The 117,412-nt window shown below is 41.9% G+C and overlaps 1 protein-coding gene across 5 annotated transcripts; it reads left to right on the top strand.

Annotated features, from left to right (window-relative positions):
- Window positions 1-25,345: 25,345 nt before the first annotated feature.
- On the top strand, window positions 25,346-113,699 carry nfatc2.S (nuclear factor of activated T cells 2 S homeolog). Of its 5 annotated transcripts, XM_018238178.2 has the most exons (11): window positions 41,321-41,800; window positions 53,752-54,694; window positions 55,724-55,892; window positions 68,233-68,435; window positions 71,494-71,666; window positions 73,020-73,160; window positions 82,013-82,068; window positions 82,468-82,594; window positions 83,800-84,495; window positions 107,465-107,552; window positions 113,027-113,698. In XM_018238178.2, the coding sequence occupies exons 1-10, from the start codon at window positions 41,662-41,664 to the stop codon at window positions 107,506-107,508; spliced, it is 2,691 nt and encodes an 896-aa protein (XP_018093667.1). In that variant the 5' UTR covers window positions 41,321-41,661; the 3' UTR covers window positions 107,509-107,552; window positions 113,027-113,698. The 5 variants fall into 5 exon arrangements, with proteins under 5 accessions (XP_041434308.1, XP_041434309.1, XP_018093666.1 ...); XM_041578374.1 differs by lacking the exons at window positions 41,321-41,800; window positions 107,465-107,552 and adding an exon at window positions 25,346-25,694 and having other exon boundaries at window positions 113,027-113,699; XM_041578375.1 differs by lacking the exons at window positions 41,321-41,800; window positions 107,465-107,552 and adding an exon at window positions 25,348-25,694 and having other exon boundaries at window positions 54,251-54,694.
- The last annotated feature ends 3,713 nt before the right edge of the window (window positions 113,700-117,412 follow it).

The following is a 117,412-nucleotide window of genomic DNA, read 5'->3' as shown; positions in this document are numbered from 1 at the left end:
TACTAGACCCTCAGTAAACCTCGCACTCATTACCACCCATGTGCTTAATTCTTTCTGTTTCTTCAGGCTAAAGGCAAACTTTGTTCTTCTTATTCACTTTTAATGTTTATTGAAGCTTCACCGGGTATTAAATTGGCCGTAAAAATGGTTCCACGTCGGGATCCGAATCTGGAAATTCATGTAAAAGCTTAACCTTTGTATAAATGGACATCGATGCTGAATCATTAATAACATCATTCCCATAACTTGCCTTTGTTTTTAAGATATGAATGTTCATTACCAATATCCCTGGTGCAACCGGATGACTCATGCTGTGTCCAGTCGTTGGCAGGGGATGGACGGCATGAGTCACTTGCTTGTGTCTGTGGGTTGCAGCAGAGAAGTAACAGAACTATACCACTCTCTGTATATAAATGAGATTTTATGTGTTACCCTTCCCTCTTCGGGCACTAAGGGAACCGGGCTCTGCACTTTTATGCTCATGTGCCATATATTTATGTGAAAGTGTCTCTTTATTTGTCTTTACTTCATTCATAATAAATTATTTGGAGCTGCATTGTAAGCTGCCTAAATCAGGGTCCCATCATGGGTCCGTTATTCTTTTAAGTATATTTTAAAATTTGCTCAATATTCGTGCCAATTTCCTGCTGTCCTTTAATCAATTTAAACAAAAGCCTGACTTTGGCTTATTACAGTAAACGCCGCCTTTATTGATTCGTCTGTTACGTCTCGATCAGCCCAGCGGTCTTTAATAGGGAGACGTGACTGTTTCCATCTTTCGCTGTGTGTGTGTTTTATCTCTATTTAATGTCTGATGAGAAAAAGGAAATTATTGGGGATGGGGGAGGGGGGGTGTGACATTCTCCAAATTCACATAGGAAAACGATATTCTTTATTGTGGACTTATATGTTCTGAAAGGGAAGAGGAAGGTTATTTCTGTAATACAGAAGCCCTTGGCATTCACCCTCGATTAGTTCCAATAGAAAACCGGAAGCATGAGACACTTTCTCTATTATAATTAGTGGGTCTGTTCTGTTATTGCCACTTGGATACAAATTCTGCTTTCTGCTGTGTATTGTGTAGGTGACAATGATGTGTGTGTGTGTGTGTGTGTTTGTATATATATATATATATATATATATTGAATCTGATACGAATTTTGCTTATTTATTGTCCTGTGCCGTCACATATCCAGCCTGTCGGACGAACAGAAAAGGGATTCGCAGCAGGAAATTAAAATAACTTTATGCAGTTTGGTGTCTGGTTCTTATTATTTGACATTATCCAAAAAGTTACATGAAGCAAAACCAGCCTATTGGGTTTATTTAATGTTTAAATGATTTCCTAGCAGACTTAATGTATGAAGATCCAAATTAGAGGAAGGGAAAACTACGGGTTCAGCACATTCTCGATGACAGTTCCCGTACCTGTATAGTATTTTATAGGGATGCATCGAATCCAGGATTCGGCCAGAATTTGACCTTTTTCAGCAGGATTTGGATTCGTCCGAATCCTTCTGCCTGGCCGAACCCAATCCGAACCCTATTTATCATGTTCATTTTACAAAATTTGGCAGGTTATAGAAGTATTTCTGTGTTTTTTTTTTCCAGTTATTACAGTTTTGCTAATGAAGGTGAATTGCCCTATAAGCTGTGAGTCTAACTTCTCCCAAGGGACCTGTTATCTTATATTGTTACAATTACTTATTTGCTTATCTCAAAATTGTTATGAAAGTATCTTATAAGCAGCTGTGGCTGTTCTGAGCTCTCTGCCAAAAGCCAATTAAGTTAGAAACTTTTTCTGGCTGTTCACTGCAGAGAAAAACGGGACTTTCCAGTACAAATGAGGGACTGCAGATTGATTGGTTAAAAGAGGGACTGTCCCTTTAAAACGGGACAGTTGGGAGGCATTTGGTTCAGTATTCAGCTGAATCTTTTGCAAAGGATTCAGGGGTTCGGTCAAATCCTAAATAGTGGATTCAGTGCATCCCTAGTATTTTAATATTTTATACACTGATTTTACAGTACCAGTCCAGATGTTTAACAGTAATGATCCAGGCAAATCCAGGCCTTGAAAACTGCCCACAGCAGCTCCCCATCTTGAATCTTGTGAGACCCCTATTTGCACTGCACATGCTCAGTGAGCTCTACTTAGGGGCTGTTGGAAATCATCAAGCAGAAAATAAGGTTTATTGATCATCAAAACTGCTGCTACAGGTCTGACTTATGCTGTAGCCCTCTATTGTCAATGTTAAAATATATAAATAAATAAATAAATATATATATATATATATATATATATATATATATATATATATATATATATATATATATATATATATATATATATATATATATATATATATATATATATATATACCAGTTTAAACCATGTTTGAGGGATTCTGTACCCAGACTTATTTCAAATCTATATCCAGTATGGCTAACTAGCAGTTAATCCACAGGTATGGGACCTGTTATCCAGAATACTCGGGACCTGGGGTTTTCCGGATAATGGAACTTTCCGTAATTTTGATCTCCATGCCTTATGTCTACTAGAAAATCATGTAAATATTAAATAAACCCAATAGGCTGATTTTGCTTCCAATAAGGATTAATATCTTAGTTGGGATCAAGTACAAGGAACTGTTTTATTATTACAGAGAAAAGGGAAATCATTTTTTTTTTTAAATTCGGATTATTTGATTCTGATGGAGTCTATGGAAGAGGGCCTTTGTGTAATTCATAGCTATCTGTAGAATGGGTTTCAAGATAACAGATCCCATACCTGTACTGGTTTCTGTGTGCATTTAAATGCTCTTAAAAGTGTGACACATGCAAGCGGCACTAAATAAATAAAGATACACAGACATGCAGATTTCATGCGTCCAATTTTATAGCGAGAGGCTCTTCGAGTCCCTTTTTTAAAACTCAGAAACGCATTAAGGGCTCTGACACACGGGCGGTTTTACCTGCGCTCCCCTGTGTTGCGCTTTCTTCCGTTCAGCCGCAGGGGAGCGCAGGAGTAGATGCAGTCAATTATTGTGAAGGGGGCTGTACTCATACAGACGCATGTAAGCGCCAAATGCAGGTTAGGACGCAGCATGTTGCATTTTACCCACGTTCGGCGCCTGCATGCGTCTGCGTGAGTACAGCCCCTACACAATAATTGACTGCGTCTAATCCTGCGCTCCTCTGCGGCTGAACGGAAGAAATCGCAACACAGGGGAGCGCAGGTAAAACCGCCAGTGTGCAAGAGCCATTAAGCCGCTTGCTGAATGCAATTGCTGTTTAGCAAGCTGCAGACTGTACTGGTTTCTGTTTAACCGAGCACCTAGAAAACAAGGAGACCCACTGCTACAAGTTGTTGACGAGTCACAGACAGTAAAAATGGTTTTTAAAGCTATTTGCAAAAGCGACTGAAAATTTTCCTGAACTTTTCCATTTCTCTTCATTGCTTGCCTGACTACAGAAGCAGCAGCTAGGACTCCAAATCCCACAATGCTTTGCACACTTCTGCGTCTCGCCTCCCAACTCTCTTATTTGTAAAACAAGCAAGGCATTGTGGGAACTGGAGTCTTACAACCTACAGGTACAAGGTGTCAGTGGCAGGAGTAGGAACAGACAAGACATTATTTGGGTGGCTGGAATGCCATTTAAATTAAATTAAATTAATAAGCATACCTCCCAACATTTTGGAAGTAAAAAGAGGGACAAAAAAAAATTTTCCGCACGCAGCGCAGCAATTTTTTTGACCACACCCCTTTCTGTGGCCACACCCCCTAATTACCATGTTTGTTTTACAAAATTTGGCAGGTTATGAAAGTTTGAAAATATTTCTCCTTATCTAAACTGTGTTTTTGTGTCTCAAAATTGTTACAAAGTATCTTATTTGCACCTGTTAGCTGTTCTGGGCTCTCTGCTAAAAGCCAATTAAGTGAGAAACTTTGTTTCTTTTTCTGGCTGTTCAGTGCAGAGAAAAGAGGGACTTTCCAGTACAAATGAGGGACTGCGGGTTGAGCTGTCAAAAGAGAGACTGTCCCTCTGAAAAAGGGACAGTTGGGAGGTATGAATAAGAGCCGGATACACTTGCACAGCCCTGTGAAACAGTTAACTGACATTTGTCTTCTTTCAAGGGTAAGTAAGATTTGTGTTGTCTCTATTTGTCACTCTGACTTCATCACCTTTATTCCTGTAGTTAAAAACTGAATACATATTCTTTCCTGTGTGCTAAATGGCTAATTAGACTGCAGAGAAATCAGTCCAGCCATGCAGTATCTATATTAATGTTAATTGGCCACTATATTAGCCATTCAGTGTATGGAAAGTATATGTTCTGCTGAATCACTGTAAAGGTGGCCATAGACATAGAGATCCGCTCGTTTGGCGATGTCGCCAAACGAGCGGATCTCTACCCGATATTCCCACATTGAAGTGGCCGATATTGGGCTGATCTGATCGTGGGCCCTAGGGCCTTTCGATCGGATCATAATGCATTCATCATAATTCAATACGGGCGGTCAGATCGCAAGACAGCATAAACGCACAGATGCGGCCGCTATCTGACGGGATTTCTTTAACCTGCCCGACAGAGATCTGCCCAACTTTCGGACAGATATCGTTCGGGGAAGCCCATCGGATGGCCCCACACACGGCCAATAAGCTGCCGACTCGGTCTGTTGGCAGCTTTTATCGGCCGTTAAGTAACGGCATGAGTTTGAGTTATGCCGTAAACCTTCAGAAGGGGAGTAGGGGAGACACATGGGCCCCAATTTAAAATGTGCTGCAATTTCTCTCTTCTTACCTTCCCCTATGTTCCCAGTGTCCACCACCCTCCTCCTTTGATTGGATCCCTACATGCTACAGAATCGTTTCAGAACCCTTGCCTAATTCAACCCCTACAACTTACTCTGCTGGCCCTTACAGGGCATGTAAAGGCAAAAAAAAAATCCAATTTTTACTTTCTATAATGATAAAGAAACCAATCGCAATGTTTGATTAGGCTTGTGGTGCAGTAAGTTCATGTTTATGTTTAGTATACAAAATACAGGAAAAGCTGTAATTTGTATACTAAACATAAACATGAACTTACTGCACCACAAGCCTAATCAAACAAATGATTTCTGCTTTCAAAGTTGGCCACAGGGGGTCAACATATTGTAACTTTGTTATACATCTTTGCAAGACCAAGACTGTGCACGTGCTCAGTGTGGTCTGGGCTGCTTAGGGATCGTCATAAATTATCAAAACAGCACAAGTCAAATAATATCTGCCAGAAGCCGATACAGCAAGACTGATTAATATTCAGAATATACAGACTGCACTGGGTCCTGTGTTGTCATGTGATCTAATGTGGATTTTATAGTTTTTCTATTGTTTAATACAAACTTTCTCCAACTCTGCAGAACCAGTGGCTGCAGCAAAATAATCCTCCAAAGAGAATCCCAGTTTATCTGTTTAAATCTGGCTCCATGATCTTTGTCCCTGCAGCTGGAGTTGGAAACAGTAAAGGGGATGTAAAGACAAAAATAAAATCCAATACAAATCTTTACACAGTCGCCGACTGCTCGACAGGGAAACAAACAAAGCTGCTTGAGTTCTGCATGGCTGGGAAGTAAGGCGGGGGCTCCCCCTGCTGTTCAGACGTATGATTGTTTCCCTGCAGAGCAGTTAGGGACAGTCTGGCAATACCACAGCAGTAAATGAAGGCAGAATTTCACTGCATACAGACAGGTTTCTTATAGAAACGGTACATATTTTTTAATTAAAGTACATTGAGATTGGTTTCTTTATCATTATAGAAAGTAAAAATTTGATTTTTTTTTTTGCCTTTACATGCCCTTTAAGGGCCAGCAGAGTAAGTTGTAGGGGTTGCATTAGGCAAGGGTTCTGAAACGATTCTGTAGCATGTAGGGATCCAATCAAAGGAGGAGGGTGGTGGACACTGGGAACATAGGGGAAGGTAAGAAGAGAGAAATTGCAGCACATTTTAAATTGGGGCTCATGTGTCTCCCCTACTCCCCTTCTGAAGGTTTACGGCATAACTCAAACTCATGCCATTACTTAACGGCCGATAAAAGCTGCCAACAGACCGAGTCGGCAGCTTATTGGCCGTGTGTGGGGCCATCCGATGGGCTTCCCCGAACGATATCTGTCCGAAAGTTGGGCAGATCTCTGTCGGGCAGGTTAAAGAAATCCCGTCAGATAGCGGCCGCATCTGTGCGTTTATTCTGTCTTGTGATCCGACCGCCCGTATTGAATTATGATGAAAGGCCCTAGGGCCCACGATCAGATCAGCCCAATATCGGCCACTTCAATGTGGGAATATCGGGTAGAGATCCGCTCGTTTGGCGACATCACCAAACGAGCGGATCTCTATGTCTATGGCCACCTTTACAGTGATTCAGCAGAACATATACTTTCCATACACTGAATGGCTAATATAGTGGCCAATTAACATTAATATAGATACTGCATGGCTGGACTGATTTCTCTGCAGTCTAATTAGCCATTTAGCACACAGGAAAGAATATGTATTCAGTTTTTAACTACAGGAATAAAGGTGATGAAGTCAGAGTGACAAATAGAGACAACACAAATCTTACTGTAGGTTGTAAGACTCCTACACTTTTTTTTTTTTACACTTTACTTCCCCTTTAAACTGCAGGCTGCATTGGAATGCTCTGAGTTTCAGCCACTAGATGGCGCATGGGAATCAGTACAAAGGAGTTTACAGCTTTACTCTTCTAACCAGAACACCCCAGAGTTCCCAAGTCACCCAGACCTGCTTCCAGTGATTGCATTTCATCCCACCAGCCCTGCACTTTCTGTTTCATGAATTAAAGCAGAAGCGCTGCAGACCGGGCTGTAAGTGAAGTCGTGTCACTGGCACGTTGTTTGTATGTGAGTGTAAGCGACGCAGCATACCGTGAAATTAGGAGTGTCGTTTAAAGGGAAAGTATAACTTAAAAAACATTTGCAATTTGTGTTTTATAATATATATATATTCTTGTGCATGATGCCCCTCCTGCCTGGCAGTCATCACTGTGCAACTGGCACCCTAGATTGTAAACTCCACTGCTGCAGGGAATGATGGGAATAATAAATAATCTCTTAAAATGCCTGAGCTCTATAAATAAATGATGATCGTCGTTATGTAGAAAGTTGAACCCCCCCCCCCCCCTTTGATTGTTGCAATTATCAAGTTTTGCCAGAAAGTGTAAAACCCGAGGACAATGCTAGGGATTAGCTCCATTCACTTGGCAGAAGAGCTCAGGATAGAGCTGGGCCCTAAAATCCAAAATATGAGACAATCCAATGTTTTATTGTGCAACAAGCAAGAGCACTGACTTTCACCTTTGCGTGGTTTCAGCAGACTTTCCTTACCGATATTATTATTAATATTTCTTTACCGATATGATTATTAATATTTCCTTACCAATATTATTAGTATTAATATTTCCTTACCAATATTATTAGTATTAAGACATAATTATAAAGCACCATATTCTGCAGCGCTGTACAATACATGGGTTTATACTTTCAGCACACAAATCACATACAAAAGAGAACCAATAACCTATACAACAGCGAGAGGGAACCCTTACTAAAAAAGCTTGCAATCTAAAAATGGTGATAAATGGTTATAAAACACATAGAACTCATAGTCTTGTTCCAAATCTAGATGTGAAGAGATACATATTCGCCCTAAACGCCTTGCAGAAGCACCAAAACAACAGACCTGAGATTGAATGGGTGCTGCTTTGGAAGTAAAGTCTAAAATAGAATAAGGCTAGAAATGCTGTATTTTGTATACTAAACATAAAAATTAACTTATTGCACCACAAGCCTAATCAGACAAATGATTTATGCTTTCAAAGTTGGCCACAGGGGGTCACCATCTTGTAACTTTGTTAAACATCTTTGCAAGACTAAGACTGTGCACATGCTCAGTGTGATCTGGGCTGCTTAGGGATCGTCATAAATGATCAAAACAGCACAAGTCAAATAATATCTGCCAGAAGCCGATACAGCAAGACTGATTAATAATCAGAATATACAGACAGCACTGGCTACTGTGTTGTCATGTAATCTAATGTGGATTTTATAGTTTTTGTATTGTTTAATAGAAACTTTCGCCAACTCTGCAGAACCAGTGGCTGCAGCAAAATAATCCTCCAAATAGAATCCCAGTTTATCTGTTTAAATCTGGCTCCATGATCTTTGTCCCTGCAGCTGGAGTTGGAAACAGTAAAGGGGATGTAAAGGCAGAAATAAAATCCAATACAAATATCTACACAGTCGCCGACTGCTCTACAGGGAAACAAACAAAGCTGCTTGAGTTCTGCATGGCTGGGAAGTAAGGCGGGGGCTCCCCCTGCTGTACATAAGTATGATTGTTTCCCTGCAGAGCAGTTAGGGACCATCTGACAATTCCTATCCACAGCAGTAAATGAAGGGAGAATTTCACTGCGTAGTCAGGTTTCTTATAAAAAAACTGTACACATTTTTTAATTAAAGTATATTGAAGATAGGTTTTTTTTTCATTAAAGAAAGTAAAAATGGGATTTTATTTTTTGCCTTTACATGCCCTTGAAGGAGTGGAAAGACAAATGGAGAGGAGAAATATGGAAGGGGAGAGATAGGTTCAGACTGGACCCTGGCTCTTTGAGACCCCGCTGGTCCAGACCCGCTCCCCGCCCTTGCTTTCTCACTCTCCAGGCCCCAGTAACGGAAGCAGAAAATGGTATGAGCATGTGGGTGGGGGGCCCCAAGACGGCAGCCACAATGGTCCCTCGGCCCCATAGTCCGACCCTGGTGAGAGAAGAGGGAGTATGGGAGAGAGGAAGGCCTAACAGTTGGGGAAGAATAGGAAAGGAGAGGGGATGAGAGACAGAAGGATAGAGGAGAAGGAAATTAGAGAGACAAATGGAGATGATAAATATAGAAGGGGAGAGAAGAGGGGGGATGAGTGAGAACAAGGCCAAGCAGTTGGGGAGAATAGAGAAAGGAGAAAAAAAGTGGACTGGAGAAGCATAGAAAGGTACAAGAGAGAATGGAGCAGACAGAGAAAGAGAAAGTTATAATAGAAGGGAAGAGAAACAAAGAGCAGTCTGTGAGTCTCTGATTTCGTATTGGGATCCCCCCTTCCCATAGGGAATCAAAAAGCCAAAGATATTGCCCTTGGCTCCCAAATGTGAATGCCCTTGTGCTCCATCTTGCAGACTCTTATTTACAGACGGTTTGTAAGAGATGGAACAGGCAGCAGACACGGGAGTCATCTCTGTAGGATGATGATTAATAAGGAGAAAATGAGTTTTATTTTGGGATTCATCTTCTTGTCTGAAACCCTGGTGTCTCCTGGCACTGCCGGAACTTGTGGGGATCTGGCGCTTCCTCCATTCCTGATGGGCAGGTATAAGCTCACGTGTGCTTTTGGCTGCTCCCCGCAGGCACACTAAGCATTCTGGGAAGAATAAAGGCAACACTGACTGTATTTTTCTATAGTGACATAGTGGCTGAGGCTGCAAACACACATATCAATCAAGTTCAACTCTTCACTCCAATATATTTTGCTTTAGCTGATCAGGCAGAAGACACAACTCCCAGCACCCCCAATTCCAAGTAGTGCTGAGAAACTGGTTAAAAAAACAAACAAACAAAGGGATTGATATTTTCGGCTGACCTCTCCAGCGGGTGTTCCCCACAGATAAGCCAAGGGGCCAGGCGGTTATAAAATGCACCTTTTTCTCTGTCTGAGACGTTTTGCAGGAATCACTCTCTCCCTTTCTTTTCTTTCCACATAAAAATACAGCGTCGCCGCTCTCTCTCTCCATTCCAGGGAAATAAGACAATATCCATAAACAGAGAATCTGGGATTTTCCTTCTTTCTGAGGTCATAAAAGTCTTAATCCGTCTCGATGACAAAATAGTTGGATTTCCAAAACAGCATTAAAAGGGTTTAGTTTCCCTTCAAATGAGCTGTTAGTATGGGGGAAGCAGTAGAATTTGCTGTTGGTTTTCTTAGTTTATGGGATTCATGGGGCAGGTTTATTGGGTTGCTAGGGACCTGCTTATCCTAGCAACCAGGTAGGGGTATGAATGGAAACACATCAATGGGCATGGGATCAAAATAGTATTAATCAAGACCAACTGGAAAGTGTTTATTCATTAAATGATGTAATTTTGCACCCCTTAGTTAGCCCTTGCACTTTGGGCATTGGTAAACAACCCCTTTTTTAGATATTGGACCTGTTATCCAAAATGCCTTGAACCTGGGGTTTCCATGCAAGGGGTCTTTCTATAATTTGCATCATTTCTATAGATCATATAAACATTAAATAAACCCAATAGGCTGGTTTTGCCTCCAATAAGGATTAATTATATCTTAGTTGGGATCAAGTACAAGCTACTGTTTTATTATTACACAGAAAAAGGAAATCACTTTTAAAAGCTTATTATTTGAGTCTATGGGAGAGGGCCTTCCCGTAATTCAGAGCTTTCTTGGGTTTCTGCATAACAGATCCAATACCTGTGTAGGTATTGGAGTCACAGACTGCTTGTCGATTCAAGCCCTGTCCCATGAATCTTTCTTTCTGTCCATTAAACAACTACCGTGTTGCTAAGGTCGACGAGTCTAGTAACCGAGTTGCAGCTTTAAATTCCAAACTTGGGGAGGGGCTAGAGTGCAGTATAAGAAAAACAAAGTTAAAGAAAAGAAATCACAAAGTTAAATTGGTTTAAATTACATTAAAAGTTAACTGCGATCACAACTTTCCCTTTAAATAATAATGAAAATCATTATTTCCATTGTCTGACCCTGACCTGGGCTACACCATGTTCCTGGCTGGTTCTGCCCCATAGAATTCATTGATTTGTCTCTGTTAAAATATATATTTATGTGAGGAGAGGCGCTCGCTCGGGTCAGAGGCCGCTCACTGGGGAGAATATATCAGGAATATTGTTACTGGCCAACATTACTGAGACCCAGTCAGCTTCATCTTTTATACAATCCTTATTAATTTTGCAGCACGGAATGAATTTGTTCTGTCACAATGACTGATCCCTTCCTGACAATCACTTCCAATCTTCAGTTCCGACTCGCTGCCTTATAGGTGGGGGCGAGGCTCTGTCTAAATCTGCATTTGTGGCCATAGATGCTTAAAGGGATCACTTTCCTCTTGTCTCTATCCTTATATATTAGGTACCTATCTAGTGCTACCAATCCCTATTTCTGTAGGGAAATGAGAGCAGAGCAGGTAGTAACCCTTCCAACACTTTCCTCTTGTCTCTGTCCTTATATATTAGGCACCTACCTAGTGCTACCAATCCCTATTTCTGTAGGGAAATGAGAGCAGAGCAGACAGTAGCCCTTCCAACACTTTCCTCTTGTCTCTGTCCTTATATATTAGGCACCTATCTAGTGTTACCAATCCCTATTTCTGTAGGGAAATGAGAACAGAGCAGACAGTAACCCTTCCAACACTTTCCTCTTGTCTCTATCCTTATATATTAGGTACCTATCTAGTGCTACCAATCCCTATTTCTGTAGGGAAATAAGAGCAGAGCAGACAGTAACCCTTCCAACACTTTCCTCTTGTCTCTATCCTTATATATTAGGTACCTATCTAGTGCTACCAATCCCTATTTCTGTAGGGAAATAAGAGCAGAGCAGACAGTAACCCTTCCAACACTTTCCTCTTGTCTCTGTCCTTATATATTAGGCACCTATCTAGTGTTACCAATCCCTATTTCTGTAGGGAAATGAGAACAGAGCAGACAGTAACCCTTCCAACACTTTCCTCTTGTCTCTATCCTTATATATTAGGTACCTATCTAGTGCTACCAATCCCTATTTCTGTAGGGAAATGAGAACAGAGCAGACAGTAACCCTTCCAACACTTTCCTCTTGTCTCTATCCTTATATATTAGGTACCTATCTAGTGCTACCAATCCCTATTTCTGTAGGGAAATGAGAACAGAGCAGACAGTAACCCTTCCAACACTTTCCTCTTGTCTCTATCCTTATATATTAGGTACCTATCTAGTGCTACCAATCCCTATTTCTGTAGGGAAATAAGAGCAGAGCAGACAGTAACCCTTCCAACACTTTCCTCTTGTCTCTGTCCTTATATATTAGGTATCTCTGAAGATTCTGAAGAGGTGGGATGTCAGGGTGGGTGAGCTGGCCACATCTTCCCGAAGGCAGTTGTACCACAGGGTGATCAGGGACTATTTTGCTGTTCCTCTCGCTCTGAGAGACTGTGTGGGTGACATCCTTCAGGAAAGCCTTCGCCATCTTAATGGCAAGAGACTCCCCCCTAAGTTCTTTGACAACTGTTGGCTTTCACTCCAAGGGAAACTTTATGTCCGGGGCAACTTAAATTATCTTAGTATTGGCAGCAAAAATTGCCCCTGGGAATGTGAAGCGGAAGAGACCCAGGATCACTTTCTGGTCAGTTGCCCTGTGACTAGAGACGTGTATGGTCAGTTAGCCACAGCTCTTAAAGTTCCCGCCCTGAAAAACTTGACCTATACAGAGTCAGCCTATGGGGTTTCTGCCAGGCAACATCTACTGGACCGTGAGACCCTTTACATTATCATTGCCTGTACACGATACCAGATCTGGCAGCATAGGTGCAGGAGATCCTTTGGCTTTGCTGGTGCTACTCCTGGTAACATTGTTATGGCAACTCTGGCTCAGTTGAGTTTCCTGAAGGAAAATGAGATTAGAAGGTCAAAGGCTAATGAAAAGCGATGGCGATGGGTGCACATTCCTCCGTAAACTTGCATCTAGTTATACGATGTATGGAAACTGTTGTATTGGTATTGTCTCCCACACTCTGATACTGCTCTCCTTTTTTTCCTCAGGGTGATGGCAGAGATATTGCACAGCACAATGTACGAGCAGAGAAATGTCCTGAGATTGTTCTTCATGCATTTCTGGAAGGGTGGGGGAGTTTAGTTATTGTTTTTGTGTTGGGGTGGTACAATGGCCATATGGACAAAAACAAGACTTTGCAAGTTTGGCCTTGTAAATTGGTGATTTGGACTATTGCCTATGGACAGAGGGATGGACTCTGCAGGCAGGAGGGTGTATGGGTGGGTTTGTTGCTTTTTTGATCTTCTGATATGTAAACGTTTTGAATTAATGTAAGTGTATTTTTTATAATATAAATCTTATATATTAGGCACCTATCTAGTGCTACCAATCCCTATTTCTGTAGCGAAATGAGAGCATAGCAGGCAGTAACCCTTATCCTTATATTAGGTATCTCTCTCTCTCTCTCTCTCTCTCTCTCTCTCTCTCTCTCTCTCTCTCTCTCTCTCTCTCTCTCTCTCTCTCTATATATATAGTTCAGTGAAGAGCCAGCACTCACGAATAAATCATTGATATGCCTGGGTGCAGAGTCAAAATTGCGTATATGTCCATAGAAAATGATCCACACTCACAGGTCTTAAAAATTCAACATTATCTACTTTTTAAAAGGTAAGGACTGACGTTTCGGCCTATTCTGTACCAAGCTGTCTGTAAATCAAGCTTAAATCTATGCAGTGGCTGGAAAAACAGCGGATGTGATGTCATTTGTTAATCATTGGAAATAGGTAAGTATCAATTAGCATATCACTGTGACCAATGAACATCATGCAATCCCTATACTTAAAAATATCCACCTAAATTACAATACAAAAGGCTTACATTGTTCAGCTACAACACCACGCATGATAACAATCGTTTCTGACAAAATTGTAATAAATTTAAAAAAATAATTGTTAATAAATTAATAATTATGGGAACTGGTCCCTAAATCCAGGTGTCTTTTGGCCTAGAATAGGGTCATTTATTATATATATATATATATATATATATATATATATATATATATATAAATATAAATATATATATATATATATATATATATATATATATATATAAATATATATATATATATATATATATATATATATATATATATATATATATATATTTTTGTGGGTTTGCACATGTGGGGAATTTGATTGAAAGTGAAAATTAGATAATACTTTACACAATTAAGGTATAGTACTCAGCACATTTTTTATAGTTCTGGATTACATATGCTCTAGGATGCTAGAAGGGCATTAGGTTCCTATATTTTAGTGGATAAGTGAGTATTTATGGCGTTTACTTAGGAGATATAATCAGTACTACAAATGTATAAGCAGCCATGAGTGTGAGGTTGATGTTTAATGGCTGCATGAGCCTGCTAATAAAACACTGTTCTCATCCTCTACTAAAACATAACAGATTGACCACATTGCCTAACTCAGAGATTGACACATGGGTAACACTAAGAACAAATTTTAGTCGTTGAACAGTTGTGTGATAGTTACTTTGTGTCTTGTTTTTAATTTATTACAATTTTGTCAGAAACGATAGCAACAGGCTGACCTTGGAAGCCTATCAGTGGTGCCCTGCAATGCATTACTGCTATAGAGGAGCTGCTAGGGGTGTGATATTTATAGTAGTAGCAGAGTTGCTACAAGAAGGCAAGTTAAATATATAGAAGTATAAATAAAATGAAGTGCTGGAAAATTAGTGGGTATCCCAGACCTCCACTACGTTTTCCTCCAGTTATTTTCCGTTGCTTATATATCCCTCCCTTAGAACGTCTGTTCCAGTGTCGAGGGCTGAAACCTGACTCTTGAGTTGATTCGGAGCGACTCAGTAGCGCTGCTCAGGGATGAGGTCAATACTCAACTGCAAAACGATTCCATCTCGCTATTTAAGTGGCGTTTCAAGAGGGAGCTGCCCACCAGTCCCATCAAATTCCTGTCTAAATATTTATATTCAGAGAAAACAGTTTTGTGTTCCCCAACATAATGGGATCCATGGATAAACATTGTGGCTGCCATGTTTATAATATAAGCCCCTTTATTGCTCTTTTTTGCACCTCCCTTGACAATTTATTTTCCTGGTGGATGAAGAATTATTATTCACCTTAAAACCTAATTAGGGTGCCATGAATAAATAAATGCAATGATATGGGGTTTATTTTATTGGTAGAACAGGAAATTAATAAATTAGAACAGGAAGTTGCCTGCAGTACTTACCTGTTTCCTGTCTCTTACTTCCTAGTTCTGAGAGGTAAGAAATGCAATTCAGATGACCTCCTGCAGAGGCAGCAAAGAGCCAACCGTAGTTGTTCGTAGCACTGCTAAGAAGCTCACTAATAGACTGACTTCATCGGCTGCCCATCCATCACCTGCACATTAAGGGCAGATTCCAGCGATGCAGCCATCAGCAGAGCAAAACAAAACTTATTATTTCAATCTACATTCTTTTCTGACAGAGGGAAGGGTGGGTGAAGCAGTCGGGAGTTCTTTGGAGGAGCAAGAAAGGGACAGCTAGACCCTACAGTCACACAAGAGGAGACCATGGATGGGTGGTTGTCTCCTTGGATTATTGTAGAAGGGATGGGGGCAAAACTGTCTTTAGGGGATTGTGATGCTGACTACCCTAGGTGCTGCCCATGGGGACCCAACAGAGCAGCAGTTGTAGGTATAGGGGCAAGAAAGAGACAGTAGGGCTTTAATGGAGACAGTATGTCAAGATGGTACCCATTGGGCAAGTATAACACATTGTATCACAGTTTCCCTCTCTGTTGAGCAACAAGGAGAGTAGGGCATGACTGAGGGTGTAGGTCAGGCTGGTAGTAATTTGTAGGGCATGTTATATGAACTGTTGGCCACCCTGTGAAGCATGATGGAGACAGTAGGGCAAGTAGCCTGTGGGTCAGCATAACACTTTATACCCCTGATGGCCACCCTTTGGGGCGGGAGGGAGTCAGACAGTGGGGAGGGAGGGGGTCAGACGGCTTCATGGGAGGGAGTCAGGTGGTGGGGAGGGAGGGGTAAGATGTGGGGAGGGATGTGGTCAGACGGTGGGGCTGGAAGTAGTGAGACGGTGGGGAGGGGGTCAGACGGTGGGCTGGAACGAGTGAGACGGTGGGGAGGAGGTCAGACTGTGGGAGGGAAGGGGTCAGAAGGTTGGCGGAAGGGGGTCAGACGGTGGGGCGGGAGGGAGTCATACAGGCAAGAAAGTAGCCATTGGGTCAGCATGATCCATTATATCACAGTTGCCCTCCCTACTGAGCAATATGGGGAGCAAAACATCCTACAAAACATCCTATTTGTTACACTTCCCCGTTAACTAGTTTGTCCGGGTCACATGGTATAACCAAATCCATAAAGCCAACACTTTAGAGGATTAGGTCAGATAACCCTCTCTGTTGAGCAACAAGGAGAGAGTAGGGCATGACTGAGGGCGTAGGTCAGGCTGGTAGTAATTTGTAGGGCACGTTACATGAACTGTTGGTCACCCTGTGAAGCACAATGGAGACAGTAGGGCAAGTAACCTGTGGGTCAGCATAACACTTTATGCCCTTGAGGCCCACTGTTTGTGGTGGGAAAGGGTCAGACTGTGGGGCGGGAGGGGGTCAGACGGTGGTGCTGGAACAAGTGAGATGGTGGGGATGGAGGATTGGAGGGGATCAGACGGTGGGAATGAAGGGGTCAGATGGTGGGGAGGGAGGGGTCTGAAGGCGGGGCTGGTACGAGTGAGATGGTGGGGAGGGGGTCAGACTGTGGGGCTGCAGAGAGGGGTCAGACGGTGGGGCGGGAGGGAGTCAGACAGGCAATAAAGTAGCCATTGGGTCAGCATAATCCATTATATAACAGTTGCCCTCCCTACTGAGCAAAACATCCTACAAATTACTTGTTACACTTCCCCGTTGTCCAGTTTGTCCAGGTCACAGGGTATAACCAAATCCATAAAGCCAACACGGTAAAGGATTAGGACAGATTCCGCCGATTGTCTTTTTAATAAAGTGTCTTTTTCACATACTATATGTCCCAGGCCTGGACAGGCCATTTTGGAATTGATCCCGGACACAATATTTCACGGTGTGTAAGAGTTCTGAGCTGAAAGGCAGAGCCAACAAAGGTGATTTATGGCGCTGTGAAAACCCCTACTATTTCAGGGAAACATTCGCAGTTTGCGTTTGTGCCGGGTATTTTTTTAATAGAGTCATTAAATGAGTTTAAGCATATAAATGATCCCACTCGCTTTATATCAAACGCCATATATCTTTCAGCACCTCGGGGTTACCTTGCAGAGCCGCGCAGCCCCAGCACATCTGGATACACTGGAACACCGGCACATAATGGTGCATTCTTCATACAAAACCATGCGGGGTTAAAGGAACTTTTTATACTTCGTGGGCTCCATGCACTTAATCCCCAAGTGCTTGGGTGGCTGCTGGGCTTTTATTGCCCTGAAATGAAAGTATTAATGTCAAGCACTTTTACTTTCTTATCCAAACTCCATAAAGCAGAGGCCTAAAGGAGAAGTCTGCCTGTGACTTTGTTCAGCTCAGTGACCAGTGAGGGGGGGGAGATTTACATACGGTATATGACTTGGATTAAACAGTAAAAGGCCTGAAATTTCCCCTATTCTGTCCCAGTTGCACAGATCCCCATTGTAAGCAGCAGTTCTGCCCTGCTTTATGGCTGAGATTCTAGCTATCTGTATAACAGAGCATTCTGTCCTAGTGGCTGCACAGATCCTATCTGATCCCCATTGTAAGCAGCAGTCCTGCCATGCTTTATGGCTGAGATTCTAGCTATCTGTATAACAGAGCATTCTGTCCTAGTGGCTGCACAGATCCTATTTGATCCCCATTGTAAGCAGCAGTCCTGTCCTGCTTTATGGCTGAGATTCTAGCTATCTGTATAACAGAGCATTCTGTCCCAGTGGCTGCACAGATCCTATCTGATCCCCATTGTAAGCAGCAGTCCTGCCCTGCTTTATGGCAGCTGAGATTCTAGCTATCTGTATAACAGAGCATTCTGTCCCACTGGATGCACAGATCCTATCTGATCCCCATTGTAAGCAGCAGTCCTGTCCTGCTTTATGGCAGCTGAGATTCTAGCTATCTGTATAACAGAGCATTCTGTCCCAGTGGCTGCACAGATCCTATCTGATCCCCATTGTAAGCAGCAGTCCTGTCCTGCTTTATGGCAGCTGAGATTCTAGCTATCTGTATAACAGAGCATTCTGTCCCAGTGGCTGCACAGATCTTATCTGATCCCCATTGTAAGCAGCAGTCCTGTCCTGCTTTATGGCAGCTGAGATTCTAGCTATCTGTATAACAGAACATTCTGTCCCAGTGGCTGCACAGATCCTATCTGATCCCCATTGTAAGCAGCAGTCCTGTCCTGCTTTATGGCAGCTGAGATTCTAGCTATCTGTATAACAGAGCATTCTGTCCCAGTGGCTGAACAGAACTCCCACTGAATCCCTCAAAGTGAATAAACAAAACTTCCCATGTAAACAGACTGAAAATCATTTTTATTGATCTTTTTGACCTGCTCGTGTATCAATGTAAATCAAGTTGTTAAATGAAAGTATTGTATTTACATTTAAATAAATATGCGATTCCTTCCAGAGTTATTTTAGTGAGGTCTGGCTTTCCTCTTGATCGTGATCACAAGGTCCGTCTGCATGCAATGCTCTGTCCGGCCTCTTTGCCTGAAATTACTTTATCGTCCTGCATTGAGGATATATTGACATTCAATGTATTTTGGCCTACACAAGAAATATGTAAAAGTAAGGAAATCGAATCAGAATACGCCTAACCATCTAAACTTACATTTATAGTAAAAAAAAACGAACAAATAGAGGCAGAGACAAGAGTGTTGGAAGGGTTACTGCCTGCTCTGCTCTCATTTCCCTACAGAAATAGGGATTGGTAACACTAGATAGGTGCCTAATATATAAGGACAGAGACAAGAGGAAAGTGTTGGAAGGGTTACTGTCTGCTCTGCTCTCATTTCCCTACAGAAATAGGGATTGGTAGCACTAGATAGGTGCCTAATATATAAGGACAGAAACAAGAGGAAAGTGTTGGAAGGGTTACTGTCTGCAACATCATAAATAATCCTGCCTGTAGCAAAACATACAGAGTCCAGGAGTCACAGTCACTCTGTACAGCCGGACATTTTAGCAGGGGTTATCACTTTAACATTTGCTTTTAGCCTGCAGCACAGAACATTATTTTATTATTATTAATTTGCAGCGTTTTCTTTTTGCTTTGCAGTTTTTCTGCCCTTTCCTGATACTGATATTATTATCTGGTTGCTGACTGACTGAACTGCATTTTTGATGGTTTTACCCAGATACTGTGGAACTTCGACATCTGCAGGGCATGCTGGGACTGAAGCGAAGACTGGAAGCCCCCATCTGGTTTTTGGTATCCGCTGAGAAATGCCGTCCAACAGGTTTTACTAAATAAGCAAAATTTGGATTTCGTGACAGTAATTTAAGAATCGAAGAATCCTGAGATGGAATGCTGCAGAGATGAGGTGTAGAGATGAAAATACTATGGTAGCATAATTCAGCAGGAACAGCCTCTAAGTTTGATCATAGTCTGTACAGAGAGATCCCATAAAACTATGGCAGCATAGGTATTCCCCTGTACTAAGCACAATTCAGCAGGAACAGTCCCTAAGCTTGCTCATAGTCTGTACAGAGAGATCCCATAAAACTATGACAGCATAGGTATTCCCCTGTACTAAGCACAATTCAGCAGGAACAGCCACTAAGTTTGCTCATAGTCTGTACAGAGAGATCCCATAAAACTATGGCAGCATAGGTATTCCCCTGTACTAAGCACAATTCAGCAGGAACAGCCCCTAAGTTTGCTCATAGTCTGTACAGAGAGATCCCATAAAACTATGGCAGCATAGGTATTCCTCTGTACTAAGCACAATTCAGCAGGAACAGTCCCTAAGTTTGATCATACTCTGTACAGAGAGATACCATAAAACTATGGCAGCATAGGTATTCCCCTGTACTAAGCACAATTCAGCAGGAACAGCCCCTAAGTTTGATCATACTCTGTACAGAGAGATACCATAAAACTATGGCAGCATAGGTATTCCCCTGTACTAAGCACAATTCAGCAGGAACAGTCCCCTAAATTTGCTCATAGCCTGTACAGAGAGATCCCATAAAACTATGGCAGCGTAGGTATTCCCTGTACTAAGCACAATTCAGCAGGAACAGTCCCCTAAGTTTGCTCCTAACCTGTATAGAGCGATACCATTGAATTTGCTAGGGCTTCATAGTAGCAGGTTTCTTGGTTTGGGGTCTACTTACTCATTAAAGGCTGAACTCTGTGTTCACAAGCAGAATATTAGTAGTTGGCTGGGTTCTGCGGAAATGGCCTATGTGACATTCCATTGGCCAGGGTGAGTTTACTTTAAGGTAATGGGATCCAGGTCCGAGTGCGCTGGAAGATGTAGGAACAGAACGGCTCTCTGGAAGATAAAAGGGGACTCCCTGGCTGTTTGGGCGGCCGAACCCTCTCCACATGGGACTGCGCCGGGGTTTTTTCCATACACAGGGATTCTGGCTGTAGAACTGGAAGGCTTGGCAGCGACATGTTATTTTTTTTAGTTGCTAAGCTAACGGGGAAAATCCCTGTCTTTCTGATCATACGAATCCCTGCAGACCCACAGGGGAAACCTACCCAATTTTACTGGTGTGTTATGTTTATTTGTAAATAAATGTAACTGTAGGTAATGTGTAAAGTAGTAAGTCAATGTGATGTCCTGCTGTGCCTTCATTAGACTTAATGCTTTGTTACACCGGGGTCTCCGGTTTGATTCCAGCCAGTACCAAGTGTCAGTGGGGGGTTCCTCTGGATACTCTGATTCCCTCCCATATCCTTAATACAGACAGGCAAGTACATTGGCTCCTGATAAACCTGCCCCTAGTGTGTGTAAATGTAATAGGGACCTTAGATTGTAAGCTCCACTGGGGCAGGTAATGACGGGAAGGAAGTGTAATATTTATACATCTCTTTGAAATATGTCCGTGCTATATAAATAAGAAATAAGAGGATTTGGGGAAATCGTCCCCCATAGTACTACAGGTTTGGCATCCGATATCCGGAAACCCATTATCCAGAAAGCTCTGAATTACAGAAAGGCCGTAAAACTCCAAATAATCCAAATCTTCAAAAAGTATTTCCTTTTTCTGTGTAATAATAAAACAGTAGCTTGTACTTGATTCCAACTAAGATATAATTAATCCTTATTGGAGGCAAAACCAGCCTATTGGGTTTATTTAATGTTTATATGATTTTATGCTAGGCTTAAGGTATGAAGATCCAAATTACAGAAAGATTTGTTATCTGGAAAACCCCAGGTCCCGAGCATTCTGGATTACAGGTCCTATACCTGTACAGGATATCTGGAAACTCTTTATCCAGAAAGCTCCGAATTACGAGAAGGCCGTCTCCCATAGGGTCTATTTTAATGAAATAATTCAACATTTTTAAAACTATTTCCTTTTTCTCTGTAATAGTAAAACAGTAGCTTGCTCTTGATCCCAACTGAGATATAAATAATCCTTATTGGAAGCAATAGCAGCCTATTGGGTTTATTTAATATTTACATGATTTTGTAGTAGACAAAGTATGAAGATCCAAGTTATGGGAAAATCTGTTATCCAGAAAACCCCAGAGCTTACTGGATAACAATTTCCTGTACCCTCAATATCTCTTATGGTTTTTCTAGATCCATTTAAAGTCTCCATAATCTGGTAGGCCACACAGTCAAATGCTGATTAATAAGCAAGAAGGTATTTAAATGGCTGAACTGGACTCTTTAAGGACAGAGACAGACAAGAAGTTTCGAGAGATTTGTTGCCCGGTGACAAATCGCCTCTGCTTCGGGCGACTAATCTCCCCCTGAACCAGTGTCGGACTGGCCCACAGGGATACCAGGAAAACTCCCGGTGGGCCAAGGTGTCAGTGGTCCCTCATGCTGCTAAATATTTGGCCTATTTCATGGCCATTCCCTATTTCTATGAGAACAAAGGCTAAATAGATGGAATAATAGATTATAGTATGTATAACTAAAGAGACTAGGAGAATAGAGGTTGAGTGAGGAGAGGAAGAACAATAGTCCTGAGAGTGGGCCCCTGGCCTAAATTTTCTTGGTGGGCCCCTGGTCTAAGGTTTTCTGGTGGGCCCCTGGTGTCCCAGTCCAACACTGCCCTGAACTGCCTCCACGTCAGCTAGAATCTAAATCGCCGGCGGGATGGCACTCAGAACGTTTCATTTTCTGAAGTCGTCCGAAGTTTCCTCGTGAGACAACTTTGGGCGACTTCAGAAAACGAATCACTCTGAGTGCCATCCCGCCAGGTAATTCACATTCTAGCTAGCGGGGAGGCAGTTGGGTGAGATTAGTCGCCCGAAGAAGACGCAATTTGTCGCTGGTTGACTAATCTCCCCGAATGTCCACGTGTGTCTCTGCCCTAAACTGCAGGATAACTCCGGAGAGCACAGAGAGTGACAGTCACGGATGTAAAGCCGGATTGTTGTTGTACAGCGATGGAAAGGCAGGCTGTTTGCCAGGCAGCACTCAATGGCGCTTAAGTTCAAACCCATCTGTAAGAAAGTGACAGTGAGTCACCCTCTGTTCCTGTTCAGGATCCTTGTGACCCCTGAAACAGTCACTTATTTAACTGCTAGTCTGACAAGTGCCCTCACTCGGAAATAAACCCTCTCTTTTCTATTTATGTCTCTTATGGGGGGGGGGCATGTTGTTTGTAAGTAGGGGGGAACCATCTGTTTCCTTTTGAAAGTAGGGGAGTATAAGGTTTTGAGTGGGCAGTACATTGTCAGTGAATTTGCTTTGCATATGGGTAGGAGCTGCCATATCGGTAATGTTGCAGAGTATGAGGGTATAGATGGGGGGGGGGGTTGTAAGTCCATCGTAACATCAGTGCATCTTCACATAGAGAGAGAATGTGAATGTTACAGGGATGGTGCATGTGGCTGCCAGATCATCATTACAAAACCCTATTAAAGTCTCATGCTGCGTCTGATTGCTCATCTCTTCTGTCGCTGGGAAACCAAAGAAGTTTGCAACTTCCATCCGAGCCAATTGCTAAACTCATGTGCAACATGTTCTCATGGGGATGAGCTGTTGTGCTAGTCGCATTCAGAAATAGATCAGCTCCAATGAAACCACCACCTCTGGGAGTCTAATGCCAAGTGCAGCGGGTCGGACCCTCTCCTGTAGGAGGTGATTGATAATTTTATGCTCCATTGCAGCCCCTTTCCCTTGTTCTACCCTCTTGTCTCACTATAGAGAAGTGCGTCACAGCTGGGTTACATTCACTACGGAGGCACAGATGTGTTATTAATGGGACAGAAGTGGCTGCATAAGGGAACAGCTGGGAAGGAAAGCTGGGTATACAGAGATCTCTGTTCACTCAGTCTGTGTATATGCTGGGAGCCTCCTATCCCTGTGGCTGCTTTGGAACCCTCCTTCTATTCTCTCCTCCTGTCACTCATTCCCAAACTATTCATAAAGTGGAAGCTATGCCTTTCCTTTCCCCACAAATGTAAATTAAAGTACTACTGACACCCAACAGACTGACATACACATGCCCCATAGATTTCCAGCTGAATTGTATGAAATCCAGATCCTGGAACATGTGTGCAAAATGCACCCATTATATTAGTCATTATGCCGAAAGAGCATGGGTATATATATATATATATATATATATATATATATATATATATATATATATATATATATATATATATATATATATATATATATATATATATATATATATATATATATATATATTGAGTTGAGATTTGGGGTGAGTGCTTATTTGTACCCTGGGTACCCCTGGAGCTATAGCAGGGTGACTTTTACCCCAATGTTTCTATATATCTGTAACCTTGTTATGAGCTAAGGGGGCCCAGTCTGAAGGTCAGTTAGGGGGAGATTTGGGGTGTTTATTTGTGCCCTGGGTACCCCTGGAACTATATCAGGGTGACTGTTACCCCAATGTTTCTATATATCTGTAACCTTGTTATGAGCTAAGGGGGCCCAGCCTGAAGGCCAGTTAGGGGGAGATTTGGGGTGAGTGCTTATTTGTGCCCTGGGTACCCCTGGAACTATAGCAGGGTGACTGCTACCCCAATGTTTCTATATATCTATAACCTTGTTATGAGCTAAGGGGGCCCAGCCTGAAGGCCAGTTAAGGGGAGATTTGGGGTGAGTGTTTATTTGTGCCCTGGGTACCCCTGGAACTATAGCAGGGTGACAGTTACCCCAATGTTTCTATATATCTGTAACCTTGTTATGAGCTAAGGGGGCCCAGTCTGAAGGTCAGTTAGGGGGAGATTTGGGGTGAGAACTTATTTGTGCCCTGGGTACCCCTGAAACTATATCAGGGTGACTGTTACCCCAATGTTTCTATATCTGTGCCTCTCTCATAGCCATGTACATATGGTGTCCAGAATGGACATTCCTGTGCTGCTTTTGTAATTTAATCACATCTGACTATACTGGTGGAATCTTAACGCCCGCATTGGTATTATATTTGCAAGGCATCTAATTCACAACGATTTAAATGTCATGTACAATAAAGCTCCTTCAAGAGCAGCCTGGAGCCCTGTGCTATTATACAGGATGCAGAATTGTGTAATAGCGATCGTCATCTTTCCTGATGCTTCAGAACGACATTGGATTTAACGACCCTTTCCCCTGTAAGCTGCCATTGTAGCTTCGTAGTCCCGCCCACTGCTTGTTAGAAAATCTTTGCTCCGCCTCCAGTAGTTAACAAAGTGTTTTAGCCTTGCTAACTTCTTCAGTTTAGGATTACTACCCCTTTGCCCCTATGGCACTACCCATATGCACCTGTCTATTAGCAGTGAGCTTCATGGAGCTGACTTGGGGAGTATTAAAGGAGCAGGCCACATTTTTTTCCTTCTTCAGCCCTAATAAAAGCCTAGGCCTATCTATTTATGCCAGTGAGAAGCTTTTAGCTCCCTTCCAGTCAGTGCACAGCTTACAGCGATTCATTCACTACTTAACCCTGTACATAACGGCCGCCTACAAGTGATGTCATTGCTCTTTCGCTTGCGCTAATGGAGCTAAACAGAAGCTGCGCTTGTGCCTGGCAGTTTTTTTATTAGCACCATTTCTTTCTCTCTCTCTCTATTTTCATTATAAATATCATTCCATCGTTTTTTCCCCTCGTCGCCCGAGCGCTCAACAATTAAGTGCTTGTACTGCGAGGCTGAAAAAAGCCACAGAGCAATGTTGGCCGAGGCTTCGGAGACGTCAGAGATTCCTGAGTGAGAAGTTTGCAGGAAAGCCCTCAGTTTAGGAGATGGATCAGATCCAAGGGTTCCCATAGTGATGGGATAAACAGGACGAAACAGTGAGGGAATCCCGTTATTTTACTGCATTCAAACACTATAAACACTCAGAGCGGGGAAGGAAGTTGACTTTCCCACTCCACTAACCCAGATCAGAGACAGAGCAGAGTCTCACTGCACCTCCAGCCTGGAGTCCTGCTGCTGCTCCTTGTTGCTCCTCTTTGCTTCCTAAATTGTTAGAGCCCCCACCCTGCACCCCACTCCCTCCCATAACTTTTCTTTTTTCACCACCTCCTGACAAGCAGCATTGGCTGAACATGATCCACACAATTTGGGGCTTTTTTTAATTTTTTTTTTTGGTAATTATAATTTGTCTCCAAATGCACAGAGAGGCATCCTGCAGACTGACCCAGTACCACCAGCACCAGCGCATCATGAGGTCTGTGGATCAAGGTATGGAGAACTTTCTGCTGGGAGCAGATTGGGGTGTTGCTGTCATTGTGGGGCTAACTGAAGCTTAGGGGTAACTGAAGCTTAAGGGTAACTGAAGCTTAGGGGTAACTGAAGCTTAGGGGTAACTGAAGCTTAGGGGTAACTGAAGCTTAGGGCTAACTGAAGCTTAGGGCTAACTGAAGCTTAGGGGTAACTGAAGCTGGGCTATTGCTGCCATTGTGGGGGTAACTGAAGCTTTGGGGTAGCTGAAGCTGGGCAATTGCTGTCATTGTGGGGGTAACTGAAGCTGGGGTATTGCTATGGCTAACCATAGGGCGCAGCGTGGGAGCTGAGGATATTTATAGGGATTTTTATTACATTATCATAAGTAAGCGCTAACACTCTAGTATATAGAGTATTTATATATATATATATATATATATATATATACACATAGTAGTCCCCCAATACCTTTAAGTTAATGCCTTTAAGAATGGCTTGGATGATTTCTTGGACAGACATAATATCAAAGGCTATTGTGATACTAAACTCTATAGTTAGTATAAATATGGGTATATAGAATTTAATTAAAAGTAGGGAGGGGTGTGTGTATGGGGCTGGGTTTTCATTTGGAGGGGTTGAACTTGATGGACTTTTTTCAACCCAATTTAACTATGTAACTAAAGATTGACGCACTCCAGGACTTCATAATGCAGTTAGGAAAGAAAATATATTGTCAACGTTTTGGTCCCGTTCTGGACCTTTCTCAAGACATTACAAAGCAAGGTCCAGAACGGGACCGAAATGTGGACCATCAATTTTGCTTCCTAACTGCATTATGAAATCCTGGAGTGCGTCAATCTTGGAGGACTACTATCTATAATATATTTGACAGCACCCAGGCATGAAGAGAACGCTTGATTGGAGTGCACCACAGCTGGAACTATATATATATATATATATATATATATATATATATATATATATATATATATATATATATATACATATATACATATCACACTGCGATACAAGTGCTCAAAAACACACTCAAAGAGAGACGCACAGTGATCCACATAAGCACTTATATACTTACACTAGGACCCATAACCTATTACAATATTACCATCATCATCATTTATTTATTTAGCACAGACAAGATACGCAGTGCTTTACCTTCGTTATATCAAACAGGGAGTAAATGGTGGATAACAAACAAGGGTTGCAGAGTACAATAGAATTAGAGGGCCCTAAAGCTTAGAGTTTACAAATTAAAGGTTAGGGTACAATTGAGACATTTTAGAAACAATTTTGTGATTTTTGGTATTAATGAATATACGTAGAAGGAGGATCAGCACACTCTGTTAGTAGTGAACATGTGTCCTTTTATTTTACATAATATAGCATTCTATCCGAAATTTTGGTTCCACATGAAAAAGGTCCCCATGTGCGACCGAAACGTCGGATAGAATGCTGTACTATGTAAAATAAAAGGACACATGTTCACTACTAACAGAGTGTGCTACGTATGTATATATATATGTATATATATATATATATATATATAAAATGGTTGCTGGTGTCCGCACTCTTTTCTTGTTAGAGCAGGGGTATATATATATATATATATATATATATATATATATATATATATATATATATATATATATATACACAAAAAAACATAGTTGTGTGAACCATTGAAGGAAACAAATGCCTACCTGCTCAGTATATAGCACATAAAGGGCATGTAAACCACCAAATTTTGTCTAATTTTAGAAAATTCAATTCTAAACTGCTTCCCCATTTGCATTCATTACACTTTTTTTTATAGTCATGTTTTTATAGTTATGTGTAAATGTCATTGCTACTGAAAGCATTGACTGTCTGTCCCTTTCTGCACTGCTGGTTCTGTCTCTTGAATCGATATAGCAGAATTCAGCCTGGCACGTCTCTGTCGATCAGTTGGAAGTCCCCTACATTGTTGTTGAAGTCAGAGCCAGCAGGGCACTGGACAGACACTGTTTTCAGTGTTATGCAAGGAAGTCCCATCTCCACTCCCCCCCCCCCCCGCACTATAGATCAAACTGTCGTTACGTAAGGGAGTCACTGTCAGACTGGGAACTGACTTATTTTGGGTGGGTCTCAGTCTGGCAGAGCAAGGGCAGTACAAGGGTAGCACAGGGCTTTGCATTCGTGATTCATCGCCTTGGTTTCCATTATAAACAGGGCACTCTCCGCATGGCATCGGCGTGGGTTTCCTCCGGGTCCTCCAGTTTCCTCCCACAGCCCAAAAAACATAACAGGCAGGTTCATTGGTTCTTTATTAAACTGACCCTTGTGTGTGAGTGTGTCTGCGGCAGAGAAAAACGACTGTAAGCTCTACGGTTTACATCAGCACTATATAAACAATAATAAACGCCTAGCTATTAATTGTTATTATATCTAACCCTTGCAGAGGCAGTAAAACTGCAACGCTGAGAATTATAGTTTATCAACGTCTGATGATACGATAGTTATAAAGAGCAACAGTGGGATATATCTTATTTGCAAAACATATGGGCTATATGGTTGGTCTGTACAGCTATGGGATTGGTCATCGGGAATTTTAACCCTGGAGGAGATCCCTGTGCTGATCCAAGAGTTGCCTGTTCCGCTGAGCCGGTTCCTCCTTTTGATGTAAGGGTTTATTATTAATTCTGTGTTTGGACCCCTTATCCAGAAAATTCCAATCATTCTGAATAATAGATCCCATACATGAGTCCCAGAGGTTAACTCTTTGCTGTCTGAGAGAAGACAAGCTTCCCGCTTGTGCCCTATGGAGCAGCCGCACAAACAGCATTTAAACTTCGCTGTTGGATTGGCATTAAAATGCTGGAACCTTACTGGGCAGTAAAGAGATAGAAAAGAAGAGTTTAAAGGAGAGATTAACTCTCCGATTTTAATATGCTATAGACGGTGGTATTCAGGGGGCAATTTGTTATTGATACTGCAGCTTTTTATGTTCTACGTCTTTCTAATATGAAAATGAAAAATTGTTTGGTTACTAAGGTTCTAGTGGGCTGGGGAAAAGGCAGGAGAATTAATAGAAGAAAAAGCCCTAAGGATAATCATATTAGAAAAGGGAAATTCAACAATAATCAGGTTGCTGGGAATGACTAAACCTAGTAACTGACTGCACTACATAGTTTAGCTCAGGGAGAAACAAGACAATTTGAAAAGAAATAAAAATACACGAATGTGTCTCGCTGTTTCTTTGTCAAATCCAGATGGCTGGTTGCTAAGGCCAGTACACATAGCAAACATATGACATATTTAATGTGTACATTCTGTTAAGTTTAGAAAAGAGAATTCCAAAACCAGCATATCTGGAGAGTATGTGTGCATGCCTGGAACTCTCATCAGGTTAATTCTCTGTGGGAGAACCTTATAATGAGCCAAAATCTCTGGGGCAAACACTGTGATTCATAGTTCTCCTGTGTTGGAATTATAATGTCACCTTCCTGCACCAAATATCAGTTCTAAAACTGATTTTATTTTTATGGTAAAATAGACTCTGTTGATAGGGAGGTATTTTATTCTATTGATTTTATGTATATTTGTATTTATACATATGAGAATAAGCTGCCATATTGTTTCCCTTAGACAGTACAGTATGAGGGTATAGCTTATTGTGTGCCCAGAACATTTCTCTGTATATTTGAATTTATACACATGGGAAGGAGGTGCCATATTGTTTCCCTTAGACAGTACAGTATGAGGGTATAGCTTATTGTGTGCCCAGAACATTCCTTCTCTGTGTATTTGTATTTATACATATGGGAAGGAGGTGCCATATTGTTTCCCTTAGACAGTACAGTATGAGGGTATAGCTTATTGTGTGCCCAGAACATTCCTTCTCTGTATATTTGTATTTATACATATGGGAAGGAGGTGCCATATTGTTTCCCTTCAACAGTACAGTATGAGGGTATAGCTTATTGTGTGCCCAGAACATTTCTCTGTATATTTGAATTTATACACATGGGAAGGAGGTGCCATATTGTTTCCCTTAGACAGTACAGTATGAGGGTATAGCTTATTGTGGCCCAGAACATTCCTTCTCTGTATATTTGTATTTATACATATGGGAAGGAGGTGCCATATTGTTTCCCTTAGAGAGTACAGTATGAGGGTATAGTTTATTGTGTGCCCAGAACATTCCTTCTCTGTATATTTGTATTTATACATATGGGAAGGAGGTGCCATATTGTTTCCCTTAGACAGTACAGTATGAGGGTATAGCTTATTGTGTGCCCAGAACATTCCTTCTCTGTATATTTGTATTTATACATATGGGAAAGAGCTGCCATACAGTTCAGTATGTGCTTATAGCTTATTGTGTGTATGGAGCATAGACAGAATAGTAAATAACAAATCGACAGACAGACAGAGCTATGCCTTATTTCTCTGTGGGTTCTTTTAGAAATAGTAAAGCATCAGTCAGTAATAAAGTGTGACATGGAGCCAACACAGTTATAATACAGCTTGGTGGAGCCTGTAGTAGTTCATTTGCTGGGCCCTCAATGCTCGTTTGGGTCTCTGATTAATTTCATGTCTGGGCCTTGGCAAGCCAGAGCTAGTCTTACTTTTGTCTGGGACTGTGATACATCCATATAAAATAAATCATTCTGCAAGATCCAAAACACTTCGAGCCAAAACAAGTCACCCATCTGCAGTGTGCTGCCAGTTAAAATACCCCTGTGCATTTATTATGGTCCCTTTTGTATGTGTCTGATGGACGTTTTAAGATGTACAGGTATATGTTTTCCAGAATGCTTTCAGGATAAGGTATCTTTCCGTAATTTGGGTTTCCATACCTTAAGATTACTAAAACAAATCTTTTCAACATTAATTAAACCGTATGTCTCCAACAATAATTCATTATATCTTAGTCGGGATCAAGTACAAGGTATTTTTTTTAAATTTTTACATTTTTTAAAATCATTTTTTTTTAAAAACAAGTTTGACCAAAATGCAGTCCGTGGGACGTAATTCAGAACTTTCTGAATAATGGTTTTCTGAATAACGGACCCCATACCTGTAGTCCTTGTAGTTTTCTGACTTTGTCTTGCTTAAGATGCCATTGTTCCAAGCTGTCTGGCCATATTGATAACATCTACACTACTTTCAGATTTTGGTAACTTTGTCCAACTTTTGGACAGGGAACCCCCTTACCATATAGGAGGGGTTCTGATCTATAAAACCATGGTGATATCACACATTAATCAACATTTCCAAAAACATCTCAGTTAGAGTAATTTAAAGAGTGTTGACCTCAGATCTCACCAAGGTTGGCCTTCAAGCTTAGTTTCATGGCTAATCCAGGAAGGCAAATAAATCTGATAGTGGCCAGCCTTCAGGTTCAGGCCATGTTGGGAGAGGGCCATTCCTGAAGAATGGAACATTGGCTGCTCTAGCATTACATATACACAGTATCCCTTGTTTCATGAAACTTCCATTCAGTTTGGAATGGAAAAACTGCCTTTATCTGTTTGAAGGGCCTTTCATGCCTGATGTTGATCTTCAGGAGATGTTAAAGGTTGATAAAAAGTTGGTGTTGGAGTGTCCACCATTGGACAATAGAAGGGTTAAGACAATCATGTAAAATCTCCAGGATGAATAATATTTGGGGCACAAGGGAGATGAGGGAGCAGCACTTGTCACTGACAAATCTGAGCCAAACTTCATTATTCTTTTTCTCCTGAAACTGTTGTCCAGATAAGGTTCTTCTTTTTCCTCCTTATCTCCTTGACCTCCCTTCTACTGTTATTCTTTTATTTCAGCGATAGGGAAAGCAGCTGTAATAACAGCCACAGTCTTGTGGAGCCCAGTCTGACAGGTAGAACAGCAGAAAACAACATTTTGGGGTGGAGATTAAGAACTTTAGACTAAGACACAATGAATATATTTGGCATTTTTAGTGTTGGAATTCCATTGGAAAGCTCTGTATTCGTGAGACCCACTCCAACGCATCCAAGCTCATCAATATTACCGTAACGTGCAAAGGAAGCTATTAGGCTTCAAATATTCATGATATATTTGATGTATGTTTAGTAAAGCAGATGTAAAAGAACAGTGGAAATAGTTGACAGTTGATAGCTGACAGTCGTTTGGCACCGGTGCAACTGTGATTGCTTGCGTGGCTGGGTTTCTTGTAGACTGTACAGTGATGATGAATATATATTGGGGCCTCTTATCCAGAATGCTCGGGACCTGGGATCTTTCAGTAGTTGGGATCGATTTAAATAATTTAAACCCAATAGGATTGTTTGGCCTCCAATTATATCTTAAAGGTGGGATCAAGTACTAGGTCCTGTTTTATTATTACAGAGGCAAAGGAAATTGGTTTTTAAAAATTCCATTGAAATGGAGTCTAGGGGAGACAGCCTTCCTATCAATCAGAGCTTTCTGGATAACTGTTTTCTGGATAGGGGGTCCTGTATTTTTGTCCATATGTTCTTAAACAGGTTCCCCCTTACTATCTAGAGATGAATTATTAACCCGTCTACCCATTATTATATGTGCAGGGGCCTGAGGCAGCAGCCCGGATCGCTAATAAAGGTATGGGACCTGTTATCCAGAATGCTTGGGACCTGGGGTTTTCCAGATAATGGATCTTTCTGTAACATGGATCTTCATACCTTAAGTCTACTAGAAAATCATGTAAACATTAAATAAACCCAATAGGCTGGTTTTGCTTCCAAGAAGGATTAATTATATCTTAGTTGGGATCAAGTACAAGCTACTGTTTTATTATTACAGCGAAAAAGATAATCACTTTTTAAAAATGTTAATTATTAGGATAAAATAGAGTCTATGGGAGACAACCTTTCCATAATTCGGAAAATTATGGTTAACGGGTTTCCGGATAACGGATCCTATACCTGTACAATGAGCACTTTAGCATTCTCTGCACTAGCGGAATTTCTGGGTTAAAATACAGAAATTTGGCTCTTAAAGTTACAAGGGGCTGCTTTTTGCCGCCCCTTGTAACTGGTCGCTCGCTGCCGCCTGGGGCAAAGTTCTTACCTTGTCTCATGTTAGTAGCGGCCCTGTGTATGTCACATATATACACCCACCAATAGGGTCAGGGCACACGCTCAGATTCGGGGAGATTAATCTCCTCTTCTTCGGGGCGACTAACCCCCCCCCCCCGAACTGCCTCCCGCCGGCTAGAATGTAGATCGCCGGCAGGATGGCACTCGGAGCACTTCGTTTTGCGAAGTCGCACGAAAGGCGCTCCGAGTGCCCTCTAGCTGGCGGGAGGCAGTTCGGGGAGATTAGTCGCCTCGAAGAAGAGGACATTTGTTGCTGAGCGACTAATCTCCCCGAATCTGAGCATGTACCCTGACCCTTATACTTTTATTTTATATGATTAGTCATAGATTAAATCAGGAGTAAATGTGCCAGTTGGGCAGGGGACAAAGTTATCCTTGAGCCAGTAACCAATAGCAACCAACAAGCAATTAGCTTTTACTGGCCTACAGCAGTTACAGCGATAAAAGAAAACATCTAATTGGTTGCTATGGGTAACTAGACTGGGCCAACCGTTGCTCATTCTCCTACATAAAAGCCTTTTGTGCACGGGCAGAGCTGAGGCGGCTCCGGAGTATGATGTAATGTTCAAGTAGCCGATTCAGCATTGGGCACCACCTACATTGCTTCCCTTACTATACACAATGGCCAGTTCAGCATGTTTTCTAGATACGGTGATGTATATGTCATGGACAGGGGAGGGAGGGGGATTGGTTATCAACATCTTAGGCAATGTCCCTGGAATTTGCGGCACGCTGCCAAGTAAAGTGCAAGTGACTCAACTCATTCTTAAAATTACATTTTTCCTTTGAAGGGGAAGAGGAAGATTGTCTTGGGGTGAAACAGAGCTGACACTCTGAGAACCGCGCCTTATTTTTGCGACCATGCTGTGGGCTGCGCTTGAGACACTGCGCCCATTCACTGCTTACCCAAATGAGGGAGATGAAAACATAACTCTAAATACCTTATTTGGGCTCTTCTGTGCAGGGAATGTGGGCCCTACCCAAACCCTTACTGGAGTGGCCCCTTGTCTCCACTTCGAAGTGGAAATTCTATTTATTTTTCTTGTTTTCTAAGATAATATAAAATATACAAAGGGGACATTAAACATGTAAAGAGTAAGTTAAATGTTGCACAGAATACATCCAGCTGGCTGTAAGACAGTACATAATAAACTTACCTACAATATGTTAGTAAAGGTCAGTTCCACCATTAAGGGGTACTTGAGTAGCACTGGACATGAGTACCCCCTAATAGTTGGAATAGAGCTGCAACATTGGACCCTATTGTAAATTGTAAAAACTCATGCCTGCTTTAGTAACAGCAGTAAAAGCTTAAAGCCTTAGGATTAATATGATGGAGTCAATCATGTTGACTGGAGCCATCATCAAGGGGCTATTAGTTTGGTATCCTACAGTAACACCCTACTAATACCATGCTAGCACCCTGCTGACACCCTCCTAGCACCCTATACTAGTACCCCTAGTGTTTTTAGGGTTTCATCCCCTTGGGGAACATTGGACCCTATTCCAAAAAACTGTAAATACATAGACCTTCTATAGGAAACTCCAATAAACGCTTAAGATCAGTGGCTTAACTTGATATTACTAGGCCCCATAGCAAGTCATTTTTCCCGCCCCAAACCGAATCCTAATTTGCATATGCAAATTAGGGACGGGGAGGGAAATCACATGACGTATAAAATCAAGGACGTATAAAATGTTTTCCCCTTCCCACCCCTAATTTACATATGCAAATTAGGAATCATATGCAGTTTGGTATTCGGCCGAATCTTTCGCGAAGGATTCGGGGGTTCGGCTGTATGAAAATCGTGGTTTCAATGCATCGCTAATAATGAGCGAAGCCGCGACTTTTTGTGCATGTGCCGCTCGCACAGGGAGCTGCCTTTTCGCTGCAAGTGTCCTATCGCTGGCGGGGGGCAATTAAAAAAGTTTAAAAAAAATTATTTAAATCTTCTGTTACCCCCAACCAGAGTGAGGGCTCTATTAGCCGATACTTTTGGTTGGGGATAATATTTTTAGCCAACAGGTGCTCTTTAAGATCAATCATGGCAACAGGAGCCACTATCAGGGTGGTACTCAGCTAGCCACCTTCTAACACCCTACTAATACCCTTCTAGCACCCTATAGTAGTAGCCCTACTAATTCTAGTATTTCCCCCCTTGATTTGCAGGAGCTGCATCATAGGACCCTATTTAAAAAAAAACTATAAAAACCTAGACCTTCTATAGGAAACTCCAATAAACTCTTAAAGCCCTAAGATGATTATTGCAGAGGAGGCCATGCTAATAACCTGTTAGGAGGAGTCTAGTTGCCCATTAATGATGTTTGAGTCAACCTTACTGGCCTTTTTTGGAGGCCGATTGGCACCGATTTTCTGCTGTTGGAGGAAAAACTCCACTCTGTCCTTTCGGTCTATAGCATTGCACTGTATGCTGAGCACTAACTACCTGTAATTACTATAGCAAAGGGTCCTTACGAGGGTTTAGCAAAGTGTTCTTTACATTATTCTTTCCTCTGTACTATGATCCCTGGCTCCGATCAATAGGCGCTTCCATTAAATAACAGCACATCGGGGTTACGGGGCAATCAATAGAACAGTCGCTGATTTTTTTTCTTGGCTGTAAATGTCTGAGGCGAAAGCATTAAGTCTAACATAACAGAACCTCTGAACAGCCTCCTCCTAATGCCATTACTCTGCTAATCCTCATCATTTACCCAGAGAAGAAATCAAGTAAATGAATTTAAAAGGCATGATATTCAAATATTTATCTACTCAGTTGTGTTTAGTACAGGAAAATACCTCCCCTGGCATTATGCGTTATGGGATCTCTCTGTACAGACCATGAGCAAACTTAGGGACTGTTCCTGCTGAATTGTGCTTAGTACAGGGGAATACCTATGCTGCCATAGTTATATAGTATCTCTGTACAGGCTATAAGCAAACTAAGCGGACTGTTCCTGCTGAATTGTGCTTAGTACAGGGGAATACCTATGCTGCATAATTTATGGTATCTCTCTGTACAGACTATGAGCAAACTTAGAGGGCTGTTCCTGCTGAATTGTGCTTAATACAGGGGAATACCTATGCTGCCATAGTTATATAGTATCTCTGTACAGGCTATGAGCAAACTAAGCGGACTGTTCCTGCTGAATTGTGCTTAGTACAGGGGAATATCTATACTGCCATAGTTTTATGGGATCTCTCTGTACAGACTATGAGCAAACTTAGAGGCTGTTCCTGCTGAATTGTGCTTAGTACAGGGGAATACCTATGTTGCCATAGTTTTATGGGATCTCTCTGTTAGGGATGTAGCGAACGTCGGAAAAAATGTTCGCGGACATGTTCGCGAACGTCCGGACAAAAATGCGAACGGTTCGCGAACGTTGCGAACCCCATAGACTTCAATGGGAAGGCGAATTTTAAAAGCTAGAAAAGACATTTCTGGCCAGAAAAATGATTTTAAAGTTGTTTAAAGGGTGCAACGACCTGGACAGTGGCATGCCAGAGGGGGATCAAGGGCAAATATGTTTCTAAAAAATCCATTGTTGACACAGCGCTGCGTTTTGTGCTGTAAAGGGCAGAAATCACACTACGTCACTCAGGTGGTGTTTCTGGAGACGGTATTATTATTGATATTTAGACAGAATGTGAAAAAGCTCACACAGCTAGGTGGCAGTGGTTTGAAGAACAGATGCAGATGAGAGATCAGCAGCAGGACAGACAGCTGCCCACAGCAGCTACATACAGAGCACTGCAGTAGAAGGTAGATTACTAGCCAGCAAAGCTACCTAACCTAAAATGTCCCTCAAATCCCTGCAGACTTCTGTCCCTACAATACAGAGCAGTATCAAGTAGATTACTAGCCAGCAAACTTACTATCAACTGTCCCTCAAATCACTAAACAGCTCTCTCCCTACACTAGCTCTTCCAAGCACACACAGGCAGAATGAAAAAACGCTGCAGGGCTTCAGTTTATATATGGAAGGGGAGTGGTCCAGGGGGTGTGGGGGTGGTCCAGGAGGGAGAGCTTCCTGATTGGCTGCCATGTATCTGCTGCTCTGGGGGAGAAATGGCAAAAAAAAGCGCCAGCTAAGGCGAACCCAAATTGGCGAACGTTGCGTTACGTTCGCGAACATTCGGCGGACGCGAACGGTCGATGTTCGCGCGAACAAGTTCGCCGGCGAACAGTCCGCGACATCCCTACTCTCTGTACAGACTATGAGCAAATTTAGGGACTGTTCCTGCTGAATTGTGCTTAGTACAGGGGAATACCTATGCTGTCATAGTTTTATGGGATCTCTCTGTACAGACTATGAACAAACTTAGTTGTCTCCCATAGACTCCATTTCATCCAAATAATCAAAATTTTAAAAAATTATTTCCTTTTTCTGTGTAATAATAAAACAGTCGCTTGTACTTGATCCCAACTAAGATATAATTAATCCTTATTGGAAGCAAAACCAGCTTATTGGGTTTATTTAATGTTACATGATTTCCTAGTAGACTTAAGGAATGAAGATCCAAATTATGGAAAGTTACGTTATCTGAAAAACCCCAGGTCCCGAGCATTCTGGATAACAGGTCCCATTCCTGTACAAGTAAAATCACATTTCCCCACTCATTTAAAACAATCTTGATCCTTCAATTTGACTGATTTCAGTAGTTTCACATCTCTGTTCCACGGAAACGGAAAGCCAATATTTCTGGGTATTCGTGACGCAGAGACCTGAACTGTCTCGCTGTTTATTTTCAGTCTTTTCCCTGACCCAAAGCAATTCATCTATTTGCTGCTGCAGATCCCATGACTTCCAGTACAATGAATTGATTATTATGAAAGATACGTAATTACCTTTTGATTGCGCAGCATGAGAAATCCATGATTCGAGATCAAATGAAAAAAAACCCCAAAAAAGTACAAATTAAAATACACTGCATCTGTGCAAACAGGAAGGTCGTTATGTTACAATGACTTAGATAACGGCGCTGTGAGAATATTTGCAGTTGGTCCTGTTTGTAAATTTAAAAAAAAAAATGAAGAAGAAAGGGTTGGAATAGAAAGATATCCTATTTACCTTGGCAATTAATTGACACTATGGTTGCCAAGGTTAACGGCTGTAGCAACCAAATGTTTGTAGGTTGGAGAGGTGAAGACTAGAAGTAGTCTGTTACACATTACATTTTATTAATAGGAATAATAATTTCCCCTTTAGTTCTGGTTGTGCAGCATTTCAGATGAAGGGGAATGTGCACTTTGTTTCTTTTCTAAAGACTTCAGTGAAACAGGATTTACCTGTATAGCGGAGACCCAGCTGCACAATAAGTGTTTTTAGCTTTTTGCCTTATTACGGGAGAATGAAACATGAAACTAACTCCACTGACCAAAATACCTCGACTCTTAACCGTTTTTTTGTTTTTTTAATAAATGGGTACTTTCCTCCTGAGTGTCCGCAGGGATGGGCCGAAGTTGATTTGTTTCACTTCACCGAAAATAACCCCGTAAAAATCATGACAGAATCCTTTTAAATTGTTACAATTGTTTCTTTGCTTAACTTAACTTGTGACAAAAGTATCCTAGTGCACCTGCTATTCTAGCTCTCTATTGCCAAAAGCCAATTCATTTTTTTTAGAAACTTTGTATCTTTTTCTGGCTGTTTAGTGTAGGGGATCAAAGAGAAATTTGGGACATTTCAGTAATAATCCGGAACTGCAGGTTGAGCTGTCAAAATCGGAACTGTCCCGCGAAAAACGAGACAGTTGGGAGTGAGCTGGGACACTTGGGTCCACTGGGTTTTTTACTGGTGTTCCGTCGGCCCAATACACGCTCCATTCTCCTTTTGTTTTGTTTTGTTTATTTTCCAGCTCAGAGTATTCCTGATATTCTTGGCCTATTATTTCTCACATGAGGGATGTGCCATACTCCTTGGTTTCCTAAGGGCAGGGACACACTCTCAGATTCGGGGAGATTAGTCGCCCGGCAACAAATCTCCTCTTTTCGGGCGACTAATCTCCCCGAACTGCCTCCCGCCGGCTAGAATGTAAATCACCGGCGGGATGGCACTCGGAGCCATTCGTTTTCCGAAGTCATCCGAAATTTCCTTGTTTGGCAACTTCGGCGACTTCAGAAATCAAAGCGCAAAGTGCATTGGCGCTGGCGTTTTGTCGTTATAGCAGGTGGCAGGCAGGGGGAAGGCAGTTTGGGGAGATTGTCACCCCGCAGAAGAGGCGACTAAATCTCCCCGAATCTGCCCGTGTGCTTAAACCCTTATGCATTCCGCTGCTTTCCACAGTGGTCAGTATCAGTGATAGGCTAATTTCTTCGGCCAGTCAAGGATTTGCGACGAATTCGCCTGTGAAAAATATTTGCTGCGACAAAAAAGTCGATAGTGTAAAATTTATCGCGCAGAAATAACTTTGACGACTTCAATGCATTTCGCAAATTTTCACAAATGTTTTCAAAGTTTCGCAAATTTTTCAGCAAAGCGGGACAGATTCGCTCATCACTAGTCAGTATAAAACCTTGAAATACAAGCTCTGCATGTTTATATTATGGGGACACTATAGAGGTTATTTACATAGACCCCCAGACGCAAAAGTGCACCCCTTATTGCTCATTCAGAGAGCTGCTCTATCCCAATCCAGTAAGTCCATTCTAATGTGCAAAATACATGGAAATTGTACCCTGTCTTTGTACTTTGCACCTTACTCTGCAGTTGGTAATGAATTATACTGTATATTGTATATGAATCCACGTCTAACCCTAAAATGCTGCCGGCAGAGACCAATCAAACAACTTCTGTCACCGGCACAAGAATTTGCAGATTTGACAACTGATTGTAACAAAATCAAGACTTTCCCAGAAAGAAGCTCTAATTTCAAGCAACTTCCTGATATACATTCATTACACACTGTCAGTGGTTTTTAAATGGGTGGTTCAACTTTTAGTATGTTATAGACTGGCTGATTCTAAGCAACTTTTCAATTGGCCTTCATTAATTCGTTTTTATATTCTTTAAATGTCTTCTTCCGCTGCCTCTTTCCAGCTTTCATATGGGGGTCACTGACCCCATTTAAAAAACAAAAGCTCTGTATTGTTATTGCTACTTTTTCTTTACTCATCTTTCAATTTAGGCCTCTCCTATTCATATTCCAGTCTGGTTGTTAGGGTAATTTGGGCCCTAGCAACCAGATAGCTGACATTACAGCCTGGAAAGCTGCTGAATAAAAAGCTAAATAACTTAAAACCCACAAATAATAAAAAATTAAAACCAATTGCAAATTCTTAGAATATCCCTCTCTATATTGTTCTAAGAGTTAATATGTGACATTATGAAAGCTACACTGCAGGTTCTGACTCTTGAAACAATGTAGCAGAGGCCTGCTGCTTAAAGGGACAGTAACACCAAAATGAAAGTGTATTAAAGTAATGAAAATATAATTTACTGGTTGCTGCACTGGTACAACTGGTGTATTTGCTTCAAAAACACTACTATAGTTAAATAAACAAGCTGCTGTGTAGCCATGGGGACAGCCATTCAAGCACAGGATACACAGTAGATAACAGATAAGTACTACTATAGTTAAATAAACAAGCTGCTGTGTAGCCATGGGGACAGCCATTCAAGCACAGGATACACAGTAGATAACAGATAAGTACTACTATAGTTTATATATACAAGCTGCTGTGTAGCCATGGGGGCAGCCATTCAAGGCTGAAAAAGGAGAAAAACAACAGGATAAACAGTAAACAGATATGCTCTGTAGTATACGATGGGATTCTTCAGAGCTTATCTGATCTATTGTGTATCCTGTGTTTGAATGGCTGCCCCCATGGCTACACAGAAGCTTGTTTATATAAACTATAGTAGTACTTATCTATTATCTACTGTGTATCCTGTGCTTGAATGGCTGTCCCCATGACTACACAGCAGCTTGTTTATATAAACTACAGTAGTACGTATCTGTTATCTACTGTGTATCCTGTGCTTGAATGGCTGCCCCCATGACAACACAGCAGCTTGTTTATATAAACTATAGTAGTACTTATCTGTTATCTACTGTGTATCCTGTGCTTGAATGGCTGCCCCCATGGCTACACAGCAACTTGTTTATATAAACTATAGTAGTACTTATCTGTTATCTACTGTGTATCCTGTGCTTGAATGGCTGCCCCCATGGCTACACAGCAGCTTGTTTATATAAACTATAGTTACTGTTCCTTTAACAGGGAAGCTCACCCTTTTGCTACATTGTTTGCAAAGTCAGAACCAGAGAACAGAAGAGGATAAACGATGCCGTCTGAAGAGCAATTGCTTTTCTGCACGGCTGTAAAATTAAATTCTCTTTATTAAAATAAATAAATAAAAAAGCAGTGTTTGGGATGATTTCACCTTTGTGCAGACCCAGCAGTGATGCTTTTTGCCTGTACAGAGGAGGGAAGGAAGAGAGAATTGGATCAATGGGCTGGTTCTGCTTTTCGTTTGGGGCCGTGTCACTGGCTGGAGCTGTTTGCTCACTTGCTACAATGTATCCCCAGTTGGGGCTGGAGGCCCCGCCCCCTAGTAGCAGGTGTCTGCACAGAGCAGGAAGTAAGGGTGACTGTCGTGCCTGACTGCCAATTTCACAGACTTGTGATCGCCTATCAACGACACTCTCCCATCCCCGCTCGTCTTCCAACCACCAGGCCGCCTGCACCTTTTCATTAGGCACATTCTCTGGTAGTTTATAGGACACCCTTTAACCCCTTAATCTCGCCTGTTGATTTCCCCTTCCATCACTATGTCCCCAAAGGCTTGTCTTTAAGGGACTAAAACATTCTCCAGGAATCTGCCTCTCATCCCAGAGCAGCGGAAAGACTAAGAAGCCCACCTGGATCTCAAGAATCCCAAAAATGGACCTCAGCTACTTGGACCGGCTTCAGGACTCCATCCCCCCGGAGGGGTGCAGCCAAGATGCCGCCAGCCATGAAGTCGAGCTGAACTTTTCCGACCTGTTTGACTATGATACTGTTTATCCAGATGCCGCAGAAGGTTTGTCGGGTGGGAGTGGAATAGGATAGGTGCTCTGGCTCTGAGAGGGTTAAAAAAAATGGTGCAAGTGGCTGAGAGCGAAACCTGTCAATCAGAATGGAGTGGTGAGACCATCATAAGACTAGTTGGTTTTGAATCTGTTCTGTTTAACCCCATGTCATCATGGGTTAACTGTTTAACAACTGGTGATAAGGCAGGGCAGAAGCTTAACAAGCGATTTTAAGGGGCCACGGGGCCCCAGGGCCCCAGGTGAGTTAAGCATAAAGCCCTGCCTTTTAAGTGGTCCCAGAGCAATTTATTGATGACATTGCAGCAACTAAGGGGTTAATAACCCCAATCCAAATAACCAAACCATAGTCTGTGTGCAGGCAGCATAGGCATAAGCGCAGTACACACGATTAACTCTATAACCCCCAAGCCTTATGGTTCATCGACAAACTTCTCATTGGGATTGTGTATTAGCCGGAGCATTGTTACATTTATTTTCTTGGAAAATGATCAGGATATTGGTTTATTTATTATAGCGTTGTATTCTTTCCTTTATTGATGGAGCACAGGTTCTTTGAATATTCAGTTTACATAGGGAATCTACAGGTTGTCTAACTCCCAAAGTGCTCACGTTCACAAACTGTGGGACTGGCCGGAGGAGAGGTGGCAACTAACCTTATATTTGGGCTGAGTGTTTATTTGTGCCCTGGGTACCCCTGGAACTATAGCAGGGTGACTGTTACCCCCAATGTTTCTATATATCTGTAACCTTGTTATGAGCTAAGGGGGCCCAGTCTGAAGGCCAGTTAGGGGGAGATTTGGGGTGAGTGCTTATTTGTGCCCTGGGTACCCCTGGAACTATAGCAGGGTGACTGTTACCCCAATGTTTCTATATTTCTGTAACCTTGTTATGAGCTAAGGGGGCCCAGTCTGAAGGTCAGTTAGGGGGAGATTTGGGGTGAGTGCTTATTTGTGCCCTGGGTACCCCTGGAACTATAGCAGGGTGACACCCCAATGTTTCTATATATCTGTAACCTTGTTATGAGCTAAGAGGGCCCAGCCTGAAGGCCAGTTAGGGGGAGATTTGGGGTGAGTGCTTATTTGTGCCCTGGGTACCCCTGGAACTATAGCAGGGTGACACCCCAATGTTTCTATATATCTGTAACCTTGTTATGAGCTAAGGGGGCCCAGCCTGAAGGCCAGTTAGGGGGAGATTTGGGGTGAGTGTTTATTTGTACCCTGGGTACCCCTGGAACTATAGCAGGGTGACTGTTACCCCAATGTTTTTATATATCTGTAACCTTGTTATGAGATAAGGGGGCCCAGTCTGAAGGTCAGTTAGGGGGAGATTTGGGGTGAGTGCTTATTTGTGCCCTGGGTACCCCTGGAACTATAGCAGGGTGACTGTAACTTTGCTATGGGGGACCCCAGTGTAGCACCAGTAAACGTGCGGCTTGCAAACCTCTTGTCTAGTGCACAGAGATTAATTTAGGGTGTTATACACAGATGATTATATCACAGCAACAATAGGACCAGATGGTGATAGTAATATATGGCAACAGTAGGCAAGATTATGGCAAGGTGGTGAATAGAACACACTCTATTTTATATCACCCAACTTGCCAGCCCTTTAGTGGTTAATATAGGGCCCTTTAAATGTTTTTATTCAGGTCCCCAACCCCTGTATAGGCAGCCTTGTACCTCCTAAATGGTTTACATGGTTAAATGTTAACCCTAAGGACACACATTTGCATGTAGGACAGGCTTTATCTGCACCTTTGCATACTCTAAGCCTACTGTATATTTGCATGCCCATTACAGATGGCACCTATCATTGTATCTGGCACTCAGTCCTCTCTCTGTAAACAGATCTATGCAGATACCCGGTGTATTTACAGACGACTGCAAGTCAGGCCAGCGGCATTAACCCTGCGGTTGCTCTGTGGGAGAAGCAGTATTGGTTTTATAGCTATAAACCATTTGCATGCCATTCAAATCTCCCTGAGGCTTCTCATTGGCTTGAGCACAATGACACAATTCAGAATTGCCTTATAATTAACTTTTATCCTTTTATCAATCTGCTTCTGGTTACTGAGGACAAGGACCCTAGCAACCACATCGCTTTCTGAATTAAACTTTTTTTCAGGGGCCACACATTTGTTTTTGTTTGTATTTGGGTCCCATGGGGGGATGGAGTTAGTTATTGTGCAGAGTTATTGCCTTAGCATTAGAGAAGAATACCGATGAAGGCTGAATTGCCTGTACATTATGGGAAATGACATTGTTGTGCACAAAGAAACAGTGGAAGCAAGAATAAAGAACGATGGAGTACAATGGGGTTTGGACTTTATATTTCGATATTTATCTCGGCATCGGAGGTCGTTGAATAGAGGAAGTGATGGTGCATCTCGTTTCCCGTGCGTCCTGCGATTCTTTATTTTATTTTTTTTTAGGTCTGGATGAACTAATATAACTAAAATAGTGCGCCAGCCGCAGACCACTGTTATACAATCTGTGTGGCTGTTTACATTCTCTGCACTACTGGCTCTGACTCCTGAAACAAATTAGCAGAAGCCAGATGACAAACAGTCATGGTGGAGGGGGGAAATAACTAGTTAACCAGTTCTGTTTTTCTCGTTTAACATTTAGGGGCGAGTGTAAGTAGTGAATAGTAAGTCTGAACCTGAGCGGCACAAAGATTTGTCTGTTTTTGTATTTAGTGTCTCTTCTGCGGCTCAGAGGAAACCCCCAAGAATCTTGCTCTTCCACCTTGATTGGGTTTCACTAGAAATATTAGGTCACTAGTAACACATACACTCACTTACACTCACTCACTCACTCATACTTACTCACACTGAACAAAGTTAGGGCTTGTACTTTTAAGCAGATAGTTGTGCATTAAAGCCACTTACCCCAACTCTGCCTTACTTTACTCTGCACCATAAATTTACTTCCCCTTTCCCTCATGCCATATTTCCTTACTATACTATACACTAACCCACACGTGTGCAGCCATCTGCCACCTCTCTCCTTATTTATACATATTATATTAACCGCTGCCTTACACACACACTAGTGATGTGCGAGTCGGGATTTCCCCGACCCACACCCGCCCGCCATCCGACCTCCCACCACCTGAGCCCGACTTCCTAGTTCCTTTTATAGACCCGCGCCGACCCGTCAATTACATCACAAAAGGGGCAGGACGACCAGGCGCATATGAAAAGAAGAACCCGGAAGTCGAAAGCTGGCATTTGATGATGGCGGGCAGGGAGAGCAGGAAAAGAGCTCAACCTGTACCTGCCCACCACTTGCAGAGAAGAGTGCGAGGTCGGCCCTCACCTGCCTGACCAATGGGTAAAGCCACGGGTCCCACAGGTATCATGCTGGCCTGCACATCACTAACACACACCCAGAGATGGAGCCCCATCTTCTGACATCATCACACTCAACACTATGACATCATCTTGCCTTACTATGCACACTATGTCTATGTTAGAGCTCTTTCTTTTTCCTTCTGATATATAACATCTAGCTCTCTATAATCCATTACAGTGGTGCATTTTTATAAAGGAGCCAGGAGTTTAGCGCGTCCCCCCTGGCCTATAGATCAGTGTCAGTGTGTTGGACTGGGTTGCCAGGGGCCCACCATAAACCTTGGGCTGAAAGCCCACTTTCCAATCTATTATTCCTCCTTTCCTCACTCAACCTCTTTATTCTACTAATCTCTTTTCTCTATATACTATACTCTATTATTCCACTATTTAGCCTCTTTGTTCCCATAAAGAAATAGGGAATGGCCAGAGGCGGGCCAGGTCAGACGGGCGCCCTATGGAACCCAACCAGCCAGCTCACCCCCACTTTCCCTGTCGCATGCACGGGGACATGATGCGCTTACACGCAATGCGAGTTGACGGGGCACAGTGACGCATATGCGAGTCGACGTTGCATGCCTATGCGCATGTGCGACACTGATGGTCGCGTACGCGCAAATTAAGTCTGGGGAGTGGTAAAGTCTGGTCTAGGGGTAGTCAGAAGGGTAGCTGCCCAGCACCCCCCAATTGTTGCGCCCTAGGCAGCTACCTACCCCTAGTTCTGGCCCTGGGAATGACCATGAAATAGGCCAAATGTTTAGAAGCCAGAGGGCCACTGACACCTGGGCTCACCTGGATTTTCCTGGGATTCCAGTGGGCCAGTCCAGCACAGTCCGTTTGATTATCAGAGCTCTGCGGGGTGGTTGGGTGACAGAGGATGTGGTGTGGGAAAGTTCTGTGTATTATTAGAATTGCTGCACTTCTGAAAGAGACACAGTCATTTCCACGCCTGAGCCCGGGCTCCTTTAAACGCAGCCGTGCCGGATCCAGTCTGTGGGAGGGGGAATTTATTCAATTGTGTTAAAATGCAACGCTGCATGTTTTTATTGTTCATGAATATTGAACCCTCATTTATATTGAAGGGAGTATTAAACTTTCTGTATCGTACTGATAGTGAGCAGTTTGCCTTGTGTATACTCCATGCTCTTACTCCGTGTTAAGCTGGCCATAGACGCAAAGATCCGATCTTCGATTCGTACAATTTTCGGATCATGTGTGGAGTGTCCCGACATTTATCTTGCCATGCCGACCGGTCGTTCAGTCGATAGGACAGGTTAAAAGATTTCTGTCGGCTAACGATCATATCTCTTCATGTATTGCCGATTTGACGATCTTCAGTGGGAGACTGTCAGCTTTGTCGGACATAAACATTCCTACGATTGCTGTGGGGCAGAATATCGTCTGATCTGTTCTTTACTGCTTTGTTTGATCTGAATATTTAGTGGCAGGTCGGGAGATGAGGACGTATGATCGTTCGTCCGATATTGCAGGGAAATCTTTGTGTCTATGGCCAGCTATAGTTCTGGACATGGGCTATTGGCTAAAGGAGTGTGTTCATTAGGGGTATCAGAATTTGCTGAAAATAAAATTATACAGGCAAAGCTGCACCTGAATTACCTTTTCTCATAACCTGTAGAGAGATATACTACACCACTATTTTCCCCATACTAAGAACAATTCAGCAGGAACAGCCCATAAGTTTGCTCATAGTCTGTACAGAGAGATCCCATAAAACTATATCAGCATAGGTATTCCCCTGTACTAAGCACAATTCAGCAGGAACAGTCCCTAAGTTTGCTCATAGTCTGTACAGAGAGATCCCATAAAACTATGACAGCATAGGTATTCCCCTGTACTAAGCACAATTCAGCAGGAACAGCCCCTAAGTTTGCTCATTGTCTGTACAGAGAGATCCCATAAAACTATGGCAGCATACGTATTCCTCTATACAATTCAACAGAGTGGATTCCCAGCTCAAACTTCACAATTTCATTTCAATAAATGTGAATGCAGCCCCCATGAAGAATACAGACAGGCCAGAACTTTACACGAGAAGGTTAATTTTGAGATGAGGCTTCATCATATCAGTTACTGAATAAGCATAAAAACCACAAAGCACTGGGTTCTTCTAGGAAAATGGGTGCACTGAGGCCTCCTGCCCAGGAAAGCTCCAATTGCTTCATATGTTCTATAGTCATAGTCAGATTTTGTCATCTCAGCTGTGGAAAGTAATTGCGGCCTGAAAGAGAGAGAAATATTATAACTATGTACAAACACATAGAACACCAAGAATAGGTACCGTTTCAGCAATTTTCAACAATATATAGTACAGCTATGGGATCCGTTATCCACAAAGCTCTGAATTATGGAAAGGATGTCACCCAGAGACTCCATTTTATCCAAATAATCCAAATATTTAAAAAGAATTCTCTTTTTCTGTGTAATAATAAAACAGTAGCTTGTACTTGATCCCAACTAAGATATAATTAATCCTCATTGAAGGCAAAATCAGCCTATTGGGTTTATTTAATGTTTACATGATTTTCTAGTAGACTTAAAGGGGTTGTTCACCTTTAAGTTAACTCTTAGTATGATGTAGAGAATGATATTCTGAGACAATTTGCAATTGTTTTTCATTGTTTATTATTTGTGGTTTTTGAGTTATTTAGTTTTATATTCAGCAGCTCTCCAGTTTGCAGTCTCAGCAATTTGGTTGCTAGGGTCCAAATTACCCTAGCAATCATGCCTTGATTTGAATGAGAATATGGAATATTAATGGGGGGGGGGGGTTGGAAAAGAAAGATGAGTAATAAAAAGTAGCAGTAACAATAAATGTGTAGCTTTAGAGAGGATTTGTTTTAAGAGGGGGTCAGAGATCCCATCTAAGATATAATTAATCCTTATTGGAAGCAACACCAGCCTATTGGGTTTATTTAATGTTTACATGATTTTCTAGTAGACTTAAAGGGATACTGTCATGGGAAAAATGTTTTTTTTTTTCAAAATGCATCAGTTAATAGTGATTCTGCACTGAAATCCGTTTCTAAAAAGAGCAAACAGATTTTTTTATATTTCATTTTGAAAACTGACATGGGGCTAGACATATTGTCAGTTTTCCCAGCTGCCCCCAGTCATGTGACTTGTGCTCTGATAAACTTCACTCACTCTATACTGTATATATATATATATGTTTGTTTTGGTAGCCGAGGATGAGTAGAGTATAACTTTATTAGCAGAGTCAGACAGCCATTACACAACAGTAAGCTTTCACTTTTAAGCTGACAGGAAGTATGCACAGTAACTCACGTAGACAGTGACACCTGCAGACCATTTGTATAAACACCACATATTCCCCCTATAGTAGGAAAGCATTTGGGCAAATGTAATAAACAACAACGCATCTTAAAGCAATAATATACATTATTCACATCACATAGTCCTGGGTCCATGCAGGTAATTTTCTGATTCTCTCAGTACCCCTTATAGGTTCACTTTATTCAGGCCTATTGTAGTTGGCATCAGGAGTAGGAAAATCATACCTCCCAACATTTTGGAAGTAAAAAGAGGGACAAAAAAATTGTTTACGCATGTAGCGCAGCAATTTTTTGACCACACCCCTTTCTGTGGCCACACCCCCTAATTACCATGTTTGTTTTACAAAATTTGGCAGGTTATGAAAGTTTGAAAATATTTCTCCTTATCTAAACTGTGTTTTTGTGTCTCAAAATTGTTACAAAGTATCTTATTTGCACCTGTTAGCTGTTCTGGGCTCTCTGCTAAAAGCCAATTAAGTGAGAAACTTTGTTTCTTTTTCTGGCTGTTCAGTGCAGAGAAAAGAGGGACAAATGCAGTACAAATGAGGGACTTGAGCTGTCAAAAGAGGGACTGTCCCTCCGAAAAAGAGAAAGTTGGGAGGTATGGGAAAATGTCCTTCATCAAATGGAGCTTCTCCAAAGTCATATCTAACAGGAGTTTTGAGGAAAGGCTGACCAAGCTGGGATTGGTTATTCTGGCGAAGGGGGATATGATTTATCGTTTTTCATAAATATATGGGGTCCATACAATAAACTTTCTGTCGCTTTATTCAGGGCTTCTATTTAGATTAGAAGAGAGGAGGTTGCATTTTATGCTGCTTAAAGGGGTTTTTAGTTTGTTTTAGAATAGCCAATTCTAAGCAACTTTTCAGTTTGTCTTCATTTTTTTCTTATAGGTTTTGAATTATTTGCCTTTTGCTTCTTGATTCTTTCCAACTTTCAAACGGGGGTCACTGACCCCTGTTAAAAAAAATGCCCTGTAAGGCTACAAATGTATTGTTATTGCTACTTTTTATTACTCATTGTTCTATTCAGGCCCTCTCCTATTCATATTCCAGTCTCTTCTTCAAATCAATGCATGGTTGCTAGGGGAATTTGGATCCTATCAACCAGACTGCTGAAATTGCAAACTGGAGAGCTGCTGAATAAAAAGCTTAGAACTCAAACACCACAAATAATAAAAAATGAAAAGCAATTACAAATTGTCTCAGAATATCCCTCTCTACATAATACTAAAAGCGCATTTAAAGGTGAACAACTCCTATAAAAGGGTGACGGTTGTGAAATTGTCTCCATGAAGCGGCTGTGCTGGCGGATACATCGTAAAGCTTCAAGAAAGGGTCAGATGGCTTTTTAGCAAGTGAGAATTTACAGCAATGAATGTGCCAATAAGGACAATGTGTATCTGAGTTCCATTTTTCATTTAACGTTTATTCTTCTATTTTGCTTCTATTGCAATTTATATCCCGTTCTTCAAGTATCGGAATCTTGGAGCTGCCTGGTTGGAGGGTGGACATGTCCTGGGAGGGCTGGTACAACACAAGGACATTTTTACACTGTTCTCTTCCTAATGTTCAAAGTAACAAAAATGATGTGAACTTGCCACCAGTCTGGAAGAAATTAGCATCAGATTAACAAAGCCTTGCCGCTCTCTGGGCACCATTGCATGCCAAGTACTAACCAGCAGGGCATCTGTGTTCCTTAGCAAAACCAAGATTAAAGAAACGGGTCAATTAAGGATTTGGGGGGAGCATCATATACTGCCATTGGCGACCAACAAGCAAGCTTTAATCATGACATTGCTATGATCCTACTGCTTTAGTTGGTTACCAAAACATTGATTTGAATTTCAATTTTTTGAAATATTTGTTTTCACTGTTGAATGGAATCCATTATAACTCCTTATTCTTATATATTAGGCACCTATCTAGTGTTACCAATCCCTATTTCTGTAGGGAAATGAGAGCAGAGCAGACAGTAACCCTTCCAACACTTTCCTCTTGTCTCTGTCCTTATATATTAGGCACCTATCTAGTGCTACCAATCCCTATTTCTGTAGGGAAATGAGAGCAGAGCAGACAGTAACCCTTCCAACACTTTCCTCTTGTCTCTGTCCTTATATATTAGGTACCTATCTAGTGCTACCAATCCCTATTTCTGTAGGGAAATGAGAGCAGAGCAGGCAATAACCCTTCCAACACTTTCCTCTTGTCTCTGTCCTTATATATTAGGCACCTATCTAGTGCTACCAATCCCTATTTCTGTAGGGAAATGAGAGCAGAGCAGACAGTAACCCTTCCAACACTTTCCTCTTGTCTCTGTCCCTTTTATATATTGTGTAATGCTATGGGAGAAACTGTGTCATAGGTTGTAAGATATGTTACTATTCATAGACGATAAGAGGGTATAGCTTATCTGCCCAGAATATATATATATATATATATATATATATATATATATATATATATATATATATATATATATATATATATATACATACAGTATGAGGGTATACACAATAAGCTATACCCTCATAGAGGGTATAACTTATTGTGTGCCCAGAACATTCCTTCTCTGTATATTTGTATTTATACATATGGGAAGGAGGTGCCATATTGTTTCCCTTAGACAGTACAGTATGAGGGTATAGCTTATTGTGTGCCCAGAACATTCCTTCTCTGTATATTTGTATTTATACATATGGGAAGAAGGTACCATATTGTTTCCCTTAGACAGTACAGTATGAGGGTATAGCTTATTGTGTGCCCAGAACATTCCTTCTCTGTATATTTGTATTTATACATATGGGAAGAAGGTACCATATTGTTTCCCTTAGACAGTACAGTATGAGGGTATAGCTTATTGTGTGCCCAGAACATTCCTTCTCTGTGTATTTGTATTTATACATATGGGAAGGAGGTGCCATATTGTTTCCCTGAGACAGTACAGTATGAGGGTACATCTAATGTATGAATGCTGTAGACCGTCACATTGGAATAAATGAGCTCTTTAATCGAATAAGGAGATAGCTTTGCATTTTGATGGCCGGTGACAGTACATGTGGTTGCTATGGACGGGATTGGAATGTCGGTAACAAAGGCAGTTGGCAGGCAGCTAGGCAATATAATGTACCAGGCAGGCAAAACAGGAAAAAAACTCATTATTGCGAGTACAAGAAACTGAGTGTAAACTGAATAACATCCTGCCGTAAATACCAGTGTTCCCATTAGGAGGCTCACGGCTTTATTTTTACACTGTGTTTCCCACTCAACCCCCCAAAAAAAGACAGATTTAGCCCTAAATCAACTCCCCTTTTAATGATTGGGCCACACACAACTGATTAGTAGGGTCAACACCATTAAGAGCAGTCTAGATCAAGACAGGCTTTTTGTGGCCCCACAAGGAGTGCATTTTCTATGGCTCCTAACTCCCAGAAACCCCCATGCTGAGATTAGTGTTATGCAATAGCCATAGCTAGAATAAATAGTTACTTTTGTATATTGCTGTCATGATCTTGTCCTACTGCCCCTGTTGCATTCATCTTAACCTACATGTCCTACTGTTCTCCTCTCGTCTTGTTCACATCTGTGTCCAGCTAGTCCTACATTGTATGTAAGCCATACATGTCCATCAATAGCCTTACTGTGCATATCTAGTCCATATCTTTCCATCTTTGATCTCTATTTTGTCCTTCTGTCTGCATCTGGCACTACTGTGTTGATCTAGCCCTACCATCTCCATATTTTGCTCCATCTTGTCCCTACTGTCTCCATCTTGTCCCTACTGTCTCCCTCCATCTTGTCCCTATGGACTCCATCTTGTCCATACTGTCTCCATCTTGTCCCTACTGTCTCCATCTTGTCCCTAAGGACTCCATCCTGTCCATACTGTCTCCATCTTGTCTCCATCTTGTCCCTACTGTCTCCATTCCGCCCTACTGTCTCCATCTCATCCCTACGGACTCCATCTTGTCCAAACTGTCTCCATCTTGTCCCTACTGTCTCCATCTTGTCCCTAAGGACTCCATCCTGTCCATCTTGTCTCCATCTTTCCCTACTGTCTCCATTCTGCCCTACTGTCTCCATCTTGTCCCTGCTGTCTTCATCTTGTCCCTACTGTCTCCATCTTGTCCCTACGTCTCCATTCCACCCTACTGTCTTCATCTTAACCCTGCTATCTCTATCTTGTTCATACTGTCTCCATCTTGTCCCTACTGTCTCCATTCCGCGCTACCGGCTCGATCTTGTCCCTGCTGACTCACTTTTGTCCCTACTGTCTCCATCTTGTCCCTACTGTTCCACCCTACTATCTCTATCTTGTCCCTATGGACTCCATCTTGTTCATACTGTTTCTATCTTGTCCATACTGTCTCCATCTTGCCCATACTGTCTCCATCTTGTCCCTACTGTTTCCATCTTGTCCCTACTGGGTCTACGAGTTCTGCTTCTTCGATAATTACACCAGTGCCTACCATTGCCATATATGAGCAATACATTACTGTTTACAAAAGGGATTTATGTTCTGCGCCTCAAAGAGTATTCAACCTTTGTTAGATTTTGCATTGCATCTTGTTTCCATAACACCCAGTACATAAGTACAGGATCGCCTCCTATAGCGAAGTGCTCCAACTCTTCTTGGTGATACAGAAATAACTTGCAAATTAAGTAATAAAAATAGGTTTCTAGGGTGTGTGCTGCAGTACCACTTTCTGCCTGTTTAAGCCAATGGCTGCTTGATCCTATAGGGCTGAAATTGAACAGTGCCACTATTTGGTATTTTGTGTACAGTAAGACATTTATATTTGAATTGGAATAATATAGATTTTGCTTATGCACCAAATAAATTAGGATCAATTTACCCATTTCTTTTAAATACTTCAGAACATTTACTATACTGAAGCCTGTAGTTGATAAGGCAGCTTAGAGTCAACAAAAGCACTGAGCATATAAACTATCCAGATATATATATATATATTAGTTATGCATTTCTAATGTTAAAACAACACAACATTATTAGCCCTGGTCACACCAGGCAGTCGGACCTGCTTATGGCAGACACTGGCAATGCCAGACAGGAATCACTGAAGAATGCCAAAGTGGTCAGCTTGCTTAGTGTGCTATAGCTCTTAAAGCTTGCATAAAAATAATAAATTGCATTAAAGGGATATAAACCCCAATAACATTTATGCATAATGAAAGCACAATACTGAAGGAATTTATTCAATTGTCCATTATGTGTTCCTACTTAGTCCTAAAGAGAGCCTTCTTTTTTCCAGAAGACACGAATCCTTCACATAAAACCATCAGCCCACCACCCGGAGTTGCGTATTCTCATGGCGAATTATTCATCAAGTCATACAGTAACCTGCCATACCATAGGGATGCCATGGGCACTTATGAACAGACAGATAGCGTAGGGTCAAAATACTTCTTGGACCCTCTGAGGGCTGGTGGGGCTTCAGCTTTGAGTCCAAGGATTGAGATCACTCCATCTCATGAACTCATTCAATCAGGTGGTCGCAGCAGAGAATCAGATATATTTGTAGAGTTCCACACAAACTCAGACGCTACTAGTCCAAGGGTTACATTGCCTGTCCCTGTGTTTGAGGGCTACAGAGAACCGCTTTGCTTGAGCCCTGTTAGCAGTAATTCTTCCACCAGCTTCATTTCAGAGACCAATTTCTCTCCTTACACATCACCATGTGTCTCACCCAATGGGCCTAGTGATGACTTGTGTCCACAATTTCAAAACATCCATACTCATTATTCTCCTAGAGCTTCTCCAATAATGTCACCACGAGAAAGAATGACAGAGGACACCTTCCTGGGACCACATTCTCCATCACCTCGCCCCAGATCACGGTCACCGTCCCCAGGCTCAAAAAGAAGGTCCCCTTCTCCACAGCCTTCACCACAGGTCCATTTACGGGACGATAGCTCAAGCCTGGGTTTTTCTCACTCTTCCTCTTCAACACTTATGGATGCCATGAATAGTCTTGCTGCAGATCATTCATGTGGTGTGCCTCCGAAAATATGGAAATCTAGTCCGGAACCCTCTCCACTGTCTTCCCATAAGAACCTGCCCTGCCACATTTATCAGCCTGCGGAATATTTCAGCCCTTATGAAAAGGAGGAGAGACCAAATGCGGATTCCGGATCAATCCTACTGATGCCGCCTTCGTGGCCGAAGCAGCTGGTTCCCGCCATGCCCTACTACAGGTAAACTAAATATATCCTTCATCTATGAATGCAAATATCTGTTATCCAAGCATATAAATGAGTTTGGTAATGCACTAAATACAGCAAAGATTCCTCCAGATCTAGTACCTACTAGCAGCCAATCATTAAATGGTCTGTTCTGTAAATAAAACATCTGAATGGCTACTTAGGATTATGAGGCCTGGGGGAAAGTGTTAAGAACCTCCTGCATATTCTGTTGGTTTGTGTGTTGTGTCCAAACTGTGGTATATTCTCATTTGGACCGAGATCACAGCAGTGACTGGGCCTTGTAGGGCCTTCACCTGACATTCCTTATGTTCCAGAGTTGCTTTGTCTTGTGTTGGGTTCAATGCCCTTTTAGAAGATCTCCAAGATCTACAGCATGGTGCTACCACCACCATACTTCTCTCTAGAAATGTTGTGTTTTAAGGTTTGGCAGTGTTTACATTTGCTCATAAAGCTATGAACTTTGCCCAAAATCTCTATCTGAGCCATATCTGTCCACAAAACAAATTCCCTCATGGGAACTTGGTTAATCAAGCTTTTTGTGAAGTGGTGTAGCAAACTCCAGACATGGTTCTTATAAAGAAGTGCCTTCTTTTGTGCCACCCCTTACATTCCAGTGTTATGCAGAGCTCTTCTTATTGCTGACCTATCTCTATAGTGAAGTATGGTAGTGTCTGCACAGCCGTACTGAATACAAAAAGTCAACTTGCCCACAACCCATCCCAAGCCAACCCACCTTTGAGTGATAACCTTCTCTTTTGGTGTTCCCTATAAGGAGCTGTCCCACCTTTCTTGCTGGCTTATTTCTAGAGCAGATGGAGAGGCTGCCAGGTGGAAGCAGGTTTTAAAGTTATATGTAAATGTTCTTGCATTTGAAAGTCTGTTATTGGTTTCATGAGTCAGAAACAGCACCAGTTTATAAGGCCCTGTTGCACTGGGCAGTTGTACCAAACTGTTGACATTGATATTGTTCTCCAGTGGAAGATGAGCTCTGAAGTTCCATATCTTATTTCTCCAACACAGTATTCCCGTCACCTCACTTCCTCCTCTTGAGTGGCCCTTGTCCAATCAGGTGGGGATTTACGAACTACAAATAGAAGTGCAGCCTAAGTCCCATCATCGTGCACACTACGAGACGGAGGGGAGTCGTGGAGCTGTAAAGTCACCTAATGGGGGTCATCCAGTGGTTCAGGTAAGGCTCTCTCCTAATTATAGGAGAGAGTGGATTTATTGAATACTCACCTGCCTGATCTGAACTTTTAAGCTAACTAACAAGTTACAGTTTGGCTTCAAGTGTACACTGATACCTCACTTTGAGCACACTTTCCTTCCTTCCTTTATAGAAATATTTTCACTTGCATTAAAGGGGACCTGTCACCCACAAATGGAAATCTGTATAATAAAAGTCCTTTTAAAATGAATCATGAAACCCAAATTCTTTTTTTTTTTTTTTATTAAAACAACCATACTGAAAAGAAACAGTGTCCACAAAATGGCGGCTGCCTGTTTGATTTGATTGTGATTTCCAAGACTAAAAGAAAGACATTTGAAATCATGTCTATAGTGTAAGTGAAGTTTTATTTTTCTCGACTAACATCCTAAAACAGGATTTGGAATTGGTTTTTTAGGATGACAGGTCCCCTTTAAATGTTAAAAGAATGTCTTCACCCTTCATTCTAGGAATAATACACAAAGCTCCATATCCTACCTGTTAGGAACGTGTTCATTGAGGACCTTCTCCTTGATCCTGGGCATTGGGCCCTTTTTATTTCTCTCTCTTTTTTTTAAAGTAAACAAATGTGTTTGGGAGCACGGATGAATGATCTGCTATTGTTGAATTAAAGGAGCCTGTAAGCCCGGTGGCAGCAGACAGGTGCAGTTATGGATAAAGCAACACGCTGATGGACTTTATTTATATAAGCGCAGAGCTGACTCCCAGCACTCAGCCAAATGCAGGGCAATATATAGTCCTTTGTTTAGACAGAGAAAACCAGCAGACGGCCTTTGAGGCTCAGGCTAAAAATATCAAGTTCAATTTACTCTGAGCAGCTGAAAAGTTTTCTACGTTTGCCTTTTCTCTTTATTTTATACTAATGGTGAACTGAAGTAACCACTGATTTTCCTGCGGGCATAATTACCAATAATATAAAGCAGTTGCCTATTGAGAGGACACTGTCTATATTATTCCCTCTATATCTGCCCAATAGAAGTATTAATCACTTTGTTTTCCCTTTGCTTCTATACAAGTGTTATTGGCTCGGTTAACTTTTTAGTATGTTGTAGAATGGCCACTTCTAAGCAACTTTTTAATTGGTCTTCATTATTATTTTTTTTTAATCATCTGCCTTTTTCCAGCTTTCAAATCTAAAAAGCAATTACACCACATTTTGTATTCAGGCCTCTATTTATATTCCAGCTTCTTATTAAAATCAAGGCATGGTTGCTAGGGTATTAAGGGCCCTAGGAACCAGATTGCTGACATTCGAAACTGAAGAGCTACTGAATAATAAAGTAACTCTAAACCTACAAATAATAAAACATTTAAATCAATTGCAAGTTCTTTAGTTTCAGGGTGGGGGACAGGTGGGTGTTCTTATAAGGGACCCTGTCATTGAGGGGGGCCTGGACAGATGTGATGACCTGATTTGCCGACTTCAAAAGGGGAGGGGCTTTGGATTGAGATCATCGTAAGCAGGGATGGGCGAATTTTTTCGCCTCGTTTCGCCCAAAAAAATGACGCCCATACACTTGTATGGCAGCATGCGTCCAAAAAAAAAACGTCGCGCAACAAATTTTTTATGACGCCCATAGACTTTAATGGGCATCTGCGAGATTTCGCCGGCGGCGAATTTTAAAACGAAACGGGTCAAAATCGCCCATCCCTAATCGTAAGTCCAGGACTTCATGGTGCGTGAGGAGCCGACACGTCGCAATGCGATAAAATGCATGCAATAAAATGCATGCGACGTGACGGATGTTTTAAAGAAAAAGGAAATGAAGGAGAAATCGCAGGTAAGAACTACATTGATCCGACTGTCGGATGAAAACGCAGCGTGCGACGTGTCGGCTCCTCGCACACCAGGAAGTCCTACCCTAAATGGCAATCAGTAATTGTAGGTGAGCATTATTTTTGGTGAGCATTTTTTTCCAGTGGCATCTGAGTTGACAGGAACCACTGCCCAAGGGGTAACCTTGGTAGGAAACAAATAACTTAGACCTGCTGAGGGAGAGGACCGTGCTAACTAAACGTATGCAAACTTTTTTTTTTTTTAATCATAAAAATAGATCAGTTCTCACTCAGTTTGAGATATTTATGCAGATATTCTGGACACATTTCCTGAAATACTTTCAATGTAACAGTACAGTCTTGTCACAGTGTTAGAAAATATTGTCTTCATCCATTCCCCAGATTACCCAACCCCTAGCCCCTCTGACTGATCCCTGCTCACTCTCTTATAACCTACACCCCATTTTATAGCCCATGAGAGGAATGCTCAATTCAAAGAGGTCCAGACTAAAGTGAAGTTTTCATATACATAGCCCTGGGTACCCCTGGAACTATAGCAGGGTGACTGTTACCCCAATGTTTCTATATATCTGTAACCTTGTTATGAGCTAAGGGGGCCCAGTCTGAAGGCCAGTTAGGGGGAGATTTGGGGTGAGTGCTTATTTGTGCCCTGGGTACCCCTGGAACTATAGCAGGGTGACTGTTACCCCAATGTTTCTATATATCTGTAACCTTGTTATGAGCTAAGGGGGCCCAGCCTGAAGGCCAGTTAGGGGGAGATTTGGGGTGAGTGCTTATTTGTGCCCTGGGTACCCCTGGAACTATAGCGGGATACTGTTACCCCAATGTTTCTATATATCTGTAACCTTGTTATGAGCTAAGGGGGCCCAATCGGATGGCCAGTTAAGGAAAGATTTGGGGGTGAGTGTTTGCTTAGGTGCCTACTGTGTTTATTATTGGTCACCTTGAGAAGGGGACAAGTAACAAAGGCAATACAGCAAACAGTATATGGCATAAGCAACAATGTTTCCTGCGAAGCTTTTTGGGGTTGATAACCTGCAATTTGGCTAGAAAAAGAAGCCTATGTGCTTATGTGGAGCAGTAAGGAGACTCAAGGAGGATTTTCTTTTTGTTTACAAAGTGCAGGGAGCCAAGCAATATCTTTTGTACATGTGTTTATTTGAAGTGACATTTTGAGGTATGTCAAGTACCAGCCTAAGGAAGATGTGGCTGAACACCGGAAGGCTCATTAATTTCCTCTTTCAGCACAGAGAAGTCTTTTGAGCTTGTGTTGTAGGTGCCTCGCTCACCCGAGGAAGGAAACGACTCTGACAGAGAAGGGAAATTAGAAGGCTTCTTGGTGCCAACTGGATGCAGTTGGAAGGAACAATCCTTATCAATTGTATCCAGTTCTGTAGTTTGTGTTATTATAAATCATGCCTTCCAGAATAGAGAGAGAACTTTCCTGCAGAGCATCAGGTGCCAAGAAAGACCTGTGCATGTATTAGACATACAGAAGGTGGAGGAAATCCAGGATCTCGGGCATTTATGGGAGCATAACCTTCTCTCTCTCTGGATATGTTGTTCTTTTATTTAACTTGTATTACATCTGGCTGCTTAAGACAACACCCTACTGAACCATATACACCCCCCCCCCTGGGCTGGGGGTAGGGAGGGGATACGGGGATTTATTTTTTTGCAGGGGGGCCTAGTACACTATTGTTACGCCTGATTAGATATAATATTCCAAGTGCCAACTGTTGTATTGTGTACTAGCGGGATTGTAGACTGTACCCAGAGCACCCAATCAGCGGTGGAGGAAGCAGACCCCACGGTTGTAGAAGGGATTGGACCACATCATCAGCTTCCTCTATACCAGGGATCCCCAACCTTTTGAACCAGTGAGCAACATTGAGAAGTTAAAGGAGTTGGGGAGCAACACTAGCATGAAAAATGTTCTTGGGGTGCCAAGTGCTGTGATTGCCCATTTGGTAGACCCTATATGGATTGTCAACATACATTCAGACTCTGTTTGGCAGTACTCTTGGTTTTTATCCAATTAAAACTTGCCTCCAAGCCTGGAATTCAAAAATAAGCTCCTGCTTTGAGTCCACGGGGAGCAACATCCAAGGGTTTGGGGAGCAAAATGTTGCTCATGAGCTACTGGTTGGGGATCACTAAATATCCCAGGCTGAAGATATGTATGCTGGACCCCTCTGAAGTTTTTTTTTTTGGGTGGAGGGACCAGTGCTCTATTGTCTAACCACTGCACCCTATTTTGAACTCTACTGTTGGCACCCTGCTTGCATCACCAGCTTAAGAAGTGATTGCTCTCTACTTGCACATTGTGCTGTTTGTGCCCGCTATTTTAGTAATGGGCAGGGTTCAGTGCACAAGCATGCATTTCTAGTAGGAAGAAGTGATTTCTTTAAAGGGATCCTGTCATGGGAAACCATGTTTTTTTCATAACACATCAGTTAATAGTGCTACTCCAGCAGAATTCTGCAGTGAAATCCATTTCTCAAAAGAGCAAACAGATTTTTTTATATTCAATTTTGAAATCTGACATGGGGCTAGACATTTTTCATTTTCCCATCTGCCCCTGGTCATGTGACTTGTGCCTGCACTTTAGGAGAGAAATGCTTTCTGGCAGGCTGCTGTTTTTCCTTCTCAATGTAACTGAATGTGTCTCAGTAAGACATGGGTTTTTACTATTGAGTGTTGTTCTTAGATCTACCAGGCAGCTGTTATCTTGTGTTAGGGAGCTGTTATCTGGTTACCTTCCCATTGTTCTTTTGTTTGGCTGTTGGGGGGGGAAGGGAGGGGGGTGATATCACTCCAACTTGCAGTACAGCAGTAACGAGTGATTGAAGTTTATCAGAGGAAAAAGTCACATGAGTTGGGGCAGCTGGAAAATTGACAATATGTCTAGCCCCTTGTCAGATTTCAAAATGGAATATAAAAAAATCTGTTTGCTCTTTTGAGAAATGGATTTTAGTGCAGAATTCTGCTGGAGCAGCACTATTAATTGATTCATTTTGAAAAAAAAATGTTTTTCCCATGACAGTATCCCTTTAAGGGCAGCTTTGAATTCATGCAGATTACAATCTTGCTTGCAAAAGGCTCGGCAAAAGAAAAGTCTCCTTGTTTCAGGGAAAGGGGGGGAAGGTTTGGCCAAAGTGCTTCTCGTCACAGACCAAACTAAACACGTCTGGCCGGGGTCATAATATCACAGCAGTTAAATAAAGAGATTAAGATTTATTTATTTTTAATTCTATTTTTCAAGCTAAAAAAAATAGGATCCTTAAATCCCAAAATAGAGTTCGGAAAGACAGACGCTACGTCTGGCCCACCGCTTGTATGGTAAATGTGACTCAAAGCAGTTGGTTCAGCTCCAGGCTGAGCCGTGCGTCGAGTTTATAGGCCTTTTATTGTGACTCGCTCGCCTTTTTTATTTTTTTTTTTTAAATGCAAATAATTTCCTTTGCAGGTGTGCACTTATTAGCAACTCTGCCGCTTTCCAAATCTCTCTGTTATTTTGTGGGGGAGTTTTATTCACGGCAACCCGAGACTTGGTGAATATAGAGTTATAGCACCAGGAGACCGGGGACTCGATAATTTTATTTCCTGCTGGGGGATATGATTTCTATGCAGGTGCCGGGATGGCAGGTATAGGGAATTAGAGAGGGGAGCTATGGAAATATACTTGAGAAATGCATAGGATATTTACTTAGTAACTATTTCTGACACTCAAAGAGATGGGGCTCAATTATAAAGACTGAGCACATTTTCCCATGGGCCTTAAACAGTAGCAACCAATCGAATGCTTACATTCATTGTTTTAGGCAGCAGCTGGCTGAGAAAAGCCAATCACAGCTATGGGTTACTGCCCATAGAAACATTTGCCCGGTGTTTATACATTAGCATCAGTGTTTTAATATTTCTAAGCAGCATTTTTACTACAATAAAATTAATATGAGAGAAATGTAGGGTGTTTATTAAATACAAGGCCCTCTGCTACAGCACCCCTTGCCTTGTGTTGTTACACCTTTCCTGCTGGGGTCACTGTTTACCTGGGGTAGATGAGCAACAGGCCTTTTCTAAGTGACATTGAGTCTAGGGATGGGGCTGGTATTTACCGCTGAGAGAGATTAAAAGTCTGTGTATTCATGTTCCCCTATGAGCCCCCCTGATTTGAGTGGATTATGTTTTCAACTAGGGATGCACTGAATCCACTATTTTGGATTCAGCCGAACCCCTGAATCCTTCGCAAAAGATTTGGCCGAATACCGAACCGAATCCTAATTTGTATATGCAAATTAGGAGTGGGAAGGAGAAAACATTTTTTACTTCCTTGTTTTGTGACAAAAAGTAACGTGATTTCCCTCCCTGCCCCTAATTTGCATATGCAAAATGGCCGAATACAGAACCAAATCCTGGATTCGGTGCTTCCCTATTCTCAACATAGCCTTGGTCACTAGTACCCTGGCCTTGAGGGTAGAGACACCTGCTTGGCTGTAAGAGCAGCTCTTGGTATTTCTGGGTTGTGGAGCATTAGCTCTATGCTCTATGCTCTCCCAGCAGCATTAGCTCTATGCTCTCCCACCAAACTTTGTTTGGGGTGACTTACCTCAAGTTGTCTCTGGTAACTACATTTTTACAACACCAGCAATGGGCTTACTGGTAAACTTTCTATTCCCTATCAATTCCAACCTTCCCTGACCTGCTCAGCTATTTTAAATGTTTAGTTCCTGCTCCCACCACCTCCCTTGACCTTCTCATTCCCACCCCAATTCTCCCATTCCCTCCCCAATTCTCCTATTCCCATCCAAATTCTTCCATTCCCTCCCCAATTCTCCCATTCCCACCTCAATTCTCCCATTCCCACCCCAATTCTTCCATTCCCACCTCAATTCTCCCATTCCCACCTCAATTCTTCCATTCCCACCCCAATTCTCCCATTCACATCCCAATTCTCCCATTCCCACTGCAATTCTCTCACTCACCCCAATTCTCCCATTCTCACCCCAAGTTACATCAACACCCCACACCTGTGAAGTTAACGTCCCCATACCTCTCTGCAGGCCTGTGATACTCAGAAGAAAAGTGGCAAACCCTTTGAGGTCCAGGTCTTGCTTTGGATGGCACAAGAGTAGTCCTCCAGCAAACCATGAATGGACCTACAGCCTACCAAGCTCTAAATTGAAATACCGCTGCTTAAAGCATGATTTACCAAAAAGAGATAATGGTTATTACTTTGTTTGCATGTCATAAAGCCCCTATAGCTCTTGGACTCAGAAATACACATATATATAATATTTATTTCTCTCCAAAGTCTTTGTTTCACCTACTTACCTTTATAATGTCCCTTTAGAGATCTCGTTAAAGTGTAAAAAAATTAAATCTTCAGGGCCATTGAGTAGATCTGTTTGCTTCTTATTCCCAGAAAGGTGCATCCATTCTTGGTGCCAGATTGCTGTGGTCTCCTGTCTGGCCGGAGGTGAAACAAATTTTAGACTAAGACTTCATAAAAGAGCAGACAGAGAGCATGCCAAGGGGATGGAGCCCATATTTAGTAAACTGTCGGAGGGTGTTCAGATTTAGCTCTAAATATGCCAACTGGACACGTCAGACAGCAGAAGCAAGTTGGCATTCCCCAGAATAACTACACAATACGTTTTGAACCTTGGGTCTCCGTGTGTTGCCGGCTGAAAACACCCAGCGTTTATCTGTGGAAGCTAGGTGCCGTTGAACAAGAATTTTAGGGGCCCAAGGCAATGAAGTAGCTAAGTGAGCTGTTGGACTGGGTCTCCTAGGGCCAACCAAGGAACCTGATATTTAGTGTCCGCTCTCTTTGAGACATTGCTAAGTGTAATGGTGTCATTCAGATCTATGATAGAAATAAAAAAGGGCTGATGGGAGTTGTCCTTGACTAGGGTCCACTGAGAAATCCTCTGATGATAGCAAGTCATTCTGACCCTGAATGTGAGTACATATAATACCATGTTCAGTTGAATATTCTATAGATCAGGGGTGCCCAAAAGGTAGCTCGGATCTACCAGTAGACCTTTAGTTGGTGATCAGTAGATCTCAAGACACTGTCAACAAACTTGACTAAATTGACCTTCTGTTTTATTCTTTTCATTTAGATATTTTTTCTTTGAAAGCTACATAAGAAATAGTTGGTTTTTTAAATATAGTAATATAAATTATCTCATAAATCAATATAATATTTGAGTAATATTTTCCATGTAACAGAATGCTAACAGTGATATTATGGATGTAGGATAACATCACTTAACGTAGACCATTACTAAAGTATGGGCACTCCTGCTATAGATCTTGTTTCTGTTGACTATGGGATATTGCACATTGAACGGGAAGATCTCTTATTGCAGTGTGAAGCTTCCAGTAATAGTGAACGGGAGTCTGGCACAAGCCAACTAGGCTATGATGTGGTATCAGTGTTTATACGCCCTCAAAGATTTTCTTTGATGCCCTGTAAGGTCAGTTAGAGCAAGATGTTGAGTGAACACCTATTGGCAGTTCTATATGTTCTTGGGACTATATCATGGTGACTGATATGATGGTGACGAGGAGTCCCTGGTCCAGCACTGGATCACACAGGGGGCTTGAACCTACACTTATAAGAAGAGAGGGGGGCCCAACACTGGATCATATAAGGGACTTAAACCTACACTGGATGAGTGAGTTGGACCTAAAGAGTGAGTTCCCTGGTCCAACGTTGGATCACACAGGTAAACCCAAAAACTAACTGAAACAGAACTTTGGTTTTTCCCATAAATAACTCTATAGTTGCCTTAAACAATAGGCTTATTCATACCTATACCCCCATATGTATTAAAAGCATTACATGAGATGGTTACCTGCTGATTGGTTGCTATGGTTACTGCACCTGGGCAAACTTAATGTCATTATTACATTGTCCAGTTGCAACTTTTACAACATTACCCTCATAAGTAATGTATTAGGTTAACATTGTAAAAGTTGCAACTGGACCATATAATAATGGCCTGGGCCTCTTCTAGAGATGCCATCCCACAGTTTGAGAAGCATTGCTCATGGAAATATCTGAATTCCGATCTCTGATGTGGTTTACTGGACTAGGGCTATAAGGTATCCAATTAGGGCTGCTTTGGGTCTTTTTGTGCTTGATGCACTCCAATAAGCTTTGCATTTGCAATAAAGGGTAAATTAGTACATGTAAGTTCTGTCTTCAGTTGTGTTTTTCCAGATGTGACATCTCCAGGAAATATATTAGAAGAAAGTTCATTTTGACTTTGCCATCAGATAATTTATTATGAGGATTAATGATACATACTGATCTGCAACCTAGATATTTGCCTTGGGGTATAAGACCATTCCCAAGTGGTGAGGAGAGTCTTTCTTTGGGAGCCACTGGCTGTCATGGCCTCCCACACTGATCTCTCTGTGGTTGTGTGAATCAACCACATATCCACGGTCAGCATTTCACGGCCGCTCTCGGCGCAGCCACAGGGTCTGCTTGTTAAACAAATATCTTTGGAGGGTGTCAGGATAATGAAAATCCTCTTTATATCTGAAACACACAAGAGAGCTGCAAAATTTTACAGTTTCTGGTTCTTTAGAACAAAGGTGTTTTTGAATAATCTCCTGCTTTCTCTTTGCCTCCTTATCTGCCACCGTAACATTCTAGTCTGGCCCACTTCTTGCGTTAAATACTCCCTACCATAAGCATATTCTGACCAAAATGACTACTTATGTAATGTATTAATGCTCCTCCCGCTGGAATTAGAGTGTTCTCACCCTACCCAGTGTTTGAGTTAAATTACATTTGTAACTTCTCCTTTAGACTTCATCAGAATGTCTTTGTCCTGCCACCTTCTAATCTAAATTTACGGGCATCCTATGCCCTCTCTATATATCCTCTGGTGAAGTCTTTAGCTTGAATTAAAGAGTTCCACTACTTGAGTTGCCATTAAAGAGTTCTAGTCCAGCCCACTGCTTCAATTATACTTCCTGTCCGTCCCCCTGTTTGCTGCTATCAGAGTTCTGTTCTCACCCATTGCTTGTTATACATCCCGTGCCACACCATATAGGAGGCTATCAAAAAGATATAGTCCAGCCCACTGCTTGAGTCAGTGACTCCCTGCCCCTCCCACTATAAGATTCCATCAAGGACTTCTGGTCCTATCCACTGCTCCATTTATACTTCCTGTTCCTCCCACTGTAAATTGCCATTAAAGGTTCTAATCCAGCTCATTGCTTAATTTACAGACTCCTTTTCCCTCCTCCTGTAAATTGTCATCAAATTGTTCAAGTATAGCCTACTGCTTGATTTTTCTACCCCTCTAAGCTGCCATTAAGGCTTTCTAGTCCAGCCCACTGTTTTAGTTCCTCCCTCTGTAAGCGGCCATTAAATATATCTAGTACAGCCCACTGTTTGAGTTACAGACTCCATAAACTGCAATCAGAGTCCAGCCCACTGCTTCAGTTATATTCCTCTTCCACCACCTCTCCATGCTGTCATTAGCAGTGTTCTAGTTGTGCCAATGCTTTAGTTAAGCTTCCTGTTCCTCCCAACTGTAATATGCCATTAAAGAGGTCTAATCCAGCCCACTGTTTGAGTCACAGACTCCCCGCCCCTCCTCCTGTAAGACTTTTGGTACCTCCACCTCTAAAATACCATCCGTTTTAATTATCTATTGTCTATTCGGACCCTCTACTATTTATCTTTCAGTCTCCCATTACACCACTGCTTGGTTGCTATGGTAAGATGGACCCTATCAATTCAATGGCTTCCAATATTGAAACATTATTGTATGCCTTAAATCGGCAATTACTCTGCTGCCAGACAAGCCAAGCCATTGCCAACATGAGCAAATGGCACAGGAACACATTGTAGCATGCCTTACCAGTGCCCCAAAAAAAGGTAAATATGAGAACATCTGCCACTTCATTAGAGGCGGGCGTCTCTAGGCGATTCTCTTAAATAAATGTCAGTGGAGCAGGACTGGTTTTGTGTTTTATTGAAATTCAGGTTAATTTGTTTTTATGGAAAGAGCGACATTTCCTGACTAGCAATATTCACCGTCAGAATGAACACTGTCTGGAACGGAGCACAATGCAACAGTGTCAATACTACAGTCAAGCCATTATTTATTATTTTTTTTACCCAGTGAGTGTTGCATGATGGGAAATGAGTCCCAAAATTCTGCAGAGGAGTTTAAAAAAAAAAACAAAAACTTGTCTGCTGAATACGGGTAATGCGCTGGAATGTCATGTTTTATACTTACGGGCAAATCTACAGAAATATGTGACTTAGATGGTAGAAACCTCCAGGGTGATCACATTTTTCCAGACTGCAGAAATTGGCAATTTAATATATAGTTTGTTACAGGAACAACGGTCTGTGGTATGGATTGTACGGATTAAATTTTGCCTTAAAGGCTATTTTGTTTCTTAAGTGAACTTGGGACAGTATAAATTATGCTTGCTCCTCCTTTGTTGGTGGCTGATGCTCTTAGAGTGGCACCTGCACATGTGGTTGGGGGCATTTTGACTGCAAGGTAGTCTCTCTTGGAATATCATGTGCCCAGTGTTTGACTGAAAAACATGGGGCCCACCAAAGAAACTCACCTCAAGTGTCCACAAGTTCATAAGCAATCCTCCCTTACTCGTATTATGTTGACCTAAATCCCTCAGGTTGGGTGGGTTCAGGCCCCTGTTGAGCCCCTGATGCAGGTTCAACCATTTAAAACTTCCAAGCAAAGCCTTGAAGATGTTATAGTGGAGACCCAATCCCCATGGGGGCTGATCCCACCCTTATATGAATCATCAGAAAAGAGTCAGGTTGGGTGTGAGTCATCAAGTAGACAAGGTCTTCAGACTGGGCTAGGAAGTGGCACATTTTTATTTGGGTTAGGTTAAAAAAAAAACAATATCTGACCAGCTACATACCACCACCAGGGGAGTAGTAGAGGTCAATACAAATGCACACATGAGATGAATTAGTATAGATATAAATAAGTAATGAAAGTCTGGTTGTACATGTACTAGTGTTATGAAGTTGGATAAGACCGGCCAGTGGGGTCCACTGGGATTTTTTCCAGTGCACTGGTGGGCCAGTCCAACCCTACATTGGCCCTAGAGAAGGAAACTTTTTTTTGGTGTTCATTCATTGTTTTTTTTAGGACAGGAAGATATAAAACAGAATATGGCATTAGCCTGATCCTAGCATTACTAGTGCTCAAGAAGCACTTTCCTCCTCAACACTTATAGAAAGGCAAAAAAAAACCAAAAGAAGATAATCCAGTTGCTTGAATAACTAAGCATCATCATTTAAGTCCATAAGTAAATCTTCCCCTTTAATACTAATTGTTGCATGAACCCTGTTATGACACATCACACACAATGCCAGGCCTGAAATTACAAGAAATAAGTTGTTGGCAAAGGCTGAAATGTTTTGTTTTTTAATGTCATTCTGTGCATCCGAAACAAGTAAGGTTTATTTCCCACCCTACAGCTTAATGGCTATATGGAAAATAAGCCTTTGGCCCTTCAAATCTTCATTGGGACAGCAGATGATCGGATTTTAAAGCCTCATGCGTTCTATCAAGTGCACCGCATCACTGGAAAGACCGTGACCACCACCAGCTACGAGAAAATTATTGGCAACAGCAAAGTGCTGGAGATGCCTCTGGAACCCAAGAACAATATGAGGGCAATGTAAGTAGTGTTTATCTGTATAGAACAGCTGTTGTAAAAAAAAAAATTTTCTAATGTTCCTGGACCATGCTTAAGTTAAGTGTGTAAACGTGATCTACTATAGCTAGTAGATATTCTAGTTAGTCAACTAGTCTCAATACTCTCTGGGGAATATTTCGTAGCTGGTGGATACACGTTAAATTAGAGAGATCTGTTGTAGCTAGTGGATAATTAAACTAGGTAATTAGAGGCAATCTGGTGTAGCTAATGGATATTCAAGTTGGGTATCTAGAGGTTATATACTCAGATTCTAGAGCAGATCTACTGGCTCTAGGGATACTTAGTTTGGCTCAGAGTCAAAGCCGCGAAGTTGCTGGATAATCCTTCGGTATCTTTAGTCCATGGTGAATACTGAAGTTAGAAGTCTAGTAGCAATCTTCTATAGATCATTTAGAGACAATCTGTTGTAGATAATAATGGAGTTGGGTATAAATGTAATCTATTGTAGTTGCTGGACTCTCAAATTGAGAATCTAATTCTTGGCGGATACTTAAATTAGGATTCCAAAACCAGTATATTGAGCCCGTGGTTACTAAAGAACCTAAGCATCTAGCAAATTTGTGGTGGATACTGGATACTTTAATTTAAGTTTCTAAAGGCAATGTACAATCTTTTGTACAATTTACTGTTCACGGTTAATGCTCATAAGGAATCTAGACGCAATATGCTATAGCCGAGATATGCTCGTGTTCGATAACTAAAGCCAATCTGTTTTAGCTGGTTAATAATGAACTGAAAGATCTATAGGCAACTATGGCTGGTGAATACTGACGTTGATTGTCTAGAGGTGATCAACTACAGCTGAAAGATGCTCATTTGAGTATTGGATCTATTATACAGTATTCTTGGGGCAAGGGGTCTTTTTGCCAAATGGAACATCTACTTAAAACTATTGTTTGCATTCATACAAGGATCGTTTTCTAGTTGGGACCAGTGCCTCAAGGGTTTATCCTTGTCTTTTGCTTTTTAACTGGTTCATAAATTACCTTGAGGTTCAAAATATAAGTCCTATCTCTTTTTTCTGATGATACTAATTTGTGTAAAACTAGAAGTTCTCTGGTATAAAGTGGGCATTTACTCTAGTAGTAAATCATGCTTTTACCTCTTTATATAACCCTGGTACAAACTTACCTTGAGTATGAAGTATTTTTGGGTGCCAGCCATCAGTATAATAATGAGCTGGAAAGGGTGCAGAGACGGGCAACTTAACTTGTAAAAGGAATAGAAGAATCCAATTAGGAGGAAAGACTATCAAGGTTTGAGTTGTTTTCTCTTCTCTGGAGAAAAGATGCTTCTGAGGGGACATGATTACTCTTTAGAAGTACATTAAGAAAACATTATATACAAGTGTGGAGGATCTTTTTCCATACAGAAAAAAAAAAACACAGAAGCCACCCCTTTTAGACTTGAGGAACTAAGCTGTTCTTTGAAATTGTTCTTCACAGTGAAGGTAGTGAGGCTGTATGCTAACTGATGTTGTGATGAGAGCTTCTATTTGAGAGGAACTTCATTGTCTTTTGGGACAGGCAAAATATCCAGGGACAGATTTTTTTCCTTAGAGTTTTCTGGGAAATGACTACAGGTTGTTGATGCTCAAGTTGGAGAACTAGAGGATACCTACTGTAGCAGGCCGAGACTCAAGTTGGGGAACTAGAGGAAACCTAATGTAGCTGGCCGATATTCAAGTTGGAGAACTAGAAGAAACCTACTGTAGCTGCCCAATAATCAAGTTGGAGAACTAGAGGATACCTATTGGAGCTGGCCAATATTCAAGTTGGGGAACTAGAGGAAACCTACTGTAGCTGGCTGATACTCAAATTGGGGAACTAGAGGAAACCTACTGTAGTTGGCCTATACTCAAGTTGGGGAACTAGAGGAAACCTACTTTAGCTGGCCGATACTCAAGTTGGGGAACTAAAGGAAACCTACTGTAGCTGGCTGATACTCAAGTTGGGGAACTAAAGGAAACCTACTGTAGCCGGCCGATACTCAAGTTGGAGAACTAGAGGAAACTACTGTAGCTGGCCAATACTCAAGTTGGAGAACTAGAGGAAACTACTGTAGCTGGCCGATACTCAAGTTGGGGAACTAGAGGAAACCTACTGTAGCTGGTCAATATTTAAGTTGGGGAACTAAAGGAAACCTACTGTATCTGGCCAATACTCAAAGTGGATTTCCTAAGTCAATCTAGTCTCGCTAAGAGGAGCCTGCTCTTTTCCCACCTACCAGAAATTAAACAGAATGTAAATGAAATACAACTTGGGCATCATGGCTATTTACGAGACTATGAATCATAGTATATAAATGTTATAATGGTATTTGCCTGCCCATAAAAACTCTGCTTCTCAGACTTCTGCAAAAAGCAGATGGGATTTTATTCATGGTCTGGCGAAGTAATCTTATTGGTGTGGCCTGGTGGGAATGCACAGTTAGTTTGCGTTTTACAGCAGTGACCAGAGGGAAAGCTCCAAACTTCAGCCTCTTATCCGAACAACCTGCCTGTTCTTTATACCATTGAAGAAAAAGACTCCCAGCTCCCTCAGCACTGCCGGCTGTATTTAATAGCACATTATAGGGGAGTTGTTAAAAATACCACACTTTAACGGCTTATTTGGGAGAACAGTCTGAAAAGCATTTTTCCACATACACTATTTCTCTTTTACAACGTGTATATTTTATTTAACTTTTTATATCCATTCACTTTGAATATGGACAGCTCAAACTTATCTACTGGCAAAAATGAATTGCTCACTATTGCAATTCTTTTCTAAGCAATCTAATTTATCTGGCTGGTTCTGACTCCTGAAACACTTGAGTAATTCACACCAACCAATCAGCAGTCTCCTTTTATTATTCTAAATGCACTCTACCGGTCAACATGATGGTCTTATTGGCTGCTTTGGGTTATTAGAAGCATACTTTAACCCTCACACAGTGTTTACCGTTTTACCAAACTGTTTGATCAGTTTGGGGGTGTCAGGGTTGCACCTCTTAATAAATATTGATCATTTTCCCATAGAACTGACTGTGCAGGGATCCTGAAATTAAAGAATGCAGACATCGAGCTGAGGAAAGGAGAGACTGACATTGGGCGGAAGAACACAAGGGTGCGTTTAGTTTTCCGAGTCCACATTCCAGAGGCAAATGGTCGGATTGTGTCCCTGCAAGTGGCTTCCAACCCTATTGAATGCTGTAAGTTCAGTGGGGCAACATTTTAAGACTTATATAATAATGTTCATCCTCACCATAATTGGTACATATTATAAATACAGATATACACTGGCTTTGTTTTTTTTAATTTTTTTAATTTATTTATATAATACACAAAAGCCATGAATATCCTGTAAATGTTATCCTTCTAAACAGCTCTTAGTGATGTCATCAATTATAAACAGAGCTTAATGATGTCATTCTTGTCACATGACTCACTAAAACTTGTGTATTATAATAAATAAAGTACCCCTTGTTGGAAAATATGAGGATTTTAGAAGTAACTTCGGAGTTCTGTGACCAGTGTAAAATCAATTGGCCTTCGGCCTCGTTCTTTTATATGGTTATGGAACTCCTCGTTGACTTATAATATTCTTATATTTTGCAATAGGGGGTAATACTTTATTCACTATATAAACATGTCTTTTTTGGAGAAGCCAGTCCTTGAATATAATAAATGTTATGATCTATGAATACCAATACTTTTAGTGTATAGTGAAATGAGTGCTTCTACCCTGACTCCTGAGATAGGAAGTCATTAACATTCCATTATGAATAAGAAGGCTGGAAAGGGTTTGTTTCCCAATGTTCTAGCTCCCACTGCAGAGGAAAAGCCCTAAATGACCGGGATTTTAGGGCTGGTTTGGAAAGGGAGGCTGTGAAAAATCCCAAACCCATTGCCCTATAATCGTTTTTACTCTCTTGCATCCCCATTTCATTTTTGCACCCCTTCCATTCCTTATTCAATTTTCTTCTCTTCTATGTCCTTTCCTCACTTCCAAATTACTCTTGCGTAGGCTCCTAAAAAGCAGAGCTGCCATAGGTTGGTTGCAGATGGTACTACCATAAAAGTTTCTATTGCACTGAAAACATATTTAGCCCTGTTCAGTTTGCCATAAGTCTTGCTTGTTCAGGGCTCTAGAGTGCAAATTAGACTGATGGTGGTCAAGCCCTGGAGCACACAAGGCTACAATTGGACTTCACATCCAGATGTCAAACTACTACACCCATAGTACCTTTCAAGCAAGTGTCTAGTGGATTAGAAGACCCAGTGGAACCTGGAAGATCTCCTTATAGTGCACTTGTTGGCCTTGCACCATCTCCTATTTTGATCTTCATGTTGTGGGCAGATTAATAGTAATTTAGAACTAATGACCATAGTTGTCTATTTAGGCGTGGCCTTGGAAAATTAGTAGGAGACAACACCAATATGCAAGTTGTTATTTCTTCTGGGTGTATCTTATTACAGCCAAGTTCTTAACCAAAATCATGCAATACCCAATGGAACACTTGTGTTGCCGAATATCAAACTATCTTGTGTGCATTTCTTTTCAGCCCAAAGATCTGCTCATGAGCTCCCCATGGTGGAGAGGCAGGATATTCACAGTTGCCTGGTGTACGGTGGGCAACAGATGATTCTCAGTGGCCAGAACTTCACAGCCGAGTCCAAAGTTGTATTCACAGAGAAGACTTCAGGTAGGTAATCTGCGGAGGGTGTCCTTTCAGCTGATCTGTGGAACCACTCAGGCTTTAAAGTTCTGGTGTAACCTATGTCCCTCATATGTGTATCAAATCCAGGTCATTGATCATTTGGTCCCCCATTTTTGATTCATTAACGTTACTGAAATTAGCCCCTTCCTTTTTTCGGGGGGAGGGCTTTTTAAAGACCTAAAGGGAACCCTTAACTTCAAGAACTGACCTTCTAAAGGGGTCGTCCACACAAAATCACATCACACCTGGTGAAAACCCATGTGTTTTTTAATAATGTGTCAGTATCCTTGGCCAATCATGGATATAGGAAACAATAACTGTTTTATAGGGCTTCTTTATCAAGATATTTTGGTATATTACTGAGTTTTCTTACACTCTTTCTACCGCTGAAGTCGAGCAGTTACTTCTGCCCCTATCCTGCTCTCCAGAGCACTGCCTTCAAGTGCCTAGTTACAGACCTGTTATATTATATTTTTATTGTGTTTCTATTGAGCTGTTGTGGATTCTGGGGGGGAATCCGACACTTTCTGGCAGTCGCACAACAAATAGACTTACGTGGCGTGAGGTCACTGGGATATCCCCATCTAAACACGACCAAACAGGAAAAAATCTAAGAGCTCCTGCAAGTCAGTTACCATAGCTGTAACAAACTGTGTGAATCAGGGTGGAATCCAGTGTTTTGGAAGGTTCCCTGCATGACACAATGCATTGGAATTTTACAGATGGTAAATCTTCATTAACAGAGAGGAATCCACAATTTGCCTGAGCTTTCTGGCACAGCCCTCTGTATGGGGGCGCACATGGAAATCAGCCTGGCCTTGACTTTTCTGCTAAGCAACCATGTATTTTAAAGCAATATTATCATCCCTGGGCTTCCCCTTTATGAAAAAATGTTCATTGTTATGTAGTTCTGGGCCATTTTCTTTTATTGAATAAATGCTTTTTTAATCACTTCCAATCCAGCCTCTGGGCCATAAAGCAGGGCAGGACTGCTGCTTACAATGGGAATCAGATAGGATCTGTGCAGCCACTGGGACAGAATGCTCTGTTATACAGATAGCTAGAATCTCAGCTGCCATAAAGCAGGACAGGACTGCTGCTTACAATGGGGATCAGATAGGATCTGTGCAGCCACTGGGACAGAATGTTCTGTTATACAGATAGCTAGAATCTCAGCCATAAAGCAGGGCAGGGCTGCTGCTTACAATGGGGATCAGATAGGATCTGTGCAGCCACTGGAACAGAATGCTCTTTTATACAGATAGCTAGAATCTCAGCTGCCATAAAGCAGGGCAGGATTGCTGCTTACATTGGGGATCAGATAGGATCTGTGCAGCCACTGGGACAGAATGCTCTGTTATACAGATAGCTAGAATCACAGCCATAAAGCAGGACAGGACTGCTGCTTACAATGGGGATCAGATAGGATCTGTGCAGCCACTGGGACAGAATGTTCTGTTATACAGATAGCTAGAATCTCAGCCATAAAGCAGGGCAGGACTGCTGCTTACAATGGGGATCAGATAGGATCTGTGCAGCCACTGGGACAGAATGTTCTGTTATACAGATAGCTAGAATCTCAGCCATAAAGCAGGGCAGGACTGCTGCTTACAATGGGGATCAGACATGATCTGTGCAGCAACCGGGACAGAATGTTCTGTTATACAGATAGCCAGTGCCGGACTGGCCCGGCGTTGGGCCAGACCCCCTCACCCGATATTTGGGATTGCACAAAAAAATTTCTTCCGCTCCACGCATCGATGTTTGCGCATGCGCATAGTGCATGCAGTTTGCACATCGGCGTGGCATAGTTCACGCATGAGCACCAAGTGGCGCCGAGCAAGCATTGCAGTAGGTGGGCAGGGGGGCTGGAGGGGGGCCCTGGACAGCAGTCCCGGTAGGCCCCGGTCCCCCAGTCCGACCCTGCAGATAGCTAGAGTCTCAGCCATAAAGCAGGACAGGACTGCTGCTTACAATGGGGATCAGATAGGATCTGTGCAGCCACTGGGACAGAATGTTCTGTTATACAGATAGCTAGAATCTCAGCTGCCATAAAGCAGGACAGGACTGCTGCTTACAATGGGGATCAGATAGGATATGTGCAGCCACTGGGACAGAATGCTCTGTTATACAGATAGCTAGAATCTCAGCTGCCATAAAGCAGGACAGGACTGCTGCTTACAATGGGGATCAGATAGGATCTGTGCAGCCACTGGGACAGAATGCTCTGTTATACAGATAGCTAGAATCTCAGCTGCCATAAAGCAGGACAGGACTGCTGCTTACAATGGGGATCAGATAGGATCTGTGCAGCCACTGGGACAGAATGCTCTGTTATACAGATAGCTAGAATCTCAGCTGCCATAAAGCAGGACAGGACTGCTGCTTACAATGGGGATCAGATAGGGTCTGTGCAGCCACTGGGACAGAATGCTCTGTTATACAGATAGCTAGAATCTCAGCTGCCATAAAGCAGGACAGGACTGCTGCTTACAATGGGGATCAGATAGGACCTCTGTCACTGTTTACTGTTTCAGGAATCAGAACCAGCAGTGCAGAGAATACAGAAGTCACAAAGTCCAAGAAATTTTTTTCTTTACAAGATATACAAAATATATTTTGATAATTTATTGTGCAAGAAAACTTCTGGAAGAAGCTGTACAGAGAGCATAACCCCTCACCTGCTGAAAGGCATGATATAAAGCATTGGCTGGAGGAATAGAAATTCCCTTCTCTCCCTCCTTAGTCATCGTCTCCCAGTGACTCATTTTATTACACGCCGCTTCTCTGGGTGAAATATTCACATGACCCGAAGCCTGAATTTCATTCACACCATTCGGGGGCCAAAAAGACTGATGGTGTCCCAGCTGCCATGTCAATACAAAGCTCACTCGAGAGCGGCTGCAGAATCTTTGCTTCCCCTGCTTTTGCTATTCCCGTTATATATGAATCTTAAGTAATGCTCTAAGGAACATGCAAAGCTGACTTTAGGGAGTGATGGCCTTGGGGTCTGCACGTAATAGAATCTGTGCAAAGCGTGGTACAGGCATCGGACCTGGTATCCAGAATACTTGAAACCTGGGGTTTTCTGGATAACAGATCTTTCCGTAATTTGTATCATCATACCTTAAGTCTACTAGAAAATCATATAAACATTAAATAAACCCTATAGGCTGGTTTTTCTCCCAATAAGGATTAATTATATCTTAGTTTGGATCAAGTACAAGCTACTGTTTTATTCTTATTATTCTTATTATTAATAAACATTTGAGCTATTTGGATAAAATCTATGGGAGACGGCTTTTCTGTAATTTGGAGCTTTCTGGATAACTGATCCCATACTTGTAGTAGGAAAAGATGGAGACAGTTGGGCCAGGACTTTAGACTGCATATACGGTTATTGATGGTGGACAGGCTCTGAAGAACTCCAGTGTTCAGCTTGAAACCCCTGCAGCAGCTTATAGTAAGCGGGCAAGTCCTAGGGGCAAATTCACTAAGCACCAAAGCGCCGAACGCTAGCGTTACTTCGCTAGCGTTTGGCATTTTCGTTACTGCGCAAATTCACTAACGGACGCTGGCGTAGTTTCGCTAGTTTTACTTCGCACCCTTACGCCTGGCAAAGTTTCGCTAGCGACGTAACTACGCAAATTCACTAACGCGCGCAGTGTACTGAACGCTACCTTTTACGCTAGACTTCCTTTGCCACCTCAGACCAGGCAAAGCGCAATAGAGTAGATAGGGATTGCTTCAAAAAAAGTCAAAATTTTTTTTAAGTCCCAAAAAACGCTGTCGTGTTTTCTACATTATGGGTGATAGGCTGAAAAAGATCGAAAAATTTTTTGGGGCTCCCCTCCTTCCCCCCTACATTTCCTGACTCATGGCAACTTACCTAGACAGTGGGCACATGTGTAGGGCAAAATAAAATTTTTATTTGGTGTTTTGAAGCTTTTCTAGCCATTTGTAGTGCTGATACATATTCCTCCATTGAAATTTGAATTTGGCGCCGTATGCAAATTAGCCTTCGCTAGCGTAACTTCGCTTTACTTAGCGAATCAACGCTAGCGCAACTTCGCAACCTTACGCTACCCCTGAGCGCAACTTCGGATTTTAGTGAATTTGCGAAGCGCTGGCGAAACTACGCCTGGCGAAGTGCGGCGAAGTTACGCCTGGCGCAACTACGAATCTTAGTGAATTTGCCCCCTAGTGTCTAAACCTGACCTGAAAGCCTTCAATGACACATTTATAATGGAACTTATTTGGCTGAACAATAGCTCCCAGTTCTTACACCTTAAGGACAGAGACATGCGCTGCTATTTCGGGAGATTAGTCGCTCAGAGACAAAACGCTTCTTCTTCGGGCGACTAATCTCCCAGAGCTGCCTTCCCACCGGCTAGGATGGCACTCGGAATGCTTCGTTTTCCGAAGTCGCCCAAGGTTGCCTCACGAGGAAAACTTCGGGCGTCTTCGGAAAGGCGAAGCGATCCGAGTGCCATCCCGCTGGTGATTAACATTCTAGCCTACGGGAAGGCAGTTCGGGGAGATTAGTTGCCCGAAGAAAAAGCGATTTGTCGATGGGCGACTAATCTCCCAAAATAGCAGCGTGAGTCTCTGCCCTAAATGCAATTTGCAGTTTTGATCGTGCATTTGTGGTCGGCTTGCTGTGAGCAGGGAAACCACTAACTGTGTGTTGTACATTACACTGAATCATTAAGTGCAGAGATAAAGGCACCAGATAAAGTTCTGACCACAGAAAGCAGGAAAGTGGAAATAGAGGAAACATATGCAAAAAAAAAAAAAAAAGTTCTAATTGGGTGTGATTGTGAGGCTGATAAACTATCTCTAATCATACTGAGGACTCGTCTGTGCTAAAAGGGGCCAGGCGTGATTTTGAAGCTAAAGATGCTGCAGTCAGCAAAATCAGGAGGACCGTCCTTGAGGACCGTCTTTGGGGTAGGGAGAAAGATGGAGATGGCTTTAATCTACAGTTATACATTTTCTAAATACCTGCTGCTGTACTACCACAACTCCCAGCATCCTCTGTCCACATTCCAATAGCAGCACAAAAAAATATTATATAATAGAGAGATTATTATATCAATGGGGCACAGACATAACAGGAGCAGATTATTGCACCAACTTCTGGATTTCTGAGGTCCAATAGCTGAACAGTATTAATGGCATTCAGAATTCTGTACTTCAATATCTCATTTCCAGTACTTCAGCGTGTGGCACCAATACATGATATACCGGCCTTTCATGGCACATTTCAAAATCCCTCTCGGGGCTGCTGGGCAACACTGATTGTTCATGAAAACAGAATTTTCATCCCTTCCAGATTCCCAGCATGACTAAACCTAGGCCCTCAGCTGTTCAGCACAGGAAGGAGTCTTGCTCTGTAGTGCAAGGCGGAACTATTTCTCTCTCTCTTTAATATCATCCAATTGCATTTGATTTGTGTGTGAAGCCGAGCCAAAAATAAATGTATCAACACAAATGAGTTCTGGGACCCAGATGCAAAACATACTTTAAAGAGAAAGTAATATTAATTTTTTAAGACAGTACAGTATGAGGATATAACTTATTGTGCCCAGAACATTCCTTCTCTGTATATTTGTATTTATACACATGGGAAGGAGGTGCCATATTGTTTCCCTGGCTTAGACAGTACAGTATGAGGGTATAGCTTATTGTGTGCCCAGAACATTCCTTCTCTGTATATTTGTATTTATACACATGAGAAGGAGGTGCCATATTGTTTCCCTTAGACAGTACAGTATGAGGGTATAGCTTATTGTGTGCCCAGAACATTCCTTCTCTGTATATTTATATTTATACATATGGGAAGGAGCTGACATATTGATTCCCTTAGACAGTGCAGTATGAGGGTGTAGCTTATTGTGTGCCCAGAACATTCCTTCTCTGTATATTTGTATTTATACATATGGGAAGGAGGTGCCATATTGTTTCCCTTAGACAGTACAGTATGAGGGTTTAGCTTATTGTGTGCCCAGAACATTCCTTCTCTGTATATTTATATTTATACATATGGGAAGGAGCTGACATATTGATTCCCTTAGACAGTACAGTATGAGGGTACAGCTTATTGTGAGCCCAGAACATTCCTTCTCTGTATATTTGTATTTATACATATGGGAAGAAGGTGCCATATTGTTTCCCTTAGACAGTACAGTATGAGGGTATAGCTTATTGTGTGCCCAGAACATTCCTTCTCTGTATATTTGTATTTATACATATGGGAAGGAGGTGCCATATTGTTTCCCTTAGACAGTACAGTATGAGGGTATAGCTTATTGTGTGCCCAGAACATTCCTTCTCTGTATATTTGTATTTATACATGTTGGAGAGAAGAGCTATATTGTTTTCCTTAGTTAGCGGTCAGTGATGTCATAAGGGGTGTACACATGCACAGTGTTGTCATAGAGCCCCCCTGCTTTGGCCTCGCTCACAAATTTCCATTTTACAAGTTGACTTCTCTGCTGTAGGATCACCAGACTTAACCAGTATGGCTACTCCCTGTTTAAGGGCTAGTCCACACGGCGAGGCATTTTCAGGCGACTGTTGAAAAGCGCATCGCCTCGTGTGGTTAGCACAGGCGTTTTTACATAGGCGCCCATACAAAACTGTCGCCTGCGCCGGTCGCGGCGACTGGCGCGGCGCTTTGTCGCCGCGACCGCAAACGCGTGGCTATCTCCCCGTGTGGAATAGCCCTAAAGGGAAAGTATGATTGCATAATGTCCAGTGTTGTAATAAATCAGGACTTTGACTTCAAAAAAAGTACTGGAAAGAATTGCTGCTCCTTGATGTTGGTTTTCCCCCCACACTTGTACAATAATACACTGAAGTACCTGGCAGTTATGTGCCAATATTTCCCTACTCATTACTCTGACAGTTTATTTAAGATTAAGAAGTCGTTAGCAATAGCAGCGTGTGCTTTTTGGCTGCATTATGGCGATTTTCCACCCTTCGATGCTGGGATTCTAGACTAATACTTAACACTTGTCTCTGTCACAGCCAGTGTGTTATACCTTCTCTGCCTGTGATTTGTATAATCTCTTAATCCCCGTACTTTATATCCTGAGTATAGTGGGGCTGCTCCCTTTCCCCCAGCACAGTTATATTACACCACCCTTATCTCATCCAATTCAGGGCCCTCTGATAACACATTCCATTCAGGGGCTTGTTGCTGCCAAAAAGTACATTTCTCTTTTATGTATTTCACATGATTTTCCTTGTTGTGCTGTCAGTGAGATATCAGATTATGTGAGATATCAGATTATGATCTGCCAAACTCAGCAGGCAATTTGTCTAACTTCTCTGTTGGAACAGATAATCCTACCTGTACTATGGAATAGTAATGTCTATTTTCATTCTCTATAAGGAGTAAACAGGGCCACTAAATGCTTACAGGACTGTGCTTAGTACTGGGGAATACCTATGCTGCCATAGTTTTATGGTATCTCTCTGTACAGACTATGAGCAAACTTAGGGGGACTGTTCCTGCTGAATTGTGCTTAGTACAGGGGAATACCTATGCTGCCATAGTTTTATGGGATCTCTCTGTACAGACTATGAGCAAACTTAGGGGGACTGTTCCTGCTGAATTGTGCTTAGTACAGAGGAATACCTATGCTGCCATAGTTTTATGGGATCTCTCTGTACAGACTATGAGCAAACTTAGGGGGACTGTTCCTGCTGAATTGTGCTTAGTACAGGGGAATACCTATGCTGCCATAGTTTTATGGGATCTCTCTGTACAGACTATGAGCAAACTTAGGGGGACTGTTCCTGCTGAATTGTGCTTAGTACAGGGGAATACCTATGCTGCCATAGTTTTATGGGATCTCGCTGTACAGACTATGAGCAAATTTAGGGGACTGTTCCTGCTGAATTGTGCTTAGTACAGGGGAATACCTATGCTGCCATAGTTTTATGGGATCTCTCTGTACAGACTATGAGCAAACTTAGGGGGACTGTTCCTGCTGAATTGTGCTTAGTACAGGGGAATACCTATGCTGCCATAGTTTTATGGGATCTTGCTGTACAGACTATGAGCAAATTTAGGGGACTGTTCCTGCTGAATTGTGCTTAGTACAGGGGAATACCTATGCTGCCATAGTTTTATGGGATCTCTCTGTACAGACTATGAGCAAATTTAGGGGACTGTTCCTGCTGAATTGTGCTTAGTACAGGGGAATACCTATGCTGCTATAGTTGTAGGGGATCTCTCTGTACAGACTATGAGCAAACATAGGAGCTGTTCCTGCTGAACTGTGCTTAGTACAGGGAATACCTATGCTGCCATAGTTTTATAGGGTCTCTCTGTACAGACTATGAGCAAATTTAGGGGACTGTTCCTGCTGAATTGTGCTTAGTACAGGGGAATACCTATGCTGCCATAGTTTTATAGGGTCTCTCTGTACAGACTATGAGCAAATTTAGGGGACTGTTCCTGCTGAATTGTGCTTAGTACAGGGGAATACCTATGCTGCCATAGTTTTATGGGATCTCTCTGTACAGACTATGAGCAAACTTAGGAGCTGTTCCTGCTGAATTGTGCTTAGTACAGGGAATACCTATGCTGCCATAGTTTTATGGGATCTCTCTGTACAGACTATGAGCAAACTTAGGGAATGTTCCTGCTGAATTGTGCTTAGTACAGGGAATACCTATGCTGCCATAGTTGTAGGGGATCTCTCTGTACAGGCTATGAGCAAACTTAGGGGGCTAACATATCGGGCGAATCAGGGTTTCCTTGTCTTTTAATGCTGCCACAGATGAATCAAAACCAAGATGATATGATCTGAAATCTTTTTCAGATGGCCAACAGATTTGGGAGATGGAGGCTACAGTAGATAAAGACAAGAGCCAACCGGTGAGTAAAAATGACAGCGCTCTCTTGTTAGAGAGCCATGTTGTCTATAATAAATTGTCTCTATAATAAGAATATTAAATATCTCACTTGTTTCAATTCGTGGAAAAAACTAATTAAAGCCACTCTAATCTGAATAAAAATAAACTTCACCTAATTCAAGGTTAGTATATTAACCATAGTTATGTTACGGTATGAGCAAAAGTTGGGTATGTGTACACTCACTCTCTTTACTCATCCCCATGTTTTTATAGACTGCCCCAAAGTAAGGTCTCACTCTTAATACCTAGGATTGAGGGGGCCGATCACCCTGCTTCAACCTGAGGCCTTTCACAGTCACAATTATTAGTGTAGTTCCCATAATTAAACATAAATCAACATTGGAACCATAACTTGTTTCAGAGCATGCTCTTCGTGGAAGTGCCAGAGTATCGCAGCAAGCACATCACCTCTCCTGTCAAAGTGAATTTCTACGTCATCAATGGGAAAAGAAAACGTAGCCAGGCTCAGCACTTCACCTATCACCCAGGTAAGTGCCCCATCTAGCTTAGCTGTGTTATTCATACAAACCCAAGAGTGGGAGCCACGTTGTACAAAGAGTTTATTGTGCAACAGGCAACGCAACTGCCATCCAGCATAGTAGCTGAGCACTTGTGTGGCACATTGTACTGTTTGGTTCCATTGTAACACTGCAGGGTGCACCGGGCAAAAGTGGCATGTAAGAATTATTTAGTGATGGACCTGAACTAATACCCCAGAGCAGCACTGGTGGAGGGGATCTCTAAATGGGACTTGACTTGAACACACTAATGGCAGCTTACAGGAGGAGGAGAAAGAAGTCTGTGACTCAAGCAGCGGGCTGGGCTAGAACACACTGATGACCGCTTACAAGGGGAGGGGCAGGGAGTCTAGAGCTCAAGCAGGCATTATTTAATGCTGGACTACAACTAATACCCCAGAGAAGCACTGGTAGAGGGGGTCTCTAAATAGGACTTGACTTGAACACACTAATGGCAGCTTGCAGGAGGAGGAAGAAGTCTGTGACTCAAGCAGTGGGCTGGGCTAGAACACGCTGACAAGGGGAGGGGCAGTGAGTCTAGAACTTGAGCAGGCATCAGGGAGACAGCAGTCTGCAACTCAAGAAGTGGATGCAACTAGAACATTGTAATGGCAGCTTACAGGAAAAGGTGTCAGGAATCTTAAACATTCAATAATTTAAAAAGCTACATTTTCCATAAACTAGAATTAGGGTTTAATTTTTGCTTTCAGTCTGCTCCAACTGGCTCCTGTTTTATAGCACATGAAGTCCCATCTGTCTATCATATGACATAATAACTGGTGGCATAACCTGAACTCTATGCCCTTTTACTCTGCAAAGGTAGACATTTGTTTGCAGCAATGAGATTTTGGTTATAAAACTGGCAAAATGATCAGAAAATGATTTTTCACCCACACTGACATCTCTGTATGCCTTGTCTTAAAGGAATAGGGACACTGGTATAATTCATTTTTAATATATATATAGATAGATAGATAGATAGATATTATATTCAAAAGATACAATTATAAACTCACTGGTCTCCAGCTGTTGGAATTCCCATTGTTTTGCTCCTTCATAAATTAAATGTTCTATAACTTTAGACAGGGAAGGAAAGGGGATTGGGTAATCAGCTGTGTTTTGGGAGAATTCAGACTAGTTTAACTATTGTGGTTGCTCTTTTATTTGCATTGCAGTGCCATCTATCAAAACAGAGCCACTTGATGAGTACAATCCCTCCATTGTTGGAAACCACATACACAGCGGCCTAGGGACAGTTTCACAGGGCTACTTTTCCCAGCATTCTATGGATAACGATGCACCTTCTTGTCTGGTGGCCAATTTGGTGTCATATCAACAGGCAAGAGTAAGTCTTCCATCCCCAGAATCCCGGTATCATCAACAGAATCCCTCGACTGTTATGTACCAAAGAAGCAAAAGCTTGAGTCCAAGTCAACTAGGCTATCATCAACCACCACTAATGGCCTCACAGATTGCAATGCCAGATGCCATTCCTGATGCCCACAGATCTGTTCTTGTCCATGCTGGTTCTCCTGTCCAATCTGTGCTCCACTCTTCTGCCAATCCACAGCCATCTCCTGTAATTCACTATTCTCCAACCAACCATCAGGTGAGGCGTAGAAGTCACCAGGACTTCCAGCACATAATGTGCTCTGATCATTTCGCAACAAGTCCTACAAGAACCAGTCAGCCGCAGGTCAGCCAAGCACAGAGAATGAGCCCAAATCCCTTTCAGAGTGTGATCCAGCAACAGTCGAACAGCCCAAGAGCTTCAAAGAATGGTCCTCCGGTTCCAGATGAAAAAGAGATCGGCCCAGGTGAAGTGACGGTGAAACAGGAACAGAATTTGGACCAGGCTTACCTAGATGATGGTAAGTGATATCTGAACTTGTCTACATCATATATACGTCATATACAAGCCTGTATGGTTAAGCAGCACAGTAGATCCATATTTAGATATTATTTATTCAAACTATACGACTTGCTATGAATCTAACAGAACAGCGCTAATAATGATTGGATGGATTACACTACTTGGCTTTTAAAGTTTTAAAATATTGTTGCTTCCCTACGGCTAGACCCGTATCACAACTTCTCTTTGTTTATTGGGATGGTTGGCCAACTCAGAACCGCTTAGGTCTGTGCTTATTCTGTGTAGCGATACCATTGTACCATAGAAAGTGGGTCTTTCCAACCTTTTAACATCCTTCCAGCAACTCCTCTAGGTTCCATCCTCTGCAACAACAGCTAAAGGGAAAGTGCTTTGGCAAAACCATATAAAAGCTTGTTGAGCTCTTTCTGTACTATACCTTCTACCCCATCATTCAGTGGTTTCTAAACCGTGGGGCTGTGGACCCAGAATAATGGCCGGGGGGGCAGCCTGTAGACTATTTAGGGTAGTTAGAATTGGTGAAAATACTGGTTTGGACACATCTAGAAGTCCAGCTTGAAGACCACTTACTCTTGGATCTGTCTTTACTCTTGATACATTAATTTCTTCACATATGACCTCAGACGGGGGATTAAACGTAGACAGTCTACTAACCACTGTTCTGTTGGAGGAGAAGCCAGTGCAGGAAGAGCTGGGGTGGGGTTCTTGTTTGTTTGTATGTGGACTGAGAAAATAATACTTGGCCCAGCTTTCTAGGGCCCTGTGCAACAAGCAATGGTTTCTCTTCTAAACAGCAGGCAGCAATTATAAATCCCATCAAACAAACCAGCCAGTTATTTCTCTGCTGCATCAATGTAGGCCAGTAACTGCAGCATGAGACTAGGACATAAAATGCTGCTGGGCACATATTCTTAACATCACCCATGAACAGAGGGGCATTGACTGGCAAACAATGTTGTGTCTTTGCAACAAACCCGCCTTTGGCCCAATGACAAACACAGATTTCAGATGTTTCTGATGCGACTGGCTCCATCTTGATTGCAATGCCTGCTCAGCCAGCCATATTGTTGCAACCTGAATGCCCCTGTGTGTATTAAAGCGATGACAAAGTTTATAAGAACAATGCATAGATAAACCAGGAGGAAACGGTGAATCCCTTTCTCCCTGGGAGGCAGGAGATATTAATAGTAGGACTTTGGCAGATGGAGATGGAGATGACAGGAGGCTGAATGGGCTACACATGTCTATGACTCAGCCCCTGTATATTTACTTCTCAGTTCTGGCACAAAATGAGCCACTGCATACACTAACTCTATTATTCACTTTATGGTGTCTAGTTTATGTTCTCCTGTAGTGCTGGGGTGACTAAAGAAGTTCTCCAGTTTGTCCAGTACCTGTCGTCCCTAAGGGGAACTGCCTGGCAACAAACGGGCAGAATTAATCTAAACAACGCAAAATAGGGGGTGGCAGATTGAAAGAAAGTTAGGGTGTACATATATCTGTAATAATGTCATGGGATAAGTGGGGGGTCCTGGCAAAATATTCTATGATTAAGGGGGGTGTGAGCTCAAAAACACCTGTAACTTCTCAAAGCAGTGGTTGTTGGGACTTTTTTAGTTCAAATCAGGTTTTTACCTTTGGTCAGTGTCCCCTTAAAGGAGAAGTAAAGCTTAACTAAACAAGTAGCTAGAAATGTTGTATGTTTTCTGCTTCTGTACAACCACAGCCCTTTAGCAGTAAAGATCTGTGTCTCCAAAGATGCCCCAGTAGCTCCCCATCTTCTTTTCTGACGATTCACTGCACATGCTCTGTGCTGCTGTCACTTACTGAGCTTAGGGACCCACTCACAATATACAGTACACATAGAATAGAAATGTCACAATATAAGGCTGATTAGTAATTAATACACATAATTACTACATGTCAGCACAGAAACCAGTGCAATTAGCATCAGAATTTAATAATCAGCAAACCTGTAGCATCAGCTTATATTACAGCCAGGGAAGCTCATTTTCTGCTGGATAATTAGTGACGAGCCCTAAGCTTAGCTTCTCAACAGCCAATCAGAGCCCACTGAGCATGTGAGTGTCACAGACACTTTCCAAGATGGTGACCCCCTGTGACAAGTTTGAAGTCCTGGATCATTGCTGCTATTGACAAGCTGAAACTTTAGCCTTGTGCAATAAGTTCAATATCGAAAATATGGCATTTTTGTTCATATTCATTTTTAGGATTTAGTTCTCTTTTAATTAATAATAAGGTTAAAGATAAGACTGACTTGGTGAACCAGCGCAGCAAATACGTTTTTCATTCAAAATATAACTCTTGTTAAAATTCAAGCTGGGCCTTTCTGGGGTCTCTAGGAAAGCAAATAAGCACTCACCCCAAATTTCACCCTAAATGGCCTTTAATTTGAACCCCTTAGCTCATATCATATATTTAGAAACATAGTAGGAGATAAAGGAGAATATCCACAAATATTCACACAGATCTAGAGCCAGGGCAAACAGTGATCCAGAGAGGCACAGGATTAGGGAAGAATTAGGCACTTTTTAGTTAAATAGAACCATCATACCTTATATTTGGGACATCAACATTAAAGCTTTACGTGTCCTTTAAGCACATAAATGCAGCCAGCAAATAGATAGCTGAAGGCCTGGAGACGTGTCTGCTCGAGAACATTCCTCTACATAACAAAAGTCTTTATTTTTATTTTTTTTTCTTCTGCTGAGGACAAAAATAACACAGAACAGCTCTGTAATGACCGGATTTGTCTTCAGCCGCCTGAAGTCATCTGGCACCAGTATACAGCACTCAGTGATTATATGGCTCATCAAGGCGTTTCAATTCAACGCTTTTTTTTTTTTTTTGGCGGAACCATGAATTTGTGCCGCCCCTACATACAGAAAGAACTAAAGCCAGCTATAGAGTCAGGGTGTAAGGTGGATATAGACAATATCTCAAGCGTTCAAGCAGCTGTATAGTGGTTTTTTTTTTTTGAGCACAAGTCTAAGGGTAAGGGCACACGCTAAGATCCGGGGAGATTCAGTCGCCCGGTGACAAATTGCCTCTTCTTCTGGCAAATAATCTCCTTGAAAAGCCTTCCCACCGGCTAGAAATGAAGTCGCCAGTGGGATGGCATTCGGAGGGCTTCGTTTGCAAAGTCGCCCAAAGTTTCTCGTGAGTCAACTTTGGGCAACTTCGGAAAACGATGCGATCCGAGTGCCATCCTAGCTGGGAGGCAGTTTGGAGAGATAAGTCGTCTGAAGAAGACGTGATTAATCTCCCCCAGTAGCTTTGCCCCTGCCCTAAATGTTTGGATGTAAGAACTATTAGGAGCTTGGTACACAGTAAGTTCCCACAGAGCTTACATTCTAGATGGGAGCAACATCCATGGGGTCAGTGAGCTACTCTCAAGGCACTGGTTGGGGACAACTGTTTTAGATCATAGGGAGAGGCCTGCTAATAGCCAACTCCCCCATATCATAGAAGAGCCTTTAGGTTAGGGTAAGGGCACATCTACCGATCCGGGGTGATTTAGTCGCCTGGCGACTAATCGCCTCTTCTTTGGGGCGACTAATCTCCCCGAACAGCTTCCCCTTGTCTTGGCACTGCGTGTGCCATGTCGCAGGCGATTTTTCATTATAGCTGGCGGAAGACAAGGGGAAGCCATTCGGGGAGATTAGTCGCCCTAAAGAAGAATCGATTAGTCGACAGCCGACTAAATCTCCCCCGAATCGCCAGGTATGCCCTTACCCTTAGGCTATAAAAGTGTTCCTTAAGTCAAAGTCTAGCTGAAAGTGAGTCTAATTGGCTTAGTAAATGTCATTTGCACATTGTCTTGGAATACATGGTTACGTGGTGCCAAAATCAGGGCTGGATACCAAACAGGTGCTCCCCTAGGCCAAGATTGTCAGATTGGTGGTTTGTCCGCCGAATTGGGCTACTTATTTCCAGCCCAGGTGGGTTTCCAAAGTACAAACTAGCCAAGGTACAGAATTAGGCTCGTTTTTGGAGCCTTGGCGGCGTTGTACTTTGAAAACTAGCCCGAAGCTTTCCCCCCTAGTGTGCCATCCCCGTGCATGTTGGGTAATGAAGTTTTTATTTAGCAAATGCCTACAGTCAAGGTTAATGTGAAACTACAATACCCAGAATGCAGTGGGAGTAGAAAGCAACTCCCTTTTCAGTTTCTATTTGCTGCAGTTGTAGACTAACCTGTCTGTACTACAGCCCACTGCATCTGGTATGTGATAATCACATGTGCCATACAATTAGAATTATAGTTAGCTGCTTCTATGGGCTGTTGTCATTTTAATTGTTCAGTGTAAAAATTGGGCTATTTTTGGGCTACTTTTAAAATGGCTTTTGGCTACTTTTTTTATCCAAAGTGCATTTCTAAGGCAGAAAGATCGTTGGTACAGAAGCCTGGTTACAAGGAGCTTTAGCTATGGAAACAATGACCAGTAATACAGGTATGGGACCTGTTATCCAGAATGCATGGGACCATGGGCTTTCTGTTATTTGGATTTCCATAGCTTTAGTCTACTAAAAAAACCATTTAAATATTAAATAAACCCAATAGCATTATTTTGCCTTAAATAAGGATTAATGATATCTTAGTAGAGATCAAGGGCTCAGGTACTGTTTTATTATAACAGAGAAAAAGGAAATCATTTGTTCACATTAGAATTATTGACTTAAAATGGATTCAATGCCCTTTCTGAAATTTGGAGCTCTCCAGATAATGGATCGCATTCCTTGTATATGATGCATTGGCCTACTCAATGACCCCATCTTAGACACTAAGATGATTGAATGTATAAAGTGGTTTTATTTTAATGAGTCATTAAAAGAAAAAAAATAACATTTACTTTTCCCTCTGACATTTAACTGCAATCACTGACTCGTCATAACTCCCCAATGGTGACTGCCCTTTTTATTTAGTAATAACCATGGTGTTTGCTGACTGTTCCACGCTTATCTTATTGAGTTTTGGTGAAATCGTTTCACTGATTTCCTTGTTTCATGAGACTCTTCCTTTGGTTTTCCTATTACACAACAAGCACCAACCAGAGACAGAGATTTCTGGCGGAAATGTGAGTCTGCTTAGTCAGTGAAAGGAGCCTTAGCCACAACAGGCTGCCTTCCTGTATGGTCAGTCCTCTTGCTCAATACACATGTTAATAAGCTCAAAACAACATCTCTATAACTAGTTCATTCTGCCAAGACCAATACCAACTCAGTGCCAGTTTAAAATCACTTCCCTCGCGTCTGTCTGTACCACAATTCACCATGTAAAATGGTCTAGATTTGCTCCTACACCCACCTGCATGTTTTGGGGGTTTTATCACATTTTAGTTTTACCGGCTGCTTATTTGTACCCTGGGTACCCCTGGAATTATAGCAGGATGACTGTTACCCCATTGTTTCTATATATCTGTAACCTTGTTATGAGCTAAGGGGGCCCAGCCTGAAGGTCAGTTAGGGGGAGATTTGGGGTGAGTGCTTATTTATGCCCTGGGTACCCCTGGAACTATAGCAGGGTGACTGTTACCCCAATGTTTCTATATATCTGTAACCTTGTTATGAGCTAAGGGGCCCCAGCCTGAAGGCCAGTTAGGGGGAGATTTGGGGTGAGGGCTTATTTGTGCTCTGGGTACCCCTGGAACTATAGCAGGGTGACTGTTACCCCAATGTTTCTATATATCTGTAACCTTGTTATGAGCTAAAGGGGCCCAGCGTGAAGGTCAGTTAGGGGGAGATTTGGGGTGAGTGCTTATTTATGTCCTGGGTACCCCTAGAACTATAGCAGGGTGAATGTTACCCCAATGTTTCTATATATCTGTAACCTTGTTATGAGCTAAGGGGCCCCAGCCTGAAGGCCAGTTAGGGGGAGATTTGGGGTGAGTGCTTATTTGTGCTCTGGGTACCCCTGGAACTATAGAAGGGTGACTGTTACCCCAATGTTTCTATATATCTGTAACATTGTTATGAGCTAAAGGGGCCCAGCGTGAAGGTCAGTTAGGGGGAGATTTGGGGTGAGTGCTTATTTATGTCCTGGGTACCCCTAGAACTATAGCAGGGTGAATGTTACCCCAATGTTTCTATATATCTGTAACCTTGTTATGAGCTAAGGGGGCCCAGCCTGAAGGCCAGTTAGGGGGAGATTTGGGGTGAGTGTTTATTTCTGCCCTGGGTACCCCTGGAACTATAGCAGGGTGAATGTTACCCCAATGTTTCTATATATCTGTAACCTTGTTATGAGCTAAGGGGGCCCAGTCTGAAGGCCAGTTAGGGGGAGATTTGGGGTGAGTGCTTATTTGTGCCCTGGGTACCCCTGGAACTATAGCAGGGTGACTGTTACCCCAATGTTTCTATATATCTGTAACCTTGTTATGAGCTAAGGGGGCCCAGTGTGAAGGTCAGTTAGGGGGAGATTTGGGGTGAGTGCTTATTTATGTCCTGGGTACCCCTGGAACTATAGCAGGGTGACTGTTACCCCAATGTTTCCATATATCTGTAAACTTGTTATGACTAAGAGGGCCCAGCCTGAAGGTCAGTTAGGGGGAGATTTGGGGTGAGTGCTTATTTGTACCCTGGGTACCCCTGGAACTACAGCAGGGTGACTGTTATAAGCTCAGTCTGAAGGCCAATTAGGGTGACACATGCAGTGAGTGCAGATAATAAGCAAATGTTAGACTGCCAAGTTTAGGGGGGGGGGTTGAAGGAAAATAGAACATTGGCATTTGCTCATAATTCTTATATTAGGAAATCCTGAAATGTACCTGCTTTGGAACTGACATTGATCATATTTTATTAATCAGATTACAAAAGCCAAAGAATTAATCACAAGTGGCGGAATCGCCTTTACATACCACAAACCGTTAACACCGGCTCTTCCTCGCAGGCTTTTTTTTTTTTCTTGGTATCACCTCCGTTAGAATGTTACATTCTGGCAAGGCCGACACCCATAACATATTTTCGCACCTCTGAAATATTTTATAGAGCTCTGCGTTTGTGGTTCAGTTTAGAATGTGCAATGAAAGCACAAGTTGGACTCTTTCAGCTCCCCTCGACTGCCCAAAAACACTCAATCAATGGCACCAAACTGGGGAGCACTGGGCAAGTCAATCTTTTAACTCTTTGACACCCACGGGGGGATCATTTGAGGTAAAATCCCCGCAGATTCCAATCTGCACAAACTGAATATGAAGGCAGTTGTAGTTCCCCTTTTATAGATTGGCTCAAGAGGCTTTATTTGAAAAAATGTTGACGATGAAATTTCTTTACTTTAGTGGTTTTTGGGTGCTATTCAAACACTAAAGGGCCAAGATCATTTTGTGCCACCAGAGGGAAAATGTGCGTTCTGCAGATCAGCCGAGCTGATATTTCCTGCCACTGAGCAAAAATAACACAATTTTAGCGTAACTTACAATCTTTTTTTTTTTTTTTTACTCCAGATATTTTATAAATTAGATTTTGGTCTCTCTTGATACTAGCCCTTCATTTTCCTGTCCAAAAGTGGGTTTAAGTCTGTGGGTGGTTAGAATTTCTGCAAAAAAAAAAAAAAAATCCCAGACTTTGGTAGAAAAAAATAAATGGCTTAATTTTAGGGCACGGATAATGCAATCTGAACATTTATCTGTTAAAGGGTATTTTTGTTATTTCTTGAGCTAAACCGGGAAATAAAAGAGACTCCATGTTTGGTCCTTACAATAGAGATACAGGTATGCTTGGGACTTGGGGTTTTCCTTATAATGGATCTCTGTAATTTGGATGCTCATACCTTAAAGTCTACTAGACTAGATGTCAGATTGAGGACCACATAGTCTAGTTGATGCCACCCATGTCCCATCGCCGTCATTGTTATCCAATCGTTTGTCCCTCAGGACGAACGATCAGATTAGCCCAATATTGGCCACCTTTGCTGACCATATATGGGGAAAAATCCACTAGTTTGGGAACATCACCAAACAAGCATATCTTATAGTGTATAGTCACCTTTTTCATCAGTGATAGAAGAGGCACTTTTAATAGTTTTAACATCCACGCGTTTCCACCGTGTTGGGTGGTGCCAAATGCCCTAAATGGCAATTGTCTAGACTTGTGGTTGTTGGACTTATTTGGGCTCCTGCCCTGCTTTCAGGCCCCACATTTGCTCCGTGTCCCACCTAGGGTTGCCACCGGCCGGTATTTCACCAGCCTAGCCGGTAAAATACCTGCCAAGGCCGGGGCTGGTATTACAAATTTACCGGCAGGTAAATTTGTAATACGCTTAAAAAGACTCCTCCGCCTGCCCCCAATCCCCTGGAACTTAACTTTTCTTTAACTTCTTGAAGTGTCCGTGGCACGGCCCCACACCTTTTGACGTCACGGCCTGTCCTTTTGTGTCCCCGCCTCCCACCAGCCGGTAAAGAATTTTAGAAAGGTGGCAACCCTAGTCCCACCAAGTGTATCTAGTTCACTCCAAACCATACTTCATCTGACTTCCAAGATGCGCTACCAGGACTATCTAGGAAAGCAAAACGGCATTCTTCCCAGATCTGTCCCTAACTGGCCTATAAAGCTGGCCATAGACGCAAAGATTTGATCGTACAAACAGGGTAAAAATGATGGTTGATCCCAATGTTATTAATAGGGAAAAAAGATAAATATATAGGGACGCCGGTATTTTTTCAAGGAAAAAGTGGTAACCCTACGTACGAATTTTCAGGCCATGTGTGGAGTGTCCCAACATTTTTCGTGAGATGGCGATTGGTCGTTCAGTTGATTGGACAGGTTAGAAAATTTCTGTCGGCTACCGATAACATCCGATATCAGTGGGAGACTGTCACCAGCTTTTTCGGACATAACTTTCGCACAATTGCTGTCAGGGGCAGAACATAGGAAGGGCCATGTGGTCCCGAAACGTTTGAACATTGAAGTGTTGTGAGCACCATGGAATAAAGTTTGGGATTCACCCGTTAGTAGCAGACAAGGTATTGGCTTTCCATTTATTTTTGACTATTTCACTGGCGAGTGGCTAGGCCAGAGCCTCTACCCAATTCCCCTATCTGGACTTTAATGAGGGGCAGAACATAGTCTGTTCTGTTCTTTTACTACTTTATTTGATCTGAATGGTTAGTTGCAGGTCAGGAGATGGCACCGATCGTTTGTCCGATATGAAGGTAAATCTGCACGTCTATGGCCACCTTAAATCTGGAGATGGCACCCTGCAGATTCCCTTATTGTTCACTCTTAAGCTGGCCATAGATGCAAAGATCTCATCGTACGATCGGACTTTCCCATCTCCCGACCCGCCACTAACCATTCAGATCAAAGTCTTACCAGTCAGATTAGTAAAAGAACAGATCAGCAATGTTCTGCCCCTGACAGCAATCGTACGATATCTATGTCCAACCAAAGCTAGTGACAGTCTCCCACTGAAAATCGTACGATCTGCAATACACGCAGAGATATTATCGGCAGCCGACAGAAATTTTCTAACCTGTCCGATCGACCAAACGACCGATCTCCGCCGGACGAAAAATGTCGGGACTCTCCACACACGTTCCGAAAATCGTACGAATCCTCAATTCGTACAATCAGATCTTTGCGTCTATGGCCAGCTTTAATCTCCACATACCTGTCTACTGAGTGTTTTTGAGCTGAAGCTCCAGATGAGGGAATAAGGAGCATCTGTGTGGCCACTCTCTTGGCCGAGGGAGACTGTAATTAAAACAGAGACCCTGCCAGCGTGCAACTTCCCCGCTCACTAATAATTACAAGTGTGAGTATGGCTTCCATCCAGTGTGTTAATGATTCTAGTAGCCCCAGAACCACCGCAGCCAAAACCACTGGTTCCATTCCCTGTAGAACCTTCTAGCTGGGGCCAATCCACACTGCATATTCTTCAGTTGCTGTGGGTGTTGCTTGTCCCCATCTGACTTGCTTCAGCATTTCACATTGGTTTTGTTTCTCCTATTCCTGAGCTTTGACCTGCGGAATTCTACCTTCTTCACAATTCATTTTTTTTGTGGGTTTCCCTTTACTTTTAATGTATTTGCTCACATTACGTCTTTTAATTCTGGGTAATTTGGTTAACTCTTATGTCTTTAGCTGGTACTTTCCCCGCCAACTTTCAGTTTAACCTCTACTATTTATAAACACCTAGAATTTTTTGACAATGAGTGTTCCCAGAAGCTTGTTCATGCTCTCTATCCTTGAATCACAAAAGTATTAACTCTTTTTTTTTTTTAACAAACAGAGATGGGTTCCTGGCTGTTGGGGGGTAACCTTGCGAGTTTCATAACTTCATGGTTGTGCTTGTCAGAGCAGCACCAAGAGAGTGGGTGGCCGGTGATGACACTGGGGACAGCTTTTGTGGTTTATGAGTGAAATGTAATGTATTTTCAAGTGCTTTAGATGGGTAAAACGTGTACAGCATCATTATTTGATGTTGTGACATTTAAAAATGTTAAAGGACAGTGAAATCCCCTGCATTTTTGATCTAAAGGCACACTATAATAGCTAACATGTTTGTGCCTGAAAACATCGTATAAGGAAAAAGTTACTAAAATTCAAGTTGTCATCACTTTGGGATGGCAAAACGATTATTGAAAAGTCCTTCCTTTCTCTCATCCTCTTCTAGCTATCTGTATAACAGAGCATTCTGTCCCAGTGGCTGCACAGATCCTATCTGACCCCCATTGTAAGCAGCAGTCCTGCCCTGCTTTATGGCAGCTGAGATTCTAGCTATCTGTATAACAGAGCATTCTGTCCCAGTGGCTGCACAGATCCTATCTGATCCCCATTGTAAGCAGCAGTCCTCTCCTGCTTTATGGCTGAGATTCTAGCTATCTGTATAACAGAGCATTCTGTCCCAGTGGCTGCGCAGATCCTATCTGATCCCCATTGTAAGCAGCAGTCCTGCCCTGCTTTATGGCAGCTGAGATTCTAGCTATCTGTATAACAGAGCATTCTGTCCCAGTGGCTGCACAGATCCTATCTGATCCCCATTGTAAGCAGCAGTCCTCTCCTGCTTTATGGCTGAGATTCTAGCTATCTGTATAACAGAGCATTCTGTCCCAGTGGCTGCACAGATCCTATCTGATCCCCATTGTAAGCAGCAGTCCTCTCCTGCTTTATGGCAGCTGAGATTCTAGCTATCTGTATAACAGAGCATTCTGTCCCAGTGGCTGCACAGATCCTATCTGATCCCCATTGTAAGCAGCAATCCTGTCCTGCTTTATGGCTGAGATTCTAGCTATCTGTATAACAGAGCATTCTGTCCCAATGGCTGCACAGATCCTATCTGATCCCCATTGTAAGCAGCAGTCCTGTCCTGCTTTATGGCAGCTAAGATTCTAGCTATCTGTATAACAGAGCATTCTGTCCCAGTGGCTGCACAGATCCTATCTGATCTCCATTGTAAGCAGCAGTCCTGCCCTGCTTTATGGCAGCTGAGATTCTAGCTATCTGTATAACAGAGCATTCTGTCCCAGTGGCTGCTCAGATCCTATCCAATATCTACTGGAAGCAGCAGTTAGCCTTGAACCCTCTTCTCACACCCCTGGGAAGTATACAAAAACAAAATTACAATTTGTAACAGGTGGAAGCTTTAGAAGATACAAAATGGACTGGTTTAGGCCCCTTGCCCTTTGTAAAAACTCCTTTTTTCTCCATTTTCCACTTTGAGTAATGAACCTGATGTCGGGCTGCTATGGCAAATACAACAGTATCCAGGGAGTCCCCTGTCTCTGGCACAAGCACAAAAATGTGTTGGCACCCCGACAGACCAGGAAATGGATTGTCTTTGCATAACAGTGTGCTCTGCCGTGCTTGGATATACCCAGTTTGTTTTGACAGCAAAACACAGTTCTATGGAAACCATTGTAAAAGTGTGAGTCTGGGCACTCTAGAGAGTTGGGGAAAGCCGTTCTTTTTTCTGTTTTTTTGTTTTGGTTTTTTTTGTTGTTGATCTTGGCCCCTTGTTTGCTTTGGAGGAGTAAAGCTTACATTTTGGGGGGTGGGAATGTCCCTAGGAGAGAGGGCTGCTTTATTTTTCCATACCAGAAATGATGCCAATGTGAAGTCCACACCACTCCAGCTGCTCAATTCCAAACACTCCAGGTCTCCTAAACAGATTTTCAGCGGCCGTAGAGAATGGAAAATTTGAGCCATGAATGGATTAGAACAGAGAGAAAAAAAAGTATCAGGATGGAGTACATTGGGTTTCCCTCTATAAACAGCTGCTAACCAAAGCCCCCATTCTGCCCACAGCTCTACTGCCATATGCTCACATACAGAAAATGTTATGTTAAAAGGAAAAATATGTATCAATTCCTTTCCAGATGTTTTAGATTTTTTTCCATCCTGGACAGTGGTTTTCCAAATCACTGGGTTCAAAAAGTTGAGGTCCAACATTTGCTCATAACAAGGTTACAGCTATACCGTCACCCTGTTATAGTTCCAGGGGTACCCAGGGCACAAATAAGCCCTCACCCCAAATCTCACCCTAACTGGTCTTCAGGCTGGGCCCCCTTTAGCTTATAACAAGGTTACAGATTTATAGAAACATTGGGGTAACAGTCACCCTGTTATAGTTCCAGGGGTACCCAGGGCACAAATAAGCCCTCACCCCAAATCTCACCCTAACTGGTCTTCAGGCTGGGCCCCCTTTAGCTTATAACAAGGTTACAGATTTATAGAAACATTGGGGTAACAGTCACCCTGCTATAGTTCCAGGGGTACCCAGGGCACAAATAAGCACTCACCCCAAATCTCACCCTAACTGGCCTTCAGGCTGGGCCCCCTTAGCTCATAACAAGGTTACAGATATATAGAAACATTGGGGTAACAGTCACCCTGCTATAGTTCCAGGGGTGCCCAGGGTACAAATAAACATTCACCCCAAATCTAATACAGTGTACTAGAAAGCCAAAAAGATAGTGCTAATATAGTATAGAGATAGTGCTAATATAGAGGGATATTTTGTTCAATTAATCATCTGCTAGGACAGTGATCCCCAACCAGTAGCTCGTGAGTAACATGTTGCTCTCCAGCCTCTTGGATGTTGCTCCCAGTGGCCTCAAAGCAGGTGCTTATTTTTGAATTCCAGCCTTGGAGGCAAGTTTTGGTTGTAGAAAAACCAAGTGCACTGTCAAACAGAGCCTCAATGTAGGTTGACAATCCACATACCAATTACCCAATCTCAGCCCTTATTTGGAACCCCAAGAACATTTTTCATGCTTGTGTTGCTCCCCAAATCCTTTTACTTCTCAGTGTTGCTCACCGGTTCAAAAGGTTGGGCATCCCTGTGCTAGGAACATTGCAAGCAAAACTGTCAGTTATAAGTCCCATGCACCCGGCCGGCACATTCATTAGGAGATTTGAGGGTTGATGCTTATTTCAGTGCAGGCTTCATGGGGTTGCTCATAGACAGGTTCTCTCGTGACTGACAGTTGCTCTTACATATACTTGGACATCCACACTGAATATCTGAATTAGTCAACCCTAGAGAAAGGACAGTGATTGGAAATGAAACGGAATTAACCCTGTGATGTCTTTCTGGTTAAAAGCCTGTCAATAGTATAAAATAAATAGGAATACACTGAGCAGAAGGAGCTGGCTTATGACTCACTAACAGCAAGTGACACAGGAGGAAGGAAAAGACGAGCTTGTATTTCATTCACTTGACCCAAGGCACCCGCGGGGCCCCCTCTGAGGTCGAGCGGTGAAGGTGTATCCTTCCTACTGAGTCCTGTGCCTCACACTTTAGCCCTAGTTATTTATCCTTCATCGGCTGCCTTTGTGCAGAAGGGTGGATGTCTTGCCCAGAGGAACCCCTCCGTGGGGCTGATAAGGCTTCATTTACCTATTTTGGCTGCTGAAGCCTAAAAACAGGATATGCAGATAGAGAAAGGCCAAGTAGAACATCAGATTCCACGGTGTTCCCCCGGCCCCTAGAACTCCGCAACTGTCACACCATGTCCTAAATAACACGCAGGCGCACAGGGAAGCCTTTCCAAATAAAACGTGCTTTTCCCAGGCTGCTGAAGTGAGGCATGGGGATATGCTCAGAGGGTATCCGAAAAAGTACAGCTGGGTGGAACACACACTGGGGAATTCTGTGTTATGTTCTATGGTCAATCTGTGTCTTCCCCAAACTGAACTATGCCCAGGTATCTGCTTATCTTTGATTGGAATACAGAAGTGAATCACAAGAGAGATACTTCATAGACACTTTACTTATCCTACAATGTGTTCCGCAGTTGTATAGCCCCGTCTTGCAATGTATTCTGGGTTACTATATATGGATTTGGCCCTGTATTTATCCTGTTGTGTGTTCTAGGGCATTATACATGCAAATTATCCTGCTTTGTGTTCTGGGGTAATACAGTACATAAGGAATTGACCGTGTATTTATTCAGTTGTGTCTTACTGGGAATTATACATGGAATTGGCACTGTATTTATCCTGTTGTGTGTTGTGGGGTATTATACATGAAGTTGGCACTGTGTTTATCCTGTTGTGTGTTGTGGGGTATTATACATGAAGTTGGCACTGTATTTATCCTGTTGTGTGTTGTGGGTATTATACATGAAGTTGGCACTGTATTTATCCTGTTGTGTCTTCCTGGGTATTATACATGGAATTGGCACTGTATTTATCTTGTTGTGTGTTGTGGGGTATTATACATGGAATTGGCACTGTATTTATCCTGTTGTGTCTTCTTGGGTATTATACATGGAATTGGCACTGTATTTATCCTGTTGTGTCTTCTTGGGTATTATACATGAAGTTGGCACTGTATTTATCCTGTTGTGTGTTGTGGGGTATTATACCAGGAGTTGGCCCTGTATTTATTGTGCCGTGTCTTCTGGAGTATTATACATGGAACTTGCACCGTATTTTCCAGCTGTGTCTTCTGGGGTATTATACATGGAATTGGCACTGTATTTATTTTGTCATGTGTCTTCGGGGCTTTATATAAGGAACTTGCACTGTATTTATCCTACATGTGTTCTGGAGTATTCTACAGGTATGGGAGACTTTATACAGAAAGCACCAAATTACAGAAAGGTCTCCCACAGACTCCATTTTACCCAAATAAACCTAATTTTATTTAAAAAAGTCCTTTTTCCCTACAGTAATAAAACAGTACCTTGTACTTAATTTCAACTAAGGTATAATCAATCCTTATTTGAAGCAAAACCAGCCCATTGGGTTTTTTAAGATGTTTACGTGATTTTCTAGTAGACTTAAGGTATGGAGATCCAAATTGTGGACACATGCATTATCCGGTAAAACCCCAGGTCCAGAGCATTCTGGATAACAGGTACCCTACCTGTACATGGAATTGTTACAATATTTATCCTGGTTCAACTGCAAGTCAGGCATTCGTAGGCGGATATGATCAGAAATGTAGTGGGTTTGGTGTGGGGGGAATAGGATGATTCAGATACATTGCGGTCGGAGTGGGACTTGCCAGTGCTGCTTGGTTTAGCATAAGTTATTTTCTATATCCCTAACTGCAATGCAGATTAATCGTGCCATTGCCATAACAGCCTTGGTTCCACTCTATACAGCCTGCCAGTTAGCTATACAGGACTGCTACAGTTATCCTAATGCACTGCCTGTGAGCTCGGCTTCTCTCTGTCACTAGCAATGCACCACATTCCACTCTGAAGAAGAGAAAAAAGGCTGTTTGCAGGAAGTTCTGCCTCATTTAGTGGTATTTTTAAGCCAGGTCTCCCCCTCTCCTTGCCATGAAGTTACAGGTGCGAGTATAGCTTTAAATAAGTTCTGAACTATCACAAAAATTTCCAGTAAAACATCTGGAATAAATTAGCCATTGCAGTCCGACTTCTGACATATGGTTATAGAGCAGATGGAGGGAGACGGAAGATAAACAGGAGTTCCAGTTTCAATCACCAGAATACAGCTTCCCTTTGCTTAATATAATGTTAAAAAAAAACAAAAAAAAAAACATTTTTTTTATAAGGTTGAATTAATCAGAGGCGTAAAGAAGCCATAAACGCAGCATGAAAACGCAATAAATACAGGCTTTGACCTGAAAGTGCAGGTAGGACGGCAGACGAAATGTAGGTTGATGGGAGTTGTGTTCAGACAAAAGTTGAAAAGGCACATAAAAAAAAAAAAAAAAGGTATTAAGCAGCTTTGCAGTTAGTCTTCAATGGCTTATTCGGTTTTAGCTATTCTTTCCTCTGTTCTGCATATTCCAACCTGATGAAAGTAAAAGACCACTGGGTCAGTGACCCCAGCAACCAGATCAGCTGTGAGCATAGTTTTTTTTTTTTAATGCAGGTAAAGGACCTGTTATCCAGAATGCTCGGGAAGGGGTCTCCCGGATAACGGATCTTCTGTAATTTGGATCTTCATACTACTAGAAAATCATATAAACATTAAATAAACCCAACAGGCTGATTTTGCTTCCAATAAAGATTAATTATATCTTAGTTGGGATCAAGTACAAAAACCACAAATAATAAAAAAATAAAAACCAATTGCAAATTGGCGCAGGATATCACTCTCTACATCATACTTTTTAAAAGTTAATTTGAAGGTGCAGCGCTAGCATACATTCAGGTTAAGTCCCCTCACTATTTATGTACAGAATAACAAGTGAATAAAGCTCAAAATCCTTATAATATTTTTTATTTCCATACACACAAATGCAATGGGAAGCATTTTCTGCACTTCTTTCTATATTTTCTCCTCTCTTATCATTTTTTAATCAAAGTACTCTGTTCTTCTGAACAATGTCTGGAAGGAGCCATTTGAGTCAGATTATCAAAGAGAGAAATGCCCTATAACCAGCAGCACAACATTTGCTCCTTCGTTCCTTAAAGAAACAGCAACACCAAAAAATGAAAGTTTTTTGAAGTATAGAAAATACAATGTGGAAGCAGCCTTTCAAAGCTGAAAAGGGAGAAAAGGCACAGGATACACAGTAGATAACAGATAAGCTCTGTAATATACAATGGGATTCTTCATAACTTATCTTTTATCTACTGTGTATCTTGTGCTTGAATAGCTGCCCACATGGCTACACAGCAGCTTGTTTATATAAACTATAGTAGTACTTATCTGTTATCTACTGTGTATCCTGTGCTTGAATGGCTGCCCCCATAGCTACACAGCAGCTTGTTTATATAAACTACAGTAGTACTTATCTGTTATCTACTGTGTGTCCTGTGCTTGAATGGCTGCCCCCATGGCTACACAGCAGCTTGTTTATATAAACTATAGTACTACTTATCTGTTATCTACTGTGTATCCTGTGCTTGAATGGCTGCCCCCATGGCTACACAGCAGCTTGTTTATATAAACTATAGTAGTACTTATCTGTTATCTACTGTGTATCCTGTGCTTGAATGGCTGCCCCCATGGCTACACAGCAGCATGTTTATATAAACTATAGTAGTACTTATCTGTTATCTACTGTGTATCCTGTGCTTGAATGGCTGCCCCCCATGGCTACACAGCAGCTTGTTTATATAAACTATAGTAGTACTTATCTGTTATCTACTGTGTATCCTGTGCTTGAATGGCTGCCCCCATGGCTACACAGCAGCTTGTTTATATAAACTATAGTAGTACTTATCTGTTATCTACTGTGTATCCTGTGCTTGAATGGCTGCCCCCATGGCTACACAGCAGCTTGTTTATATAAACTATAGTAGTACTTATCTGTTATCTACTGTGTATCCTGTGCTTGAATGGCTGCCCCCATGGCTACACAGCAGCTTGTTTATATAAACTACAGTAGTACTTATCTGTTATCTACTGTGTGTCCTGTGCTTGAATGGCTGCCCCATGGCTACACAGCAGCTTGTTTATATAAACTATAGTAGTACTTATCTGTTATCTACTGCGTATCCTGTGCTTGAATGGCTGCCCCCATGGCTACACAGCAGCTTGTTTATATAAACTATAGTAGTACTTATCTGTTATCTACTGCGTATCCTGTGCTTGAATGGCTGCCCCCATGGCTACACAGCAGCTTGTTTATATAAACTATAGTAGTACTTATCTGTTATCTACTGTGTATCCTGTGCTTGAATGGCTGCCCCCATGGCTACACAGCAGCTTGTTTATATAAACTATAGTAAAGTTTCTGAAGCAAACACAGCAGTTTTACCAGTGCAGGGAAACACTACATTATATTGTTTTTCCTTTAAAACATTTTCATTTCTTGGTGTTACTGTTCTTTTAAATAAGGGCAGAGACACATGGTCAGATTTGGGGAGATTAGTCACCGGCGACAAATCTCCTCTTCTTCGGGCGACTAATCTCCCCGAACTGCCTCCCCACCGGCTAGAATGTTAATCGCCGGCGGGATGGCACTCAGAGCACTTCGTTTTCCGATGTCGCCCAAACTTTGGGGCGACTTTGGAAAATGAAGCTGAGTGCCACCCCGCCGGCGATTAACATTCTAGGCGGTGGGGAGGCAGTTCGGGGAGATTAGTCGCCCGAAGAAATATCGGCAACTAATCTCCCCAAATCTGACCGTGTGTCTCTGCCCAAAGGGCCAGAATTGACACCTGTTTTTTTCAGAGAATGAATGAGGTCACTAATTGAACTCCACACTAGTGATGGGCGAATTTGCGAAACGGCATCTCGTTTTTGACGCCGACGCCCGTTTGTTTGACGCCGGCGCCCGTTTTTGACGCCGGCGTCTGTTTTTTCGGAAAAAATTTTGTTTACGCCGACGAATTTTTGCTGCTGATTTTTGCGGGCGTTTCGCGAATTTATTCGCTGGCGGCGAATCGCGCAAATTCGCTGCGAATTCGTGCCTGGCGAATAAATTTGTCCATCACTACTCTACACTGCTATTATTTGGAACAAGCCTCAATGAATGATTCAGTGACACAGAATCAGCATGGGTCTGTTGGGTTTCTATTTCTCTAATACACCGACTAAGAAATTATTTGCCATGTTGAAATATAATTTCTCCCAAAAACAGAGGTTGATCAGGTTAGTGATGTCTGCTATTATTCTGAACACAACTGTATAACAATTTGTTTCAGAAGCTTATTGGAGCAATGCACAATGTATTTGAGAAACCAGGGGAAGTACATTAGGCGTTTATTGTAAATCACACTTTCCCACTGGCGGGTCGATACAGTTTATCATTTCAGGCGATTAGTGTGGGCACAAAGCTTTCTGATTATCAGATCCCTTGATAGGAAATGATGCAGAGAGAAAAGAAAGAAGAGAAAAAAAAAGCTTTTAAACCCAGGTAGAGAGCAGGAAATCGCACTTGTATGTAAAGCTGAATGTGAAAACCATCAAAGCATTTACAGTATCAGAATGTATCACAACGAGGTACAATATTAGTCTCCTGTCTAAATACGGAACCGCTGCTGTTCTACTTACTCAGCAAGTCTATATGCACCTGGTGGTAGGGATGCATGCTTTGCAGGAAAGGGTTAAATATCTTTCATTTCAGACTGTGTGCCACAACAAGTAAACAGCAAGAGACAACCCAATATCTCGGCTCTTGGCTGTAAAGCAGGGCAGGACTGCTGTTTACAATGGGACAGAATGCTCTGTTATACAGATAGCTAGAATTTCAGTTGCCATAAAGCAGGACAGGACTGCTGCTTACAATGGGGATCAGATAGGATCTGTGCAGCCACTGGGACAGAATGTTCTGTTATACAGATAGCTAGAATCTCAGCTGCCATAAAGCAGGGCAGGACTGCTGCTTACAATGGGGATCAGATAGGATCTGTGCAGCCACTGGGACAGAATGCTCTTTTATACAGATAGCTAGAATTTCAGCCATAAAGCAGGACAGGACTGCTGCTTACAATGGGGATCAGATAAGATATGTGCAGCCACTTGGACAGAATGCTCTGTTATACAGATAGCTAGAATCTCAGCCATAAAGCAGGGCAGGACTGGGGATCGGATAGAACCTGTGCAGTCAGTGGGACAGAATGCTTTGTTATACAGATATCTACAATCTCAGCCATAAAGCAGGACAGGACTGCTGCTTACAATGGGGATCAGATAGAACCTGTGCAGCCACTGGGACAGAATGTTCTGTTATACAGATAGCTAGAATCTCAGCTGCGATAAAGCAGGGCAGGACTGCTGCTTACAATGGGGATCAGATAGGATCTGTGCAGCCACTGGGACAGAATGCTCTGTTATAAAGATAGCTAGAATCTCAGCTGCCATAAAGCAGGGCAGGACTGCTGATTACAATGGAGATCAGATAGGATCTGTGCAGCCACTGGGACAGAATGTTCTGTTATACAGATAGCTAGAATCTCAGCTGCCATAAAGCAGGGCAGGACTGCTGCTTACAATGGGGCTCAGATAGGATCTGTGCAGCCACTGGGACAGAATGCTCTGTTATACAAATAGTTAGAATATCAGCCATAAAGCAAAAAGGTGCTGCTTCTTACAGCACATACTGTGAAACACATGCTCATATATAAACATAAGTCTAAGGGGCAGATTTATCAAGGGTCAAATTTTGACTCCCATCAACTCGAAATTTGAATGAAAAAAAAACAACTCGAAAAATTTAGAATTTTTTTCATTCAAATTTGGAGTATTCCCTAGTCGAAGTACACTAAAATGACCTCGAAATTCGAATTTTCACTTCGACTCTTGATAAATCTGCCTCCTAAGTGTCTTGAAATCATCTAGAAAAGCTGGCTTCATGAGTTTAGCAAATAGAATTAATTCATATCTTTTGCTGGCTTCATTGGTTTTGCAGCAGATGTGCTCTTAACTGTATAGACAATATTCCTAAACCTGTCCTTAGACTCCAAGGGACTGAACTTCGTGTAACAGTGACAAACGGATTAAGTTAAAAGGAAGAGAACACAGTTCATGTAAAAACCCAATGAGCAGTTCCTGTAAGTGTGTCAGAGGCAGCAGGAGATGGATTTTCTCAATAAGCTGCAACTCAGCCAAGAGAATTTGCTTTAGAAATAGGCAGTTATGCAGAATAATGAGCCCACAGTGCACATTCTGATATCCTGATACCTGCGCTGTTATTCCAGACCTAATTGCTTCCTGGACCCAGGCTGCTCGGATATTCTGGCACCAAATTATAGTTTGTGGTTTGAACCGAGACCTCATTCAGGTGTTTTGTGCATATGAGAAGTGAGAGGCTTAAAGGGGAACTATCATCACCAAAGTTCATATTTTAACATTTTTGTACAGGTATAGGACCTGTTATCCAGAATACTCGGGACCTGGGGTCTTCTGCATAACGGATATTTCCGTAATTTGAATCTTCATAGTCTACTAAAAAATCATAAATTTTACCCAATAGGCTGGTTTTGCTTCCAAAACAGATCAATTACATTTTAGTTGGGATCAAGTACAAGCTACTGTTTTATTATTACACAGAAAAAGGAAATCATTTTTATAAAATTAGGATTATTAAGATAAAATGGAGTCTATGGGAGATGGGCATTCCGTAATGCGAAGCTTTCTGGATAACAGGTTTCCAGATAACGGATCCCATACCTGTATTCCATTTTAAGCATTTTACTAATTACTCACTTACTAATTACGCATTTTCTACCAGTTATCACAGTATCAATTCTTTTATATCTGCCATAGAGTTGCTTCCTTATCTCTGTTACACTGTGAATTAACCCTGATAAGAATTCCAAATCATGCAATGCTGTTAAAAATATTGGTATAAGCATTAGTGCCCACATTGATGGAATGCCATAAAGCAGACCAGGACTGCTGCTTACAACATGGATTCGATAGGATATGTGCAGCCACTGGGACAGAATGTTCTGTTATACAGATAGCTAGAATCTCAGCTGCCATAAAGCAGGACAGGACTGCTGCTTACAATGGTGATCAGATAGGATCTGTGCAGCCACTGGGACAGAATGCTCTGTTATACAGATAGCTAGAATCTCAGCTGCCATAAAGCAGACCAGGACTGCTGCTTACAACATGGATTCGATAGGATATGTGCAGCCACTGGGACAGAATGTTCTGTTATACAGATAGCTAGAATCTCAGCTGCCATAAAGCAGGACAGGACTGCTGCTTACAATGGTGATCAGATAGGATCTGTGCAGCCACTGGGACAGAATGCTCTGTTATACAGATAGCTAGAATCTCAGCTGCCATAAAGCAGGACAGGACTGCTGCTTACAATGGGGATCAGATAGGATCTGTGCAGCCATTGGGACAGAATGCTCTGTTAAACAGATAGCTAGAATCTCAGGCATAAAGCAGGACAGGACTGCTGCTTACAATGGGGATCAGATAGGATCTGTGCAGCCACTGGGACAGAATGTTCTGTTATACAGATAGCTAGAATCTCAGCTGCCATAAAGCAGGACAGGACTGCTGCTTACAATGGGGATCAGATAGGATCTGTGCAGCCACTGGGACAGAATGCTCTGTTATACAGATAGCTAGAATCTCAGCTGCCATAAAGCAGGACAGGACTGCTGCTTACAATGGGGATCAAACCCCAAAAGCCCAATTGGTGCTTGCTCAGATCTCCCACTACTCATAGATGCAGATGATGACAGTACTTTTGGGAGAAGGGATACCCTGCCTCCAATATCCACAGATGGAATGTTTTTATCCACATAATTTGTATAGAACGTTTTATAATTGTAATTCTGTGCCTTTGAATGTGACGGTATTGTGATGTATATGTATATGATAGTCACACTCTATACACAATCACAAAGGTGGATTCTGGACAAATAATTGGCCCAGCCGGTGCCTATAGCTTTTCATACCTTTTGCCTCTATGTGTTTTCTCTCTGTTCTCCAGAGTGTCAGAACTCGGCTACAGGCAAAAGTGTAAGGTATATAATTTTATTGCATGTAGGCGGCCGTTTCATTTGAATTTTATCTCACTGATGACTGACTAACAGCAGCAGCCGCACACTTGCCGCCCCAACTCAACATTGGTTTTTGCACGTCTTTTTCAGAGCTGATAGATACAAACCTTAGCTGGATACAAAACATAATATGAGGCAGAGGGACAGTGATCTAAGATGCAAGAAATGACAGTCCAAGGTAAATGCATTTTTATCCCTTTTCTCCAGCCCTTTGCACTTGACTTTCCTGCTTACAAAAAATGGACATTGTCTTTTTCTGTTCTTAAAGGGATACTGTCATGGGAAAACAAGTTTTTTTTCAAAACGCATCAGTTAATAGTGCTGCTCCAGCAGAATTCTGCAATAAAATCCATTTTTCAAAATTTATTTCATTTTGAAATCTGACATGGGGCTAGACATATTGTCAGTTTCTCAGCTGCCCCCAGTCATGTGACTTGTGCTCTGATAAATTTTAGTCACTCTTTACTGCTGTACTGCAAGTTGGCGTGATATCACCACCTCCCAGCAGCCTAACAAACGAACAATGGGAAGGTAACTAGATAGCAGCTCTCTAACACAAGATACCAGCTGCCTGGTAGATCTAAAATCAACACTCAATAGTAAAATCCAAGTCCCACTGAGACTGATTCAGTTACATTAAGTAGGAGAAATGACAGCCTGCCAGAAAGTAGTTCCATCCTAAAGTGCAGGCACAAGTCACATGACTGGGGCAGCTGGGAAACTGACAATATGTCTAGCCCCATGTCAGATTTCAAAATTGAATATAAAAAAATCTGTTTGCCCTTTTGAGAATTGGATTTCAGTGCAGAAGTCTGCTGGGGTAGCACTATTAACTGAAAAAAGAACATATTTTCCCATGACAATATCCCTTTAATATTGTACAAAATCTCTTCCTGCCACAAGATGGCTCTTTAGTTTGCTACACTCAGTAGACCAGCTCTCTGTGTTGTTTCAGAGGAGACTGTAATTAGCTGTTTATGTATTGTCTGTTCCTTATGTTATGTAGAAGTCTTTCATATAGGGATATACCGAATCCACTATTTTGGAGTCGGCCAAACCCCCAAATCCTTTGCGAAAGATTCCGCTGAATACCAAACTGAATCCGAATCCTAATTTGCATATGCAAGTTAGAAAACATTTTTAACTTCCTTGTTTTCTGACAAAAAGTCATGCGATTTCTCTCCCCTCCCCTAAGTTGCATATGCAAATTAGGATTCGGTTCGGCCGGGCTGAATCTGAATTCTGCTGAAAAAGGCCGAATCCCAAACTGAATCCTGGATTCAGTGCATCCCTACTTTTTAAGTCAAACTAAAAGAGAAACAGCAGGAGTATTCAATACATATCTTCTCTCTCTGTTTGTCTCTTCTTTCTGCTTGTGAACTGAACCCCACCCCATTGTCTTAGTGACATCCTCAACTCTTGCAACAATATAGTCTTATGTACAAGTGTGCAAGGCTGGTGTGTAACCTTAGTCTACAAAAGTTATATTAAAGTTCCCATAGTAACACTGTTTAATTGCTAGTTTGTTCCCACAGTCCAAATCCCAGTAATTTAGAGAAACACATTAACTTTTCTTCATTAAATCTCACCCACCATTCTGAAACTCTGAGTGGTAAGAGAGATGTAATGAGCAATGGTTTAAAGTTTCAGTATTAAATAAGTTACTATCCTTCTATTACATGATTTTCCAAACTGCATTTTGCAAGGACGAGACCAAGGCTATTAGGGCCCTGGGTACCCCTGGAACTATAGCAGGGTGACAGTTACCCCAATGTTTCTATATATCTGTAACCTTGTTTCTATATATCTGTTGTTATGAGCTAAGGGGGCCAGTCTAAGGTCAGTTAGGGGGAGATTTGGGGTGAGTGATTATTTGTGCCCTGGGTACCCCTGGAACTATAGCAGGGTGACTGTTACCCCAATGTTTCTATATATCTGTAACCTTGTTATGAGCTAAGGGGGCCCAGCCTGAAGGCCAGTTAGGGAGAGATTTGGGGTGAATGCTTATTTGTGTCCTGGGTACCCCTGAACTATAGCAGGGTGACTGTTACCCCAATATTTCTATATATCTGTAACCTTGTTATGATCTAAGGGGGCCCAGCCTGAAGGTCAATTAGGGTGAGATTTGGGGTCAGTGCTTATTTGTGCCCTGGGTACCCCTGGAACTATAGCAGAGTGACTGTTACCCCAATGTTTCTATATATCTGTAACCTTGTTATGAGCTAAGGGGGCCCAGCCTGAAGGCCAGTTAGGGGGAGATTTGGGGTGAGTGTTTATTTGTGCCCTGGGTACCCCTGGAACTATAGCAGGGTGACTGTTACCCCAATGTTTCTATATATCTGTTACCTTGTTATGAGCTAAGGGGGCCCAGTCTGAAGGCCAGTTAGGGGGAGATTTGGGGTGAGTGCTTATTTGTGCCGTGGCCATGGGTACCCCTGAAACTATAGCAGGGTGACTGGCAATCCAATATTTCTATAAATTGAAGGGGCCTTGACTAAATGTTGGCTAGAAAATGCAGCTGGAGCCTTTGTATCCTAAAAGTCTCTACTCTGCTGGGAAAGGTTGTTTGGGGACATTTACAAGGCAGCACTGAGCGCTATAAAGAAGGTGATAAATTATATTAGCATTTTTAAGCTCTTACTGCCATAGGATATTACATTATGAATATCTGTATAACTTCCCAAGAAAAACTATATAAATAAATTGGACCTGGTTTGAATTTTACCTATTTCCATGTATTCCTTGAGAGGTGTCATGTGACTTCCCTTAGACATTACAGAGTCTAGCACATATACTGTTAGAATAAAGCAGTCTTATCATATATATATATGACGTTTCCATTAACAGTGTATGGCGAATGCCTTTGCAGAGTGCAAGCAACATGGCAGCTGAATGGCATTCGATGTGACCTTGGCCTGCAATCTGTAACTCTGGCACGGATCTACTTAAATGCGCAGATACTAACAAAGGAAGGGAGTGATTTATTCTGCTTGGTCAGGCTTGTAATGAGATTCAGATTCAGCCTTGATAATCTCACTGACCCGCGGGTTCTGTCTCTTGAAACAATATACAGGTATGGGATCCTTTATCCAGAAACCCAATATCCAGAAAGCTTTTCCCATAGACTCCATTATGATCAAATAATCCAAATTTTTAAAAACGATTTCCTTTTTCTCTGTTATAGTAAAACAGTCACTTGTACTTGATCCCAACTAAGATATAATTAATCCTTATTGGAAGCAAAACCAGCCTGTTGGCTTTATTTAATGTTTACATGATTTTCTAGTAGACTTAAGGCATGAAGATCCAAATTAGCTAGAGAGCCGTAATTTGGAAAAACCCCAGGTTCCGAGCATTCTGGATATCAGGTCCCATACCTGTAGTTCTAAAATGCGGTACAGTAGGGGTGGTTGCAGAGGATACAGCTTTTCCTTCCTTTCTTCCTTCCACATATATCTGTTTCTTCCCTTCCAATTTCCACCATTCTTTTCCTTCCAACCTCCTTTCTAATCTTGATTCTTATTTCTCAAAATTCCAAGTACTGGATCCGTTCTCCGGAAAACAGTTTATCCAGAAAGCTCCAAATTGCAGGAAGACCATATCCCACAGACTCTTTTAAATTAAATACAGTAGTTCAAAATACAAATTTCCTTTTTCTCTATAATGATAAAACAGTAGCTTGTTCTTGACCCCAACTAACATATAAATCATCCTTATTGAACGTAAAACAATCCTATTGGGATATTGGGATATTTGAATACATATCCCGAGCATTCTGGGATGAGAATAGCCAGACTATTATAAAGCAGAGATGGGTGGAGGGGGAGTAATTTATGTAATGTATGTGATTATGTGAGTAATTAAGGGAATGGCAGTATAACATACAATGAACAGGAATTTATATAGATTGTTTTATTCTTATATGGCGGCACAATCACTTTTTCAATTCTCCGAGGAAGTGGCCCTTACAGCTTGCACTTATCCCCACACCTACCTGGGTCTATTTTTACACTACTAATGTTTCCATCTAAAGGCTTCTCATTTCCTGGGTACAACAATTACAGAGTCGTAACACAGAGTTATCTTGATGTGAAAAAAAATCCAGCGTGGTGCAATGAAAGCGTTAGGGGAAAGAGTCCCGTTTGCCATTACCCTACAAGTAAAGTCTTACAAACTTATTGGCTCAGTATCCTGGGTCTGTTCAAAGAACTATTATCCCTAATTTATACGCCACCGCAGCGCTTTACAGACATAAAAGATTACAATCTAAGGTCCCTATCAGATTCCCATCTTTCTTTTCTCCAGTGGAGTTTACGGCTATAGATGTTAACATTTTTCTCTCCTTAAAGGAACACTGTCATGGGAAAACATGTTATTTTCAAAACGCATCAGTTAAAAGTGCAAACAGATTTTTTTATATTCAATTTTGAAATCTGACATGAGGCTAGACATATTGACAGTTTCCCAGCTGCCCCAATCATGTGACTTGTGCCTGCTCTTTAGGATGGAACTGCTTTCTGGCAGGCTGTTATTTCTCCCACTTAATGTAACTGAATCAGTCTCGTGGGACTTTACTTTATTTATTTACTATTGAGTGTTGTTTTTAGATCTACCAGGGAGCTGTTATCTTGTGTTAGGGAGCTGCTATCTGGTTACCTTCCCATTGTTCTGTTGTTAGGCTCCTGGGGAGGAAAAGGAAGGAGGAAGGGGGTGGTATCACTCCAACTTGCAGTAGAGAGTGACTAAAGTTTATCAGAGCACAAGTCACATGACTGGGGGCAGCTGGGAAACTGACAATATGTCTAGCCCCAAGTCAGAATTCAAAATTAAATATAAAAATATCTGTTTGCTCTTTTGAGAAATGGATTTCAGTGCAGAATTCTGCTGGAACAGCACTATTGATACATTTTGAAAATAACACGTTTTCCCATGACAGTATCCCTTTAACGACCAATTTCAGTGCAACCCGACAAATCTGTAAAATTATCGTGAGGTTAGTGGGCACCGAACCATCGTACATCTAACGATTTTTCCTCTGGCATTGGTCAGGTTAGAAAATTTTCATTGTTCACCGTCAAATGAATCCATTGCCATACATTTCCCGATAAGCTTGGTCTTGCGAACATTCGCGACATTTGAAACTTGACAAACCGATTCCTAGAATGTAAATCACCGACGGGAGGCAGTTCAGGGAGATTAGTCGCACTGAAAAAGAGGAGATTTGTCGATGGGCGACTAATTTCCCCGAATCTGAGCGTGTGTCTCTGCCCTTATAGTGGTGCTAATGTGTAACTTAAAGGAGAACTACACCTGAAAACAAACCCCCCCCTCCCCGTAAGAATAGGAAATGTCATTCTAAGCTCCTTTCCAATATTCGTTTATTAAAAACCGTTTAATGGTTTTAAAGTTGTATATAAATGTAACTGCTATTGAAAGCATTAGAATGACATTTACTGCTATTGAAAAGCATTAGAACGACATTTACAAGTACTGTTAAAATCGTTGATTTATTCTGATGAATGTATTGCTTATAGTGTTTTAGGGTAAAGTTTCCTTTAATTTGAATTAAATGAGTTTGGGTTTTTTTTTTTTTCAGCCAAGAACAAGAAGTGTTGGGCTTTATCTGATATCTCTCTATTCTTTTGTCCGCAGTAAATGAAATAATCAGGAAGGAGTTTTCGGACTTCCCTGGCAGGAATCAAACCTAGAAGGACTTCAGCACCTTTCACTGAACGTTTCCTCTGTGACCTTTCTGGTTTCGTCGCTCGCCCCCCAACCACCTTCTGTTTCCTCTCTGGCTCTTACCACGACAAGAAACAATAAAGTGGCGCGCAACTCGCTTTGGCGAAATATAGCAGCTCAGCACGTTGCTTCTGTACATATCAAAGGGACTATCTCGTAAGACTAATTGTTCTCTTATAATAAACACATAATGAGGGCGGAGATAAGTAAAGATAGCTAATTATGGAACCATCATCTATCAACCATCTTATAATAATCACATAACCAGGGTGGAGATAAATAAAGGTAGTTATTTATGGAACCATCATCTATCAACCTATGTAAATGGGGAGAGGGGGATCTGAAACATCTACGGTTATAACCAATTGTAAAAGTCAAATCATAGGAAGTCAACGATGTAACACAGGATGCAGGCTCCATAACGTGTAACTTTTAGTGATGGGCGAATACGTTCGGCTGGCGCGAATTTGCGTCGAATTTCCGTGTTTCTCCGCTGGCGAATAAATTCCCGAATCTCCCGGTGTCGATTTCTGATTTCTGATTTGGTGAAAACGTTCAAATTGCTCGATTTTTTTTTTAGTGAAAGCTTACGAATTGCTCAATCTTTTCGTGAAAACTTTCAAATTGCTTGATTTTTTTGAACATTTTTAAATTGCTCAATTTTTTTAGTTAAAACGTTGAATTGCTCGATTTTAGTGAAAACTTTCGAATTGCTGGATTTTTGTAAGTGAAAATGTTCGAATTGTAAGATTTTTTCGTGAAAATGTTCGAATTTCATGATTTTTTTGTGAACTTTCCGATTTTAAGATTTTTCGCAAATTTTTTGGCCAAAGGGGAGAAATTCGCCCATCACTAGTAACTTTCCTTCAATTTGGGAAATGTCAGAAGTTGCAAAAATCATGCCCATTCCCAAATTTCAGTTGCCTTCGCTTTTTCTAGCGATGCACTGAATCCAGCATTCGGTTCGGGATTTAGTCTTTTTCAGCAGGATTCAGATTCGGCCGAATCTTTCTCTCAAGGCGAACCAAATCCGAATCCTAATTTGCATATGCAAATTAGGGACAGGGAGGGAAATTGCTTGACTTTTTGTCAGAAAAAAGGAACTAAAAAATGGTTTTCCCCTTCCCACCCTTCGGTTCGGTATTCGGCAAATCTTTCGCAAAGGATTCTGGGTTCGGCTGAATCCAAAATAGTGAATCCGGCGCATCCCTAATTTTTTCCCAGGATTCTGTGCCACCTAAAAAAAAAGGGGGGGGCAAGCTTTTTAAATGTTTAACCGTATGACCTGGGACAGTTGTGCCTGTACTGTACTAATCTAATCCATTTAAAGGCCACTGGATTATAACTAAAGAAACAGTAAGCCATGTTAGTACAGCTATTAACCCATTTATGAGCGTTACATTAAACACTTAAGTGCATTACTTAATCTTTTTTTTACAAAGCCTGAGTATTAGATGTCTCTACAATGGAAGCAGCCATTTTTATTTTGTGTATTGGATGTGCTTTTTTTTTTGTCCTGTAGAGGGAGCTCCTGCTGTACTAAAGTGGTTTAAAGGAGAACAAAACCTCTGTTACCTATTTAGTGCCTCTACCATAAAGTGTTCTTTTCCAGCTCCCAAACCACATCCTTGCCTTATACCTAAGCTGAGAATGCAGAGTAGCACAGTAGGGCTGACGGCCATCAAGTTTTGCCACATTCAGGGGCAGATTTATCAAGGGTCAAATTGAAAATTCGAATTTTCTTTTATGGTCAAAACTGTCAAAATTCAACTAGGGAAATATCCAAACTCGATTCGAGTTATTTTAAAAATTCTAATTTGATTTTCAAGATTTATCATACTCTGGTCCTTTAAAAATTCAAATATGACTATCTGCCGGATTCCTGTATACGTCAATGGGAGAGGTCCAGTGACCAATTTGGAGCCTTACTGACATTCGAGTTTTTTCCGGAAAAAAAATTGAATCGAGTTCGGTCAAATTTTAATTGAATTAGATTCGAGTTATCGGGTCGGTAAAATTTGATCGAGTTTGACATTCGATTTTTTTTTAATAAATTATCCCCCAATCGAATTTCGAGTAAAATCTAATTCACGTGAGTTAAAAAAAAACCTACGTGAATTCGAAATTTCGACTCTTGATAAATGTGCCTTTCAGTATGCACTTTCCCAGAAGCAGCATGTACACTGGTAGCCAATCAGGTGTTGGATACTAGTGTACATTTTTCGAATCCTAATTTGCATATGCAAATTAGAGGCAGGAAGGGAAAAAGCGTGACTTTTTGTCACAAAACAAGGAAGTAAGAAATGTTTTCCCCTTCCCACCACTAATTTGCATATGCAAATTAGGATTCAGATTCGGTCCGAATCTTTCTCGAAGGATTCGGGGGTTCGGCTGAATCCAAAATAGTGGATTTGTTGCATCCCTGTTTTTTTTAAAAAAAAAATAGATAATGGAACTACATTCTCCTTTCAGAATATAATGAGTAAAGAGAGGGTGGGGCTTATCTCACAAGCAGGAAACAGAGCAAAGGGGTAGCTTAAATATTCACCATATCTCAGAAGGTTCAGAGACAGAATCAGACTGGTCTATTTAAAATTTTGTAAAAAAAAGTATAATATTAGAAAAAAAGTCTCTCCTTTATGCACCGTTAGGGCAGAGACACACGGTCAGATTCGGGGAGATTAGTTGCCCGGCGACAAATCTATCTTCTTCGGGGCGACTAATCTCCCCGAACTGCCTTCCTGCGGGCTAGAATGTAAATTGCCAATGGGATGGCACTCGAAGCGCTTAGTTTTCCGAGGTCGTCGAAAAATGAAGCGGCGGAAAGGCAGGAGATTAGTCGCCCCGAAGAAGAGGAGATTTGTCGCCAGGCGACTAATCTCCCCGAATCTGACCGTGTGTCTCTGCCCTTAATTGCTATGTCCACTGCTGTTGATCTGTTGCATGTAAGAGCACTTACTATAAGGCAGCCGGGGCTGCGGCGGCCCCTGGTTTTTCCCATTGTAACTAGAGTTCTCGGAGGGGAATCCCAGAGATCGGATGTAAATACTAAGTGCAGAAATATGTTATTTATTATGTCTAATCCAATGTTTAGAATGATATAAATGTAACTAATTTGCTTGTTTTATAGAATATATATATAACTGGCTTTTGTATATTTGTGTGACATATGATGTTATCTGTGAGAGGTGAACTGTTTTACTTTCCACTTACAGATTATTTTGGGTTAATCTGATACGGGGACTGTATCCTACAGGTTGGTTCTCAAAGGAGGCTTTTAAAGACAAACTAAGCCGTAACTTTTTTCCCCTTTAAGTCTGAAGCAGATTTGTAAATCATGATATATATTCTAAATAATTCATAATTGCCCTGTTTTTATAGCATGCTTTTAAGTCCCACCCACTGTGAGTCACAGACTTCCTGCACCTCCTGAGTGTTCTGGCCCCACCCACTGCTTAAGTCACAGACTACAGGCCTTTTCTAGAGTTCTAGCGCTGCCACTGTTGCAGTTCAATTGTGGGTGGGGCTAGAGCAACCTGCCAGCTTACAGGGGACGGACAGGGAGTCTGTGACTCAAGCAGTGGGCAGGGCTAGAACACTCTGATGGTAATTTACTGGGCAGCCCTACTACTCAAACACAAATACACAACGTGTAAAATTCTACTTAAATAAATTGGACTTTCTTTCTCCTTTAAAACATCAAGGTGTATGTTAACCCAGTTTGTCTACAATCATTCCAAAATAAATGTTATTATTCATGCATCACTTGGATCTGTAACCAAACAGCAGCTTCCGGGCATCCCATCAGAAGGTGCTAGAGAGCTGGATTGCCTTTTACATTCTCTCCCTGCTGTAGACCGTGGGCCCAATTTTTCATAGAATAGGTTTTATTTCATATGAGAAACCAATGTTACCCCCCTTATAATGTACAGAGAGAAGGGGGGTGGCAGCCTTAATATAAGCACTTACCTAAAGCATTTCCATTATATCTGTAAATGATCTCTGGTATAAACAATAAATTTGAGGCAGTCATAATCTCATAGTATTGCCATGCCTTGCTATAGCCGAAATCCAGACCTTGGCCTTTTGGAATTTTATATGCATATAGTCGCCAATAATAAGCCTATTACATACAGTACAGTCGGTATTGCAGTCGCTATTTAAGCCTTAATCCATCCCATACGCTGCTTAGCTTCAATATAGTCCTTGTACATAGACATCAGGTATGGCATTTGCTCATTATATAGTGAGAAGGCAAGGTTGTCCGACCTGGGGTAACAGCATGAGCCACTTTTA

This window comes from Xenopus laevis, chromosome 9_10S, assembly GCF_017654675.1.
Source record: "Xenopus laevis strain J_2021 chromosome 9_10S, Xenopus_laevis_v10.1, whole genome shotgun sequence".
NCBI classification, from domain to species: Eukaryota; Metazoa; Chordata; class Amphibia; order Anura; family Pipidae; genus Xenopus; species Xenopus laevis.
Note: the sequence above shows the minus strand (reverse complement) of the source record. Positions and strands in the feature narration are given on the sequence as shown.

Excerpts from the sequence above, each read along its gene's own strand:
- nfatc2.S (XM_018238177.2), top strand. The coding sequence starts at position 41,662 with ATGGACCTCAGCTACTTGGACCGGCTTCAGGACTCCATCCCCCCGGAG. Across the intron at positions 41,801-53,751 it reads TTATCCAGATGCCGCAGAAG|AAGACACGAATCCTTCACAT; the intron begins GTTTGTCGGGTG and ends TCTTTTTTCCAG. Across the intron at positions 84,496-113,026 it reads CCAGGCTTACCTAGATGATG|TAAATGAAATAATCAGGAAG; the intron begins GTAAGTGATATC and ends TTTTGTCCGCAG.